This window comes from Chelmon rostratus, chromosome 8 (genome assembly GCF_017976325.1).
Source record: "Chelmon rostratus isolate fCheRos1 chromosome 8, fCheRos1.pri, whole genome shotgun sequence".
In the NCBI taxonomy this organism is placed as follows: Eukaryota; Metazoa; Chordata; class Actinopteri; order Chaetodontiformes; family Chaetodontidae; genus Chelmon; species Chelmon rostratus.
The window spans coordinates 420,132-560,131 of NC_055665.1; the positions used below are offsets into that span (position 1 = coordinate 420,132).

General features: G+C 46.4%; 10 protein-coding genes across 18 annotated transcripts in view; 4 read left to right on the forward strand and 6 right to left on the reverse strand.

Annotated features, from left to right (window-relative positions):
* The window catches only part of myo1eb (myosin IEb), an 18,709-nt gene extending 13,524 nt beyond the window's left edge, over positions 1–5,185 (reverse strand). Inside the window, exons 1-5 of the mRNA XM_041943054.1 lie at positions 4,929–5,185; positions 2,512–2,649; positions 2,148–2,237; positions 980–1,074; positions 348–435 (exon numbers count right to left, since the gene is read on the reverse strand). Coding sequence (XP_041798988.1) covers positions 348–435; positions 980–1,074; positions 2,148–2,237; positions 2,512–2,649; positions 4,929–4,931 — 414 coding nt within the window. The 5' untranslated portion in view covers positions 4,932–5,185. The remainder of the gene's footprint in view (positions 1–347; positions 436–979; positions 1,075–2,147; positions 2,238–2,511; positions 2,650–4,928) is intronic.
* A 3,186-nt stretch (positions 5,186–8,371) lies between these two features.
* Positions 8,372–27,143, reverse strand: LOC121609929 (phosphatidylinositol 4-kinase beta-like). Of its 2 annotated transcripts, XM_041941721.1 has the most exons (13): positions 27,044–27,143; positions 23,390–24,083; positions 21,714–22,079; positions 21,359–21,403; positions 19,419–19,646; positions 18,451–18,678; positions 18,240–18,349; positions 17,261–17,365; positions 12,723–12,846; positions 12,156–12,421; positions 11,898–12,030; positions 11,175–11,295; positions 8,372–9,232 (listed from the first exon to the last, which is right to left on the reverse strand). In XM_041941721.1, the coding sequence occupies exons 2-13, from the start codon at positions 24,053–24,055 to the stop codon at positions 9,051–9,053; spliced, it is 2,574 nt and encodes an 857-aa protein (XP_041797655.1). In that variant the 5' UTR covers positions 24,056–24,083; positions 27,044–27,143; the 3' UTR covers positions 8,372–9,050. The 2 variants fall into 2 exon arrangements, with proteins under 2 accessions (XP_041797655.1, XP_041797656.1); XM_041941722.1 differs by lacking the exon at positions 21,359–21,403.
* Positions 27,144–27,529: 386 nt separating this feature from the next.
* Positions 27,530–39,231, reverse strand: selenbp1 (selenium binding protein 1). Its single transcript, XM_041942618.1, has 12 exons — positions 39,165–39,231; positions 37,029–37,082; positions 36,177–36,289; positions 35,561–35,746; positions 32,223–32,343; positions 31,833–32,015; positions 31,451–31,632; positions 30,678–30,756; positions 30,246–30,367; positions 30,075–30,167; positions 29,828–29,946; positions 27,530–29,598 (listed from the first exon to the last, which is right to left on the reverse strand). The coding sequence occupies exons 1-12, from the start codon at positions 39,166–39,168 to the stop codon at positions 29,436–29,438; spliced, it is 1,419 nt and encodes a 472-aa protein (XP_041798552.1). The 5' UTR covers positions 39,169–39,231; the 3' UTR covers positions 27,530–29,435.
* Positions 39,232–41,651: 2,420 nt separating this feature from the next.
* Positions 41,652–59,338, reverse strand: pogzb (pogo transposable element derived with ZNF domain b). Its single transcript, XM_041941564.1, has 18 exons — positions 59,234–59,338; positions 57,905–58,194; positions 56,232–56,473; positions 55,143–55,236; positions 54,855–55,037; positions 54,666–54,773; positions 53,947–54,154; positions 53,711–53,871; positions 53,459–53,559; positions 53,237–53,383; positions 52,164–52,298; positions 51,838–52,040; positions 51,115–51,264; positions 50,505–50,564; positions 50,031–50,143; positions 45,597–47,243; positions 45,345–45,381; positions 41,652–45,071 (listed from the first exon to the last, which is right to left on the reverse strand). The coding sequence occupies exons 3-18, from the start codon at positions 56,436–56,438 to the stop codon at positions 43,118–43,120; spliced, it is 5,508 nt and encodes a 1,835-aa protein (XP_041797498.1). The 5' UTR covers positions 56,439–56,473; positions 57,905–58,194; positions 59,234–59,338; the 3' UTR covers positions 41,652–43,117.
* A 177-nt stretch (positions 59,339–59,515) lies between these two features.
* On the forward strand, positions 59,516–65,888 carry LOC121609854 (retinol dehydrogenase 13). Of its 2 annotated transcripts, none has more exons than XM_041941565.1 (7): positions 59,516–60,533; positions 62,600–62,734; positions 62,839–63,030; positions 63,148–63,312; positions 63,397–63,516; positions 63,627–63,831; positions 65,266–65,888. In XM_041941565.1, exons 1-7 carry the CDS (start codon positions 60,395–60,397, stop codon positions 65,369–65,371), a joined length of 1,062 nt encoding a protein of 353 aa, XP_041797499.1. In that variant the 5' UTR covers positions 59,516–60,394; the 3' UTR covers positions 65,372–65,888. The 2 variants fall into 2 exon arrangements, with proteins under 2 accessions (XP_041797499.1, XP_041797500.1); XM_041941566.1 differs by having other exon boundaries at positions 63,151–63,312.
* Positions 65,889–69,157: 3,269 nt separating this feature from the next.
* plekho1b (pleckstrin homology domain containing, family O member 1b) lies at positions 69,158–84,728 on the forward strand. The gene is made up of 6 exons (XM_041943403.1): positions 69,158–69,425; positions 71,126–71,272; positions 76,625–76,765; positions 77,589–77,693; positions 79,949–80,047; positions 80,586–84,728. Exons 1-6 carry the CDS (start codon positions 69,399–69,401, stop codon positions 81,297–81,299), a joined length of 1,233 nt encoding a protein of 410 aa, XP_041799337.1. The 5' UTR covers positions 69,158–69,398; the 3' UTR covers positions 81,300–84,728.
* A 1,637-nt stretch (positions 84,729–86,365) lies between these two features.
* On the reverse strand, positions 86,366–91,236 carry LOC121611069 (acidic leucine-rich nuclear phosphoprotein 32 family member E-like). The gene is made up of 7 exons (XM_041943454.1): positions 91,098–91,236; positions 89,280–89,429; positions 89,072–89,194; positions 88,660–88,819; positions 87,956–88,074; positions 87,811–87,880; positions 86,366–87,540 (listed from the first exon to the last, which is right to left on the reverse strand). Exons 1-7 carry the CDS (start codon positions 91,149–91,151, stop codon positions 87,455–87,457), a joined length of 762 nt encoding a protein of 253 aa, XP_041799388.1. The 5' UTR covers positions 91,152–91,236; the 3' UTR covers positions 86,366–87,454.
* Positions 91,237–91,987: 751 nt separating this feature from the next.
* LOC121611068 (mothers against decapentaplegic homolog 4-like) lies at positions 91,988–110,860 on the reverse strand. 4 transcript variants are annotated; one of them, XM_041943452.1, is made up of 13 exons: positions 110,731–110,860; positions 106,839–106,978; positions 105,104–105,355; positions 99,885–100,062; positions 99,581–99,709; positions 99,233–99,499; positions 98,838–98,954; positions 98,666–98,719; positions 98,363–98,546; positions 98,052–98,220; positions 95,234–95,372; positions 93,670–93,888; positions 91,988–93,008 (listed from the first exon to the last, which is right to left on the reverse strand). In XM_041943452.1, the coding sequence occupies exons 3-12, from the start codon at positions 105,347–105,349 to the stop codon at positions 93,683–93,685; spliced, it is 1,689 nt and encodes a 562-aa protein (XP_041799386.1). In that variant the 5' UTR covers positions 105,350–105,355; positions 106,839–106,978; positions 110,731–110,860; the 3' UTR covers positions 91,988–93,008; positions 93,670–93,682. The 4 variants fall into 4 exon arrangements, with proteins under 4 accessions (XP_041799386.1, XP_041799387.1, XP_041799384.1 ...); XM_041943453.1 differs by lacking the exon at positions 91,988–93,008 and adding an exon at positions 93,162–93,490; XM_041943450.1 differs by lacking the exon at positions 91,988–93,008 and having other exon boundaries at positions 93,162–93,888.
* A 1,619-nt stretch (positions 110,861–112,479) lies between these two features.
* On the forward strand, positions 112,480–117,032 carry LOC121610706 (chromatin target of PRMT1 protein-like). The gene is made up of 4 exons (XM_041942942.1): positions 112,480–112,549; positions 114,750–114,876; positions 115,383–115,457; positions 116,277–117,032. The coding sequence occupies exons 1-4, from the start codon at positions 112,487–112,489 to the stop codon at positions 116,477–116,479; spliced, it is 468 nt and encodes a 155-aa protein (XP_041798876.1). The 5' UTR covers positions 112,480–112,486; the 3' UTR covers positions 116,480–117,032.
* An 11,576-nt stretch (positions 117,033–128,608) lies between these two features.
* On the forward strand, positions 128,609–135,931 carry si:ch73-139j3.4 (CD82 antigen). Of its 4 annotated transcripts, none has more exons than XM_041943098.1 (9): positions 128,609–128,771; positions 129,054–129,207; positions 129,603–129,693; positions 133,126–133,238; positions 133,387–133,461; positions 133,870–133,962; positions 134,056–134,253; positions 134,582–134,665; positions 134,810–135,931. In XM_041943098.1, exons 2-9 carry the CDS (start codon positions 129,142–129,144, stop codon positions 135,077–135,079), a joined length of 990 nt encoding a protein of 329 aa, XP_041799032.1. In that variant the 5' UTR covers positions 128,609–128,771; positions 129,054–129,141; the 3' UTR covers positions 135,080–135,931. The 4 variants fall into 4 exon arrangements, with proteins under 4 accessions (XP_041799032.1, XP_041799031.1, XP_041799030.1 ...); XM_041943097.1 differs by having other exon boundaries at positions 128,609–128,761; XM_041943096.1 differs by having other exon boundaries at positions 128,609–128,757.
* The last annotated feature ends 4,069 nt before the right edge of the window (positions 135,932–140,000 follow it).

Genomic DNA, 140,000 nt, shown 5'->3' on the forward strand with positions numbered 1-140,000 from the left:
AGTAGTAACAGTAGTACTAACAGCAGTAATCAGTGTAGTTTCTGTTGACACACAGAACTGAGCTGACATCAGTGCTCTGGTCCTGAAGGGCAAACCCCACCGTGTAGAACTGATCTGAAGTCACGTCGTGGCTGATCCACCTAGTGAGACCAGGACCTGTGCCTGTGAGACCGGGACCCGTGCCTGTGAGACCGGGACCCGTGCCTGTGAGACCGGGACCCGTGCCTGTGAGACCAGGACCAGTGCCTGTGAGACCGGGACCCGTGCCTGTGAGACCGGGACCCGTGCCTGTGAGACCAGGGTCTGCTGCAGGACCAGTACGTGACGGCAGCACTCTGTGCACTGACCTGGACTTTGTCTCCTCCTCCGGACACTTTGGACACGTAGCTCATGATGTACTTGGCAGCAACAGTTTTTCCAGCTCCGCTCTCGCCGCTGGCAGACAGGAAACACCGTCAGACTCAGGACCCCCCCTCATTCTGTTCTTTTCAACTCATACGTCTTTACCAAAACGCTCCTACTGAAGGACAAGTTCACAGACGGACGACTCAGACTCAGACTGGTCAACATTATTCTGTTATTTCAGTTGTACTTAAGTTTAAAACAGGTTTCCTCGTTAGAACAGAACCAATCAGGAGACGTCTGTAATGTCTGACGAGCGTCTCATGATTTCAGACGACAGCTGATGCCAGACCAGCAAATAAGATGGTTTTATAGTTCTGCATTCACTCAAATGAGGCGTTCACTGACTCAAATGAGGCGTTCACTGACTCAAATGAGGCGTTCACTGTCCTGAGCTCAGCTCACTCTGTGTTCAGCTCTCACTGCAGTGCTCCAGTAAATCAGTGAAGTATCTGAGAGGGTGTAAGTTCTCCCTAAACCGAGTCCTCATCAGTGTCCGAACACTGATCCACATGAGCCCACATGAGCCCACATGAGCCCACATGAGCCCACATGAGATGATTAAAGTCCCGCCTACCTGATGATGACACACTGGTTCTCGCTGTCGATCATCATGTTTCTGTACATGTTGTCAGCCAGAGCGTAGATGTGGGGGGGGTTCTCATACTGAGCCTGGGGGGGGTGAATTTAAATAAAGTTAGAAAGTCAAGATATACACTTTGTGTGTGTGTGTGTGTCTCTGTGTTGATGGGTGTGTGTGTGTGTGTTGATGTGCGTGTGTGTCTGTGTGTGTGTGTGTCTCTGTGTTAATGTGTGTGTGTGTGTGTGTCTCTGTGTTAATGTGTGTGTGTGTGTCTGTGTGTGTGTGTGTGTGTGTGTGTCTCTGTGTTAATGTGTGTGTGTGTGTGTGTCTGTGTGTGTGTGTGTCTCTCTCTGTGATGTGTGTGTGTGTCTCTGTGTTAATGTGTGTGTGTGTGTGTGTTGATGGGTGTGTGTGTGTGTGTCTATGGGTGTGTGTGTGTGTGTGTCTGTGTGTGTGTGTCTATGGGTGTGTGTGTGTGTCTATGGGTGTGTGTGTGTGTGTCTCTGTGTGTGTCTGTGTGTGTGTGTGTGTGTGTGTTGATGTGTGTGTGTGTCTCTGTGTTAATGTGTGTGTGTCTCTCTGTGTGTGTGTGTGTGTGTGTCTGTGTGTGTGTGTGTCTCTGTGTTAATGTGTGTGTGTGTGTGTGTGTGTGTGTCTGTGTTAATGTGTGTGTGTGTCTCTGTGTGTGTGTGTGTGTCTCTGTGTGTGTGTGTGTCTCTGTGTGTGTGTGTGTCTGTGTGTGTGTGTGTGTGTCTCTGTGTTAATGTGTGTGTCTGTGTGTGTGTGTGTCTCTGTGTTAATGTGTGTGTCTGTGTGCGTGTGTGTGTGTCTCTGTGTTAATGTGTGTGTGTGTCTGTGTGTGTGTGTCTCTGTGTGTGTGTGTCTGTGTGTGTGTCTGTGTGTGTGTGTGTGTGTCTGTGTTGATGCGTGTGTGTCTGTGTGTGTGTGTGTGTCTCTGTGTTAATGTGTGTGTGTGTGTGTGTCTCTGTGTTAATGTGTGTGTGTGTGTGTGTGTCTCTGTGTGTGTGTGTCTGTGTGTGTGTGTCTCTGTGTTAATGTGTGTGTGTGTCTCTGTGTGTGTGTCTCTGTGTTAATGTGTGTCTCTGTGTTAATGTGTGTGTGTGTGTGTGTGTCTCTGTGTTAATGTGTGTGTGTGTCTCACCGCTCCCTGGTAGACCTCCACTTCTCTGTCGGTGAAATATGGAAGCTGTTTGAACGGATTCACAGAGATCAGAACTGGACCAATGTAGGTCTGACAGGAAGAACCAGGTCAAGGACCAGAACCAGGACCTGAACCAAGACTGATCTGCATCAGGTCAGTGTGACCATGACGAGTCCTCCCTCAGTTAGACCTCATGAACTTCAGTACTTTTACTTTTGGTACTCAAAGTAGATTTTCACACTAATACTTTTATACTTTTTCTTCAGTAAGTTCTGAATGCAGGACCTGTCACAGTGTATTCCTCCAAATACTTTTACTTCTGTAACGTCTCCAGAGTACTACTTCCAGTACTGTATAAGGATACGAAGATGTAGTCGTCCATGTATCTCTTCTTCAGGTTTTCGGTGATGGCGTCCTCGTTGATTTTGGACAGCAGCACCATGTCGTCCACCCCGCTCACCTTCACGTTCTGAGCCTGCCAATGGTAGCGCTCCTTACTACCCTGAGGGGGCGGGGCATAAACAGACAGAGAGTCAGGACTGGTTTAACGTTCATCACCTGTGACCTGCTGTCAGGTGAACCAGCTCAGTCACCGTCTGTGATGAAGACTGAATGTGTGTGTTCCCTCGGCGGCGTGAAGAATTTCTTTCCAGTCAGTTCAGGTCGCGGCGTCAGAAACAGACAACGCTTCAAGGTCTTAATCTAATACAGAACCGCCTCCTCGCTCTGGACGAGTCATCATTCCACAGAACGTTTTAGTTCCCATGACTCAGGTTCATCAGTTTTCTGTCTGTATACTAAGATCTGGAGGAAAAAGTCTCATCACCGCGGAAACACTGCTGCGTTTCTACAGACTGAAGAACAGTGTGCCACCTGCTCATTAACATATATGACACCTGGCACACAGGTGCTCCACATATCAATGCATGTGTTGCCTGTGAATGTTCTCATCATCCAGATCATTGTTAGCTTCAGGGCCTTCAGTCGTTCGAACCGGACCTCGTCAGTTTGTCTTCATTTTGACAGGTCCAGTTGTGAACGACTGAAGGCCCTGAAGCTTAATGCATGTGTCGAATAGCGCCACCATGTGGTCAGTCATCAATCCACCTCCAGGGGGCGGTACAGTAATAACATGACAGTTCTACAACTCTGTTCCCTGCACGAGTTATTCATCAGCGTGTGCATGAGATGGTGAAGCATCGCAACAACAGCTCCACCCTGTGGCCATATCCCTTCACCGCGTGACTCATGACTGTCGAGAAACGTGACAGTCATTCGCCTCTAAGCGGCGCTACAGTAAGAATCAACTTTAACTGACGAAGTTCAGTTCGTCTCTCTGACCGAACGAATGTGAAACACATGAAAGAAGAAAGGACGACACGAAAAGAGACGAAGGTCGAGTCCTTTGAGGTGAAGATCAGAAGCTAAAGAAGTCGTCGGGCTGTTTTCAGGAGGCTAATCGTGTCGGGGGGTCGGTTTCGTTGTGTTGCGGCGTGTTGAGAGAAACGGTCCTGAAGTAAAACCTCGACTCAGCAGCTTGGACTCAGTCAGCTGAGGACCTGAAGGTCTCACTGAGCGGCAGACGTCCGGGCGTTAAAGAGCTCCACGTTTAGCTGCAACATAACGAGACGAACACGTGAGAGCTTCAGGGGTTCTAATCCAGTCAGAAACCAGCATTCTGCATCACGAATACTTTGACAATACTTTCGTGCTTCATGTAACAGAGTATTTGTGCACTGTGGTGTTAGTAGTTTAACTGAAGTAAAAGTACTTCTGTAGTTTGTTCAGCTGATGAAGAAACGTGCTGATTGGTCGGCCTGTGCGAGGTCGTCCTCTGATCTCACTCCTGAATTCCCAGAATTCCTTTTGTCATGTGGGATCATGTTGAGGAGCGACGACGCCTCAACATGTCGACGCGTGGCGCGGCGCGGCGGTGTGTGTGTGTGTGTGTGTGTGTCTGCAGCAGCTTTGATAATCTGTTCGTCTCATTGGTTCCAGCTCCTGATGAGAACACGTGGTCAGCTGACCTGCTGCTCTCTGCAGTATTCAGGTACTCTGAGTACTGCAGTACTACTACACTTCTGCTTCTGTGGGTAACTTTTCAACATAAACTGAACTATTCTGATCTTGAAGTGTCTCTTTGGGATAAAAATGTCAAACCTGCTTCAGTTCAAGCTGAATCTTATTTCACTGGATTATGTGAAATTATACCTGCGGTCAACCCGGAGCTTTAAGGGCCCTGAGGGGCCCCGGGGCCCATAATCCAGCCTTCATACTAAACATGAACACTGTTTGCTCTGTAAACACAGAATACAGTCAAACACTGATAAAATATAAATATGAATATAAATAAAAGGTGTGAAACATGAAGGGAGAGAAAAAATCTGATAAAATGAAACAAAATAAAAGAAGTCAAAGAAAAAAAATCAACACGTCCCAAGCTGAGGGTTTCCATGGTAACATTTTTCTTTTCATGATTTTATCTCTTTTTATTTGATGTTTCGATCTCATTTATTCTTGATATTATTTTTTGAGCTCTTTTATTTTCTCAAACTTCATGTTTCAGCTCATTTTCTTCAATCACACTTTAAAAAGTTAAGAAAGAAACTTGTGATCAGGAAGTTTTAGTTCAAACAAACAGCAGCAGAGATCTGATCAGGGATCAGTTTCACAGTAAACCAGAACCCTGCAGGACCAGGACCAGGACCAGAGCTTTTCTATTGTCCTGTCCCGTTTTAAACTGTTTTGAAGGTTTAAAGTAATAAAAGTGAGTGAACTCACCATGTCGGCTCCTCCTTCTCTCACTTCCTGCTTCAGGTAAAAGTTGAGAAATCTTCAGTAAGTCTCAAGTGGTTCAGGATCCAGGTGAACTCGGACTGAACCCGGATCAGATTAGTCCAGATCAGTTGGGTTCAAACCAGAGAATCAGATCGATTCTTTTGATCTGAACATTTTCTTGTCACTTTGTTTTCTGTCTGTTTTTCTTCCTTCAGTCTTCAGTCTCAAACCTCTGCAGGTGTGGGCAGGTAAAGCCCCGCCTCCTCCTCCTCCTGCTCCCTGTGGAACTCTGGGTAATGTAGTCCTGACACAGACCTGCTGGGGCTCTTCTGCCTCCAGGTGTCCAACAACAGGACCCCAGAGAAGAGTTTTTATTTCAAAGGTTTGAGACTTAATCCAGAACCAGAAAATACATTTAAAGAGTTTTCATCATTTATAGTTTGATTTGTTTGCTGAAAAAAGAATAAAGAATTCAAAAGTTTACATTTTTTACAGTGGAGATGTTTGTGAGACCTAAACTGCAGAATTTCAGGTTTCCGTTTATTCTTCAGATATTTCACATTTCTGTATGTTTTATTATCAGATGAAGCTCTTTCACATATTCTAACTTGTATGAGAGGTTCTTCAAAACATTTGATGATTGATTATTGATAAAACTGAAAACTATAAGAAACATTTTGAACCTCAGAATTGATCAGAAAATTATTTCGTTTAATTGGGTTCACATTTCTTAAAGTCTTGCTTGCTTCTGTAATTTCATTCTAAACCGGGGGGGGGGGGGAAACTTTTTCACTTGTGGGCCACAAAGGGTTCTAAAATTTGACTGGGGGGCTGGACCAGGAGCAGATGTATGGAGTGTTTTGATAATCCACCTCATAAGAGAAAATAAAAGAACAAAAGCATTTCAACTAAATATCTTTGAAGTCCCACAGAACTGAGCGATTTATTGAAATGACTCTTAAAGCACTGAAAATTAAATGAATAAAATAGTTTTTCATTATTTTAAAGCACTGAAAGTTGTGTTATCCTTCAGGACATCATCATCATCAGTCTCCTCCTGACTGTCTTTATTTAACAAACGGTAGGAGATGCAGGTCTACTGTCCTCTCCTTCTATTCAATCATCCCTAAAGCCAAAACTCAACAACGAGCAGCGCGAGGACGAACAGTGACAACGAGCCATGTGGAGCGCGTTATATTTGATCAGTTATATTTGATCAAGCTATATTTGATCGCGTTATATCTGATCACGTTATATTTGATCACGTTATATTTGATCGAGTTATATTTGATCAGTTATATTTGATCGCGTTATATTTGATCAGTTATATTTGATCGCGTTATATTTGATCAGTTATATTTGATTGCGTTATATTTGATCGAGTTATATTTGATCAGTTATATTTGATCGCGTTATATTTGATCAGTTATATTTGATCGCGTTATATTTGATCAGTTATATTTGATCGCGTTATATTTGATCGAGTTATATTTGATCAGTTATATTTGATCGCGTTATATTTGATCGTTATATTTGATCGCGTTATATTTGATCAGCTATATTTGATCGCGTTATATTTGATCGCGTTATATTTGATCGCGTTATATTTGATCAGCTATATTTGATCGCGTTATATTTGATCGCGTTATATTTGATCTCGTTATATTTGATCGAGTTATATTTGATCAGTTATATTTGATCAGTTATATTTGATCACGTTATATTTGATCGAGTTATATTTGATCGAGTTATATTTGATCACGTTATATTTGCACACTTGGTTTTGAGAACGTGCACCTGAGCACCACATGTGTGCATCCCTGAACAGACAGGACATGTAACATGTCAGGCTGATTGAAGAAATTATTTTCAGATACATTTTTTACAGAACACAACAGAGAAACGTCCTTTTAATTTCAGGGGAACAGTGTTGTTGGTCTCCCTTTTTATCCAGCGCATCAGAGTCTGGAGTCAGTTTTCTTGCTGTATCATCGTCTTTAAACACCCCCACAGTCTCTTGGCATATCAGGCAGACAGCAGCTGATCTGAGTTCAGTAAAAATATTTAGTTGTCCTCTCCTGATTAAAAACTGGAAATCCTCTGTCCACTTTTTTCTTAGTTCCGCTCATCTTTACAGAAGGGCTGAGGGTCGAAGAGTAAAGAGCAAACGTGTAAACGAGTAATACGCCGCACCTCAACAAAGCTCAGTGTATCTAGAGTGCGCCATCTATTGGGAAAAAGACAGAATTGCAGGGAAATAAAACATTAACAAGGTTTGATATAATTTGTTCAAGTTCGGCGGGCCGGATTAAAATTTGTAACGGGCTGCATATGGCCCCCGGGCCGTAGTTTTCCCATGCCTGTTCTAAGCTGTAAGTTTGAAATGATGTTGCGGTGAACTCTCTGCTCCAGCAGCTCAGAGTGCATGATGGGAGCGGGAAGGTTGACACACCTACTTCCTGTTTCCACCTCCACCATCATGTTCCTGAGCCGACGCCGTCGGGTCCAATCAGCCTCTGGGTCTTTCACTTTTTGTCTTTCTCACATATTGATTAACATCCATGTTGTTTTCATGAGTCTGTGTGAAATCATATAATATATATATAAATGATCACTACACACTGAACGAAGTCGACCAGAGAGCCGTCAGAGCTCGATACAAACCCAGAGTTCAACCAGTGAACGAGTCCTGATCCAGAACAAAACAACCAGAAACAGCTGAGCAACAAAAACAGATGGAGGTGAAGCTCCCGTCAGACAGACGAGCTTCCTGCCGTCCGACGGACGAGCTTCCTGCCGTCAGACAGACGAGCTTCCTGCCGTCAGACGGACGAGCTTCCTGCTCTGTGTGAAATATCTGCAGCCACAAAACATTAATTTGATCGATGCTTTTATTCCTCTGGAAGTTTCCAAACGTCCTCAAACCTGTCAGGGATTAAAACTGAACCTCGTAGCATTCAGGACTGACTGTGAGGTCCTCCTCCTTTAATGGACCAGGACCAGGACCAGGACCAGGCTTCATCGCTTGGTGCTGGTCTTCCTCCAGAGGCTGCTGGTTCCTGCAGTGGAACGGGGCTGTTTTTTGTCTGTTGAATTCCTGGAAAGGTTTTTAACTCTCCGGTTGTGTTTCCAGAATCACTTTTCAACATGAACACAAAGTTTTAAGCTTCCAAAAATACAACAATCAGCAGAACGTGTTAATTTAAAACCACCTGCAGGTCTCTGGACGCTGAGTTCACCTCTGACGGATCTGAGGATCGTTAACGGAAACTAAACCGACTTTCTGTGAATCTTTTTCTGCCGTTGACCTCCAGCTTTACTTTACGGGTTCGACTTCACAAGCTCAGTGTTATGATTTTAAAGAAGTACCACGAGCTGATGGTGAATCCTCAGCGCTCAGAATCCGACACACAAACAGGAAACCACACGAAGGCTGGACGAGCCGCTGCAGGTCCACACTGGTTGGTTTTAATGGGTCAGAGGACAAAGTGGTTTACAGCCGCTCAAAGTCAGTTAAAGCATGAAAAACAGCAGCACGGTCCTTCAACAAGTCGCCGCTTCGGTTTCTATGGCAACAAGCTCTGAATGCCGCCTTGATGCCTACCTGTAAAAACTGAGTGTTCACATTTCAAACTAAAACTGGGCTGCTCTCTGATTGGCTAAGAGTCCAGCTGAGCAGCCAATCAGGGACATGCGCCCAAATATGGAAAAGACGAAGAAAAAATGAGGAAGAGGAGGAGAGCTGAAACCAAAACAAGATGAACAGAAAGTGGAGACTTTTCAGAAAGAAAGGACAAAACAAAAAAAAGATTCAAGAAGAAGAAGAAGAAGAAGAAAAAGAAGAAGAAGAAAAGAAGAAGAAGAAGAAGAAGAAGAAGAAAAGAAGAAGAAGAAGAAGAAGAAGAAGAAGAAGGACGACAGAGAGGCTCATCGTCTCCACAGTCGACTTAAAAAAGCAGGAGGATCGTCAGCCTCCTCAGTCTGTAGACAGTCTGTGTTCTTCATCACCATCATCATCATCATCATCATCATCATCAGACACTCATTCTCACACACACACACACACACACACACACACACACACAAACACACACACACAGCGTGCGGGGGGGGGGCAGGGCTGGGTCACATGATGCCGTTGGTGAGGTACTGGAAGCCGTCGTACAGTTTGGTGGTCAGTGACCTCATGGATCCGTCCACCAGCTGGTCCACCAGCAGCTGCAGCTGCTCCTCCGTCAGACTCATGTGGAAACGCTCCTTCAGGCCTCGCATGGTGCTGGATCCATGGAAACATGGCAGCTGGGAGCCTGGGGGGGGGGGCATCATGAAAACACCAAAGACAGAGAGATTTAGATTTTTAACCAGACGTTTATTTGTCTTTTTGTTCGATGTATAAATTCATGATTCAGGACATTCACACAAACAGACTAACTGTCAGGTGTTACAGTGACATCAGCACATGTCCAAAGTGTAGCAGAGCCCCCCCTCATAACCCCACATCCCCCCCATGAGCTGCCCTGTAAAACCTGAACCCAACCATCAGTCTGGACTTCACTAAAACAGGAACCACGTCGACATTCAAAGCCTCCTCCACCTTCCTCCTCCTCCTCACACACTCCGCCATCTTTGTCTGTCCTAAAACAAAGTTCAGCAGCTGTCTTTTGTTTTTCTGTTGGCGAGTGAAACCAAAGATAAAAACCTGCTTCGTGAAAACTTCTCCACATCGACTGAAGATGGTTTCCAGCAGCAGGAACAGAGCTGTGAGACGCAGTGAGACACCATCTCTCTGTGGCTGCAGGGGGGACATCTGTCCTCTACAGCAGCGTTGATCACAGAGAGGAAGGAGCTCACTGCTACAGCGCCATGTAGGATCCTCCACTCAGTCCTAGACCACCACACCGCCTGAGGATGCAGCAGGATGTGGGTCTCCACACCAGGTCTGTAGGTCCAGTGATCAGTCTCTGAATAAACTGGAGCCGGAAGGCAGCACCCCTACTGGCCAGATGGATCAGGCCCTGCCCACCTTCCTCCTTAGGGAGAAACAGGACGCTCTGTGGTACCCAGTGCAACCTGTCCCAAAAGAAGTCCACTAACAGTCGTTGGATGCTTGACATAAGTGAAGCTGGGGGATCGATGCAGGCCAACCGGTGCCACAGAGCAGAAGAAACCAGGTTATTGACGACCAAAACGCGACCTCTGTATGATGTTTTTCCATTCTGTGAGTCGACCTTTGACCTTTTCTAAAACATGATCCCAGTTTTTTTTTTTAAATGTGTCATTACCCAGAAAGACTCCCAGATATTTCAGCCCTCCTTTCTTCCAGACCAAGCCCCCGGGTAGCCTGAGCAGGTCTGGTCAGTCTGGATGACAGAGGCCATCACCTCTCTGAGTCTGGTAGTCTGGGCTTTGGACAGTATCTTATAGTCCGTGCAGAGCAGAGAAACCGGTCTCCAGTTCTTGATTTCCTGCAGGTCTCCTTTCTTGGGCAGTAAAGTGATGACCGCCCTCCTGCAGCTCAGAGGCAGCCGTCCACTCTCCAGGCTGTTTGAGACCACCTCCAACAGGTCTTCCCCCAACACAGACCAGAAAGATTTATAGAAGTCAACAGGGAGACCGTCCAGACCTGGAGCTCTGCCACTCTGCAAGCCCATCAGAGCAGCATACAGCTCACTGAGGGATCTCAGTGTCCTCCCGAGGGAGACCAGAGCCCCCTGTGCTGCCACACCCAGCAGGTTGGCTGGAGCCGACTTTTTAGATTTGAGGGAACTTAAGAGCCCTCGATCTCCTGTAGAATCAGCTAAACTCTGCAGTTCTACCAGAGTCTCCAGGTCCCTCATAGATCTGGTTATGTCTCTAGTGACATTAGACAGCTGCTTGATCTGGACTTTACCGAGATCCCACCACTGTTGGACGCTGGCAAAGTCAGATTTAAATGATCTGTGGTTGAACCAGAAACATTCAAGAGCTCTAGAAGCCTTGTCCTGAAGCAGGACGGTGTTAACGTGCCAATATGCAACTCTGCAACTCTGCAACCAGACATTTTTTATATAGAGAATTCATTATATGTGAGTGTGCATGCGTGTGCGTGTGTGTGTGTGTGTGTGTGTGTGAGTGAGTGTGCATGTGTGTGTGTGTGTGTGAGTGAGTGTGCGTGTGTGACTGTGTGTGCGTGTGTGTGAGTGTGCGTGTGTGTGAGTGTGCGTGTGCATGCGTGTGTGTGTGTGTGAGTGTGAGTGTGTGTGTGTGTACCTTGCTGCATGATCTCCACTATCTGCAGGACTCTGTCCATGTGTTTCCTGGCAGCTATCAGACCCTGAAGCATCAGCATCTTGTAGTAGTTAAACATGTCGCCCTCTGGACCGCCCATCACCTGACACACACACACACACACACACACACACACACACACACACACACACTTGCAGTAAATATTACATTCTTTTTTTCTTTCTTTCTTTCTTAAAGTTTTTGTTGACATTTTACCAAAAATACAAAATCTACATCCAGAACAAAGTCTGGAGTATCTGTGATGCTAAAGGACTCCAGAACCTCATTTACCTCATCCCATGGGTGCAGAAGACCCCTAGAACCCTACAGTGTAGAGTGTAGAGGGTTCTAGGGGTGATGAGGAAGGTTCTAGGGGTCAGTGTTGCTGTAGAGTCTACAGGAATAGAGTCTCAATTACCACTGTAACCTGATAAAAGACCTGGTCTAATCCTCAGTGACCATTAGAACCTCCTCCAAGGGAAAGAGGAGTCCCTTCAATGACCCCTGGAACCTCACAAAAGGAACACAAGAACCTTCTCAGTGGAATCTTAATTCTCCCTGTGCGTCACTGCAAAGCCCTCAGCAAGTAAAGGAACCTCCTAAAGGAACATCAGAAGCTCTTCAGGCCGTTGTGACATCCATCTTTATGACTGATGGGAACCTGCTAAAGATAAATGATAAAAGCTGTCAGCTTGATGAACTCACGTCCACGAACTCTGTAGTGAGTTTGAAAGCCGACGTTTCGAAGCCAAGGTTTTTGGGAGAGCTGGAGAGGATGAAACCAAAGTCGATGTGGATGATATGACCTTCCGCATCCAATAGGATGTTCCCGTTATGCCTGAGAGGACAGAGGAGGACGACAGAACGTCTTTGGGTTAAAGAAAGACTAATACAGTAACTCAGTAGAGGACAGTTTCTGATTTGGTGCAGCTGCAGTGAAGAGACTTGAAGTCATCATCTCACCTGTCTTTGACCTGCAGCAGGTAACAGATGAGGCTGTATCCGGCGCAGCTCTGGACGAAGTTCCTCTGAGCAGAGAGGAAGGCCTCAGTGGTCGGAGCGCCGTGTTCCTGCAGGAAGTAGTCAAGCAGAGACAGCTGGCTCTGTTTCTTCACCTGGTGGAGGGATACGGCGTTCACCACAGGCTCAATCATCCCGCTGTCCGACGACAGTACCAGGATCTTATAGGGCTTTATCCAGAGGGGGACCCGCTCCTGCTCCCAGATCGACTGCAGGCCGAGAACAACAACAACGTTTTCTGTTAGAGCTTTGCTGAATATGATTTGTTTTTAAGAGGACAATGAGGAGGAGGAGTGAAGGAGGGCAGGAAAGGATGAGGAAGAACACGAGGAAAATGAACTAGCAGAAGAAAAAAGAGGAGGAGGAAGAGGAAAAGGTTGGCAATGAGAGGATGAAGAGAAGGGAAAATGGGAATGAGGACAGGGTTGAAAGAAGACAGAGGTGTGAAGAAGAGACAGAGGAAAGGAGTGGTGTTTTGATCATGTGATGTCAATGATGTCACTGCGTTACCTTGAGCTGCTGCAGCACCTGGAAGGCCAGCAGCTCCTGTCTCAGGTCATCTCCACATTTAACGATAACAGACAGCAGCCTCCAGGTAGGAAGGTGTCCATAAGGAGATCCCTCCCTGATCCTCCTGCAGGGACACACAGAGGAGTCCGAAATACAAGCTGCAGTCAGACACACAAACTACAGCCAGACACACAAACTACAGCATGAAACACAAACTACAGCCAGAAACACAAACTACAGCATGAAACACAAACTACAGCATGACACACAAACTACAGCCAGACACACAAACTACAGCCAGAAACACAAACTACAGCCAGTCACACAAACTACAGTCAGAAACACAAACTACAGTCAGATACACAAACTACAGCATGAAACACAAACTACAGCATGAAACACAAACTACAGCCAGACACACAAACTACAGCCAGTCACACAAACTACAGTCAGACACACAAACTACAGCATGAAACACAAACTACAGCCAGAAACACAAACTACAGCATGAAACACAAACTACAGTCAGACACAAACTACAGCCAGACACACAAACTACAGCATGAAACACAAACTACAGCCAGAAACACAAACTACAGCATGAAACACAAACTACAGCCAGACACACAAACTACAGTCAGAAACACAAACTACAGTCAGTCACACAAACTACAGCCAGACACACAAACTACAGCCAGAAACACAACCTACAGTCAGTCACACAAACTACAGTCAGTCACACAAACTACATCCAGAAACACGAACTACAGCCAGACACACAAACTACAGACAGACACACAAACTACAGCATGACACACAAACTACAGCATGACACACAAACTACAGCCAGACACACAAACTACAGCCAGACACACAAACTACAGCATGAAACACAAACTACAGCCAGACACACAAACTACAGTCAGACACACAAACTACAGCCAGAAAAACAAACTACAGTCAGACACACAAACTACAGCCAGACACACAAACTACAGCATGAAACACAAACTACAGCCAGAAACACAAACTACAGTCAGACACACAAACTACAGTCAGACACACAAACTACAGCCAGAAACACAAACTACAGTCAGACACACAAACTACAGCCAGAAACACAAACCACAGTCAGACACACACACTACAGCCAGACACACAAACTACAGCCAGTCACACAAACTACAGCCAGAAACACAAACTACAGCCAGACACACAAACTACAGCATGAAACACAAACTACAGTCAGAAACACAAACTACAGCATGAAACACAAACTACAGTCAGAAACACACACTACAGTCAGACACACAAACTACAGTCAGACACACAAACGACAGCCAGACACACAAACTAGTCAGACACACAAACTACAGTCAGAAACACAAACTAGTCAGACACACAAACTACAGCATGAAACACAAACTACAGTCAGAAACACAAACTACAGCCAAAAACACAAACTACAGTCAGAAACACAAACTACAGCCAAAAACACAAACTACAGTCAGAAACACAAACTACAGCATGAAACACAAACTACAGTCAGAAACACAAACTACAGCATGAAACACAAACTACAGTCAGAAACACACACTACAGTCAGACACACAAACTACAGCCAGACACACAAACTACAGCCAGACACACAAACTACAGCATGAAACACAAACTAGTCAGACACACAAACTACAGCATGAAACACAAACTACAGTCAGAAACACAAACTAGTCAGACACACAAACTACAGCATGAAACACAAACTACAGTCAGAAACACAAACTACAGCCAAAAACACAAACTACAGCCAAAAACACAAACTACAGTCAGAAACACAAACTAGTCAGACACACAAACTACAGCCAGAAACACAAACTACAGCCAGTCACACAAACTACAGTCAGAAACACAAACTACAGCCAGAAACACAAACTACAGTCAGATACACAAACTACAGCATGAAACGCAAACTACAGCATGAAACACAAACTACAGCCAGACACACAAACTACAGCCAGTCACACAAACTACAGTCAGACACACAAACTACAGCATGAAACACAAACTACAGCCAGAAACACAAACTACAGCATGAAACACAAACTACAGTCAGACACAAACTACAGCCAGACACACAAACTACAGCCAGAAACACAAACTACAGCATGAAACACAAACTACAGCCAGACACACAAACTACAGTCAGAAACACAAACTACAGTCAGACACACAAACTACAGCATGAAACACAAACTACAGTCAGAAACACAACCTACAGTCAGTCACACAAACTACAGCCAGACACACAAACTACAGCCAGAAACACAAACTACAGTCAGTCACACAAACTACAGTCAGTCACACAAACTACAGCCAGAAACACGAACTACAGCCAGACACACAAACTACAGCATGAAACACAAACTAGTCAGACACAGAAACTACAGTCAGACACACAAACTACAGCCAGAAAAACAAACTACAGTCAGACACACAAACTACAGCCAGACACACAAACTACAGCATGAAACACAAACTACAGCATGAAACACAAACTACAGCCAGAAACACAAACTACAGTCAGACACACAAACTACAGTCAGAAACTCAAACTACAGCCAGAAACACAAACCACAGTCAGACACACAAACTACAGCCAGACACACAAACTACAGCATGAAACACAAACTAGTCAGACACAGAAACTACAGTCAGACACACAAACTACAGCCAGAAAAACAAACTACAGCCAGTCACACGAACTACAGCCAGACACACAAACTACAGCCAGACACACAAACTACAGCATGACACACAAACTACAGCATGAAACACAAACTACAGCCAGACACACAAACTACAGCCAGACACACAAACTACAGCATGAAACACAAACTACAGCCAGACACACAAACTACAGCCAGACACACAAACTACAGCATGAAACACAAACTAGTCAGACACAGAAACTACAGTCAGACACACAAACTACAGCCAGAAAAACAAACTACAGTCAGACACACAAACTACAGCCAGACACACAAACTACAGCATGAAACACAAACTACAGCATGAAACACAAACTACAGCCAGAAACACAAACTACAGTCAGACACACAAACTACAGCCAGAAACACAAACTACAGTCAGACACACAAACTACAGTCAGACACACAAACTACAGCCAGAAACACAAACCACAGTCAGACACACACACTACAGCCAGACACACAAACTACAGCCAGTCACACAAACTACAGCCAGAAACACAAACTACAGCCAGACACACAAACTACAGCATGAAACACAAACTACAGTCAGAAACACAAACTACAGCATGAAACACAAACTACAGTCAGAAACACACACTACAGTCAGACACACAAACGACAGCCAGACACACAAACTACAGCCAGAAACACAAACTAGTCAGACACACAAACTACAGCATGAAACACAAACTAGTCAGACACACAAACTACAGTCAGAAACACAAACTAGTCAGACACACAAACTACAGCATGAAACACAAACTACAGTCAGAAACACAAACTACAGCCAAAAACAAACTACAGTCAGAAACACAAACTACAGCCAAAAACACAAACTACAGTCAGAAACACAAACTACAGCATGAAATACAAACTACAGTCAGAAACACAAACTACAGCATGAAACACAAACTACAGTCAGAAACACACACTACAGTCAGACACACAAACTACAGCCAGACACACAAACTACAGCCAGAAACACAAACTAGTCAGACACACAAACTACAGCATGAAACACAAACTAGTCAGACACACAAACTACAGCATGAAACACAAACTACAGTCAGAAACACAAACTACAGCCAAAAACACAAACTACAGTCAGAAACACAAACTAGTCAGACACACAAACTACAGCATGAAACACAAACTACAGTCAGACACACAAACTACAGCATGAAACACAAACTACAGTCAGAAACACAAACTACAGTCAGACACACAAACTACAGCATGACACACAAACTACAGCCAGAAACACAAACTACAGTCAGACACACAAACTACAGCCAGAAACACAAACTAGTCAGACACACAAAGTACAGTCAGACACACAAACTACAGCATGACACACAAACTACAGCCAGAAACACAAACTACAGCCAGAAACACAAACTACAGTCAGACACACAAACTACAGCCAGAAACACAAACTAGTCAGACACACAAAGTACAGTCAGACACACAAACTACAGCATGACACACAAACTACAGTCAGAAACACAAACTACAGCCAGACACACAAACTACAGCATGAAACACAAACTACAGTCAGACACACAAACTACAGTCAGACACACACAAACTACAGCCAGACACACAAACTACAGTCAGAAACACAAACTACAGCATGAAACACAAACTACAGTCAGAAACACAAACTACAATCAGAAACACAAACTACAATCAGAAACACAAACTACAGTCAGAAACACAAACTACAGCCAGAAACATACAGTCAAATGTAACCTGGGATTCACCTACCGGACCTTCTCCTCCCAGGGCTCCTTCAGGGCCACAGCTGACGGGTCCTCAGGGTCCCGTTTAAAGGTGGTAGGGGCCTGAGCCAGCTGTTCCGACAGACGGCGCCTAAAACAAGCACAGAGGCGACATTACACACACATTCATCAGCTGTTGATGAGGTGGAGATTCTTCTGAATGACTTCACCTGTCTGCAGAAAGAGTATTCATATTCAACTCCTGTGCTCGTAACAAACTGTTGCATTGAGTCTGCAGGTGTTTTACTGTGTGTGGAAGAGAAGTCTGAATCCCCCACACGTTCTGTGTATTTGATCACCTGATACAGGATCAGATATACTGATGTTCACTTCCACATACTGACAGCAGGTCAAACTGTGACTGGAATATTAAGACATGTCATGTGTTTTTTGACTGTGTGTGATTTGTTTCTGTTGAACGATTGAAATTGTTGTGTGTGTACAGCATCTACTGTGTGTGTGTGTGTGTGTGTGTGTGTGTGTGTGTGTGTGTTAGGGCATTCATGAAAAAGTAGTCAACCAGCAGATTAATCGCAGGAGATATTCTTTTTTTCACCCGGGAACAATAAATTCTTGTCAAAGGTCTGAAATGCAACCAGTAAAGGGTTAACTAGAGTAGGCGGGGCCAACCTGGAGTAGGTGAAATAGCACAGTCCTTGATTGGCTTGGACAGACTGCTTGCTAACCCTTACTGTGATCTGATTGGACTAAACCTTTAACTGCAGGAGCAGCGTGACTGCTTCTTGCAGGGATAGCAGGAGTCTTTCCTTCAGTAAATATCTGAAATTCTGTTTATTTTACATGAAATAACCCATAAAATGACTGTTTAAACAAATTAATGTCTGCTGTGGTACCGTGTTTCCACGCTGCTGCTGATTACTGCGCGTGCTAAAACCACAGACGAACCATGAGTCTACTACGACTCGGTGTAGAGGTTTTCATCTCGGACCGGTCGGCGTACAGACCTGATGTCTCCGGCAGCGATGAACACCGGCTCTTTGCTCTCCAGACTGGTGATACTGTCCACTGAGAACTGACTGATGTTGTCACAGCTGTTGGTGTGGATCTCTGGGAGCTGCAGAAAGCAAAGAAGGAATCAGCATCGATGACATCACATCCTGTCTGAGAACACCTGAGATGATGATGACATCACATCTCTCGTAAGAGGCCTCTCACCTCTACCTGCAGCTCTCCGATGTCGTCCACGGACCAGGCTTCATCGTCGTTGTCATAGTTGGGGACCGTGGAGAAGCTGCCGGCTCTCTGTTCTGCCGTCATACCGCAGTCCGGCAGGTTCTCCACAGAACGAGTGCTTCTGATCCGGTTCTCCGGGATCCGGATCGGAACGCTGGACGTCTCAAAGTTCTCACACTCCAGAACTTCCACATAGATCAGGTACGGAGCCTGAGGGGTGACATAGGTGAAAACAGGTCACATGACGTGGTGTCAGAGCTGTGACATCACAGCAAGCTGTTCTGGTCTGCTTCGTCTTCTGCAATGAACAGTTTTCTACTTCTGTTCATCCACCAAACTGACCTTCAGGTCACCTGCTGTCAGAAGGCGATTCACTCTGGAGGTCGTGTATAGAAACAAAGCTGGTTTGAAGAGTTCAGGATTTAAGAGAAGAGAAAATACTGACGTAAAAAAAGGTGTGTGAGGTGTGACGAGGTGCAGGTTGTCTTCAGCGTCTGGTTCTGACGTGCGATCATCAGGTAAAAGTAACACCTGCAACATCAGTCAGCTTCATTCTGCGATGAACAGCTAACGCGGTGAAAAGTGAGCTGATGTTTGAGTATGGAACTAAACTCTCGCCTGACAGATGATGAAGATTACAGATCGTGTTCGCTGTTTGTCACAGGACCATCGATGTATGACGGCGCCGTTCGGTTTGTTCAGTTTGTATCTGACAACATGTGTGACACGTACACACATGTTGTCACGGACAGGTGAGTTTAGGCGAGCGACACTTGAATGAATCATTCATTCAAACATCAAAGCGTCAGCTTGATGATGACGAGAAAGAAATCTTTTTATAGGATTTTCCGACAGATCTACGGATCCTCGGTCGCCGTCGGAGATCCTGACAGCGCCGACTTATTACTCTGAGAGGAAGTCATGTGACGTCTGTGTGTGTGTGTCGTCACCTTGTCTTTGGAGTTCAGCACCACGGCCTGCGTGTGCGGCACCCGGACCACGTGGTGGTCGAAGGCAGCGGTCGGCAGCCAGACGCGAGCCGGCAGTTTGTGGTTGAGCAGCGACAGCTCTGAGATCAGCCGCTGGGTCTTCTGCTCTTTGGTGGGCAGCGTGGCCAAACGCTTCCCGATCCCCATCAGAGACTTTATGAACTCCCTCTGAGGAGCCAGACGCACCGGCTGCAAGACAGGCAGACAGACAGGGAGAGAGAGAGACAGACAGAGAGACAGGCAGAGAGGCAGAGAGACAGACAGACAGAGAGACAGGCAGACAGAGAGACAGAGAGAGAGAGGGGCAGAGACAGACAGACAGGCAGAGAGACAGACAGACAGAGAGAGAGAGAGAGAGACAGAGAGACAGACAGAGAGGCAGAGAGAGACAGACAAAGAGACAGACAGGGAGAGAGAGAGACAGAGAGAGAGACAGGCAGAGGCAGAGACAGACAGACAGGCAGACAGACAGGCAGAGAGACAGACAGGCAGAGAGACAGACAGGCAGAGAGAGAGAGAAAGAGAGACAGAGAGACAGAGAGTGAGACAGACAGGCAGACAGACAGACAGAGACAGGCAGAGACAGACAGACAGACAGGCAGAGAGACAGACAGGCAGAGAGACAGAGAGACAGACAGGCAGAGAGAGAGACAGAGAGAGAGACAGGCAGAGAGACAGACAGACAGACAGGCAGAGAGACAGACAGACAGACAGACAGACAGACAGGCAGAGAGACAGACAGGCAGAGAGACAGAGAGACAGACAGGCAGAGAGAGAGACAGAGAGAGAGACAGGCAGAGAGACAGACAGACAGACAGGCAGAGAGACAGACAGGCAGAGAGACAGACAGGCAGAGAGACAGAGAGACAGACAGGCAGAGAGAGAGACAGACAGACAGACAGAGAGAGACAGTGTTATTAGAGTGTTTGTGGTCTCAGTGTCTGCTGGCGTCCTCAGGTGACCTCTGGAGACAGAGACAGGTGTAGGTTGGATGTTCAGGTGAGCGTCTCACTAACGTCACAACATTATTTTCCTGGAAACACTTCAGGTATCTCAGAGAAAGGAAACAGCTGTCTCCTCGTCTGCTCACCTGGCCAGGTATTCTCTTATCTTATTGGCTGACGTGAACATAATGAAGTCTGTCCTGCAGTTAAATTTACAGAGCAGGATTTTATACACTCACAGTCTGAGCTGTTCAATGTTCACAAAAAGCCCGTATTAACAGCAGTGACCTCAAACGCCTCATTCTTAATAAACTGATTAAATAAATGACAGGTATCAGACGGTACAGGTCTTAGACGACCCTCTGATGTAAACACATCACACAGAACATTTCAAAAACTATTTAAAAAATGTCTATAAGACAACCAATCACACACTCAGGTATCAGCCACCATGTGCTGATATGTGGTCATGTGACCTCAGGCCCATTAACCCAAACTGGATGAGAGGGGAGGGTCCAATCGTGGACCTGGTTGCATCATATTTGGTCCGTCATCAGGAGAAGTTCCTCTAAGGGCGTTAATTTAGTCTGAGATACAGATTGAGTTAAAAAGAGGGGCAACGAGGCTCATGATAAAACCACGTGGAGGAACCAGAGGAAACATGGTGACGGATCAGCGCTGCACGTAGACCAGCTCGTGTCCTGATTGGTTCACCCACAACATCAAACAGCTGATTGGATCCAACAGAAAGAGAATTACTGGAAGTCCACAGACATGCAGCTCCTTCAGGTTTATTCCCATCTGCGCTGAAAATCTGGGACTTCACCCCACACTGAACCAGAACCACAACCAGAACCAGAGCCAGAACCAGAACCCGAACCCACAGCTGCCATTTACAGACTCCATTTCCCACAATGCACCCTGGGGAGAACATGAACATGATGCTGGTGAACTTACGGGACCAGTCTCAAACTCCAGACTGTCTGAGCTGGAGCTGCTGTCCTGAGGAGGTCAGAGGTCAGAGGTCAGAGGATGTGGAGTCGGCTCTTTTGTGTAATATGAAGTTTTTTCATGTCATCAGTTTGTTCCCTACATAGACCAGCAGTCTAAACCACGTCTACACTCGACATCATGAAAAACTGAGCTAAGAGTTGCTTTTTATTCAGTTTTCATGGTTTCGATTATGAAAAGCTGGTCGTTCGTTGACCACATGCACACCGCTCAGCTGAGGAGACCTCTCGCCTCCTCTCGTCTCGTCTCGTCTCGTCTTGTCTACCATCAACTACAAACAGGTGGAAATTGAACCCGTTACCTCGTCCTGGCTGCTCTCCACCTTCGGGTTACTGGCCGTTCTCTTCAGGTTGCTGCTCAGACTGATGCTGACCGTAGCGTCGGATTTGGAGCGCTGATGTGTGCGTTTGGAGGGCGACAAGCCGTGTTCGCCTCCCAGGGGTCCGGGACCGGCGGCGGGAGACGTCACGGGACAGAAAGGTGTCAGAGTCAGAGGGTCCCTGCGAACTCGAGGCCCGGCGGGTTTCAGTTCATCAGACAGGATGAGTTTCCTCAGTTTGGTTCCTCGAGAGTGCCGCTGGGTGGAGATGTGCATGTCGGAGGAGTACGCCCCCAGCAGCCAGGCGCACTGCAGGCTGAAGGAGATGCTCTGTCTGCAGCGGTGAACCTGCAAGACAACGTTCAGGGTTAAAGCTGATCAAATAAAGGAGGAGGAGGGAACCAGCGCTGATGAAGGCTTTTTAATAATGATTGACTATGATTCTATGATTGACCCTCGATCCACCGTTACTACGGTTACACTTTCTTTTTCAGCTCAAAGAAAGTCTGTAAGTATGAAGAAGAGCTCAACCTGGAGGACGAATGACGACAGCCTGAGACTTCATCATTACACTTCCATTTAAAAAGATCAATCAATGGGCGACTAGTAATTAATTAATTACGTTGTTTTTAATGGCATCGTATATTTTGCTCTTTCATGGCCGTTGACCAGCCATCGGAACACCAGAAAGTTAATTTTGGACCTTTTGAGTAAGTATTGAAACATTCGGCCTCTGTCTTGGATCTTGGATCAGAAGTTCTTGTGACCAAACATGCAGATTAAAAAGAAAAAAAAACAGGTCGACCCTAAACATGAACATCCACAGGATCACGACATCCTGTCTGAAAAACACACTTTGATACGTGTTGAATAAACGAACGTGGTGGTTGGGTGTTGATGACGGCATGCCTGAGCTTGGGTTCAGGACTGTGGGGGTGTGTTCGTCCTAGATGCTGTTACATGCTAAATGGATGCTACATTTTTACAAGCATTCCTACGTGACAGCTTGTTAGTTGCTCAGTCAGTTGCTGGGGTGCTAGCAGTAGCTGCTAAATGCTAAGGGCTTCAGTAGATAAGTGCTCCGCTGTCACTCTGTGGCTTTCAGGGTATTTGTTAGGGTGTTGCTGGGTAGATGCTATGGTGGTGGTTGCTATGGAAATTGCAGTGGTTACTAGTGTGTTTCCAAAAAGTGGTTGCTATGCTCTGGGTAGTTTTGGTAGATGGCTGCTCGGGAATTTTTGGGGCATTGTTGTTGCTAAGATGTTCGAACCTGTTGCTACAGGTGGTAGCTACGTGGTTGCTGTGGCTTTGGGGCGACTGTAGTCGCTACGTGGCTGCTGGTGGTTAAACGTGTTTTTCTAAAGAGCTGCTGGAGTGGAGTGGAGTGGTTGCTAGGGCATGGGTGGTTGCTAGGGTGCATGCATAGTATTTAACTGAATCATCTCCATGAAAACTGAGCAAACTCCACCCACTGATAAAGACCATGAGAGGTGGCTGAAAGGTCCAGAGAAAGTGGACATTGAGTGAGGGACTTTTTGTCAAACTATGAACTCTCACACTCAACCTAATGACACAAAGCGATGGACAGGAGAGCCGTCGGATTAAAGAGGTTTGAGTACATGCTATTCAGCCCCGCCCCCTGCCCAGACCACACCCACCACATATGGCTTGATGGCATCACCAACGTCTTCATCCATGTGAATGTACATGTTGAGCAGCTGCGGCAGGTAGAAGTCCACCTCCTCGTGGGGGAAGCTGAAGAGCCGGTTTCCGATGTACGCCTGGACGCCGGGCTCCTTTGAGTTGTGCAGGTAGGAGATCGCCATGGAAACGTCAAACAGCTTGGACTCAAACAGACGGAGCAGCCACGACTGTTTGGAGGGATTGTGTCTCTGCCATCGCCGGGCGCTCTTCACCGAGCCGGGGGCCGGGCCGTCGGGAACGTCCTCCTCACGGATCTTCAACGGTTTCACCGCGGAGTTCAGAACGGCGACGGGGGCGTGAGGCTCCGTGTCCGGCCCCTCCCCATTCTGCAGGCCAGTGACGTCCCCGTCCTCCTGCTTCAGCTTCACCTTCTGCAGCACCTCCTGACACGCCCGGTGGGCCACCTCCGCGTCAATCACCAGGCAGAGCTCTCCCACGCCTTCACTGATGACGCCCAGAGGGGGGGTAACGGCCTGAGGGGGGCCACAGGACGATGAGGGGGTGGAGGGGAGGGACAGGGAGGGGGAGGAGGAGACTGAGATGGAGGGGGATGGGAGCGGTGAGGGGCTGTTCTGATCAGAGGGGGCGGGGAAAAGCTCCGGCTCTGTGTCCTCCATCATGGCTGCTGGGAAGCTCCGCCCTCCACCACTGGAACAGAGACAGAGATCAGAGGTTAGAGGTCGGACCAGAGGTCACAGCAGAGGTCAGGGGTCAGAGCAGAGGTCAGGGGTCAGAGCTGAGGTCAGGGGTCAGAGCAGAGGTCAGGGGTCAGAGCAGAGGTCAGGGGTCAGGGGTCAGAGCAGAGGTCAGTGGTCAGAGCAGAGGTCAGGGGTCAGAGCAGAGGTCAGAGGTCAGGGGTCAGAGGTCAAACATTCAAACATGTTATTGAAGACTGAAATCGGCCTTTAAGACTTTATAACTGCAATAAATTCACCTGTTTGGTGCCAAACCTCCCTTTTGTTTCGCGGTTCTGCTTTTGGCACTAAAGACCTGAAGACAATCGTCTATGATGCATTTGAACCAGACGAAAGGGTTAACCCCAACCTTAACACACATTAATATTAATTCTGTTCATTTGTTTAATTTTTAGACTTTCGATCCAGATTCGAAGTCTGGACTCAAACTGTGTTTCCTGACATCAGTTTCCTGAAGTGTTCCTGAGTCCAGGTGTTAATCTCTTTATCCAATCACGTGTTGACAAAGTGTTGAACCTCGCTCCATCCTCGCTGTGAACCACTGAGCCTTTCAATCATGATGCTCTCACCTGTTACCAATCAGCCTGTTTACCTGTGGAATGATCCAAACAGGTGTTTTTGGAGCGTTCCACATCTTTCCCAGTCTTTAGTTGCTCCTGTTTGAAATGTGTTGCTGCATCAGATCCAGAATCAGCAGATATTTACAGAAATCACTGAAGCTGATGAGCTCAGACAGTAAATATATTGACTTTGTGCTGATTTCAGGTCAGTTTCTGTCAGAGAGGATCAGCAGGTGATCTCATTACCATATTCTGGTTGTAAAAAAATAACAAAAAGAACCAACGACAGTACTGTTAAAGTGTGACGCGCAGTATCGTCAGAGCAGTGCAGCTCAAATCTCCCTCATCATGAGGTCACATGATTGTCCACTGATGACAACTGAGCTGTGGTTACAGCCTCAGAGAAAACGAGTAAGAAGACCTCGAGTTGAAATTATAGAAATATCAATAAGAAACAGATAAAATCATCACGTTGACACACACACAGCAGCTGTTTCACTGTGTGTGTGTGTGTGTTGAACTCGGGCTGTAATCCTACTGAGCAGATTACACACTACAGACAGAGGGAGGGGGGCAGTAAATCCATCCACACTGTGTCGACTGTCTGAACACACGCTGGCCTTGATGTGTAACAGTGATGTTTTCATTCTCCAGTCGTCTGCAGATCATTTGGTGTGAACACGTCAGCTGTTTGCAGACCTGAACAGAAAAGCCTGCAGACACTGACGCCATATTTCATTTAATCTGAGAGACAGCAGCAGAGGTCAGATGATGATGCTGGCAGGATGGAGGAGCTCGGTCTGAATCCTGCCTGGTCCTGCAGGGATCTGGTTCCTGTCCCGTTCGCCATTTCTACCAATGAAACTGTCTCTTCCCTGCACGGCTGTCAGATTCATGAGCACACAGAGACGAGATCTCATACTTAGTTTAGAAACTGTCCTTTAATGCACTGCATCATGTCCTGATTATTCTTTATCTGAAACTGAATGTAAATCAAACTAAATTCAGGTTTTCTTAGGATCCAAGAACACAGACTGCAGCAACCTGCACACCCTCTGCCAATGGTTTAAATACTGGAAAGTTACACCACACAAGTTTCTATTTAAACACTTAGAAAATGTAAAAAGTGTTTCTATACAGAAATAAAACCATGGAATTTATTCCATGTGGAATAATGTTGTAACATAACCAAATGTGGAAAAGTGCAGCTGTGAATCCTCCCAGGTGTTCTGTATGATGAGCTGATTATCAGTTATCAGGCCTTCTTCAATCAGCTCATTGTTACCATGGAGATGAAACGATTGTTCGACTGACAAACATTTTGATCAGTCAAATCAACAAACAGGACATTATCAGTCACAGTTTGACTTCACATTAAGTCTGTTTCCACAGACAGAAACACAAAGAGGGAAACTCACGATGGAAACATGAAGCTGCATGTTAACTTCAGAGACTCTTCAGGAATCAGTTGTTGGTCTGAACATCAGGAACAGCAACCAAAAACACTTTCAGTGATCACACATTCATGTGAGTTTTGGTTTTTCAGGCAGACCTGTCCTTTAATAAAGGGCCATGTTGAACTAATGGAAGTAAAATAAAAGAGACGATCATTTACACTCAGTGTTCAGTTTATTATGTCCTGATTCAAACTAATGCAGTCTAACATAATGCTCCGTTTATGTTGAGTCACTGGGAGCAATCAACACTATAACTGATCATTTATTCCACATGTATGAGTTTATCCTAATCATTTAAACCTAACAGCTGCAGTGAAAGCATATTTAACACTCCCACAAAGAGTCAGCTGATGTTATCTTAGCACGAAGCTAACTTAGAATGGACGCGCAGATGGAAGCTAAACCTTCACGAGCTCATTGCTTTCGTTAGCTTTTTATTGAACGCTAAGTTAACAGGTAGCGGTTGTAGCGTTAGCGTTAGCTCAAGTTGAAGAATAAACCGACTGCTAGCTTGCTGTAACGTGAGACCAAATTACGATGTGTTGGTTGAGACGCAGTTACCGTTAACCAGCTAACGAAACATTAGCACCGTGCTGTAACTGCTTAGCTTGGAGATTAAAATGCACTCGGAAGCTAACTAGCAAGAAGCCAAATGAAACCTCCTTTTCATTCCACAGTGTCAGCTCTTGTTTCGGTGTTTAATAGGCACAAACACGGCTTGGTTAATGTTAGCATTAGCATTAGCATTAGCCGGCAGATGTCGAGCCAACTGTTGCTAACTCCCTTAAATTGTTTTTAAACCTGTATGCTAAGCTAAAGTTAACTCCGTCACAGTCATAAATTAATTCATCATGTTGAGTAACGTGTCTGTGTGTGTACAGGTGAGTCAGTCCTACCTGATTACTGTTTACTGGGTCTGAAATTCGGTTTTATTTCCAGTTTGTCTCCTCCATTGATACTCTGTGATCTTCATGTCAACAACGTCTACCGTACCCGCCAGGGGGCGCCTTCCTCTTCCTCTTCCTCCGGTTCTTCTTCTTCTTCTTCTTCCTGTCTATTTCCGGTACACTGCTGGACTGACAGGTACAGGTTGTACTTGTAATTATGTCATGAGTATATTAACTCAAATACTGTCTGCGTGTATACGTACAGGTTATACGTATTTTTCCTCTCAGGTGGATCAAAGTTTTATTCTTTTCTGAATTTAAATCCAAAGCACGTGATCACGAACATATCGTGACGGATAGATTACTATAAAATACAAAGTTGTAACGCTGACAAACCACCATTAAGCCATTAAAGTTCTGGTTCCAAGTTAACCATCAAAATAATCCAGATATAGAAATTTGGTTCATTGAACAGTTGTACTTTGACTTTTGACACAGTTTTTATTCCTTTATTTTGAAATGGAAGGCGAAACATTTCAGAGGTGCTCAGAGAAAAGCAGTAAAAGACATCAATCCTAAAATCAAACGTATTCTGAAGGATTAATGGAACATTTAGACTTTATTGCTGCTTTTGTATTTAGTAAATCACATCTGTAACGATTATAATCTGCAGGTGAAAGTATCAGACAGACGACGATCAAACGGAACTTTATTCAAACATTGTGATGTGACAGTTTGACCAGCAGGTGGTGCTGCAGGAGACAGGTGTGACTGACAGGTCCCAGCAGGTCAGACAGGTTTGTTTTATTTTGACACATGTACCTGAGTCTCAGCTGACGTCTGATTGGTCAGGCTGGATGCAGCTGTTGATTCTTCACAAGCAAAAGGTTAGAAAGTAACTGAGTACATTTACGCAAGTATTGCACTAAAAGCACAATTATGAGGTACTTGTGCTTTACTTGAGTATCTCAGTTTTCTGCTACTTTATGCTTGTACTTGACTACATTTTTTACTCCATTACAATATTTCCATTCTGTGTAACGAGTACTTTTACTAGTATATTTTGATGCTGATTCTCCTGTACTGTGACTCACAGCCCTGATCCCAGAACAGTCCGGACTCTGTGAAACATCAATCAAACAGAATCAGTCATTAACAAACTAACTGTGTTTCCTGGCAACAGTTTTCTGAAGTGTTCCTGAGTCCTGGTAGTAATCTCCTGCCAGTCATGATACTCTCACCTGTCACCAGTCGACCTGTCTTCTGACTCTGTGCTGTTTTCAGGTGAGTTTGTGTCACAAAGGCTCAGCAGGTGATCAGAATCTGTTTGATCGACGTTTCACACGGCGTCACAACGTCGGTTTTTTACTTCTCCCGCCACCGACGAGCCAAACATTAAAATTATGACGGCAGTAATTCACAAAAGAATTCAGATGTTTGATCATGAAGGTCTTCAGATGATCTCGGTGATGCAGAGCGGCAGAAAGCAGCTGATTCAGGACCAGAACCAGGACTTCATTCGGCTTTAAAATCCTCCTGTTGGTTTGTGAATCACTCAGTGGTTTGTTTCTGCTCTGCTACTCCGATCCAGACCTGATCCAGACCTTTCAGACAGTCTGGATCAGGTCTGGATCAGGTCTGGATCTGGTCTGGATCTGGTTTGGATCAGGCCTGGATCAGGTCTGGATCAGGCCTGGATCAGGTTTGGATCAGGCCTTGATCAGGTCTGGATCTGGTGTGTCAGATGTGGTTTTGAATCAGACTTCTGATCCAGACGTCTCAGACAGTCTGATCAGGTCTGGGTCAGGTCTGGATCTGGTGTGTCAGATGTGGTTTTCAATCAGACTTCTGATCGTGCCTTCTTATTATTGTCATTTTAATCTTTTTTCAGCCAGATGGTGGCGCTGTGACTCAGACTCTCACACAGCGAGTCTGACTGACTTGAATTGAGACACAGGATTTTGACTGTCTCGACATGAAAACGCAGCACTGGGGGGCTGAGACCCACGTTTCTATAATAAAGGAGGACGATCGGTTAAAAACGTGACCGCTGTCGACCAGAAAGGTTCAAAAGAGGTGGAGCTTTGCAGAACCTGACTGGAGGAGCAGCGAGTTAGTGAAAAGCTGCCGCTGTGAGGATGAAGGTCTGTGAGTCGTCTCGTTGCTGAGCTGCTTCAGACCCTTTTCTGAGCTGCTGGGACCCGGTCGACCTGTTCGTCGTCTCCAGCTGTTTATATTTGTCCTACTTTCACCTGAAAGTTCCCACTAATACAGTTTGATTATTGATTTGATATTAATGTTGTTAATATTGTGTTGCTGTGAAGGTAAACAGAGACAGCAGCTGGCTCAGTGATTAAAAGGACGTGTGACGAAGGTTTACACTGAAACATGAGATCAGTTTTCACAGCCAGATGTCAGACGTGCAGTCTCCTCCAGGATATCTGATCTCGTGGGCGAGAGCCGGACCGTGGGGTTCTTTACCAAAATCCACCAGGAAGTTCTCGTTCACGGAGAGACCCCCGTGAACAGAGTCCACATCGATCTGCATCATCACTGAGCCGTGTCTGCGCAGACAGACACAACAAACACTCAGTACATGTGGACACACCTGGAACCTCCTGCTCTGCTTTAGTTCTGCAGAACTCAGATCTGCTCTGAACATCGATGTCATCGACAAACTGAAGCGTTTTTAACAGGATTTATATAATCAGGACCAGCAACAGTAGTACTGCAGTACTACTCCAGTATGCTGGAGTAGTAGAGCAGTAGTATTAGAGTACTGCGAGTACTGACCTGATCATGTCGGGGTAGAACTGTTTGTCCCAGCCGCTGTAGAGAGACGTCGTCACATAAAGTCTCCGACCGTCTAAACTCAGCTGTATCATCTGAGGACTTCCAGGGACACGCTTTCCCTGAGAGACAGAGACGGATCAATGACCAATCAGAGAGAAATCAATCAATCAATCATACATGAACCCCAGCAGAGGACTGAACACAGGGTGCTGGATAGACAGGTCTCACTGCTTCCTGTCTGTGGTACCTGGATGATGCGTGGGGGGGGTTGCGGCTGGTTCTTGGGGTCTTCCAGGACTCTGACCGGACCGTCACTGATGATACTTCCTCCCAGAAACACCTGGAAGAGACAGACAGGTCAGCTGTCTCACTCTGAGCTTTCACCTGTTCGTTACTGCACGGGCGTCAAAGTGTTCACCTGGCCGACCAATCGTGGGTTCCTCCTGTCTGTGATGTCATACTGTCTGATGTCACCATGCAGCCAATTACTGAAGTAAAGAAAGCGGTCGTCCAACGAGATCAGGATGTCTGTGATCAGACCTGTACAGACAGACAGGTAACCAGTCAGACAGACAGACAAACAGACAGACAGGCAGACAGGTAACCAGTCAGACAGACAGACAGACAGACAGACAGGCAGACAGGTAACCAGTCAGACAGAGAGACAGACAGACAGACAGAGAGACAGACAGTCAGTCAGACAGACAGAGAGACAGACAGGTAACCAGTCAGACAGACAGTCAGTCAGACAGACAGGTAACCAGACAGACAGACAGTCAGACAGACAGACAGTCAGACAGACAGATAGTCAGACAGACTGACAGACAGACAGACAGTCAGTCAGACTCACTTGGCATCTCAGGTAGCAGCCATCCCTCCACCTTCTTGCTCGGGACAGTGATCACCTTCTCTGCAGCCCAGTCACCTTTCTGAAAACAAAACACCTTTCTGCAGTCATGCTAACATGCTAGCATCAGCACGCTACAATGATGTCAAAGACATGCTAACATGCTAACATCAGCACGCTACAACGATGTCAACGACATGCTAACATGCTAACATCAGCACGCTACAACGACGTCAACGACATGCTAACATGCTAACATTGAGTCGGTATAATGTTTACCATGGGGGCTGTTTTGATCACACCTGTGCCTCTCCAAAGAAGATCCAACTGATTGCTAATCAAGCAGAACACCATGGAGACTCAGAGCCTCATGGATCCAGTACGAGCCCTGTGGTGCTGACTGGAGGCCTTCTGGGATCCAGAGCACTGCAGGATGAAGGTCTACACTTCTCCTCTGCTGTCATTGATCATCAGCTGTTCTCATCAGCCAATCACCTCGCTGCTGTTTTAAAATATGACTCTCTCTGTGCCTCAGGTCACCCCTCCACCTCCCCATCGCCACCCAGTCTTCACAGATCTTCAGCTTCATCATTTCATCAGTCAGCAGAGTCATCAGCCTCCATCACCAGTGTCTGGACTCCATTACAAATCCTCCATGTGGAGTCTAAGCGCCTTTCTGACTTTCTGATAAGACTTAATCATCGTCTGTCGTTAAAAACAACTATTCATTATTCCAACTACAGTCTCACTGAGATCCAGACCCTTGTGATACTGACCGGTGTTTTGTAGAACCTGAAGACGGTTCCCCGCAGAGCACATCCCACGTAGCCCTCAGTGGCATCGGGGTCATGGAGGAATCGGACCTCCAGGGGAATAGCCCCCTCCTCGCCCAGATCAAGCGTCTGCAGCCTCCTGTGGGTGGTCCAGTCCCAAACATGAATGGAGTGTCCATAGTGACCTGCGAGACCAACAACAAGGAGCCTGAACTCGCTCTTTGTATATGCAGAATTTTGTGTTAGGTAACTTTGACTTTCCATGAAGTTGTCTTGTGGATCAGAACCTAAACTGTAGAGGGTCTGACAGGGTAACAGTACGCTGATGACACTCCTGGGACACCAGAAAGGCCATGACCATAAAACAGAGAAAAGAAAGACTCACCGTCTTTGACATGGGCTGGATTAAAACCATCGGCCAGAGCTTTGGGCGCCCCCCATTCAGTGCTGATCATCACGTTGTGTCGAGGTTGGTACCAGAAGTCATATCCAAAGGGTGCAGCTTCACCTGGGAGCTCCCAGTTACCGACAACCTCGAACGTCTCACCGTCCAGCAGGATGAAACCACCTGACAGAAACAGAGGTGTCCAGAGGTGTTTCAGCCCGTGTCGACTGAAAGTATCCACAAGATGGCGCTATAACAACGTGGAGGTTGTGTCGTTCACAATGACTGGTTAACTCTGGTTAACATTCATTTACTTTGTTTAAAATAAAACCTTCACTGTTCTCTCTTCGCCATCTATGCGAGCAGGTCTGTCAGGATTTATGATCCAACCTTTGCCGTTGCCAGATGGGTCCCCCATACCGCTGATCATGATCTGACCGTTGCCCAGGCAGTGGGTGGTGTGAGGGTTCCCCAGGCCACACTTCCAGTACAGATCGACAGGCTCCACCATCTGAGGACACAACGACGTGACGTAACCACGACATTTTCACCTCTATCAGAGCAGAGCAGTCTGACAGAGTCACAATGTTTTTATTTACATTGCACTTTTCAGAATAAAAGCTAAGTGCTTCACAATAAAAGCATCCATCTTCTGCATCTTATCCTGACTGGAGTCTTACTGGAGTAGGAATGGACAACTGTGTGCTACTTAGTGGAGTTTTACTGGGATTAGAACCTAGAACCGTACAGGATGGATGGATGGATGGATGGATAGATGGATGGATAGACAGATACTGTGTTCACATACAGACTGTTTTTGTTTGCACTACTGTAAAACAGTGCAGTATTACATTCCTTTTTCCTTAAATACTTCACTGTGCATATATATTTTTATTTCCTTTACTTTCTTTACAAGTACTTTCCATTGGCGATATATATTATCTATAGTCTATAATGTACATACAGTACACAGTCTATTTCTTTCATATTTTGTTTTTTTTCCATTGCCTGATCTTATCTTATCTTATCTTATCTCACCTCATCTCATCTTGTCTTATCTCACCTCATCTTATCTTATCTCACCTCATCTTATCTTATCCTATCTTATCTCACCTCATCTCATCTCATCTCATCTTATGTTATCTTATCTCACCTCATCTTATCTTATCTTATCTCACCTCATCTCATCTCATCTTATCTTATCTGCCTGTTGATCCCACGCTCCGTTTCCTGCTGCTTCACGCTCAGTTGCAAATCATCCCTGTTTACAGCACAGGACACAAGCAGCATCCCTCTTCGTCTCTCCTCTTCACTAAAGTCTCTGAGGAGACTGAGAGTTGAATGATTTCACAGTGACTCAGCAGACTGTCAGTCTGCTGAGTCACTGTTGGCAGCCTGATTATTTATCAGGCTCACTGAAGCCAACACAGCAACATGTTTTATTTCCCACTTCACCAACGAGTCCAATGTCTTTCAAACATCTGAAGTTTTTTAGAGAACAGCTGTTAGAGTCCTCATGATCTGCTCTGAACTCAGGATGAACCTTCCTCCTCCTCCTCCTCCTCAGAACAACAGGCCCTGCTCTTCCTCTCTCTGCTAAAGGAGTCATTTCTCGGAATTTAAAGAAAACAGCTGCTGTTTTCAGGGCCAAGTTAACCCCCTATGAGGCCCCACTGAGCCCTCCATGTCTTCATCATGAGAATGCTTTAGGGTCCATATTACCAAACAAATCTGCAATGAATCAAATCACTTCAGACAAACAGAAGGACACAGTGAAAGTCAGATCTGCCGCCGCGGGCCGCTGCCTGTTTTTCTCGACTGGTAATCTTTGCATCTTTGTTTAGAACCGACAGCGAACGTCTTCCTCTCTGCTGTGAAAACAAAGGCTGGAATTTCCTTCAGTCCTTCTTGTTCAGGCTGAAAAAACAGTTTCCAGTGAGACGAAATCCATCAGAGAGACGAGCAGCAAAGTTTTGATATCAGAGAGAAAAAGAAGTTATGTTCTTCCTACTTTCATCTTTGACTCTACCTCTTTATTTTCTACCCCCTACCTGAACCAGGGTCTGTATTCCCACCCCGCTTTGATTGGTACAGTTGGTGAGAGGCAGGGGTAGATGATGGTAGTGTGGCAATCAGCAGTTACATGTGGCATCTAGGCCTGTGGTAGCATTGTAGCAGCTAACAATAGCTAAAGCGGTGGTAGTATGATAGTATCTTAGCAGTTAGCATTGGCAGCTAGCAGTTAACATTAACAGTATAGGTGAATCTAGCTGTATTGTCTTCTTTTGTTTATCTTAGCAGGTAGCGGTTAGCATTTAGCATTAGCATTAGCTAAATGGTAGCATCGGCACTGTATTGTCTTCTTCTGTTCTTCTTAGCATTAGCATTAGCTAAATGGTAGCATCGGTACTGACCACTACCTGGAGCATCTCTGGGTCAGTTGAACGTGGCGGTGCTGTTTGGATTGTGTAGGAGCAGTGTGAACTGGCACTAGGGGGGGTGACTCTGGGACGCCGGAGTTCACCGCCTAGCCTCCTGGAGGTGTCGTGGGACTAAGTAGGTGAAACACCGTTGAAGGGAGGTTTCCACCTGATGTCCCCCAGAGACGTGTTAGGAATCACTGCTCTTTGGCAGGTATAGAGGCAGATTAGAGCTCCAAGGTTCTTCACTGAGAGTGAATCCTCTTTTTGAGCACAAGGATCTTCTGTTTAAATTAACTCCACTAACATCAAACCAAAGATTTTTTCTAGACACCCGATGAAACGTCAGCAGTTTTATCTGATCCTGGGTTGGTTTGGGATCAATTTAGCAAGCTCTGCTCTTCAAAATGTCTCTTCTGGTGACTCTCTGTGTACGTGACCGTGGTCACTGTGGTCACCGCTGTCATGTACACAGTGATTTGAGTAGACTCATGTAAAACCAGACTGAGCCAAAGTAAACTGAAAGCCCTTCTTCAACCATCTGGACTGCACGCAGGGTTTCGGTCTGTTTTGAAGGGTAACACTCGTGGCTGCAGATGACTTCACCTCAGACTGATTAGCAGGAAAACAGAAAGGAATGAAAGCATGAAGCCTTCCACGCGTCCAAGGTCATTAAAAACAGATAAAAATACAATATGAAGTGAATATTTAAACATTTAGAAGCTTGCTCTCATGGTACAGGCGGGCATTCTGCACTAAAAAAGATAAATATCTACATTCATATTGAGGGAACTGATATTGATCTGTACTCATATTTAGGCTGTATACCTTTATATTGAGACCTTTTACTATATCTATAATTTCACACTGTGTGTAATATCACCGTTTATATTCCTTGATTTAACTGTGAGTCCTCGTATTCATAGTTTCATTATGGGGGGAGCCAGTCTTTTGCACAGTCGGGTGTAAATGAATTTATCTTTGCATAGAGAAAACACACCGATATAACCTGACCGTCATCGATCAGTAGATCGCTGCGAGACTTCAGTGAGTCGTCTCAATTTTATAATCAGTTGTTTGGTTGTTGTTGGCGTTGATTGCACCTGATTGATTTTTGCATTGATCAAATCACAAGAATCCGACTTTTGTAATGATGTATGACAAGAGCACAACCCTAAAGCAGCAGTTCTGCACATAGACCGGTGGAGCACTCAACACTTTGTGCTGTCGCAGTGTGATGAGGTCCCCTTTACGTGGTCGGGGGCTACGTATAAGACCCTTTGGTAGAACAGTGTGTGCTGTTCGTACCTTGTGGATCTGCGGGGCTCTGGGATTCGTCCCGACATCGACCACATAGATCCTGGAGGAGATGAGTGATGGTAGAATCAGACGGTTTCTCTTCTTGGTGGCGTCGCCGAAGCAGCTGCTGCAGGCGTTCCAGCCGGAGTGATGCAGCTCGTCACGAAGGTTCGGCATCGGCAGCCGGTGGATGACCTGCGACGGCAGTGTCAAAGGTCACAAACAGAGGACTTTAAATGCTCCTCAGACTTAATATTATTATTTTAGAACATTAGTATTCGTAGAAAACAAAGAGAAGAATATAGAGAGATGTTTAACACATTAAGAACGTGGAAGGAAGGCAGTGAAACAGATCCTACAGGTTAGAGCTACAGCTTGATCTCGTGTTCTATGGACCTCAGGTAGAACAGCGACCACTTTGTGGAGGCTAGCTGGGTTCTGAATAAAGAATAAAGAGACAGAATAATTAAAAACCTGAAGGAAGGAAGACGAAGATGAAATGACAGTGAGACATCTGAGTGGAAAACGAGTCCAGCAGCAGGAGAGACAAGACAAGAAGTGAACTGATGCTTCGCTGAAAAATCCTGAGACAATAAACTGGAGCAGCAGGGACGGCTCGTCCTACCTGGGAGTAGGTGGGGGATTTCGGGTCAACATCCACAGTGGCGAGGTAGTCAGGTTTCAGGATGTCAGTGTTGCGGTAGATGCAGGGCAGGTAGACGATCTCCTCCCGAGGACCTTCAACAGGAAAAACAACTCCTGGTTTTCTTTCTTGTTTCTTTTGGGGGGGGGGGTTATGTTAAGTTCTCAATTCTGATTGGTCAGTCACCAAAATTCAGCGGTGTTTATTTCTCATAGACGGCTGCTCAGGAACTCCTAACATTCAGAGACTAAAGGGTCAATCCCTTAATACCAAGATCAATAACTAATCACCAGCTGGTTTGAGTCATAAAATATGGAGCATTTTGCTTTTACTTTGTTCGGAGAGGACAAAACACTTGACTGGAGAAGACATGTCCCCAGCAGAAAAGACAAGAAAAGTAAAGAACAACACTGGACCGACAGGAGAAGAGACGTGAGGACACAGAGACTGACCAGACTGAAGAGGACAGACATGAAAAAACATCAAGAGAAACACAGCATGGACGATCGGTCTGCTAAAAGACTGGAGACAAAACTGGAGACAGATTTTTAATGTCTGACGCTGAAGCAGAAATCAGCTGATGAGGGACTTTTACCCATCAGAACAAATAATAATAATGAACCATCACCCCTCACATACCCACTGCTAGCTGTAGCTTCATATTTCACAGACATGAACATGTGACTCACAGACAGAAAGAGAGGAAGAGGATTTCTCTGTTTGTGTTTGTCATACAACACAGACACGAGACGAGTAGAAGCTGCAGTCTGTGGGGAGCACACAGCTCACGATCAGAGCTTTAATCTCTGCAGACAGACAGACAGACAGACTCACCCTTCATGGCATCCAGTGGGCTTCGGTATCCTGGTCCACATCCTGAACAGCCGGCTGAGAAAACCAAACAGATGAAAGGTCATGAAACATCTCAACACTGTGATTACTACAGGTCACAGGACGTCACAGAGTGCGGGGGTCACACATCACTGGGGTTAATCCGGAGGGTCACAGGTGAATGTTTCTCTGTTGGATGATTTCCATCCCACAATAGATCTGAAAATCTATGAACTGGTTCAGTAGCTCCTCGTGTCCTCTGTCCGGAGTTCACCTTTTATTTGTCAGACTGATGCATTCTGGGAAACAGTTCAGCAAAGATCCATAAACTGTACACGGCAGCAGTTTTTATTTCATACACAGCAGCAGCCTTCTATAAGTGATAGCATGCTACAGTATTAGCATGCTAGCAAACGCAAGTACAGGCTGATGGGACTGTCATCAGTTCTGCAGGTACTAAAAATGTCGACCTGATGATGGCACTGAGGATCAGTAGGAGACCAGGGGGGCACCAGCTGAGTATGGGACAAGCTCAGGAGGCTGTGGAGAAGCAGAAGTTCTGGCGAATCGTGAGACGACTCGGAAAGGGAAAGCAGGGCTCGGCTCAGGCTGCGTGTGTGACGGGAGGAACTCCTGAACCCAAGCGATACTTCCTCTGTGGACGAGGAGTTTGAATACTCCGTGGAAGCATTACCCAAATCCCTGGCCGAGGTCTCTGAGACAGCTCGCTCCTCAGCTCCAAGCTCCAGGTGTGGATGAGATCGGCCCTGAGATCCTAAAGGCTCTGGACACTGCGGGTTGTTGTCAAACTGTGAAGAACTTGCATCTTTCTTCAGTGACAAAATAACCTCGATCAGAGGCAGCAACAAACCCGGTCAAACAGATGGAACCATGGGAAAATTCACCTGTATAACATTAACTGAGCTCTGCAGACGGTCTCTGAGTCCAACTGGTCCAACCCCAACCTGGATAGTAAAGCACTCAGTAACTGCAGGCTGATATCTGACCTCCCAGTCGTCAGTCAGATATTAAAAACAACAACAACAAAAACAAATAAATACCAACAACATCAAAATAAAACCAACAACAAGAACAACAAGAACACCAAAAACACCATGAAAACAGCAACAACAAGTCTCAGTTTATTAAACTGACCTGAACTCTACATTTACTCGGGTCGACGGTCAGTTTTCTGAGCCGTCTGTAGTGTCCTCGAAGCTCTCGTGGATGAAACGTCTGCAGGTCGACACTCTGAGGCTGCTGGACTGACAGGAAATGTCCCATGATCCTCTGCTGACTGTTTGAATTGGTGTTGACTAAAATATGGTCCATGAAAAGCAGCAGCGTCTCTTGGACCATGTTCTTGATGTCTTATTGCTGTTTGTGGAGTCTGAGCTCACTTTCTTTTTACCTGCTGGTTTCAGTCTCTCCAGGTCAGACAGGTGAGGTGGTTCACGTCTGCAGCAGAACAACTGGTGCTGCTCAGGACACCCTGGTCCATCCTCAGACGTCCAGCAAACACTCCTGAACTCCAGGACGGGTTATTAGCACAGTGTCTTAACTGTTTTTCTTGTCTCAGTGGTGTGTTCAGGTGCTCTGTGCATTATGAGTGCTGAAAGTGTCTCACTGCTGCACAACCAACTGCTAACAAACGTAGTTACTGATTAACTGACGAATATTTGATTTGTTAAACTTGAGTTTTTCTTGCAGGGAAACTCTTATTTTCTTAAACTTGGTATGAAATACTTTAAGTAGTTTGCAGGAAACTTCTTGGGACATTAAAGACCTGTGAAGTCTCTGATCAGTTGAGCCGGATACGACAACCAGGCCCGAGAGTTTAAACGTCAGAGCAGAAACCTGCTGAGACTTCACGGACGGCCTCTTTAGTTCCCCTCATGAGCTGACGTGAGCGTGCAGCAGCAGAAAACATCTTTTCAGTTCCACGGAGAACGACAGGAAACAGAACAAAGGTCACTAACACAGACCCTGCCTGGGAGCTGCAGCCCCCTCCAACCAGACGCCTCGAGAAAAAGCTTTGATTAAAGCAGCTGAGTCAAACAGAAGCTGCAGAGGAGAAACTGAACGAGTGACGGACGTGATGGAGAGACGACTAAAGAGGTAAAAGAGAAGTCAGCTCACCCATGTCTGAGCTCCTGGTCTGATCAGATCCTGTAGGTCCCGCTGTCAGAAGGCCTGGACTCTCACAGATCAGGAGGGAGGAGTTAAACTGCTTTCATATCCGGACACAGCCAATCAGACAGGAGGGGTGTGACTGCATGCCAGCGAACAGACTGCAGGTTAACCCTCTGAAGTCCAGACTGGTTTATCATTACGTCATTAAATCACAGATTCTTTATGAGATTCTGGATTCATTTTAAAATCACGTCTTTACTTTCATCCACAGAAGTTTCTCCACAGTTCACAGCTTGTTGCATCAGTGTTTTATGAAGTGAAGCTGATTCCATCTTTGCTCTCTTTCTGTTCAGTCCATTAAGAATCTCATTATTATTATTGTTATTAGTGTTTTTTACTTTTCTTATTGAAGCGTCATGTCAGACGAGTTATTTACTGGTTTTGTGCTGTTTTGTTCGGTCACTGAGTGGTTACACGTGATGTGGCTGTAAATCCTGATATTTTATCTCCTGTCTGTGTTGATGATTGATGGACCTCGTCCAGTGTGTCTCACTTTATCTCTTACATTTTACACCCCTTTACTTTGAGGGTTTTGATATTCGATGCAGAACTTGTTGTTTCACGTCCTGTTCAGTGTTTCGTGATTGAATTCAGCCCAAACTGCTGACTGGGTGAAAGGAAACGGCCCCTGAGGACCACCCGCAAGCCTGAGGGTCCCACAGCCCGACCACATGCCTTCAGAATCCAAACCGTCGGTGCCTCCACACGCTGCGCCGAGCCCTGAGCGAGACACAACCAGAAGTCACGACGCTGTGGCTGCAGACGCTGAAGAAGCCAGGCAGTGTCAGACCCCTGCAGAGGTGGCGGTGGTCCACAGCCAGTGAGCCATCGGTAACATCACGAACAGGTGAATTCTCAGTCTGCGAACAGGCTGAAGTAACTTCAGAAAAACCGACAGGATTTGTTCTCTCAAGGTGGCTGAAATGCTCTGACCTGATTGGACGATGGGCCTCGATGGAGCAAACCAGAAGTGAATTCATTGAAACAAGTTTTTTTAAAAACTTTTTTACATTAACAGCCACATTTCTGTCTTCATATTAAAATATTAAACTGCACATGGAGCGCTTGATCCACGTTTCCCCCCAGAAATGAAGAAAAAACAGATGAAAAGAAAGTGTCAGCTGTGGATCAACAAACACGCTGAAGTGGATTCAGTCGGTTCGATCTGTCGGATGAAGATGAAGAACTTTGTCACTGAGGAGTCTCAGTCTGTCGGCCTCTGCTGGGATTCAAGTTCACCTCAAACAATCGAGTCAAAGTTCGTACGGGACGATTATCTGAAGCTCATCAGTTGCATAACAAACAGAAACCGGTCAGGAGACGACGAAGCACACAGCCGACGAGTCTCAGCACGACAAGAACGAGCGAAAGCTCAACAAAGACCTCAGGTGTCTTTAAAAGAGACGTCAGAGGTTTTCAGGTTAAACTCTGATGTCTCACAGTCTTACCACTGAGAGTCATCGCTGTGAAGGCTTCATGAATAACATGGTCTACAAGCTGAACTGTGAGGATATTTGTCACATATGCAGGCTGACACAGATATAACTCTAGAGGAAGTTCAGATTTAAATCATAACTCTGAACAGGTTGATCATCAACTGAAACGTGTTCAGCGTTACTGTAGAAAAACAACACGAACATCAACAGGTCAGTTTCAAGTGAACATCTTCAAAACTTATGTTTTATCTGTTTTAACTTCTGTGTATGGTGTGATGTGTCTGTGCCTCTTTGCTTCTTCTTTATTTTTGCTAAATCATGCTGTATTTATTAGTTAGTTAAATAATATTTATTATTATGTCTGAGGTTAAGGTCTGTTCCATCATTTTATGATGAGTCATAGTGTTGATCAAATAATCAGTGTTCAAGGTCAGCTGCATCAAAACCATAAAAGAAGCTTTTCAGCAATCGGCCTGTGGAGGATTTACTGGCATCTAGTGGCGACACTGCAGACTGCAGCCAGCTGAACAAAGCTGGCCCCACAGTGGCCTCTGAAAACCTGAAAGTCCCTCAGCAGAGTCCTGCAGAAACACGGCAGTGCAACATGGTGGATTCTGAGGAAGAGGAGCTGCTGCCGCTGCGGATGTGAGGACTCAGAACTGTTCTGTCCTTTCCCCCGAACACCAACAGAGCCTCTGAATTTACTCACTGATCCATTTAAAGGTTGACTTTGAGTTTCCAGTAGAAAAAAGAAACTTACCTTTCACCTCAGTTAATATCTGTACTTTTATTTTTATGCCCAGTAAGGCTGTACTTGTATTTCCACTGTGTTTTTTGGTATCTAGTTAGTATTATGGTACTTTGAACTGTTTGTATTAACTGCGTTAGCAGTATTAGTGCTTGGATTGTTAGTCAGTAAATAAGACACAACACATCTGTTTGAGATTCATGGTCCCTCACAAATAAATACCATAAAACTGAGACAGGAATCCAAATGTGAAGATGTTTCCTATTTTATTTCTGAGGAACAGAAGTCTTCTGTACAGCAGCACCGAGACGATCACCTTCAGGCAGACATGTTGAAGTCATGAAAACATCATCTTTCACCTGATGGACACAAATAAAAATAAAGACTAAATACTAATCTGTACAGTTCAAACCAACACAGAAATATCTTCAGGTCCAGGTTCCGGTCACATGGTTCTGTGTTTGAGTCCAAAAATAAAAGAATGTTCCAGAGCTGCTCTCCATCATCTCACAGGAAGCTGTTCAGCAGGAGCGACGCCGCTGCAGCATCTCGTCAGTGATGGCGTCAAAGAAAACATGATATCTGAAGACGTCACACGGCTTTCAGAAAACTGCGATTAACATTTTTCAGTTTTGTAAAGTTTCTTCAACCAAACTATCAACTGACCACGACAGTGACTGGCAGATGAACCGACAACGCCACGAGGAACACCCGCCCACGTCCACGTCGACACCTGGATGTTCCTGTCAGACATGTTGGATCAGTTTGGTCAGAACTACATGTGCAGCGTTTGTTTCATTTTTCCTGATTCGGCTATAAATCTTACATCCACAGGCTGAATGACGGTCCTGAATGTCTCGGCTGACCTACAGAGACGGAAGCTGTTCTTAACTGAACGCGTCCTTTCTTTTCTCAGATGCATTTCTAACTAGCAGTTGTTCATGACTTGTGACGATTGGCTGGTCTGGAGACTTTCCTTCTACACTTGAAGGATGAGAAGGAAATTTAACAAAGCCGGAAAAACACCAAAGACCTTAAGAGTCTTCAGAACCTTCAGATCCTTGGAAATATTGCCATTAATAAGCAGCTGAACTTTGAGTATGATCTTCAAGTTTAAAAAACATGACGTGACAGTTGTTGTCAGCCAATCAGAGTTTGACTGTTTTACATCATGTGTTGAGTTCAAGGCTTCATCTGGAAATTCGGGACAAGCCAAGACAGCTCAGCCCGGCTGGTGTCTGTGAATGTGGCACATGATCAATGTCCCGAACAAGCAGCAGGCAACATGATCATCTATTGAAGTGAAGTGAATGGAAAACCTCCAACTTGTCTCGACAAAGACAAAATCTGTACAATTTTTACACAAACTCAGTTCTTAGCATTAGATGCTGAATTTCATCGTTTCACCTCCGGGATTCTGGTGCAGCATCATGCCCGGGCCTCATCATAAACAACAGTTTATATCAAACACAAACTGTCGTATCTGGGCAAACCTGTGGCAGACTGGAGCGTTGAGTCCACACCATGAAGGTTTGTTTCTGGTTCAGACCCAGCTGAGCTCAACGTACCTCCACTGACTAACTGCCAAAAGTAAGACTTTGTGGATTCTCGGTAAACTAGGATGATGTCGAGCGGTAAGCTACTTCCTTTAGACACCTGTTAAGGACAACTTGCTCAGGTGTTTACGGTCTGTGGACCATGTCTCCATCATCTGTTCAGCTTTCCTCCATCCCCTCATCCTCCCCTCTGTCAGCCTCTACGCCTTCAGTCCTGCTCTTTACCGTTATCTTCCACTCATCACCAACTTCCTCTCCTATCACTATCCTGGTCTCTCGTCTCTCCTTGCCCACCTCCTTCCTGTCCTCCTTTTTGTCCTTTCCTTCCTCCTCACTGTCCTCCCCCAGCTTCTTAATTTCCCCTTTCCTGACCTCCTCTGTCTCCTTCCTGTCTTCCACAGCTTCGATTGTGTCCTTTCCTTCCTTTTCCATGTCCTCCAGCCTACCTCTCTCCTTTGTTTTCTTCCCTTCCTCCTCCATATCCTTCCTGTCCCCCCTCATCTTTTTCCCTGTCTCTTCCCTGTCCTTGTTCACCCCCTTATCATCTTCTTCTTTGTCTTTCTCTTTGTCCTCTCTTTCCTCCATTGTGTCCTCTTTGTCTTCCAGCTCCAACAGCTCAGGAGAAATTTCCTCTAAAGCCTCGGCCCCCAGCAGGGTCTCTGTCAAGGTGCTGAGGAGGTCCAACTGGATCTCCTTCGGTTTCTTACTTATCATCAACGTCCCCTCCTTCCTCATAGCCTCCTCGTCCTCCTCTTTCTGCCATGGCAGAATGCCTGTTAGGTGGAAAGACGTCTTCCAAACCTGTGGGAGTTCGTACAGGTGTGTCAGGGCCTCAACCACCCAATCAACCAGCAGCTGAGCAACATTTGCTTGGAGTCGGTGGGGTGACATCTCTTCCAACTCCTTCGGGTGTCCGGCGGTGAACTCTGCCCAGCGTGACAGCAAGAAGCGCTGCAGAACTGGCTTCACACAAACCTCCAGAGGCTGAAGATGGAAGGAACAGCCTCCAGGAATCACCACTGGGAGAGTACCCGATCCACTGATGGAAGTAAGGAATGAATCTCCTAAGTGTTCCCGGTGTCGGTCCAAGATCAACATTGATTTATTACGCTGAGTTGGACCAGACACATGCGGGAGCCAAACCTTGTTAGTCCAGAGATCCAAGGCCTCTTCTACTAGTAGACTCTCTGGGCCAGCCTCCAAAAGGATGAACTCTGGTAGTGCTATCTCAGCCAGCTGCCTGTTCGCAAGCACAAGGGACGGCAGCATGATACCGTCGGCCAGCACTGTCAGGTACACAGTTACCAGAGGTAAAGACCCAGTGAGTTCCAGGGCATCTGAGCGGCGAAACTTGTCCTGAACCAACCTTAAATCCACAAAAAGGCACAGCTCATCCATCACAGCCACAGTGCTTCCTGACAGCTTGTTGACCTGGATGACTTTCTGAGCAAATTCCCTAAAGGACTTGATCTTGGCCTCAAGGGAAAGTGGCAGAGTGCGAGCCAGCGTGGCTTCCCTGCCAATGCTCCGTACGCCCAGCCGATGCTGCAGCATGAAGCTTACGGCCCAATCGTAGGAGATGCGGAAGGAGTCACTGAAACTTCCCCTCTTCTTCAGCGTGGAGGCTTTGTGGAATAGGTTGCTCTCAGTAATCGGAAGCTGCTGCTCCCGCATGGACAGCACCCAGGCCACCATACGGTCCCCACCATTGTCACTGACCTTCTGTTCCTGTTCAGTTCTCTTCAAACGCTTCTTTGCCTCCCTTACCCAGGCCCGGATAAGCTGCACGTCGGTTGAAAAAACCCTTGAGGCCTGGTGAAGTCCATCACATAGAGCAAACAATGCGATCCTTAACTGACGGGCAGTGAGGAAATCATCACGATCTTTAGAAGCAGACAGGACGGTTGCTGGTTGGGTGTGGCCGTCTGTTGCTGATGGCAGGTGAGACATTGGACGTTTTTCTTCTTTGAGAAACTCTTCCTTAGTATCTTCTGTTTCTTCATCAATATCATCCAGATCATCCAGTCTCTCATCGTCAGAGAAGTCCATGTCCTCCACAGGGGCCATCGCACCATCCACGTTGTCCTGAACCTCATTTACCTCGACTGCTCCACTGCAGCACAGGAAAAGAAATGCTCGTCAACGTTATTGCCAAGATAGAAGCACCGCAGTTCTAAAACATCGTAGACTAAAAATACGTTTCATTCATGAAGCCAAAACACACACTGGACTCATTTTTCATTCAACTATGCAGCTCATCTTGTATAGTCCACATAAATCTTTCAATGACATCAATGACAAAGCTTTAACAACTACACCCAAAAACAAATACGTTCCAAAATTAACAACAGAGAATAAATGTGAGTATATTCAGTGAAATGTTTACCTTATTCTGTCCTTGAGGAATCCAACTTTTGTTGATCCTGTTAAGAGACATCAAACATTCATCTTTAATTGTGGGCCTTGATGCAGGCAGGAAACAGAGAGAGAGGGTATGACATGCAACAAAGGCTGAACCAGCACCGTAACCATTCAGCTACCAAGGTGCTCTGAATTGTGCAGTGTTTAACAGTAATAAACCAACCTCTTAGTTATAGAACTGACCACAACCGTTGAAATTAAGTGCATAAATACTGACCTTTGTTCAGACGTGACAGGCCGTGATACTCCCAGAAGCAGCTCGGCTGTTTACACAGATTAACTTTACAGATGATGCAACCGTACACACTCTCATGGCGGATGTTCTTCAAATTGCAGTTCTTGCACCTCTTGGAGATGCCGCTGATTTTCGCAATCCTGTGTCTTTGTTTAACTGGTTCATCTGCCACCTCCACCCTCATCCCGCGGGAGCTGGCAATCTCCATGACCTCAAAGTATTTCTGAGCACACTTGGCGAGCTGGTTGCCCAAACGCTTCCGGAAGTTAACCTGAGTGAAAAGGCCGTCTTGCACCCAGGGGGGTGGGTTCTCTCTGCGGCTCTCCCGCAGCACGATGAAGGCGTTGACAATGCTAAGGTTGACTAGAAACCAGAAGAGGCTGCGCCAGTGTCGGTCCTGGGGAACTCCTCCCAGTGGGTTGCAGGCCAGCAGTTGCTTGCAGATGTCGACCCCTCGCATGTTCTCCTGCAGAAGGCGGAAGGCCATTGGGCGGTCAATGGGGTCCAGTCCGCCCACTTTGGTCTGAGATCGCCTCCAAACAGTGTCCTGCTCACCTGGAGGCGCATTAGTTGACAGACAGCCCATCTCTTTGGTGTCCCTCCAACGGGTGGCCAGCAGAGGGCCAAACTGTCTCTGTAGGAAGTTCCCAGGTTTCTCCAGCTGGCCCTCATCCCACAGCTGTCTGGGCAGGATGGGGTTGGCTGGAGGGAATGAGCTGGAGGCGTAAATGCCCTGGTCCAGAAGTTTTTGCATGAGTGGAACAGATGTAAGTGAACTAGCCAGGTAAAGATGGTGGTGTTTGTCCTCGAGACCCTTCACAAGCTCTGGCACCACAGTGAAGCCTTCCTCGTGGCCCACCATCTCCCCCACCTGGATGAAGAAGCGGTGGCAGTAGCCAGATTTGGAGTCACAGAGCAGCCATACCTGAGGTTGTGTCTTTGGGTTCCCCTTGGTGTGGCAGTTCTCCTCCTCCAGGCTCGGCAGTAATGCCCTGTCAATGGTCAAGCAGCAGTTTGGCTCGTAGGTATTCCACATAGCTCCGCCCAGGATGTCCAGCATTGGCCTGAAGATGTGCAGCGAGTCACTGGACTTGGTGGTGCCGCGATACTCGTCTGTGATAAAGCTGCCCATGCGAATGTTGGCAGCAATCTGCTTGAAGCGTTTGAAGCTCATGGCACGGTAGAAGGTATAGCTGTTGTCGTAGTGACTCCAGGACCAGTAGTGTGATGGGTCAGGAAGGTTCTGTATCCCCATCAGAATGACCAGGCCAATAAAACCTTTGATCTCATGGGTGGTGACTGGGACCCAGTCTGGGTAGCAGGAGCCCAGGAACTGAGAGGTCTTGGCATGGGCGTTAGTCTCGCTGGCGATCAGCTCCATGAGCGCTGCAGGGAAGAGCAGGTTGAAGAAGTCGATGGCATCGCTGTTCTTCAACAGGCAATGACGAGGCCCACTGCTCTGCGTGAACGGAACGATGGTTGCCTTGGTGCTGTCCATCTCTGGATATTTCCAACAATCTGCTGTCCTCCAGGACGGATCTGACAAGTCCCTGTTCTGGACTGGTTCCTTCCCTTCTGAAGAGTGCTGCTCTTCGCTGTGGCAGAACTGGATGTCGGGTTCAATGTAGACTGAAAAGAAAGGACAAATTAACTTTTTTTTAGCATCCTAAACAATCATTTACGATAATTTCTAGAAACAAGAATGTCAAAATCATAACATATCAAAATATCTGTAGAAACTAATTTGCATATTCAGTAACTTTTAAACACTTGTTTCTCCACAAAACATTTACTTCAATGTCCATGCTACAGGAACCGACCCCCGGGTGGCCGATGTAGGTATCTGTATCTGTACTGATTTTTTTTTTCTGTCATATTGCACCACTGCTGCTTCTCTGCAGCATCAGCAAAATATCTACAGGGGGGCAAAAAAGTATTAGGTCAGGCACCAATTGTGCAAGTTCTCCTACTTAAAAAGATGAGAGAGGCCTGTAATTTTGATCAATGTGACGCCTCTTGTGTCTAACAGACGAGCTCGGTGATTCTCCGACAGCTCTGGAAGCTGGGCGGTTTGGTGGAGGGTCCACAGACTGGAGAGAAAGGATCTGAAGAATAATTGGGTTGTGTAGAACCAGTGAACTGTGAAGTGAATGAATTACAGACTTAGATGTGTGGTCATGGGGTTTGATGCCCCCCCCCCCAAAAAAAATGATGTTATTTCACTATATACTATGGATTTCAGCCCTGCGCTCCTCTCACTGGTTTCTTTTCATTACTAAATGATGTTTTTTTTTTATCATGATTTTTTAAAAAAGAATAAATTAAATAAATAGGATGGGACTTGATTTATATTTTAAATATAGCAGAAGCAGTAAAGTCACTATAATAACTGAATAATGTCTCACTGGGAGCAAATCTAAAATGCCAGGAAGATAAATAATGTAATTGACATCCTGATACTGAGTGAGATACTGCTCGATAGAATCCTGCAGGAAAGGTCGCAGTTACAAGAGCAGTTTGTGCAGAGGGAGAAAAAGCTGAAGGAGGACTGGGAGAAGGAGAGACTGCAACTGGAGGAGGATTACGAAGGGATGCTCCAGGAAAGGCTTAACGAAGAGAGGGAGAAGTTTGAGCTCTGCGGAGCTGAACTTTACACAACGATTCTCCTCTATCCTGATGTGTAAGTAAATACATTAATCCAGATACGACACCCTCCCTCTGCTGTTTACACGTCCTTTATTTTTCCTTGGCTTCATGCCATCAGGGAGCGAGTGCACACTCTCAACCTTCAGTCAGGTCAGGTTTGTTGACTTTGGCTCCGGGTGAAGCCAGAAGCTGGAGCTGCCTGAGCTGTGGAGCAACAAACCTCCGGACCCCCGAGGGAAAGCCGGATTTCAGACTCTGAGACTGTTTACACGAGACGTGTCCAGACAACAGCGAAGTGAACTCAGTTCAACATGACGTCGTACCTGCAGATGGTTTTACAGCCTTTATCTTTGCTGTTTCCTTTGTCCTTGACTTTAATCAATGAGACAAGATCAGCTCCACTTAGCGCAGCGGGTCGGGTCTAACTTCAGCGACCGGTTTAAATATTTACTTTGAAACTTTGACGACAGAAACAAACCAGAGTGAGTTTCATGTTTGTTTTCACGGAGCTGAAGTTCTGTGTCAGACCTGCAGCTGCAGCTACGAAATCATTTCACATGAGATGTAACCTCACTATTACGACTAATCACCAGACCCCATCTCATGATTACACAAAATAACTATGTAGCGACATGCTAACAACTGGGTGAAAGTTAGTTTGTTGCTGTTAGCCTGTTTAACACGTCTGTGATGGAAACATGTTGGTGTTTAGCTGACTGATGGCGTGTTTGAGAGCTTCGTTGGTATGCAAAGATGCTAACTTGATGCTACAAACCAAAACGTGACACAGAAAAGTCTTTTGATTAGGGCTGTTTTCATTTTAAGCCTCTATGGAAGTTTTCCAATGAAAGTCGTCACAAAAAAAATCCTCAATTAGAATAAAGTTTAATTAAATGAGTCTTTCTTTAAATGAATCAACTTGAACTTTGTGTTAGAGCTGTGATACAGCCCCCCCTCTCTCTGTCTGTAGTCACTACTGTAGTTTATCTCAATGTCCTGCCCACAGCAGGTTTGATGCTGTTAGCTCGGCTAGCTCAGCTAGCATTAGCACTGTTGTTATAAGAAGCCTGTTCTGCTCTGGGATCCTCGACGGTGTGTGTGCGTGTTTGTTACTGCAGTCTGGTAACTATGGTAACGATGGAGCTACGTGTGTGAAAGAAACAGTCAAACTGCAGGAGTTCATTTGTTTAGCAGCATTGTCTAACTTCGATTAGCACCCCGTGGCTAGCTAGCTCAGAGCTGCAACGTTAGCAGCCTGCTGGGGGCCGAGGCTCATACAGATCAGATTCATGTGTGCTGTTTTTATTGTAGACGTGCTCATTGTGGTGGTATTTAGGGTAGAAGTGCAGCTAACTAGAAGCTAAAAACACCTGCAGAGCTGACAGGAAGCCCAGCGAGCGGCGCCTGCTCAGCCTGTGTGAGCTGACCAATCAGAGCAGCCTGGGCCATTCAGGAGGATTAAAACAGAGCTAACCCCTAACCCTAACCCTGCTGATGGACAGCAGGAGACAAATAAAGCTTTTTGAACATTAACATGTTCTAAGTTATTCTGGTTGACTCCTAAAATAAAAGCATGAACATGAAAATAATTTAACAGTGAGTCTCATCATTTCTCTCACACTGAACACACTCAGATAAAACACGTCTGTCTGTGTCAACAATCGACTGATCTGCGAAATAAAGTGCTGCAGTAGACTCTCACGTGGTGTTAACCCTTCAGTGTGTGTGTGTGTGTGTGTGTGTGTGTGTGTGTGTGTGCTGAAGTCTTACCCCTGGGGCGACAGGTGGCGCTGTGGTGCTCTGGGTTCATCAGCAGGTGATCGGCCATCTGATCCGCAGTCCGAGGACTGAAGTCACAGTGAGAGCAGCGCAGCAGGAACACACTGGGGGAGGAAACAGAGTGAAGATCCTGAACCTTCGGATGATTTCAGAGAATCGTCACGGCGACGGGTCGACACGGCGGGTTAACAACAACAGAACAATAAAACAGCACAACAACAGATTTGTTGTTTTTCCAAGTGAAAGTTTCCTGGTGCCAAAACAAGTCTGTGAATCAACTAGAGTACAGACAAATTAATTAATGACCAAAGGTCAGACACTGCACACTCATAAACACTGAAGTAAAACACAGAATGAAAAGTACCTCAAGTTTGTATCAGAGTATAAAACTATTGACTGAGTGTCTTTGCAGCAGTGGTTCAGTGAGTGAGAGCTGCTGAGCAGCAGGTCAGAGGTCAGTCTCACCATGGAGGAGGACGTCTGTGCAGAGGGACAGCTTTGTCCTTGGACCGTGGCACGTGGTGTCTGCAACGAACGACAAACAACAACTGATCATAACCATTGATCACACACCTGACCTGCTGCCTCATGACTGACGATTACTTTACACAGGACTGTGAGACTGGAGGACTGAGAGTGTCCCTGCAGTACTGTGGGCGTCCCTGCAGTACTGTGAGTGTCCCTGCAGTACTGTGGGCGTCCCTGCAGTACTGTGAGTGTCCCTGCAGCACTGTGGGTGTCCCTGCAATACTGTGAGTGTCCCTGCAGCACTGTGGGTGTCCCTGCAGTACTGTGGGTGTCCCTGCAGCACTGTGAGTGTCCCTGCAGTACTGTGGGTGTCCCTGCAGCACTGTGAGTGTCCCTGCTTTACTGTGGGCGTCCCTGCAGCACTGTGGGCGTCCCTGCAGTGCTGTGAGTGTCCCTGCAGTGCTGTGGGCGTCCCTGCAGCACTGTGAGTGTCCCTGCTTTACTGTGGGCGTCCCTGCAGCACTGTGGGCGTCCCTGCAGTGCTGTGAGTGTCCCTGCAGTACTGTGGGTGTCCCTGCAGCACTGTGGGTGTCCCTGCAGTACTTACTGGATCATGTGGGCAGCATAGGCTCTGGAGCAGCAGCTGCTGTATGGACACAGCAGACAGTGGACATGGGTGGGGTAGTGAGCTGAGAAGTCGGAGGCATCGGTCCCACACTCCAGACACACCAACCGGTCTCCATCATAGGAGGAACTCCTGCAGGACGAGCACAGGAAGTATTTACCATCAAGTGTCAACTCAGAGACAACGTCTTCTTCTTTAAACTGAGGACGATGTCCAACATTTTTAGGACACTGCCGGTTGTTCAGCTCTACTCAGAGTTTCACATCCAGAGTTACAGTCTACAGTCCGGCTCACAGCCCTCTGAGGCTGGACGTAGACACCAGGCTGATGTCTTTAGTTAGTTTAGTTAGTATTGGACACATTAACATGTTGACCTGATGATGGCGCTATATGAAAAGTCCTCCATAATATCTTCCAGTAGCTGAAAAGAACTACAGACGTGTCAACCAGTGAAAACTGGCTGACAGTCACATCTCAGTGAAGTCTGTTATTAACTACACTCGACCAACCAGTCCAAGTCCATGACAACACAGGAACTAATTCATTCGATCTGAACCATGTGACCACGGGGCCGGCATCCCGGAACCACCGCGCAGTAAGGCGGGGGTTTTCCTGCTCGTCCTGTTTCAGCACCACCCTTCTGAGCGAGGCGACCTCTCCTCTGGCGCCATCCTCTGGAGAAACCTTACTTTTTTTCAGTCTGACCTGTTGGCGTGGCCCCCGCGGCCGACCGGCCTCTTCGTCGGTGATCGAGGCGATCTGGTGAGCGCCGAGCTCCTCTGGATCGGACACGTCTGCTGCTCTGTTTTGATGTTGATTGGCTGGATGAGGGAGGAGGGGCCGTGGAGCAGCCGGCTCCCCGCTGATGTCATCTGCGTCCTGATCTTCCCGTAGGTCCTGATAGTCACCTGGAGACACACGGATCAATACTGAGAACCAACAGAACGTCAACGCTGACGTGGCAGAAATATGAAAAGCAGCTGCAGAAGATGAAGGTGAGTCGACCGCTGAAGGGCAGACAGCGAGCTGACCTTTGACCCTGGCGGCAGTCCTTCCAGCTGAGCAGGTCGACGGAAGCAGCGATGGTTCTCCAGTTTATGCTGCATCTTATCTTTGAGGAAGACAAACTGAAGACGACACCTGTTGCAGTGAAAGGCCTGATTGATCTGAGACAGACAGAGACGGACAGAGCGAAGACAAAGGACAGAGAAACAGAGAAACAGAGGAGCGTTTACGGGTCACTCACATCAGGAATGAAACGGTGTGTCGACTCCAATGGACACGTGACTGGCCGTTATAATGACATACACCATGAAAAATGACTGAGGAAGAGAACACAGAGACCAGGCTGCAGGTAACCGAGGCCACGTCATGTGACGGGGGTGTTACTGACGTGGGTCTGCTGTGGTGAACAGGTCATCTTGGAAAGCTCTCTGTGTGTTCTGTATGAACGAGGACGACTGTGACTTCGTTACTGAGGTTGGAATAGAGATAAAAAAGGAATATAGGCATGGACACAGGAAGTAGAGGTGCTGAGGGGGCTGCAGGACCCCCTAAAACCAGCTCTTATAAAAACCACCGACTGATAAAAAGGTGTGAAGCAGACTCAGAGACTGAGTCGACGTGGACGAGTGTGGACGTGATGTAAACACTGAAGCCTGATGTTCTTCTACAGTTCTGGTTCTTCAGTGAAGTGACCTGCAGACCGGAGTCTCTGATCCACGTCCAGGCTTTGCTTGTCTCCTCTATGAGACGTCTGGATCCTCACTGAGCTGCATCATTAGAGACTATGACAGCCTGCTCGTGGGTCACATGATCTGTTCTCCTCTTCATCAGCATCAGTTCAGGTTCATGTCTGGACTGTAAAACCTTCTCAGGTGAGTCTGACTGAACATGTCATCAGTGTCATGTTTCAACCATGAGGGATTAACTCATCACCTGGCTGAAACCAGCCTCTGTTATGGTCACATGCTGATGAAGATCTGATGATGAGTCTGATCATTAAACAGCTTCAGAACCAGAACTCAGGAACACCTTGAACTGTGGACGTGTCGTGTGTGTCGACTGGCCTATCAGAGACCATCAGACAGGTGTGTGCGGTTACCTGGTGCCGCAGCAGGTGCTGCTGGTAGCTGGCGGGGTTTCTGGTCACCTTCAGGCAGAAAACACACAGCAGGAAGCAAGAGTCTCTGTGGAAGCTGGCAAAGTGCTGGAGGACGTCCGAATAGAAGGACGAGCGATACGAACACACCTGCAAGTCACACCTGAGTTAATGAGGGCTGAGGACAAACACTGAGCCAGGTCAGAGGTCAGAGGTCAGACTCACCTGGCAAATGTAGGGCATCTCTCCTGGTTTGTGGTTGGACTTCATGTGGTTCAAGAAGGCCGGCTCATTCTCAAATGCCCACTCACATATACGACACATACCTGAGAGAGAGAGAGGCAGGTAAGTCCAAAGTCAAGTACTCAAGACAAGTGAGTCCTGATGTAGGTCCCAGAGCAAGTTTAAATAAAAACAGTACGTCCATGTCAGGAACAGGAGCACACACAGTTCTGTATTTTCAGGTGTGGTTCTTACAGGAGGACAGGACGGGACCATGCACCTGCTCCTGGTGGCTCTGCAGCTGAGCTGGAGACGAGAACTGTCTGTAACAGAACTTACAGCACCTCCTCTCATCACCTCCTCCTCCTCCCCCTCCTCCAATCAGCTCTGAGTGCTGGAGCATGTGCTGCATCAACCTGAAGACACACACAGGTGAACATACTGACCACAGCACATACAGTTAACGATCCAGGTGTGTTCAGGCGACCCACCTCAGGTTGTTCTCGGCGAGGTGCGAGCAGATCTGGCAGGTAAAAGTGGAGGTTTTGATCCCCAGCGGTTGTGGCTTCCTCAGACTCAGGTCACCTTCAAACGTCCCGTAGTAGAACTCCTCAACACTCATCACCACCCTCGGGGGGTCGGAGGTCGCCACTGAGGTCACACTAGGCGTCATGATGAGAGACGGGGCGGAGCCGGGAGCTGCCGGAGCAGGCGACATAGAAACGCAGACAGTGGTAACCATGGTGACACAGTGTTTGTGTTGTTTGAGTTTGATGTTGTGTTTCACTCTTCAGCTGCTGCAGGTGAGCGCCGAGGTTCAAACCAGCTGTCGTCACGGCAACTCAGCACTTCCTGCTCCTCCTTCACAATAAAAGCCCAGCAGCTCATCATCAGGTCTGCAGCTAAAACGCCTCTGTGTCTGATCTGCTTAATCACCTCAGACGAAATACAAACAGGAGTCCTCAAGGGGACCTCCAGTTCCTGGTTGGTCCAGTTCCTAGCCCTCTTAAAGTCCCTGAAGCCGACCTGCCACCGTACCAGTGACGAAGTCCTTCATTTATGTTCATTCTATTCTTACTTTTGTCTTTTTATTGAACAGTAATCCAGAGGAATCAATAAAAACTATCAATAGGACACTATTGTCAGAAAGAAATCAAAGCATCAGTATTGATACCAGTATTGATAATATTGATAACTGTTAGACTCATACCACTGCTGAAGATTCTGGTGACTCCATTGGCCGAGCCAGACGGAAGGGCAGGGGAACCTGCCAGCTTCAGGGAGTTGGCTCCACCCACCTGGGTCACCTGAAGGTTAACTGGAAAAAACAGATCGATCAATTAATCAATCAATCCATCTGATCAGTTCTGATTAGACGTCCCTGTCCAGTGTGACTGACCGGGTCCTGGTGTGCCGGTGCGGATGGTTAGCGTGGCAGGCAGCTGCATGGCGGTGAAGGTGGAGCCGGGCTGGGCGGGGCCTCGTGAGGGGTTGGAGCCCGGTCTAGTCTGGACCGCCTGGCCCTGGGGGAGGACGGGGGACACGCCCACACTTGGCCTGACCAACTGACCCAAGGATGGGGCTGCGGGGGACAGGAAACAGCAGCGACGACCAACAAGATCAGCTGGGATCAATAATCAGATGATATTTGTTATTGATTGATGTTTGACGGGTCGAGGTGTCCTACACTGGATCAGAGTGAGCGGCTGGACCGTCTGCCCGGGCTGCAGGTTCAGCAGCAGAGGAGCGCCGTGGTTCATGACCGTCTGTACCGGGAAACCCTGCGTGGTAAACACATGACGTCACAGTGACATCACAGCGATGTCACAGAACAGAAAGGTGGGGGCTTTGCTCGAGGTGAGGTGACTAAACGAAAAGGAAAACGTCTCTGTGGTCTTTTTTTAATGTTGCAGACTTCAACCATCAAATCCAAACCAGGAGCCATGAAAGGATCCAGAACATCGAGGGTACACATGTCCCTCAGAGGGTTTGGACGGACGCTTGAACTGGACCTCACACTCCTGATACTGAACCTACAGGATCTGGGTCTGGAGTGTTCAGGAAGCCCACCCTCGTGTAACCCCGACTCCTCGTCACCTTTTTAATTTACCCGTGGAAACTATCCTGATCCAGGTCTTGATCCGCTGGTCCTGGTCCGCCGGTCCTGAGCTCTCGGCTCAGCTCGGCACTGTGGAGACTTCATGTGTCCTGAGGCTCTTTGTGTTGTTACGCAGTGAAACGTCTGTAAACTCTTCAGTTTGACTCAGTCGGCCATGAAAGAGGTTTTAGTCTTCATCCAACAGATGGACGTAGTCAACTATCCGAGGTCCACCTCGGGGAGAGCGACCCCAGGTTGGCCACACACCAAATCACTCAGAGAGCGCAGACGTGGGTCTGAGCGCTGATCCACCTGTACAACCCCCCCCCCCGTTCACACACACAGACTCGACAGGTATCCTCTGACAGTGACAACCTGGAGACGACCAATCAGCCGTCTGTCTTCTGCTCTGCTCTATAACAGAACTACAAACAAGATGGAGGAAAGCTGAACATCACCGACAGACTCCAGAACTTCACTGAGCTACGAGGACAGTGTGTGGAAACGCATCACTCAGGAACTGAACCGGATGTTGTTTGTTACTATAGCAACAATGGATGAAATTAACTGACCAATAGGAGCCGAGTCTGTATGTGTGAACGCAGCGAGCATCTCACCGCGCACAGAAGCAAACAAACAGGAAATGTGAGCAGCAGAGGGTGTGTTTGTTTTCAGTACCTGTGTGGTGAGGAGGATGGGGGGGGCGCTGCCTACCCCGGGGGCTGCTGGGAGGAGGAACGTTCCACCTGCTGTCTGTGTCAGGATGAGGGGCGGGGCCTGAGCCATCAGGGGCGGGGCTGCTGCTGCAGGTGTGGAGGGGGCAGGAAGGTGGGAGACAGAGGAGGAGGTGATGATGGAGGGTGGAGGAGGAAGAGGAGGAGGCATCACAGAGGAGGAGACGATCTGTGCAGGAGAAGAAGCTGAGAGAAAAAAACAGGACTGAAATCAAAAAGAACATTTTTGTTTTCAGCATTTTGAATTAAAATGTGATAAAAAAAACAAAACATCAGTAAAGATTTGGACCGATGTTCAACACCCCCCCCCGTCTCTGTATTGAGAATGTTCTTCCTACACCTCTAAACCCACGTCAGATGTTACCTGCTGATTCCTGAATCTACATCTGATCAACTGGACCAAGAATTAAACTGAAAACACTGAAACTATCCAAACCACGAGGCTCAAACGTCCAAATCTAAGACATCATTTAGGGGGGGCACAGCTGAACCCTTATGTGACAGGCCCTGACAGACGCTGCTTGTCCTCGACATCCCAAGTCAAATTCAGATGGGTGAAAGGACTAAAAACTAAAAACCTGGAGATTATTTGGATTACCTGAAGCTATTTCAGCAATAACCAACGTTGGATTGATGAAGGATTTCGTGCCCCCCCACATGGATGCAGGTTTTAGAAAATGTTCAGAACGTGAACTCAATAACCTGCACCAACTCCAGGAAAAAGGCAGCTTTAAATCATTTCAACAGTTTAGAGGATTTCAGCTTCCCAACATGATAAAAATACAAATAAGAAACTGGGATAAGAGACTTCTATGTCATTTTTACAGACTATAATAAACGAAAGATAAAAGAAAGACGGGAAACTGAATTAAATGCAGATTATCACAAGCCAGGTGGGGAAGAAGGATGCACCGAAGCACCCGATGGAAGATGGAAGGTAATGATGAAATGTTTCTGAACACCAGAAATGGTCAGTAAAATAATCTCAGTGCGGTCGGTGTTGGAGAAAATGTGGTAAACAAACTGGCAACCATACCCACATACTGGGCCTGTTCTGAATTCAAACACTCAAGTGTTTGATGCCCTTAAAGAAGGATTTCATCAACATTTCATAAGAGGGCACTGAAGGGCCAGTTAAAAAAGACTAACAGCAGCAATTAAAGCATCACAATGACGCGGTAAAGACCTGACACCGATGCCTGGGAAGGCATGGGAATATGCTGAAGGAAGGGTGGAGCCTGTTCTGGCTATTTCAATACAGTGAGGAGACGTAAATCTTTTACTATTACGATCATTTTGATTTGTTTATGTATTCAGTACCTTCGTTAGAGTCTAATCAGCACAAGCGAGAACTGAAACACAATGTTCTTTAATGTTGTGGTGTTAGCTATGAATCACAGAGAGCTGAAGAAAAATCTGACAAAACAAAACCGTGTTTTCTGAGTTTAAACTCCTGCTGCTGCGTTCGAGACGGTCTGAGAGGAAACTCTCGGTGGTTCAGGATGTCAACACACACACGGGGTTAAAGGTCTCTCAGGCTGAAAGACAGCATCATGAGCTGCATGTTGATGAATTTCATTTAGTACCAGTATCTTATCAGTAGCTCCTCACACATACCTGTTGGACCAGGTGGTGTGATGGGTGGAGGAGTCTGGGGAGGCGGAGTCTCAGAGGCTGGAAGAGGAGACAGAGAATCCTCCACTTGACAGACAGACAGAGAGACAGACAGGTATTATTCCACGGGAAAGTGTGTGTGTGTGTGTGTTTGTCGGGGGGGGGGTCTCTCACCTGGCTCGTAGTAGTTGTCACTGAAGTCCATCTCGTCTTCCTCCACGCTGTCGTCCACCTGTTGCCATGGCTCCAGCTCCTCCTCCTCACACTCCATAAACAACTCTGTCTCCATGTTGCTATAGAAACCATAAAAAGATGTCATCGTCACAGTGATATCTGAATGACCTCTGACTCCACCCGTCGTCATCATCATCATCATCATCCTCAGAAAGCACGACAAAACTCTACCAGGCTGAGAAACTGCTAGTTCTGTTGAGAATTTATTCTTGAACTTGGAAACAGCAGCTGACCATAACGTCCCTTTAGTTCTGGAGCTGTCAATCATATCACATGAACTTCATTCAAAGATGGAGCTGCACAGTGATCATGGTCACTTTAAAGGTGTTCATTTGCAGGTTTGAGAACATCTCAGCACATAAAAGCCAACACAGCATTTACACCAACTACACTTCTGGATTTACATTTTCAAACACAACAAGTCACAAACAGGAAGTGATGCAAAGATTTGTCTCTGTAAACAAAGAAACCCGTCTGACAGGCGGAAACTACCTACACATTTTCACAACTTGAACATTTTCTGTTTTAAAAAGTACTTTAAAAGGTTGGTAATGAGCAATGTCTTTTTTATTATCATAAAAGCCATTGATATAAACAGTGTAGTGACATTTTAGCACCAGAAACGTCTGTTGTCGTGCTTCTCTGTGCGCGTCTGTTCCTGTTATTGTTTAAATAAAGTTATATGAAGAAACGCGGCAGTGAGCTCAGTCAACAGTCGATGTGTAATGTCACGCTGCGGCCGCAGGGGGCGCTCAGCTTCGTCTCCGGGTTCCTTGTTTCTTCCCCAGGACCAGCGTCCCTGTCCTGGCAGGGGCAAACTTTCAGTCCGGGCGGGTAAGGATAACATTACAGTGTCCCGCGAGCCAGTCTACGCTGCACCCGGGTCTCAGTGAACACTGAACCGGGCTGAAAACCCGGTTCTGCCACAGCCGCGCGCACCATCAGCCGCGGTGCGCGTGGATAACAGCTACTGAGAGCCCGCACCGCCCCGCCGGCAGCACTTACACACCAAGCGCTTCCTCAATGTAGCAGCAAGGCCAGCGGAACTGGTCTGCAAGTTAACCTGAGCCGGACCAGGCCGAGTCGTACTAGTCTTACCTGCTCTGGAGCTGCGGAGCGGGGCAGCAGAGCACGGACGGGTTCGTACGGTTCTTCTCCAGGCGCGCGTGGGGCGGGCCTTCCTCCTGCTGGCGGTGTCAGAGCTGCAGATTGGCTCACGATGTTGTTACGTCACTTCCTTCTTTCGCAGCGCTGTATCTCATTGGTCGGTGTAAATTCTTCTGGCGGAACTGAAGTCCATCCAGCCGCAGAGAGCTGCGGGTTTTCAGGCTGGAGGCGTTAAACGGTTCCGGTCAGCCGGACTGACAGCGGACACAACAACAACCGAACCACCAAACAGCAACAAATCAACATGGAGGCCGAGAGGCGCCAAAACAGCGCCACAGTCCGAGGGCGAGACGCCATTTTGTTTTTGTTGGTTTACGGAGGGGCGGGGCTAGGTCGTGACGTCAGGAGCAGAGTCACAGAAACACGACGGATGAACATGACGAAGGACTGACGTGAGACTGCTCAGAGTACAGTTCAGTCAGTCCAGCGGACGCACAGCAGGCAGGAAGTGGACCATACGTGTCCTGATCAACACGTCAGAAGGTTACCTGACATGTAACCTCAGCTGACCTGACGTCAGTACACATGAACTGTTTCCTGTCACTCTGCGTGTCACGCAGGGTCCCGGAAAGACAGATTCTGACTCTGCCTGCGTCACCTCTGTGAGCCGATCGATCAATAAGTGGCATTAAAGCGTGAGCAGACATGACGCCTCGTCCAGATGAAGAGTGACGAAGAGCAGCACGCTGAGCGTCAGCGGGCATCAGTTTATCTTTACGGCTAAGCTAACAGGTGTAAAGTTAATAAACCACAGCTGTGACATCACGGTTTATTGATCCAACAGAAGCAGCTGATCTCCGTTCTCCACCCTGAGAGTTCAGATCTGACATGTTTCAAACATTAACATGAACGGCGAGCAGAAACCGGCCCCTGTCTGATCCTCGCCGTTCTTCTCGTTTTTGTGAAAAAGCTGACATGTTGGACATGTGTGTTTCTCATCACAGTGATCCCTCCTGTCCATGTGTTCTCCATCTGATCCCAGAACAGCTCTGTGTGCAGGATAATCCGCTGTAATCTCAGTTAATCTGTCCCCTCCCCCCGCGCTCTGTCCCGGCTCGGCTCGGTCTCTCTCAGTCTGTTCTGACTGCAGGGATGAGGGCTGGAGCTCCGGCAGGTTTCCTGGTTTTGCCGTGGCCCGGCGGGGGCGGCGGCTCGGACCCGGGGCCGGGGGACGAGGGCCGGGGGCCCCTGCTGCTGAGGTGTGGCGCTCTGCTGGGAGTCGCTGTGATCTGTAAGACTTTACTTCCTGATCGTGAGATCCATGTTTCTGCTTCCAAACTGTGTGTGTGTGTGTGTGTGTGTGTGTGTGAGTGTGAGTGTGAGTGTGTGTGTGCGTGTGCGTGTGCGTGCATGTGTGTGTGTCATGACTGTATGCACACTGACACACTCAGTGGCCACTTTATTAGGTCCACCTGTGAACTGTAGTGTGATGAATTCAGGCTCACAGAGGAGCGCTGCTGTTCAGAGGCTGATCTGAGGTCAGAGGCTGATCTAAGGTCAGAGGCTGATCTGAGGTCGTTGGTAAAGGGGGTGTTGACCTGGACCGACGTGGTGGTGGACAGGTGGTGTCCTCCCTCCTACCAGCAAGCCGGTCAGGACGAACCGACCGTGTCGTGGGGTCCAGACGTGAAGTGAGGCGCTGAATCAGCTGATTATCAGAGGACTGACTCAACATTCCTGTTTTTCTGCTGACTCACTCTTCACGCTCTGCTCTGATTGGCTCTTTTTTTAGACAATGAACTTTGATTTATTCAGATATCAGGTATGTGTGTGTGTTTGTGTGTGTGTTTGTGTGTGTTTGTGTGTGTTTGTGTGTGTGTTTGTGTGTGTGTTTGTGTAAGTGTGTGTGTTTGTGTGTGTGTTTGTGTGTGTGTGTGTGCTTGTGTGTTTGTGTGTGTGTGTGTCATGTATTCCTCATGTTGTGGGGACATAAATGTGTTTGCACAGCCACATTGTGGGGACTCGCCTTTCTCATGTCAATCATTAGATTTTAGGGCGTAGACCTGGTTTAAGGTGAGGGTTAGGTCAGGTTTAAGTTAAGGTCAGGGGGGGCTAGGCACAGTAAAAAGGCTTGTGCTGTTTGGAGGTCACACTCGCACAATACTGAGAAAAAATAAAAGTGATAAAAATACGTTTCCTTCTGTTTGTTCCATTAATTCAAGTCTCAGTCACCTGAAAGTATTCAGGATCCACTTTCCAAACGTTTGGCGAGAAAAACCAGGACGCCAGCAGGAAGCAGGAGAAGCTCTGGAGGAGGACAGGAAGTGGTGAATGTATGGCCTCGGTGCTGCATTGACCCCACACTGGGTCAATGTGAACCCAGGCTGCATTTTAAAATCCACCATCAGAATATAACTGTGAGAGAGTTTCAGCATGTCTGAAACTGAAGAATGAAACTGGAGGAATGTGATGTGCATGCTGCACTGCAGTACTTAAACAATGACAACAGCATATGTGCTACATAACATTAGCCAGCGTTAGCCTGCCGTGTCACCTGATGAGTCGTGTCAAATGTTGACAGGATGCTTTGTTCCTTTGGTGTGTTGACGGAGAAAGTTCGCTGAAAACAGTTTGTCACACAGCTGCTGAAACACATGAAAAATGAGGAATGAGGCACTGCAGCAAGAAACTGAGGAGCTTTGGTAGAGGTGTGAAGTGCAACGAGGGCTGCGACCCAGGCCACCGGGCCGCCAGGCCGCGAGGCCACCAGGCTCCAAAACGACTCCATGAAAATACAAAAGCTCTGCATGAAGTCTATGATGCACTTTGACTCCTGCAGCTGTCGTCTCTACCCTGATCACTGCTGTGGCTGTTGGTTTAACATCAGCTGATCATGTTTATGTTATTATATTTACAGCATTAACGTCACACCGTCCTGCGATACATTTCGTACTCTGACCAAAAGGACCGAACAGAAACAGAAACATGCACACCTGCACCTGCACCTCACTGCCTGTGTGCCGGTCTGAGTCCTGTTTCTGGATGCTCATGATGTCACACACACCCTGTTCAGTGTTTATTTCCTCTTTTATCTCACGCCTGCCACACATTTCATACCCCGCCCTGACCGAGATGATTACAGGGGGTCGAGCCACCGTCCACTCATCAGAAGATCGGTGGTTCGATCCCCGGTGCCACGTGTGAACGGGTGAACGGCGGCTTTGCACCTTGAGAGGTCGTCAGACTGGAAAAGCAGAACTAGACCAGACTTGAATAGTCCATTCAGGCTCAGGTATGTCTTCAGGTAAGTCTGTGTGATGTCCTCAGAAGTGATGGAAGCCTGACGTGTTTGTGCAGGTGTGGCGGTGTTGAGGAGGTGGATTGCAGGCGGAGTGTGTCGCTGTACTCTTCGTCTCGATGGAAAAACAGTTCTGATCACAGGAGCCAACACCGGCATCGGCAAAGAGACCAGCAGAGACCTGGCAGGCAGAGGTCAGACTGGGTGTGTGTGGGAGTGTGAGTGTGTGTGTGTGTGTGTGTGTGTGTGAGTCTGTGTGTAGTTCTGGGCGGTGATGGTTGCATCTGATTGGTTGCAGGGGCCCGGGTGGTCATGGCGTGCAGGGACCTGACCCGGGCGGAGCAGGCGGCGGAGGAGATCCGTCAGGCGACAGGAAACGGTAACGTGGTCATCAGACATCTGGACCTCGCCTCACTTTACTCTGTCAGACAGTTCGCTAAAGAGTTCCTGGACACTGAAGACAGACTGGACATCCTCATCAACAACGCAGGTGAGTTTACCTGTCTGCCTGGACACCTGCCTGTCTCTCCCTCCACCTGTTGGTCACCTCACCTGTCTCTCTGCCTGTCTGTCTTCCCACATGTCTCTCTCTCCACCTGTCTCTCAGCAGGAGTGATGATGTGTCCAAAATGGCTGACTGAGGACGGTTTTGAGACTCAGCTGGCTGTCAATCATCTGGGTCACTTCCTGCTAACCAATCTGCTGCTGCCGAAGCTGAAGAGCTCCGCCCCCAGCCGAGTGGTCACCGTGTCGTCCATCGCCCACCGGGGAGGTCGGGCCTCTGACCTGTGACGTTTCTGTGCGATGTTTCCGATGTTTGTTGCTTTCGACTCAGTCCTTCTGTTCGTTTGTGCAGGTCGTATCGACTTCGACGACCTGTTCTTCAGCAGGAGGCGCTACAGTTCTCTGGAGAGCTACAGACAGAGCAAACTGGCCAACGTCCTGTTCTCCCGGGAACTCGCCCGGCGACTCAGAGGTCCTCACAAACACTCAACACCGGGAAATCTCAGAGCTGGGATGTGATTTGCTGTTCCGATGACTGACGTACCTGTGAACACATCATACTGATCTAAGTGTCTCCTCCAGGCTCCGGCGTGTCGTCATTCTGTCTCCACCCGGGCGTGATCCGGACCGAATTGGGTCGTCACGTGCAGGGCTGGTTTCCCCTGCTGGGGGCGCTGCTGAGCCTCCCCTCCCTGCTGCTCATGAAGACTCCCAGGCAGGGCAGTCAGACCACGGTGTACTGCGCCGTGACGCCGGGCCTGGAGGGGCGATCCGGAGCATACTTCAGGTGAGGTGGGTGTGGGCGGGGTCTGGACCCGATGAAAGGTTTGTGGGTGTGTCCTGTCCCCCCCTTTTTAAACTCAATCAGTTAAAAACGTCGGCGCTCAGCCTGTTGACAGAGAGTCACTTTTTCACCGTCAGTACTCGATGCTTTTGGAGTTAGGCCTCAAAACATCCAGACGGTATTTTGGCGTCAGCTGACACTTCAGCTGCTTCACCTGTCACACATCACCTGACCCCTGAGCTGGTTCTTCATCTTTAACTGAAGGTTGAGCTGCAGTTTCCGGTCGGCACTTTAACTGCAGTCAGTGTGAGCACTCAGACTGGTTCCTCTCGCTCCGTCTTCAGCTGACGCTTCAACTGCTTTCATTGGTTTCTAGTCACGTTGGTCTTTGCCACCCTGAAAACTGACGTTTGAGTGTCTCTAATTAAAGGATAACTTTGTTTTTTACAACCTGGACCTTATTTGTAGCATTGAATACGACCATTTACTCACCCAGACAACTTTGGTGGCATTTGGAGTCGTTTTGAAGAAATTAGCCCCAGAGGAGCGGCGCGTATATCCGTATAATGCGAGTACTCGGGGCATCCATGCGCAGCCTCTATATAACGCATAATCTGCAGAAACTCGTTCATATTCCAATATTTTGTTATGATATGCTGGTGCTATTCCCCTCTGAGCCGGCGGTGGCATGTTATCAACATCCGGCGTCTCTAGACAACTACCTCTGACGTGGATGATGTCATTACCGAACGCCGGGCGCTGCGAGCAGCCAGCCACAACACGGCCGACTCTGCGGCGGTCGGCTACGAATACGCAATAACGAACCACAGCTGTGCCAAACTACAGCTAAACTAGCCGACCGCCGGCTCAGAGGGGAACAGCACCAGCATATCAGAACTAAATATTGGAATATGAACGAGTTTCTGCAGATTATGTGTTATATAGAGGCTGCGCATGGATGCCCTGAGTACTCGCATTATACGGATATACGCGCCGCTCCTCTGGGGCTAATTTCTTCAAAATGACTCCAAATGCCACCAAAGTTGTCTGGGGGAGTAAATGGTCGTATTTAATGCTACAAATAAGGTCCAGGTTGTAAAAAACCAAAGTTATCCTTTAACATTTAAACTACTCTGAATGTCTCCAAAGGACATTTGAACATTTCAACGCTTCATTTCTCTCAGTGAGTTTAGCCTTTTCATTACACGCTGTGTGTGTGGCTGCTCACAGTGAAATATATCCATGTCAGTTAGCTTTTTTTGCTAACTGCCTTACATGCTAGTCAGCTAGGATAGGACCAGATTCTCAGTCTGAATGCGGTTGTGATGGGTCTCGAGTCTTGTTTTCTTAGCGCCTGTCTACAGGGAGCTAACGTAAACCAAGGAGACGTCCTCATACGTCGCTTACTTTCTTACGTTTATTCGTGTTTGTTTTCAGTGATTGTGCAGAGAAGGAAGCCGCTCCAGAGGGGCGGGATGATGCGGTGGCGAGGAAGCTGTGGGAGGAGAGCACCCGATTGGTTGGATTAAAAGACACATGCTGACACCTGACCTTGACCCTGATGTCTGAGTGCAGCAGGGAAACAGGAAGTGAAATACCCACAGACTGTAGTGCCCCCATCAGGTCAGAGGAGAGGACGATGAGCGTCAGTGAAATATGTGTGATTGACAGCTGATAGGAGCCAATCAGAGGAGGAATGATCAATAATGCTGACTAGACAACCAGTCTTTGATTGGGCAGTGTTTACTGTTGACCTTTGACCTGCAGTGATGTCACAGGTGGTTTTAAAGGTTAAAATAAATCCAGTTTAGACTCAGTTTTTAGTTTAAAGATACAGTTTCCTGTGGAGCAGCGTTCCTTTAAGTTCTCCTCAGGTTCACTTTGTTTGCTTCATGTTTCCTCCACCTTCTCCAGCGCTCTGATCTCCTCCTGTTTTCAGCTTCCTCTATGTTTCCTTTAGATTTCTGTCAGGTTCCTTCATGCTTCCTTCATTCTCTGTGTTGTGTTTTGTCCACTTGAGTCGTTTCTGTTTCAGGATGTTTGTCTTCAGCTGTATGAATATGAAGAAGCTGTTTATTAAAGTCTCCTCCGGTCAAAACTGTGCTCTTCTTCTTCTTCTTCTTCTTCTTCAGTTGAATGTCTGAGCTTCGCTGTGCAGAATGACAGCAGAAGCTTGTTTTTACTTTGACTCTCTGAACTCGCTGGACGAGGCGGGTCAACGAGCAGGATTAGTGACATCACAGGAAGTCGATCCTGGTTCAATATTCAACGTGAACAAGTGTGACGAGGAAACCTGACGACAAACTCTGAGAACTTCACAGTGAAGGAGCAGACGTCTTGTGTCCCACAGTTAAACTCGTCTTCATCGATTCTGAAACTTCAAATAAGGGAGAAAGAGTCGTTTGAATGATTTTATCAACATCATGAAACTGTTTTTGTGGAAAAGCCGTATGAGACTCCCACTATCACTGAAAGTTGAGTATATTCTGTGCATCTTAAAGCGTGGAGGGGATGTTTAAAGGCACGCAGGAGTTCATCCACTTTGTTTTATATATTCAGGAACTCACATTTAGCAGCTTTTAAAATGCTGAATGTTTTTTTTCTTTATTATTTTCTGAATGTTTTTAGTGTCAGTTTCATTTTCTGAGGATGGAGCAACGTTCACTTCCTTTCACAAGCTGCAGAAGTTCAACTCTGATTGGTTCCTTTGATGTGCTTCTATGCTCTATGAGAAGAACAGATGTGTGTGTGTGTGTGTGTGTGTGTCTGTGTCTGTGTCTGTGTGTGTGTCTGTGTGTGTGTGGTCTGAAGTGTTTCTAATAGACCAGCAGGTGGCAGCAGAGTCACAGTAACATCAACTAAAGCCAGCAGAAGAGCTCAGACCAGACCACCTTCACAGCCTCAGGTCAGGAATCAGGTCCCACATGTTGGAGCATCCCTGTTACGTGAAGAGGACTTCCCTCTTCATCAGGAGATGATGAACACGTGCAGCGTGTCACATGTTTCTGTTCACAGTGTGCTCACACTAACGACAGGTTGAACTGAAACACAGGACAGAATATGAATAATTTCAGGATTAATCAGGTGTGAAGATCCAACTCAACAGGATCGACCTCTTTTTCTTCATCATGATGATGATGACTGGTTGTAAACAAACTCTGATGTCACTTCCTGTTGTTGTTGTGTTGTTGTTGTTGTGTTGTTGTTGTGGTTGTTGTTGTGGTTGTTGTGGTTGTTGTGGTTGTTGTTGTGGTTGTTGTGGTTGTTGTTGTGGTTGTTGTTGTTGTTGTTCTGGTTGTTGTTGTTGTGGTTGTTGTTGTTGTTGTGGTTGTTGTTGTTGTGGTTGTTGTTGTTGTGGTTGTGGTTGTTGTTGTTGTTGTTGTTGTGGTTGTTGTTGTTGTTGTTGTGGTTGTTGTTGTTGTTGTGGTTGTGGTTGTTGTTGTGGTTGTTGTTGTGGTTGTTGTTGTTGTTGTGGTTGTTGTTGTTGTGGTTGTGGTTGTGGTTGTTGTTGTTGTTGCTGTTGTTGTGGTTGTTGTTGTTGTGGTTGTGGTTGTGGTTGTTGTTGTGGTTGTTGTTGTGGTTGTTGTTGTTGTGGTTGTTGTGGTTGTTGTTGTGGTTGTTGTTGTGGTTGTTGTTGTTGTGGTTGTTGTTGTGGTTGTTGTTGTGTTGTTGTTGTTGTGGTTGTTGTTGTTGTGGTTGTTGTTGTTGTGGTTGTTGTGGTTGTTGTTGTTGTGGTTGTTGTTGTGGTTGTTGTGGTTGTTGTTGTGGTTGTTGTTGTGTTGTTGTTGTTTTGTGTATTTCTGGGTGTGTTGTGCCTTTAATGAGAATGTCAGTAGATAATCTGCAGATCAGCCTCTGTCTCTCGGTCTGACCCAGTTTGTTGATCTGCCCCCACAATGAAACTGACTCCAGATCAGATCATCCTGTAAACATCTGCCAACATCCAGAGGGCTCAGAACCGGATTACACCGATCCGGTCTGCGATCCTTAGCTCACAGACATGCTGTTCTGTGTGCTGTTAGTTCTTTACAGACAGAAGGAAATGACTGGCTGGCACACTCTGCAGGAGTCACCACAGGTCCTTCACACCATCAGCTGTCACAGCGTTCAGCTCCAGGATCAGTTCATGTAGCACTGGGTCCACATTCACACTGTTCTGCACTCATGTGTGATTTATCATACACAGATTACCTTGTGCCATATTACACGTTTCCACTCTCATTGAGTACTGTACCTGTCAACACATACTGCTGTTCCACTGTGGCTTACTTATATTTATTACTGCGAATGCTGTAGTCACTTTACCCACCATGAACTGTGTGACTCTACAGAACCTTTGGCAGTTTATTTATTGGCAGTTTTCCTTATAGTTCTTTGTGGCACTATATATTTTTAACATACTTATATAGTCCTTTGAATAAAATCCACATATATATAATCTATATAATTTTTTTTTCCAGCTGTCTTTACCTGCTGCTGTTTTCCCTGCTGGGGATTAATTAAGTCTTATCTTCCTCACCTGAAGATACCTTTAATATCGTCATTGTTTTATGGTCAAACGACCACATTCAAGGTCAAGAAAAGGTGGTAAACTGCAAGTACAGCTTTAGGGTACTTGTACTTTACTTGAGTATTTCCTGTTCATGCTTCTTTATATTTCTACTCCACCACAGGACTTCCTCCTCAGTGACCGACTAACTGACTTCACTGCTTTTCTTTGACAGCTTCATGTGATCGATGTCCTGTAAGAAGTATGATACTGTGCAACAGATCAAAGTACTCAGCAGTACATGAAGAGCTGCACCTTCACCAGCTTCATGCATCAATCCAATAATACAGCCCGTTCACCTGAACGAACCATGTGAGAGCAGTTAGTACTCATACTGATAGTTTGGTGTTTTTACTTCAGTTAAAATGTGAGTGTGGGACTTTTACTTGTAAAAAGGTATTTATACACTGTGGCATTAGTACATTTACTGAAGTAAACAATGTGATTACTTCTTCTGTTAGAGCTTACAGGTAAATTACAATATTATGCAAATAAGATCAGCCGCACCTGAACGAACATATCAGTGATACTACTGATGAGTATATTAAGTACTGTTACTCAAATAACATTGTGAATGCAGTACTTTTACAGTGCGGTACTTAGGGATGTGAATACTTTCGACCCCGGACGTCTCATGTTGTTCAGGCCGGCCTCTGCCTGTGGGGGGCGCTGTGGGGCTGCCGAGGAGCCGCTGAGCCAGCAGGGGGTCCGGAGGAGGAGGAGGAGTAACCGGACACCGACTCGCACAGCGACTCCTGGCCGGTCAGAGCGCAGCGGAGCCGGCGGCAGCAGCACAGGGCAGCGGAGCGACCAGCGGAGTCACACCGAGGAGCAGCAGCTGAGGAGCGGCGGAGCTGAGGCGGAGGCTCCGGTCCTCCCTGCCGGACTTTGACTGTTTTAACCCGCTTTAGTCCTCCTCTGCCGCCGCTCTGCTGCTCGACAGGGACGAATAACGGACTTACGGAGAAAGTGGGAGAAGTAGCGTCATTCGGCCGCCGCCGGCAGCCTGACAGCCGCCGGCATGAAGAAGAACAGCTCCGGGAAACGGGTGAGTGTGAACGGAACCGACACCCGCTACCGGCGGCTCGGCACGGTCCGCTTCAGCACGTTAAACCGAAGCTCGAGGAACAAAAGCCTGGAGGATTAGTTTGTAGCCTTTATTTTGAAGGCAACAACAGCCGCTGGCTGTCCGAAGACTCCACTTCCGGTTTTCAGAATAAGGGCGTGTTGATGTTGATTTAAAAACAGATTTAATGACGAAAAACATGAAATGATGAAGGTTTAATAATTCTGAGAATGAGCTGACGTCACTGACAGCCGCAAACTGTAAGAAGAATAAATCATCTCTTATATATTTCATACTTTATTATAAATGCTACAATTAATCAGTAGACACAGTAAATAGAAGTAAACTCATGCAGTACTACTACTAATAATTTAGTACAAGTGTTCAGTGTTTGTGTCCGTGTTCGGATTCAGGTATGTTTCCATACAGTTACAGTCATTTGGACGGGCTCGTATGTCTGTTCTTATATTAAACTCATTTTGAGAATAAAACACTTTTCTACACAATAAACATTAGAAATCAGTCAAAAGCACCGGCGGGAACGTCCTCAGCGGGAACGTCCTCAGCGGGAACGTCCTCAGCGGGAACGTAAAGTGGATAAAGTTCAGAAAGTCCAGCTGTGTTTGCAGCTGCCGTTCGTGGAGTTCGTGGAGTGTGACTCAGAGGCGCCGAGGCTGCAGGAATGTGGCTGAATCTGAATGACAAAGGACTGAAACGTCTGCGTGTGAATGAGGAGCTGCAGCCTTTTATTCTTCATTCGACTCACAACAGCAGTGTTTTCTGCTGGCGAACACACAGCAAACACAGCTTCATCACATCAGGAGTCTTCATCAATCACACAGCAGATCTACAAACCAGCAGGTCTCCACGTGGACCTTCATCAGCAGACGGCTCTCAGATGAAGAGATAAACCGGCCTCAGATTGGCACCTGGCTGGTTTCAGGTTGAACCGGCGGCCTGCAGGTAACCGCCTCCTCCTGCGCTTTCAACAGACCCATCAAGGCCAAATTTCCATCAGACGTAACAGCGCTGTCACTTTGAACTCTTCAAGAACGCAGAGGCTAATTCAGGGTTCTGTGAGTCAGAAAGCTCGGTCTGCAGACGCCACGCTTCGCCTCCAGGTGTAGAAAACTGCATTTATTCTGTCAGAACCGCAGACGTGCACACTGAGGGTGAACTGACATCCTTCAGCCCGGGACAAACCTGCAGTATGAAAATATGCCCGGTCCACCCAGTCCTGTGTCTCGTGCTTGATCCTGTTCCTGCTGGATCACCGTCCTGGTTTCGGGATCACTGTTGCCAGTTTTTGTTTTCTGCTTCTTTCTTTTTTCTGAATAATTTTCATTATTTAAAGACGGAAGCGATTTCATTTTTCCCTTTTCGATGCTGTTCCACCGTTAGTGTTTCAACCTCTGTGCTTCGTTTTAACGGGACAAACGGAACTTTAATTATCACAATGACTGTTTTTCCTCGATCAGTCGCACCTGCTTCAAATTTGCAAATTAAATAAGAAGGAACATAAAATTTAATTCTTCCATTCGTGAATTTTATTCTTCATGTATAGAAACAAATTGACTGATTCATAACTGATCAAGAAAAGAACCGGAGCGTTCCCCAGTCCAATCACAGGCTGAGACCACAGCTCCTCTGACAGCTTCCTGTTTCCTGTTTCCTGCCTTCAGGGTCCGCAGGACTCCACGCAGCAACACGTTCAGCCCGAGAAGGTCGGCTGGATCCGGAAGTTCTGCGGGAAAGGAATCTTCAGAGAGATCTGGAAGAACCGGTTTGTAGTTCTGAAGGGAGATCAGCTGTTCATCTGTGAGAAAGAGGTGAGTCGGGGTGTTGTGTGTTGCTCCCCCCTGTTCTGTTGTTTTGGTTCTGACTGGAAACAGAAAGTTTCTCTTCGACTTTCTACAGTGTCGTTCTGCTGGAGTCGAGTTTCAGTGTCAGTGTGAGCTCCAGACACACCGAGAGCTCCGGTTTCACTGCTGCACCAAGCACAGCATGGAACGTCCTCAAAGAACCCTTATCTCCTACAGAACATCCTGATAGAACCCATGTCTCCAACAGAACATCCTGATAGAACCTTTATGTCCTACAGAACATCCTGATAGAACCCTTATCTCCAACAGAACATCCTAATAGAACCTTTATCTTCAAAAGAACATCCTGATAGAACCCTTATCTCCAACAGAACATCCTGATAGAACCCTTATCTCCAACAGAACATCCACATAGAACCTTTATCTTTAAAAGAACATCCTGATAGAACCTTTATCTTCAAAAGAACATCCTCATAGAACCTTTATCTTTAAAAGAACATCCTGATAGAACCTTTATCTTCAAAAGAACATCCTCATAGAACCTTTATCTTCAAAAGAACATCCTGATAGAACCTTTATCTCCTACAGAACATCCTGATAGAACCTTTATCTTCAAAAGAACATCCTCATAGAACCTTTATCTTCAAAAGAACATCCTGATAGAACCTTTATCTCCTACAGAACATCCTGATAGAACCTGTGTTATACACAGAATATTCTGATAGAACCTTTATCTCCAACAGAACATCCTGATAGAACCTTTATCTCCTACAGAACATCCTGATAGAACCTGTGTCATACACAGAATATCCTGATAGAACCTTTATCTCCTACAGAACGTCCTGATAGAACCTGTGTCATACACAGAACATCTTGATAGAACCTTTATCTCCTATAAAACATCCTGATAGAACCCTTATCTCCTATAGAACATCCTGATAGAACCCTTATCTCCTATAGCACATCCTGATAGAACCTTTATCTCCGGCAGAACATCCTGATAGAACCTGTGTCATACACAGAACATCCTGATAGAACCCTTGTCACACATAGAACATCCTTGTTCTGTAGGATAAGTCAGTGCTGTTGACAAAGAAGTCTTCTTCACTTGGGTGTCTTCCTCATGAGTGCTGGTATTAAACCTTTTGTTTGGTTCTCCAGGTTGTTCTGGAATTTGACTCGTCTTTGCTTAAAGTAGATTAATGTCAGCGGGTTGTTTGAGTCTTTGTGGTGCTTTCAAGTTCCACATTTTATGAAGGAGAAATGATTTCTCTCTGTCAGCTGGTGTTTTATGTCGACATCATCTGAAAACAGGAAAACAAAGAGTTCAGAGCTTTTTATGGAAGGTTTCAGTTCCTCTCTCTGACTGTGTCATCTCACCAATCAGACGTCAGCTGATGCATCGCGGCTTTGTGAAAACTGTCTCACGACCAAATTAGGACGTGTCTCTCAGTCAGTGCGGGTCCAGACTCTGTTCTGCGTCTGTGGTGGAGGTCTGGTTCATGTGAAGCTCCTCCTGTCAGCAGCGCGACTTCCCGTCCCACCAGGAATAGAAACCCTGTGACACGAGAGAAACCACACACACACACACACACACAGAGTGAGAGAGTGTGTGTGTGTGTGTGTGGGTGAGAGAGTGAGGTCAGTCCTCCCCTCAGGCTGTTATAATTCTCATGCTGATGATGTCACTTTGCCAGCATCATCAGTCAGATTATCAATAATCAATATTCAGTGTTCAGTGTCAGAGCAGCTGCTTATGTAATGCAGCGCAGCCTCTGACCTCTGACCTCTGAGCTCTGAGCTGTTTACACAGTGTGACAGAAACCTGTGCTGTTCAGGTTCAAACCAGCAGCTCCTTCCTGTCTCTCTGCTCATTGGACTCTGACAAACATAATTGGCAGATTGATACTGAGAAGGTTGGTCAGTCCTGATTCGCTGGGTGTCGTGTTCAGATGTTTGTCAGAGTGATGGTCCACATGGACCCTTGCAGCCGTGCACATACAGGAAGTATCATCAGGAGGAATCAGCGTCCTGAAGTTTATTAGAACTGTAACCTGAATGCTACTGTTCCACAACTCGTATTAATTATTGTTCTATTTGAATGTGAAGCCTCTAAATGGGCTGAAGGGCGATTAATCTGAACAAGTTTCAACACTCAAGCAGCTGTTAGCATTTGAGTCTGACATCATAATGACTGCTCTGATCAGCTGACACACAGCGGCCGACACAAAGAGGAGGTCATGTGTATGTGTGTGTGTTTGATTGTGTGTGTGTGTGTTGTGAGTGTGTATATGTGGTGGGTGTGGCTCCTCTCCCAGGAAGTCTCAGTTTAAAGTTGGTTAATAATAGATTCTCCCTGGAGATTAATGAGCTGAAGTTAATCTGCAGAAACCAGCGAGCTGCTGTGAGAGACCTGCTAACACCTGCCCTGTGTGTGTGTGTGTGTGTGCGTGCGTGCGTGCGTGTGTCTGTGTGTGTGTCTGTGTGCATGTGCGTGTGCGTGCGTGTCTGTGTGTGCATGTGCATGTGTGTGTGTGTGCGTGCATGTGTGTGTGTGTGTGTGTGTGTGTGTTGCTAGCTGTAGCACACATCATCCACTGCTAACAGTTTTATCCAATCAGGAGGGAGTAGATGAGATGAGAAGGTGTTTTCTATGACTGTTTAAGCAGGTGACACACACCTGACACAGCTCTGTACACCTGAAGAGCTTCAGTGTTCATTAAACACAATAACTGTTGTGTAACACGAGCAGCTGAACATGCAGTGAGAGTGGAGAAGGTTCCACCTGGAACCAGCTGATGGATCTGAGCAGATATTTGACCGTCTGATGCTCAGCTGTCGCTCTGCCTCCACCTGTCGCTCTGCCTCCACCTGTCGCTCTGCGAACGCTCAGCAGGAAACAGAAACCTCAGCAGGACCATGACCAAGAGCAGCTGATCACAGCTGATCCCAGAGCACATAATGAGAGTCCATCAGCTGATGTCTCTTGCTGTCTCTTCCTGGACAGTTTCTCATCCAGCTCACGTCAGCTACAGACGTTTAAAGTCCCCCTCATATCCCGTCTGTGTAGCAGGAACTCAGAGAAGCATCGTAAGGACTGGACGGGCAAATCCACAGCAGTATTATCAGCTTCATGCAGTACATGTACAGCAGTATTGTCAGCTTCATGCAGTAAAAGTACAGCACCATTATCAGCTTCATGCAGTAAAAATACAGCAGTATTGTCAGCTTCATGCAGTAAAAGTACACCAGTATTATCAGCTTCATGCAGTAAAAGTACAGCAGTATTGTCAGCTTCATGCTGTAAAAGTACACCAGTATTATCAGCTTCATGCAGTAAAAGTACAGCAGTATTATCAGCTTCATTCAGTAAAAGTACACCAGTATTATCAGCTTCATGCAGTAAAAGTACAGCAGTATTGTCAGCTTCATTCAGTAAAAGTACACCAGTATTATCAGCTTCATGCAGTAAAAGTACAGCAGTATTGTCAGCTTCATGCTGTAAAAGTACACCAGTATTATCAGCTTCATGCAGTAAAAGTACAGCAGTATTATCAGCTTCATTCAGTAAAAGTACAGCAGTACTATCAGCTTCATGCAGTAAAAGTACTGTCCGTGCAGTAAAACATCTCCTGTGTCTGATCTCTGACTCTGTTCTTTACTTTTCTTGTCTTTTCTGCTGGGGACATGTCTTCTCCAGCCACACGTCAAGTGTTTTGTCCAAACAAAGTAAAAGTGATGTTCGCATCAATCAGCTGGTGATTTGTTATTGATCTTGGTACATTAAGGGTTTGCCCCTTTAGTCTATGACTGTTGCTATGGCTTCCCTAGCAACGGAGCACCTGAGCAGCCGGTGGTCTCTCAAGAAATAAACACCTCTAAGTTTTGGTGACTGACCAATCAGAATTGAGTATTTAAGAGTGCTGTGTTCTAAGGCACTTGTGAACTGTATAAAGGATTTTACTAAATACTAAAGCTTTTCTGGTCTTCCTGGTCCACAATGATCTGTCTGGTTTGTGTGGTTTTTGTGTGACCAGATCTTGAACCTCTTCTCTCCTCTCTGCTCTTGGTTTGAATGCTTCTCCACATGCCACAGGGGATGTTTCTAAAGTGGCCTCAATGTGCTGCCAAAGGCCTTCATCAGTAGTCTTCTTCAGTAGCCTTCAGGCCTTCCTCAGGAGTCTTCAGGCCTTCCTCAATAGTCTTCAGGCCTGTCCTGAAGGCAACGTCTCGTACCTTGAACAGAGACCATACGTTTCTGCCCAACCATGGTCTTTGGTTTAAAAACACAGTGATGGGTTTGGTCGTTAGTGCTCAGTCCAGAAGTCTCTGTAGGCCAGGACAGATGAGGTGTGACCCTCTATGTTTGTGTTTCAAAGCAGGTCTGCAGTGAGGTGGTGTCCTCACTGCAGACCTGGACAGTTGTAACAGCTGCTCTTGTTCTCCAGATTGGAGGTTTGTAGGACTGAGTCACTTCCAGTGAGACGTGGTCTGTGGACATGTGGTCTGTGGACATGTGGTCTGTGGACATGGTGGCTTTAAAAGCCTCTGGGATGTTTGTATAAACTCATCTTTAGTTCTGTGTGATTAAGGTCTCCCTCCACAATCCCAGTTCCCTCTGAACGTGTGTTCAGATCGTCATTGATAGTGCTATGCAGTCCCTCCAGGGCTAACTTAGCATTAGCATGTGCTGGCATGTAAACAGCAGTGAGTATGATGACAGTGAACCGTTAAAGCCAGACGTTCTACAGTACGTCTGTCGCTGTCAGTATAAACGTAGATATGCACTGGTCTGTTCAGGGAACAGCAGCCGAGTCTCTGGTGTACTGATGTACTGATCGTCACTCGGCTGTCGTCTGTTGACATTGACTGAGAATGTGTTTCATCGGTATTAAACAGGCCTCAGATCAGAAAGCTCCCTGCAGTGTGACAAACCTGACGTTGACTTTGAGGAAGGAAGCTGTTTTCGATTTAAATGTGAAAGAACCTTTGTTTTGTTTGTGTAAACGACTCTTCTTCGACTGATTTGACTGTATTTACATTTGATTTGGTAGCTAAAAAGAAAACCTGCAGCAGGTGGGAGGACTTCATTATGAAGGAGTGGTTTGACACTCATCTTCTCTTGCTTTGAGATGTTCAGATGGAGATCTCTCTCATGTGTTCTCAGTGTGGAGCTGAGGTCATGATGGCTTAGCTTAGCATGAGGGCTGGAAACAGCTAACCTGGCTAACTTCAAAAATACACTGACCGACAGCTCAACAGCATCCATGTTTGTTTTAATCTTGATGAACAGCTAGAAATATTTCAGAACTCAGGTAGTGACCTGTGACCTCTGACCCGTGTGATCCATGTGTTCAGGTGAAGGAGCTGGGTCGGGCTGACGAGGTGCTGGACCTGTCCGACTACGAGCGCTGTGAGGAGATCAGGAAGAACAAGAGTCGCAGCAAAAAGAACCACAGCAAGTTCAGACTGCAGCGCTGCAGCACGCCGGGGAACACGGTACACCTGAGCACACACCTGTCTGTCTGAACACCTGTCTGAGCACACACCTGTCTGTATGTACACCTGTCTGTATGAACACCTGTCTGTCTGCACACCTGTCTGTCTGTACACCTGTCTGTATCTACACCTGTCTATGTACACCTGAAACACTTTACACACATCAGGTTAGTGTGTTTCCACAGTCAGCAACCCACCCACACACACACACACACACACACACTCACTCACTCACACACACACTCAATAGATATCTGCAGACCATCCCAGAAATACCCAGAATGCCCTGGGGAGGGGATCAGGTGTCCTGCAGACAAATGGCAGCTTCTATTACACACACACACATGCATGGACGCCGCACACACGCACAAACACTCACTGTCTCCCACTGAGGCTTCAGAGGACAGCGGTGTGTGTGTGTGTGTGTGTGTGTGTGCGTGTGTGAGAAACTCCTTCATGACAGTCAACAAGCTAAAACACAGTAATTGTTGCTAAAGGCTAACCGTGGTGTAGCCGACGCGTCCTGTGACGAGACGTTCCGGTTCGTTCTGGTTCATTCAGGACTGTCCTGGTTTCACGCTGGGTGTCGAGTCACAACAAATATCTGAAAAACACTAAAATGATGAGCTTTTCACCACAATTCTAATTATAATAATGATATTAAACTTGTCAGTATCTTTCCAACAGAACTTTATGGCATGCTAACGGTTAGCCGTCACGCTGAAGAGGATGTCGGTCCAGGAGGTTTCCTCCGTCCTTCGTACAGCTGCAGTTAAACACACTCGAACACCACATGTGAACTATGTGTTTGTGTGTGTTGTAGGTCCCGAACCTGGTCTTCCTGGCTGTCAGTCCAGAGGAGAAAGAGTCCTGGATCAACGTCCTGAATGCTGCAGTCACACGAGCCAAAAACCGAATCCTGGACGAGGTATGAAGACAACCAAGCAGCAAAGAGGGGCTGTCATTGTGTCATCATCAGCAAATCTCCTGTTCACACTCAAACCAACAACATGTTGGTCCGTCCCACAATACCGTCTGACTTCCTGTCTGTGGTTTTCAGCTCATTGGTTCCTACAGAAGACGCGCATCTTTAAAAACTCCTCATAACTCTTCAGTTATTTCCTCAAACAGCTGCTTGCTGTAGTTTTTATCAGATGAATCCACATTTGGTGCTGTAGTGAGTGTTTGTGGCAGCAGGACAGTGTGTGTGTGTGTGTGTGTGTGTGTGTTCATGGTGATGAAGAACAGTGAGGCTCACTGATGAGTTTTAATGGAGCTCTGTGGCTCAGAGGAGTTAGACTCTCCTCAAACAACAGAATGATTTTTTAAGTTTTACAACCTCGATTCTAAAAAGTAAATAAAACACAATCAATCTGTTTCCTGACAACAGTTTTCTGAAGTGTTCAGAGTCCATGGAGTATCTCCTTTATCCAGTCATGATACTCTCACCTGTTACCAATCAACCTGTTTACCTGTGGAATGATCCAAACAGGTGTTTTTGGAGCGTTCCACATCTTTCCCAGTCTTTAGTTGCTCCTGTCTCAACGTGTTTGAAACGTGTTGCTGCTTCAGATCCAGAATCAGCAGATATTTACAGAAACCACTGAAGCTGATGAGCTCTTGTTAGCAGCTCCTGTTGGCAGCTCTTGTTAGCAGCTCCTGTTAGCAGCTCTTGTTAGCAGCTCCTGATGGCAGCTCTTGTTAGCAGCTCTTGTTAGCAGCTCCTGTTGGCAGCTCTTGTTAGCAGCTCTTGTTAGCAGCTCCTGTTAGCAGCTCTTGTTAGCAGCTCCTGTTAGCAGCTCTTGTTAGCAGCCCCTGTTGGCAGCTCCTGTTAGCAGCCCCTGTTGGCAGCTCCTGTTAGCAGCTTCTGTTAGCAGCTCTTGTTAGCAGCCCCTGTTGGCAGCTCCTGTTAGCAGCTCTTGTTAGCAGCTCTTGTTAGCAGCTCCTGTTAGCAGCTCCTGTTAGCAGCGTACTCATGGATGTACAGACATCATTGTGACACTGAAGGAAACTTAAACACATGAAGATGCTGAGAGAAGTTTGAATCTTCTTTGGTTTCTTCGTGGGTCACAGTAGATATTAATGATTCATTACTGAGTTTTGACTCAACCGGCAGGAATCTGTAAATGTTTATAGTATCTTCATCTCCTTCCATCAGCTGTGTGTAACAAACTTCCTGTTGTTAGAACACCGGTGTGCACCTGTCCCTTTCGCCTCACACTGCATCTCTGTCTCACCTGAAGTTTTTCTAGGTGTCTTCATGTGTGACGTTAGGAAGCAGCGTTTCCTGTCCATGGTTTGGTTCAGTGTCCTCAGCAGCAGGAAGTATGAAACACAAACACAGCAGCTGCTTAACGTTCAGCCAACAACCATCATGTTTTCCAGCAGTCGATACTGTGATCAATACTCTGATCGATACCCTCCCTCTCACACACACATTCTGTCACAGCCTCCCGTGAACTGATGCCACATTCATGTCATATTGATGTTGTGGTGTTTGACATTCAGGGAGTCCTGGAAAAGTCTTGAAATGACTGACTGAAGGCCTGGTTGCAGTGACCCATGTTCATGAAATTCAGTTCTAGAATTATTCAAATGTTTATTCAGACCCTGCTGAAGAAACGTTCTCATGATACTCTCAGAAAGACAAACAGGAAATGTTCCCTTCTCATTCCTTTAGAGTCGGACTGGAAAACTGAAACCTAAATTAAAAAGCTCGGATGCAGCAAATCCTGACTTCTGTTTTGAAAATCTCTGTTCCATTAATGATCTCCTGAGAGCCGAGCATGTGTAAAAGCTTTATTCGATCACAGCACCATCTTAAGGACATTAGAGGAAGTGCAGCTCAGTCCCGCTAGGAGTCCCTCAGGGGTACGTCCCGGGTTCCTGAAGCTTAGAAGTTAGTAGCTGCTGTTAGCAGTGTACTCATGGATGTACTATCAGTGCCTCACTGTGATACTGAAGAAATCTCAGGCAGGTGTTCTACCTGCTTCCTATCTCCTACTTCCTGCTTCCTTACCTGATTATCAACATGTTTTGGAAGAGAAAGTGATTGGTTCAGAGGTCCTGCATACTAATGAGCCAATCATCAACAAGGAGCCATGAACAGTCGGTTAAATTCAGAGAAGAGTTGCACCTTACCTGTTATTTTACCTCAAGTGTTGTTCATGCTGATGTTTGCAGGTGACAGTCGAAGACTCCCAGCTGTCTCATCTGACTCGAGATCGAGTAAAGATCCCTCACAGCCGACGGCTGCCGACAAGAGGTCACCTGCTGGCTGTGGTCAGTCTGAACTCTGTCATCGTATCACGTCCATTACTTCATTTGAGATGTTTGCAAATGTTACAAAATGATGGGATGATAATTGAGGAAATCTGCAAAAGTTAAAGCTTTTAATTTATGAGATACCCAGAATCTCATAAATTAAAAGCTTTAACTTTTAATAACCACATCTTGAATCCAAGTTACAACTAGTCATCATGCAAACTGAAGAAGTGTGAGCTTGAGGTCGACTTATTGTTCTGGAGTTTTTGAAAGAATCACTTTGTCCTCATCAGCAGATGGGATTTGTTCAGTTGTCACTAAAAGTCCAGGATGAGAAGCCCCAGAGTCGCTCCAAATTATGGGAGGTTAGAACATTGAAGATGACTGAATCTGCTGATGAAGACCCTGTAATACAGCCAAAAGCTCGAGTTGAGATTGTTTTGTCAAATGCTGTTTATGAAGCAGAACTGAACTTTGACGTTTCAGGCAGTTTCAGAACATGTTCGCGGTAATTTAGTTGAATCGGTGGACTGACCAGCCTTCTGTTTGTGTCCAGGCCTCCACCTCCTCCTCAGATGGGATGCTGACTCTAGATCTGATCCAGGAGGAGGACGCTCTGTCTCCCCGGGGAGCCGACGGCTGTGACACCTTCAGGGTAAACTTGGACAAATCTCTGACCCACCTCAGCCCGGACTGTCCCAGGTCCAAAACTGATGGCGGGCTCTCTGCCAGGATCGGCGAGACTTCTGGCAAATCCCAGAGCCTTCCCCGTGAGGTGGCAGTGGTGTGGGAACAGACGGGCCCTGCCCAAATCCCCCAGCCTGAAAAGCGCCCGATGACAGCAGAGAGAAGCCGCTGCGCCTCCATGGACGAGATCCTGACGCACTCAGAGACTAAAGCTGCTAAGAACAAGACGACGGCGTCCCGTTCGCCGGCCTCCACGCTGACCGACGCAGTGGCGCCTGTCAGCCAGCTGCAGCAGCTGATCAGCCAGAAGCTGCAGAAGACGGAGCAGCTGCTGACAGAGGTGCGAGGGGAGGCTGAGGGGGGGGTCGGGGAGCGGGGGAAGATGAGGGGGAGGGAGTCGACCGAAGGAGCGCGAGCTGATGCTCAGAGACTTCTGACGGAGGCGCTGGCAACTTGGAGTCAGGCCCAGGAGGTGCTGGAGGAGGTGAAGGAACTGAGGGCATTGTACCGACAACTGGATTCCTCCTCCCCCCTCACCCCCCCCAACAGCAAATTAAACCCAGGCGGCAAGAGCCTGATGTAAACCGCATCGTACGAGCGCGAGTCATTCTGGTACAAAGTGGTTCAGACCAGTCCAGTCCATGTAAAGCCACAGAGCTGAACGCAGACTCCGCTTCTCTTTGTGGACTTGAGACGAAGCTGCTGAGAACTGGATCAACCACTTTTAAATTATTTTGGGAAATTTCAGCATCTTCAGAAAACTTCGTTCTTACAAATCAGAGAGAAGCATCAAGTTATCAAGTTAACTGATGTCACATCTCGTCTTGGCTCTGAAAACCCCTAAAGGTACACTATGTAAGACTTTTAGTTTAAAACATTAATAAACTATTAATTAAATGATCAAGAGAGAGTGAGGGAAGAGCAGTTTAGACGAGTGATGTCAGCATCAGTTCATTTTGCTTTTGACAGCTGTTAGCTGGTAACTAACTGGTTAGCTTTGCTCTGAGCAGCCAACGGGAGAAATTCCAGTCAACTGTGGACCTCATTAACCGATGGACAGTTAACCACTGACATCCCTGGTTTTGACGTTTTGTCTATGGAGAGCGAGATCTGTCTCAACATTAATGAATGCACTCAGAAGGATTCAGGTATTTCAGGATTTAAGTATAAATTAATATTAGTTATAGTTGTTAAATTTTACACAAACCTGCATTTCCAACTTGCCCGTCATGCGTGAACTTCACTGAATCCGCGTGTTTGAGACTCCTGATGAGGCTCGCTTCACAAACGCATTGTTTCAACAGGGAAGTGTCTGCAGCCAATCAGATAGCTCCTTCTGCTTCAGCCAATCATTGAAAGACGTGATTGCACAGCGTTAGACCTGCACAGTCTGCAGCTCTGCAGTAGTCTCCTGTCCTGCATCTTTAAATATAAATGCTTGTTCAGTTATTGATGTGGCAGGTAACGCTAGCATTGGCTAACAAGTTAGCTAGGCTATATAATGCTATATAGACATCCTTAGATGATCACATAGCAAGCATTCAGAACTTCACTTCACATTTAATGATGCAGGACCGGATCACCGAGCAGCTGCCTCATTGAGGTTGACCTGCAGGGAGATGAACGCCATCGATATACTGAACGGTAGAAACCGCGCTCCGGCTGGTGTGCAGCAGCGTGGAGTGTAAAGCTACGTGATCACGTACGTGACCCTTGAATCTACGTGATTGGCTGAAACAGAAGGAGCCATCTGATTGAAGAAGCTGAAGCAGTGAAGTTCACGTGTGATGAAGGCGTGTGCATCAGCACATGTGTGAACCTTAGTTTTCTACATGTGGATGGATTCAACAGGTGGCCAGTTCTTACATATTGTACCTTTAAAGTCTCTTCTTGGTTGCACAAATAGAGGATAACACTTGAGCTACCTTTAAAGAAAACTATCTGACGTCAATGAAAACGTGCCAAGACGAGAGTTCAGAGACCAGAAAGAACTTCGTGGACACTTGATCTTGTCTGTCATGTTTGTCTTCATCACTTTGGATCCTTTTTATTTTGCTTTATGAACGTTCATGTAACAACCCGAGTTGGAGATGTGCTGTTACATCTTTAGAGAAAACTAGAACAAAGTGAAGTTTTATGCAGCTGCTTACTGGACATGAAGACGGTACGAATGCAGGGTAAATATTGTATGAAGGTCAACTGTAATAGCTTTACTTTTCATCCAGCACCACCATCAGGTCTGCACATTAATGCGTCCAACACTTTGGTTTCTGATCAAATACCTGCAGAACTGATGACATCAGCCTCACTGAGAGTCTGTTAGGTCGAGTTACACCTGAAAAAACAGTTTGTGAAGGCGTTCGTGGTGTTATGTTGTACGAACTACGGTGTTTGAAGCAGACTGAAGACTGCAGAGACCTGAAAACCTTGCTGGAGAAGTGAAGAACCAGCATCAGCCTCCAGTCTGCCGGTTCACCTCAGCTCAGGCCTCTGGAAGCAACGGTGAACCAACAGCTTCCTGTCTCATCGCAGCTGGAAACTCAATGACTCAGGTGGATACGTTTGAGTCCAACCCCCCACTCCTCAAAACACCTGAGCTGTACTTGAGACCCAACAACACCAGATCCCACAGTGTTGGATTGTTCGTTGCTTCAGATTAGCCTGAGAAGCTAACAAAGCTAACAGTTCTAGAAAAACTAAAGTTACAACTAAAGAACAAGTCAAACAGAAGTCACAATATTCAATGAAAGGCATGAAAAGTAAAAAGCAACTATTAAGCATGTGCAGCTATTATAAATTCTGCAGTCATTAACAACATGCTAACAAGCTAGCAAGCAAATTAATTTAAGATGACCCACGGACAAATTCATAGCTGGTAGTGGAAAGCTGTTTTTAGTCCTTCTCAACACCCTGAACTAGCTGATGGGCTAAGCAAGCTAAAACTAGCAACTAGTAACATTAATTAGCTGATAATAGCTAGCTAATGTAGCATCCTGGCTACAGGAAACAGCTGCGTCCCTGCTGTAATATGCAGAAGATACTAGCTAATTAGAGTTATCTAAATGTCAGTGAACACACAGCGAGCTAATGCTAAACTTTTCACCATCACTTCAGTCACATCTTTAGCTTTTTTTGCTAACAAAGCACCAAAATTAACTTTAACATTCAGTGTAGCTGCCAATTAATTATCTGTCAATTGATTGAAAATCCATAACTAATTGATTAATTGTTCCCCCTAAACCGTTTCTATGGGAAGCAGCCTGAAGGTTTTTGTTATGGAAGTGGGCGTGGTTTAATCTCAGGTGGGAGAGACACTCAGGTCACATGACTTGATGGACAGATGTTAAATCAAACCTTTGCACTGACGCACCTGGAGACTCGACCTCGTGCAGTTTAATACAATCAACCAGAGTTTTACTGAGAAAAGTTTATTTTTGAAACCAGATTCAGACTTTTGTACTGTTCTTAAACCTGCCTGGAGCTGAACTGCTCCCTGTTCCAGGTGTGTCGGGAGATGAAGGAAGTCACAGGTGAAGGTACAGAAAGCTCCTGTTAAACCTCCGTCTGGTTTCACGGACATGAAGGACTGAACCAACAGTTATTTTAAGGTTAGTGACCTGCAGAAGCCTCCTGAAGTATTTCAGAACATAAAGTTTGATTCCAGCGTTGATATTTTCAGAGCTGAAGGTCCGTTTAGTTTTCTGATCGCTGATGACGATGATGATGGTTTCATGCTGTTCCAGAGAAGTGAAGGACTCTGCTTTAACGTTCACTGAACAGTTTGGATGTGGATGAATCCAGAACTCTCTCTGCTCTCACTGATTCTGGATCTGGTCTCAGGTCAGTTCCGTCAGACTGAGCAGGTGGATCTTCCCTGTTGTTGCTGTTCTGTCACCGGGCAGCTGCTGTAGCCTTAAACCCAGAGGGGATGATGGGAGATGTAGTCCAGTAGTGATGTAAGCAGGCAGTGCTGTTGTGACTCCTGCTCAGTTCATGTGCTAAAATAAAAGCTGTAAACTGAACCAGGATCAGTGCTGTCTCATTAAACTGTGCTGTGTGTGTGTGTTGATCAGGACTGACCAGCGGCCTCCTCGTGGAGGTTAACGAGGATCCATTGAAGCATAATTAACGAACACCTTCATCAGCAGACTCGTGTTTGAATCTAGGAGGAAAAAGTTTTATTTCTACTTTTCTGATCGTTTTATCAGCTGATTTTCAGCAACAAGAGATTTCTCTTTTTAAAAAACACATTTATTTGTCTCATTCTTTTGTTTTTGTGCTCAGAGTTTTATGATTACAGAAACACAGACTTCCTTCTCTTTGTTGGCAGCCAATGAGCGCTGCTCTGCACCTGCTGACAGGTGTGCAGACAGGAAGTCAAAGTGAGTTTGATGGATTTCTGTAGGCTTCAGTCATGAGTCGCTGTTTTAGATGTTGCGCACCGCTGACATGAGCACTTCCTGTTTATCTGGGCTGATGTCGCGCTGATGAAGACTGTGATGAAGCTCTGGAACAATAAACTGGGAATATTTCAGCACTGATGTCACACACAGATCAGTTTCCTGGTCCGGCTTCGTGCAGGTGCATCGTGGGAAATGTAGGATGCTTGGACTAAAAGTCCAGATGTATGAAGAGACGCGTGGAGCGATCACAGACTGGTGCCTGTCCCGGCCTCACCTGTGCGTCTCACCTGTGTGACGTCAGTCTGACTGGTTTGCTTGGATTTGTTTGGCTGAGCAGAGACGCGCACAAACAAATGAGCCGCGAAGAAATGCAGACTCAATGCATGAAAACACGAGTGAGTCGCTGCGCAGCAAAAACACACACACAAACACACACACACAGATACACACACTCAGCTGAGTCAGCACTTATTGATCACTGATCACCAACTTTGACAATGATGCAGTAAAATGACATGATGACATCACATAACCTCTGAGCTGTCAGTGTGCAGGTCAGTGTGACATCATCATCAGGGGTCAGAGGTCATCAGATCAGCTGACGTCAAACATTTAAACAATCAGCAGAATAAAAAAACAAACTCAGACCTACAACATCTTCAAAGTCCGACCAGAGGTTTGTGTTTTCATGAGTTGATGAGCAGCGCCACCGTGTGGTGGAAACAGGAAGAACTGGACCCAAACGGAGACGGTGGTCTCTGCAGGACCTGAGCAGCCAGTCTGCTTCTCCCTGAACTCGTTATGGGACAGCTGATAACGAGTGTCGCTGTCACACAGTCTCACTGAAACACTCATCTTCTGTTAGGGATGAAATAATTACTTCATCTTAATTTAAATGAGCAGATTATTGATGAAGAAGAGGTCGACTGACTGAACGACAGCAGTGTTAATGAGAGGAAGAGGATCTGTGGAGGAAGACTGGACTCACAGTTCACTGTTCTATAAGAAGCCACGACGGCTGTAACAAAGTCAGGATTACTTTTTTATTACAGAGAATGCTGGGAAATCTGTTCACTCTGTCTTTGTATGAAACTGCTGTACCGATAAAGTTTCCTGTTATTATGAAACAGTGCACAGCTGATAACTGTCAGGGTTTTATCTCTGGGTCGTTCAGATGAAGACTCCTCTCTGATGAAGAGTTGCGGTGCGTAGTTTTCCGACCACACGCCGATTGAAGGAGGACGCGTTGAGAATTCAGTTGTTTTTATTGAAAAACACTCACAGCGACACGAATCACAAGACGGGAATAAAAAAATACAGTGAACTCAGAGGAGGATCGGCTGAAAAAAGACGACACGACAAAAACCTACAGAGACCAGTTCACTTCTATTTACACAGACCAGAGACCAGACCAGATACACCAGGAGGAGCCGGACCGACGCGGAGAGCCGCAGACCGACAGGTGACGGGCGAGGGGGGCGGGGTCACACCTTACATGAGTCGTCATCCAATCAGAGAGCGTCGCGCTCTTAATTTGATCAACCCACTTCTGGATGTTGGATGTGGAGAGCTTTGATGGAAACAGCAGAGGCTCATGGGTAGTGTAGTCTTTGGACACAGCAGACTGAAGGGGACTGCGGTCTGTTTCATGTTCAGAGGACCGGGACAGACTTCTGTCATGACGACCGTCTGTAACGATGCTTCATATCTCAGAAAAGGTTCTACGGCCGGACGATAAACACACAAACTGAGCAGACTCATTAAAACGATGCGTCCAAACCGCAGGTCATTTTCGAGTGTCGGTAAACTGATGTGAAGAGTTCACACACTTTCTGTTTCAGCATCCTCAGCCTTGGAGCTGAGGTGGAACCGCAGCGAGCTGTGCAGGAACCAAAGACCAGAATAAATCCAACGCAGGAGTCACTAAGACTCTGGTGACTGACGGTACCTGAACGCATCCTGTGTGACACTGATGGAGCAGTGAACACGCTGCGCTCATGTGTTGACACTGTGTCGCTATGGTAACAGCTGGTAAAAAGGCTGGACACGCTGATCTGGGAGCTGTTTGTTTCATGAAGCCTGAAAACAGGAAGCAGGAACTGTTCCTGTCCCAAACTGCCTCTGTACAGTCTCTGCCGCCCCCCAGTGGTCCGATCAGAACACTGCGTGTTGACAGCTGTGATCTGATCACGTGACCACGTTGTTTCCTGTCTGTCTGCGGCTCTGAGTGGACGGTCGGCCGGCGGGGTCAGAGGTCACCTGAAGAGGGCTGTGTGAGTTTGTGTGTGTGTGTGTGTGTGTGTGGAGGGGGGGGTGTTACAGCGTGTGAAGGTGATCATTCATCATCATCATCATCATCGTCACCTTCATCCTCTGCATCTCTCTTCCTCTTCTCCCCCTGAACAGCCGCAGCGTCCACATCTGACAGACACACAAAGGTTTTTCAAATTAAAGCCACTTCCTCCTGTTACTGACGAATAAAAACACTTTACAACAAATATTTAGTAAATCCGCTGTGATGTCACAACGTTTGGCCCCGAGGGTCAAAGTTCAACCATTCAGGAGCTTCTGATCAGGTCACATGATCTCTGTCAACAGTCACGTGATCGACGACACGACCACAATAACTTATTCAGACATGTTATTAATAACAGGAAACACAATGACGAGTGTTTCAGAGTAAACACAAACCTCCATCTTCCTCTTCCTCCTCCTCTTCCTCCTCCTCTTCCTCAACGTAGTCTCCGTCGTCTTCTTCGTCCTGACAGGAAGAACAAACGTCAATGAAACGCCCCAAACTGTGAACAGCTGCTCTTCACACCTGCTGCAGACTCACCTGGATCCCCTCCTTCATCAAGTACGACAGGCCGACCTCGTCGTCGTCCCCTTCAGAGCCTTCCTCGTCATCCTCATCTTCATCGTCGTCGTCGTGCGGCCCACCCTCGTCGTCTTCATCTGTAACAACATGACAGCCGGACGTTGACTTTTTGTCTGCGTTTCATGTATTTATTCTCGTCTCCGTGATGGCGAAACGGCACAGGTGCCTCGCCAGGTCACATGATCTGTCACAGTGGAACCTTGCAGCCTCCACTGTGACAGAAGGTGGTTTCAGTGTTTTGAACTCAGGTGAGTCTTGTGGCATCTTTCATTACGTCGTGTGTTTCATGTTTAGTGTAGCTGTGTGTGTGTGTGTGTGTGTGTGTGTGTGTGTGCATGTGCATGTGCATGTGCGTGCGTGCGTTAATTTCAGCTCAGCTTTGCTCAGACTCTGATGCATCAGCTCAGGAAAAGCTTTGAGTCTTTAGAGGTTTGATCATTAATGTTTCGTCTCTCGAGCTCTCGAGACGGCGCTACGCGTGGAGGAAACGGATCAGAGGTTTTGTTTTTCTTTGACTTTTCTGTGTGGCCTGATGCCTGTGAAGCTGACAGAGAGAAACAGATAAACTGACGCCTGTGGCGGAAACATCGCCCTTCATCCGTCTGCTGATTCATATCAAAGCTTCGTCAGACCGCTACACGGCGACGCCGTCCGAGTCTCACCGTGGTCGGCCTCCGAGTCGGGCACCTCGTTGTCCTCCTGGTCGTATCCGTCCAGGTACGTGAGCTGAGGCAGCAGCTCGAAGACGCTCTCTCTGTAGTCCTCCAGCGTGGACACCTCGCAGCTGTAAAGGTCCAGACTCTTCAGGTTCTTCAGGTTCTGCTGCAGAACGGACGAGAGGACGGAGTCAGTGAGACAGCTCCGAGAATATTCAGCCAGTGATGAGCGACTTTAACTGACAGATGTCTGAGTGTGTGTGAGCACACAGGTTAAAGGAAAGGTGCTCTTATTGTGAAAATCCTGATCCTGACAAATTAAATTAAATTAAACAGTCATTTCTTTAAACTCAAACACGATGAATAATCAGCCCCCCCCCCCCCCCCCTCTCCAACACTGAGCCGAGTTTGGACTCACCAGAACCTCGATGGCGCTCAGCTCTTTGATCTTGTTCCCGCTCAGGTTCAGGTACATCAGGTTGGGACATTTCTCAGCCAGCGTGTCCAAACCTCCTGAGATGGTGTTGTCGCTCACCTCCAGCTGAAACACAGGACGGTGTGAGCGAACAGCATCACTGAGTGATTAAACAGCGGTGCATCATGGGAGCAGGAAGTGCCGGACTGACCTTGCGTAGTTTGGGCAGCGAGGGCAGTTTGGACAGTGAAGCGAGGCCAACGTTCACCATGCTGAGGATCTCCAGCTCTGTGTACTCGCCCGTCAGACCTTCGACCTCTCCATCACCTGAGCGACAGTTATCCACCACCAGCTCCACCACCTGACGACAACAAGAGACCATGTGACCACGACCTCATCCGGCAGGAACACGACAGACAGCTTCAGCCGTGACAACCCGGCATGAGACAGGAGACCCGGAGATCTGTGTCCAGCGGACAGACGAGGTGACTTTCAAACTGTAAGAACCTCAGAGGAACCTCACCGAAGCTCTTTGGGACCTTAATCAATAATCATTAGTCACAGTCATTGGCCCCACATGTTGGAACAACAAAACACAGAACAACAAGCATGTGGCTTCAGTCTCTGTCGCAGGAGGAGAAACCAAAGATGAAAACCAGAGTCCTGTGGTCTCTGAACACTGTTCCCTCCTCAGAGACCCTCTCATGGTCTGTGCAGAGCAAATCCTGCTTCATAGTCCACAAAAAAACAACAAGTCGTGCCTGTCAGAGCTGGACCAGAACAACAAGCAGACTGTCCTAAACACAGGAAAGACCTGACGTGTCAGACCTGGACTAGATCTAAAAAGTACTGCATCTGTAAAAACGGGATGTCTGGGATTCCGGATCTCGGACCACTACCCGGAAGCAGTTGTCCCCCGGAGTGATTCATCTCATCTAACGAACACTCTTCGATGAACGACGGGCTGACTGATGAGTGACAGAAACACACACAGGCCGAAGTCACTGACAAATATTCTCCTTCATTTTCTACCGATCGATGAACACCTGTCGTTCAGGAAGCCACGAGCCCCCGCGGGAAACCTGCCGTCGCTACGACGCTCGTCAATAAGTCGTGGAGGGAAACGCTGCTGAAAGTTTGGAGAAGCATCGTTTCATTAACCAAACTGGTGCCGGAAAAACACCACGCTGTGCCAGACCCCCTTCAGAAACTCACCAGGCCCTGCAGAGGGTCCTCAGTCAGCTACCTGACCTGTATTTAAACGAAACGAGCGGAAGTGCGCGCAGGTTCTGTTCCAATCTGCAGCGCCCTAAACAACGCGGGGTGGGCGGGAGCAGCGGGGGGAACCACTCTCCTTCCAACTTCAGTCAGATCCACATAAAGACCTGTTGGATCGAGCGTGGGCCGAACCGACCAACAGTCCCTGCGCAGTGTAAAAACGGTCAGACTCGTGGTGGGGGTTAAAAGCACATCCGTCTGTTACCAAGTAGCCTCACAACACGCGCGTTCAGGAATGGGGTCTGGCTTCACGCGCCATCAGATTACAAGCATCGTGGGTGCTAAACACCGCAGGTTCAGACCGTAGCCTGCTCGGCCGCGCGGCTAACCAGCAGGCTTTAAACGCGTAACCGACAGCAAACAAGCACGCGCGTGTGTGTTTGTCTTTAAGGTTACTGCAGAGTACCCCCGCAGACCCTCACCCGACTAATCCTGACCCCGCTCTATTCTGACGGCTGGGCGCTCGCCAGGCTAGCCTGGTAACCCGTATGCTAGCTGCAGGAGGCTCGCGCGAAGCTCCGGGCGAGAGAGGCAGCACGCGGCGGGCTCGTCCAGCGGCTCCGGAGGAGTTTCCTCCATGTTTGAGCGGCTCAAGTTGTTTTCTGGGTCACAATGTCGGAGAAATCAGCGGGGAGAAGAGGACGTCCGCTCCCGCTCAATGTTTTCAGCATCGTCATTTCTTGTCTGCATGCTTCACCGATTTCTTCTGGAAATAAATAAAGTCTGCGCGGTTGTAGTTCAGGTTACACACCTTAGCTGGATTTCTGTTCCTCAGCTCCAGGCTGATCCTCTTCTTCATCTCCATGTCGAAACCCGAACAGAGAGCAAAAAAAAAACAAAGTGGAACAAAGGAAAAGTGAAAATAAAACCGGGTTCAGTGAAGCGCGCTCTCACGGTTGGCTTCCTCCTCCTTCGGCTAACAGACGTAAACTAAACCTCCATGTTCGCTCGCGCCCGACCTCCACAGAGAGACCACGCCCATTTAAAATTAATATTCACGTTTCCAGAGACTCTGGTCTCCTATTGGTCCGAAGAGGATCCGCTCACTGGGTCCGCACCAATTTAACACCGGCATACCCCTGTGGTGCAACGGACAGGCGGAGTCTCTCACCAGCCGACGGTTCTGGTGACGTACTCCAGAGACACCTGATTCGCTACGTGTCGGCTTAGCGGCGCACCGGCGCGTAGAAAGGGAGCGCACCCAATGAATCTCACCCCCAGCATTCATTATGCAAGACTCTTCTCTCCGATTGGCTGGAAGTACACAGGCGTCCCTTTATTGTAACCAATGAGAGACGAACATGAAACATTTAAACTTTACATACACCCGTTCTTTGTCCTCATTGGCGCCATATTTCACTGTTAGCTTCGATTTTCATTCAGACAATCAGTCTCTTTATTGGCCAAATGTCCAGAGTTCACACACAGCTTAAAGTAACAACAATGAAAGAAAGCAGCATCAATAATTCCAGTCTCAACTGATTTTATTAATTTTATTATTATGTTCTTTTATTTTCCCAAATTTCCCCGACTGGGGATAAATAAAGTTTTATCTTATCTTTATTATTTAAATCCTTACAGAAGAAGCTGAGAGTCACACGAAAAGAATAAGGTTTCAGATTTATTTCATAATCATTCGGACAAAAAGAAGTCAATAAACAACAAAAGATAAAAGTCAGAATAAATAAAGTTCATGAATTTCACATTATTTTTGTTCAATGTGTTGAACTGCAAAGCTGACTGAGCTGCTGATGGAGGAAATAAAGACGGGGGGGGGTGATTTTTTTATCTGAAAAGTTTTATTTTGAATAAACAGCATATTTTGCACTTAGACTCTTTCAGTATAAAAGTCTTTAAAATATAAAATGCATTAAAATAATAAAAAGATGAGAGAAAAAAACCTGATGACAGAATAAATAATGTGAATGCAGAGTAAACAGGATGTGATGTCCTCGAGAACAGGAAGTGAATCTTTGGCAGATAATCATTAAAAGTAAATCTTTCAGTGTCACGTTGAAGGAACTGTGAGTGAAACAGAAAGATGACATCACTGTGGAAACACCTGATTTATGGCAGGTAAGTTTTCCTGTTGTTAAAGGGTCAGTTCACCAAAACTACAAAAACATATTTTCTATCTTTTTATAATATGACTCTTGAGACAGAGACAAAAAGAGAGAAAAACGCAGACATCTAGGCACTGACATAGAAACAGACAGACTGATGGACGATGTGTCCTGAAGGAGGGAATCAGACGGCACTGACCCCTGAGGAACCAGTACAGATACTGACCTGGTCCCATGGACTGACAACAGGACTTCACACAGTGTAAAGAGGCATCTGTGTCAGAGAAACATCATCAGTCTTTGTTTCCTTTCTTCTTCTCTTCTTTTGTAGACAGGAAATAACAACCCGTAGTGACTTTTTAAATACCAGCTGAAGACTCTGATAATGAGGACGTGAGGACGCATCCCCCACTGTTCCAGGGTCAGTTTGATGTCACTTTATCCTCCGAGTCATCTGCAGAGAAGACAGCAGCTCATCAACACGTGGATGCGCCTCCAGTTATTATCCTCCAGCATTTCTTTTGCCCTGGGTTTCACCTGTCAGGCTGCTGTCGGGCTCTGACTGTGGAGCTACAGGTGAGGGAAGCAGCCACCACAGTCTGGGAAAGTAAGGACATTTTGGAGAGTTTTGGAGAGTTGGGAAATTTTTTAAAAGTCAGGACATTTTTTTTGGATATTCAACTATCAAACATATTCCCAGAAGAGGACCGTGCTGTTCTCGGTGTAGAGGCACACGTGACAGTATCGGTAAAAAAAAAAAACCTGATAAAATGACATAATAAGGAATTTACATACACAAACGTTTCTGTTTTAGCTTCATTTCATTCACCAACATCTGCCTGAATTTTAATAAAAATGTGAAACAGAAATCTTACTTTTAATGAAGAAATAATGATGATGTGTACAAATGTTGGAGACAATTAAAAACAAAACCTTCCAGAAGTTACGTGGAGGAGAGAAAACATTGTGAATAAAATGACCCTTTAAAATGTCACTCTTGATGCTGGTATCCATGGAAACTCTTTTGAGTAACAGGTGTGGTCGGCTGATTGTCTGAAGGTGTCTTCACCTGTCTTTTCACCTGTGTGGAAGAGGATGGGGTGGGTGGACCTTATAAATCCTAACAGTCAGGTGGTGTCAGATATAAGTTCAGATGACATCTTCAGCAGTGATGAATCCTCTGCTGTGATTGGCTGTCCTGTGAGCTACACCCCATCCACCTGCAGCCTACACAGAAAACACACACACGCACTCACACACCTGTTGCAGCGTGTCAGAGCGCGTGTTCTCGCAGCGGCAGCGTGTGCAGCACCTGGTCGAGCAGCTGCAGCGCTCGGTGCAGATGAACCTCCAGCCAGCAGGGGGTGTCCTTGATGCTCTGACGTGGATAATCACACCCCCAACCTTTCACGAAGCTCAGACGCACGATACACAGCCGGCGCAGGTCGTCCACACCCAGACCTGCTGCTGAACACACACCTGGACGGAGACAGGAAGTCACAACCTCAACCAACAGACACACGATAACAACACACAGATGCTGGAAATAAAACAGTGCTCGCAAAAAAGGTTCACAAAGTCATTAATGTGGCAGTTTGTGTCGCAGCAGTAATCTTTTAATAAGACATGTGAGTTGATCTGTGACAGTACTGAAGAACACAGAGATCAGAGCTGCAGCAGAACTGACAGAGAACAGACAGCCGCTCCATCATGTGACTGACAGGAACAGCAGCAACCCTTCATCACTCATTATCTGGGCCACTGTCAGAAGAACAAACTGACAATAAAGTTAGAATATTTATACAAAAAACGTGTTTCAATTATAAAGTTAGAATAAAGTCTTGATGTTAGGAGAATAAATTCATACGTGATGAGAAAAAGGTTATATGTTCTAACTCACATATGTCAAAGTCAAGGCCCGCGGGCCGGATGCGGCCCGCCAATGATTTATATGCAGCCCCCCGGATGATATTTGATTAGCATTCGAACTGCCCGCAGCCGCCCGCTGGTGTTTTGCACGCACCAATACCACAATCCCCACAATGCAACAGTAGCTCGCGAACTCACCGCAGCGCGGCAAACGGGCCTCGGCTTCATTATTGATCAGCAGCCAGAACAGATGTTAACTTTCAGTTACCCACTCCCCAAAAAGGAAAGTATTGTTTTTTCTGTGTCCTATAGATTTTTGTATTTTAATTTATTTTATTTATTTAGATTTATTTTTCAGTTAAACTCAACTTGCCTGTTGAAAATGTTTTCCCTTAATTACTGACGGAGCCATAAGAAAATATTGCTTTATTCATTTAATTCACAGGACTTTTTTTCTTTGAAGGAAGTTTGTTTTTGTGCCTGTTGAAAAATGTTTACACTTGAAATTACTGACAGAGCCATAAAAGAATATTGGATTGTTCATTTAATCATTAAAGAATATACATTGTGTTAGATCTTAGGCTATGTGCAATCATTAAAATATGTTTTAATAAACATTGAACCAGTCCGGCCCTCGGCTTGTAGCAAATCTGTTTCTTTGGCCCTCGGTGTATTTTGACTTTGACATCCCTGTTCTAACTGAATATAGATTAGATCACAGCTGTTCTGTGTGTACATCCATTTATTAAACACTGTCTGAATGTATCTGAGACTTTATTCTAAATATTTTTTCTTTTCCTCAGTTTACTCCTCGTCTTCATTTCCAGTCCGTCCAATGTGTCCACCAGGTGGCGCTCCTGACTGCAGATTATATTGATGTACCTGTTTCTCTGACTCTGAGCCTCCACAGAGACAGACAGACAGGTACCCAGAGAGAGAGACAGGTGGCACTCACTGACAGCTGGGGCGATCCCCCCAACGCTGTTCGGCCCCGGAATCGCACCGACGACCGCCGCCGCCTGAGTCACCGCTGCCGCCTGAGCTGCCGCCGCCTGCTGCTGCATCTGTCTGTGACACTGCCTCAGGTCAAACACCTGGAGAGAGACACAGGTGAGACACAGACAGGTGACGGAGAGATGAAGAATGCAGCACAAGAGTTTAGAGTCATAAAGGAACTGTGCAGGGGGGGGGGGGGGGGGGGGTCAGAGATACAGTGTGAAGTAAAAGGAACAGGTGCATGCAGGTGCAGCGCCGCAGCAGTGACACAGATCACTATGATTAAGACACTTCACTTCACTTTGGAGACTGCACACACACACACACACACACACACACACATTCTTATTATTATCAGTTATTTGTCATGAATGAACGTCTATAAACCACTTTGAAATCATAGCAAGAGGATTTAGACTCTCATCAGTTCTGAGCCTCAGTGGGGGGGGTCCCAGGTCTGTAACCTCTGTGGGCCACAAAGGGTTCTAAAATTTGACTGGGGGGCCGGACCAGGAGCAGATGGATGGAGTGTTTTGGAAATCCACCTCATAAGAGAAAATAAAATATCATGAGATATGTAGAACACTAAATATCTGTCTTTGAAGTCCCACAGAACTGAGCGATTTATTGAAATGACTCTTTTCATTATTTTAAAGCACTGAAAGTTGTGTTATCCTTCAGGACATCATCATCATCAGTCTCCTCCTGACTGTCTTCATTTAAAAAACGGTAGGAGATGCAGGTCTACTGTCCTCTCCTTCTATTCAATCATCCCTAAAGCCAAAACTCAACAACGAGCAGCGCGAGGACGGAACAGTGACAACGCGCCAGTATGTGGAGCGCGTTATATTTGATCGCGCTGCATTTGCGCACTTGGTTTTGCACATATGTGGTGCACCTGAGCACCACATATGTGCATCCCTTAACAGACAGAACAAATTAGTTTCAAATGCATTTTTTACAGAACACAACGGAGAAACGTACTTTTAATTTCAGTGGGAACAGTGTTGTTGGTCTCCCTTTTTATCCAGCGCATCAAAGTCTGGAGTCAGTTTTCTTGCTGTATCATCGTCTTTAAACACCGCCTGATCGGTGTTCAGTCAAAAATATTTAGTTGTCCACTCCTTATTAAAAACTGGACATTCTTAGCTCCGCTCATCTTTACAGAAGGGCTGAGGGTGGAAGAGTAAAGCGCAAACGTGGAGTAATACGCTTCACCTCAACAAAGCTCAATGTATCTAGAGTGCGCCATCTATTGGGAAAAAGCCAGAATTGCAGGGAAAATAAAACATTAACAAGGTTTATTGATATAATTTGTTCAAGTTCCGCGGGCCGGATTAAATTTTGTAACGGGCCGCATATGGCCCTCGGGCCGTAGTTTGCCCATGCCTGAACTACACGGTTCATTGCAGACTACGGGCCGAGACTGGTGTTAATGACCTGATAACAACCTCACAGAGATGAAATACCTGGAGCCACTCAGTCAGAACTAAAGAGGCCTCTTGGATGAGAGAGGTTCTACAGGTAAGTCCAGTTGGCCCTGATTCGTCCCTCCTTAATTCGTCCCTCCTTGATTCATCCCTCCTTGGAGAACCTTGACCTAGATGACTGAGAACCTACACAGACGTAGAAAAAAGACCCCCCCTCTAACTGCAGAACTTCTCTTAGAATCTTCTTGTTTTTCAGTTTTCTTCAGTATCACAGTGATCCAGTGATAGTTGTCTGCACATCCATGAGTACACTGCTAACAGGAGCTGCTAACAGGAGCTGCTAACAGGAGCTGCTAACAGCTAATTCAGCAGACTGTTAATGGAGACACTTTGACTTGATGTAAATAAAACTGGGCGTTACAGTCCCTGAAGTTTCTGCACAACATTGACTTGAGATTATGAATGGAGATGACCTCGAGATAATGTTGCTACCATTGCGACACATCTTCAGGTGTGCACCTCGACTTCTCTGGGTGTTGTGGCCCTCAGAGGCCCTTTGCAGAGGCAGACCCCCTGCAGCCTGGGTGTGTGTCTCATGTGTCCCACACAGTATGTCTTCTTTCCGGCCACAGCCGGTGACAGCACCTCTCGGCAGCATCAGCGAGCACTTCGATTGCCTTCCTCTGAGCCTGCTGCGCTGCAAAGCTCCTGAGGGACGTCCCAGTTAAAGAGCAGCCCACCTCAACCAGACACACTTTTACATTCCAGCCGCACTCCTCTGTTTCAGCTGCAGCCTTTTTCGTTCGTATAACTCTGCAGCATCCTCTCAGGGGACAATCAGGTCAGTGATGAAGAGGCACCAGCAAGAGTTGGACAAGAGGACCAGATCTGGCTGCAGGATGGTTGTTGCAGTTTCACATGGGAAGGTGAGCCTCTGGCCTAAGTGGACACCCATTTCCCAGTCCCTGGCTGCATTCAGTGGGCCTGAGTTGGGAGGGGAAGGGTTAGCCCTCTGTTTCTCTCCTTCTTGAATGAAGGGTGGTAGTTGTAGGAACACCGTCTGGGCAACGAGAGGCATGGCGGTTGTGGTTACTACATGCAGGCTGAAAAAAAAAATGGGGCTGAAGATGTCTTGGTTTTGCCTGAGGACCTTTGATTCCTGTCTGACTCTGTCGTCAACTGCTCAATCAATATGAAAATTGCCCCCCAAAAATCTTTAAAAGAAAAAAAGACTGATATTCTTGTTATATTTTTTCTGTCAGGAAACAGAGGCCATGTCAGCAGTTTGGTTAAAAACTTAAGTTCTACAGACACATAGAGCACAGAATCGTCTGCATATCGACACACCTTGATATAAGCTCCGGGGTAGATCTTATGAACTCCGTCTCCTGGTGCTCGACCCGCCTCACGGTCCAGGTAGAAACTCTGGACAAACACTGAGTGGTCACTAAGGCAACGCATCCAAACGTCTCCCTCCCCCCGACACTCCAGCTGAACCCCCCGACCAATGTGGAGCCTGCAGGAAAATAACATGCCGAATGAAGGGAAACTCAGTAGTTGTACAAAGGAGACAAAGGAGACACTAATTGTGTATGTTTTCTTTACTATTACTATTTTCTCCTGCTACCACCAGTGCTGTTGCTGGTCAGACTGGTCACCTGGCACGGTGGCTGGCAGCAGTGCGGTGGACGTTACTCAGCTGTCCCAAACAGAAACGGTCTCCTCCCGAAGGATCCACGTAACCATCCACTGTCACCAGAGGACAGCTGGACTGGACCTTAAACATCTCCCCAACCTGAATGTCCAACTCAAAGTATGAGATGGAACACCAAAACTCTGGACCTGAGAGACGGGACACAGTGTGACAGAGAAGGACTGAAAGGAGAGGACATTTTCGGGAAAGTTTTGAAAAGTAAGGACATTTTTTGGAAGGCCATAAACTTTTTGGGCAAATTTCGTACCAGGGTGGTTGGAAACTGGTTGTGGATATGGAGCAGTACTGTGATGCTGTGACCCTGCAGGAACAGACACTTAGATTCAGCATGATGTACAACTGCACAGTACTACAGTAAAGTACTACTATTGAAGTACTTTAGTGTAATATTTCACATGGATGGTCATATGTTGTCATACAGAAGTGAGTGTTGGGGGCGTGGTGATGATGATGCAATTGAGGCTGCTGGTGGCTCCGCCCACTCTGATGAGGTCCTGCTGGGCTGTAGGGGGTGGAGCTATTACCTGGCCAGTTTGCTGCAGAGACAAACGGGACACATGTCTAATATCACTACTGTGGTACAGCCACTCCCACTTCTACCCACAGCTACTACGACGATTACTACTACTACTACAACCCTGAGTAATAAAACCAGAATCAATCATTTCGTTTCCTGAAGTGTCCAGGTGTTAATCTCTTTATCCAATCACGTGTTGACAAAGTGTTGAACCTCGCTTCATCCCCAATTTGACCACAATCAAATGAGTTACTAGCTGTAAAGTACAGGTGTGTGGAGCAGTACAGGTACAGGTACCAGTGTTGGGGGGGCAGCTGTACTCGGGGCTCTGCTGGTGTGGGGAGGTGGGGGTGGGAGGGTGAGGAGGTTGGGGGGTGTGAGGGGGGTTCGGGTGAGGTGGGGAGACGTGGCCCCCATGGCTTTGAGGTGGTGCAATCCGAAGGAGGCCATGGCCCTCGCTGTCTCCACCGACATCCCCGACACCTCCACCGACACCTCCACCGCTCCTGCTGCAACCAACGGCGCCACCAGCTGACAGAGCTGCAGCTGACATGGAGCTGCTGCCTGCAGGAGACATGGCAGGACGTTAAAGAGACAACTTTTGATTTAAACATGAAATAAAATGCATTTGATCGACAGTCTGACCTGGAGGAGAGAGGGGCATGCTGGGATACATGCTGACGGGGTGGGGCTGGTTGTAGGGGTCAGTGCGAGGGGGTAGGTCAATCTGGAGACAGTCCTGCTTGAACTCTTCCTTTATCAGAGACTGAGGACCTAAAGGAAGACAGAGGCAGGACAAGGAGCGTGAGAAGAACCAAGATCTGACCTGACAGGACAAGATAGGGCAACAAAGGACAAGATCAGACCAGACCAGATCAGATCAGAAGGTAGCCCTTCACTGATCCCCAGACGACTTCTGATTTTATGTGAGTGTAGAAAGTGTGTTTACCTGTGGTGGCGGGGGACGCCACCCTCTCGTAGTGGTAGGGGTTGACACACACGCTGTCATACTTCAGGTCGAAGGCAAACTGACAGAACTTCACATGTTTCAGCTCGTTCTTATGGAGGTCCGGCCAACGCCACAGACGGGCGTAGATCACATGAGGGAAACCTTTCCTACCTGCCACCTGCAGAACGACAAGCCAGACAGACAGGTGGGACACAGGCAGACAGGTGAGAGAAAGACAGACAGGTGAGAGACAGACAGGTGACAGGTGACAGGCAGACAGGTGAGAGAAAGACAGACAGGTGACAGGCAGACAGGTAAGGGAAAGACAGACAGGTGACAGACAGGTGAGAGAAAGACAGACAGGTGACAGGCAGACAGTTGACAGGCAGACAGGTGAGAGAAAGACAGACAGGTGACAGACAGACAGGGAGCAGCAGACACTCAGGCAGACAGACAGGTGACAGACAGACAGGTGACAGACAGAGGGAGCAGCAGACACTCAGGCAGACAGACAGGTGACAGACAGACAGACAGGTGACAGACAGACAGGGAGCAGCAGACACTCAGGCAGACAGACAGTCAGTGGGAGAACATCCTTCATGGAAATTTAAACAAACTGTTGGAGAACAAACTGAGTCATGAGCAGAAGGTTACCGTGGAAACAGTCTGTGTGTGTGTGTGTGTGTACCAGGTGATGCAGGGTTAACCTGTCACGCCAGACCACAACCATGACATCACATCTGACCTCACGTGTGTGTGCGCAAGTGTATGTTAGTGTGTGTATGTGAGTGTGTGTGCAGGTGTGTGTAAGTGTGCATGTGTGTGTGTGGGTGAGTGTGTGTGTATGTGATTGTATGTGTGTGTACGTGCATGTGTGTGTGTATGTCTGTGTGTGTAAGTGTGTGTGTGTGTGAGTGCGTATGTGTGTGAGTGTGTGTGTGACCTCAGCACACTGTAAAAAGAAGCTCATTCTGTGTGAGCTTCAGTTTCTGCCTGCGGTTCAGTTTCAGGACGAGTCAGAGACGTGAGGACAGAACAGAGACGAGTGGCTGCAGTCTCTGTGGTGAAGACATCAGTGCTGTCTTCAACCATTCTGTCTTCTGTCTCGACATGTCCATCACACAAAGACATCTGTTCGTGTCTCACATTGAGGAAGGAGACACATGAAGAGACATTAAATCACATGTAGTGTCAGATATAGGACATCCATCATGGACAACCCCTCCCACCCCCTGCATGACACAGTGGGGGCCCTCAGCAGCTCCTTCAGTAACAGACTGCTGCATCCACCCTGTAAGAAGGAACTACCACAGGTCCTTCATACCATCAGCTGTCAGATTATTAAACTCCAGCATCACCAAACATCAGACTGTGTTGATGTTTGGTGAAGATTGCTGTAATGCCCAAATTTCCCCGGCTGGGGATAATATCTTATCTTATCTTATCTTAGGGTTAGGGTTAGACACACACACACACACACACACACACACACACACACTGACACACACACACACACACACACACACACATACTGACACACACACACACACACACACACATACTGACACACACACACACACACACACTGACCCTTCACCCTGAGACAGAATCATTTACGTAGTGGGGACGTTTTGTCCCACAGTGTGACTGTAATATTCATGCAGAGTGAAGCAGCCTATCAGAGCAGAGTATGTTCTGTGTGCACAGGTGAAGGGCAGGCACGAGACTCTGCAGACAAAACACACACACATACACACACACTGTAAAAACACACGTTCTTCACGTTCTGCCTTCAAAACTTTTTTAAAGATTATTTGAGTTGAAAGTTTACTCGTTGTTGGCTCGTAACATCAGTAACAGAACACAAACAACACTAACACCCGCCTCATACCTGGTATGAGCCCCACCAGGTGAGCACCAGGCGCCCTCATCACCGCAAACAAAACAAGCCGTCAGAGACAAAACTCAGAAGCACTGCTGAGTTAAAGAACATCTGGTTCTGTAATAAACAGTCGAAATCAAGCCTGTGGACATAAAGGCTGAATGAGAAAAGTCAACTGTGTTCCCAGGGTGCATTTCACTGACAAACAGCCAATCAGAGAGCTTCACATTCTGTGTGTGTGCTGCTAACAGTTAGCCGAAGCAAAAAAATCACTTCACTGAAACCTGATGAAACATTCAGCAGTTCTCTGACTCTGGATCAGTTTGGGATTCATTCCGTTACCATGGGAACGGGCTGCATACTTCTCCTAGCAACATCAGCTGAAGCTCATGGGTTTGATTTCAGTTCAAACTGGTGATCAGAACATGAACCTCTGTGATGGTTTCATTAGCATTATGAGCCGCATGCTAATGCCAGTGTTCACTGAGTGGAGGTCTATGGAGACACTGACTGTTTATAAACACACACACACACACACACATACACACACACACACACACACACACAGACACACACACACACACTGACACACACACACACACACAGACACACAGACACACACACACACACACAGACACACACACACACACACACACAGACACACACACACACACACACTGACACACACACACACACACACAGACACACACACAGACACACACACACATACTGACACACTGACACACACACACACACAGACACACACACAGACACACACACACATACTGACACAGACACACACACACAGACACATACACACACACTGACACACACACACACACACACACACACACATACTGACACACACACACACTGACACACACACACACATACTGACACAGACACACACACACACACACACACACACACACATACTGACACACACACACATACACACACACACACACACACACACACACACACTCACACACACACACTCTAGCTCCTCATGTCATCAGGATCAGGAACAGACTGGTCTGTGTTTTTTACAGTGTAGAAACTCTGTGGTATGAGATCCAAGCACACACTCCAGACGTGTACACATTCCCGTCTGTCTGCAGACACACACACACATACACACACACACATACACACATACACATACACACACACACACATACACACACACACACACACACACACACACACAGTCTGGCTTAACTTAACCCGGCCCCTTTCCTGTGTTTCAGACAAAACAAGCCAGCCTGCCCTTCCTCCTCCTCCTTCTCCTCCTCAAACACACACACACACACACACACACACACACACACACACACACACACACACACACACACACACAGCCGCCAGTCTGCTCTCTACTGTTACATCAGTTTGTCTGTGTTGCTGTTTGGGTGTTTAAAGGATCTTCAGAATGTTCCAGGAGTTTTTTAGGGGGTCACTTTGATCCATTAAAAAACTTCACTGATGAGGATCCACAGGTTCTTAAGGAGGCCTCTTTAAGGGGTGTCCAGGGAACCTTCAGAAGTTTTCTGGTGGTTGTAAGAAAGTTTCTCGGGGTAATCGCAGAGGTTCCAGAGGTTCTCAGACAGGCTGTATGGTTCATGAGTGGGTTTTAGGATTCTGCCAGAGGAGAATCTGCTTGAGCTCAAAGGGCTTTGTGGTTCTTTAAGAAGGATAAGGGGTTTTTGAGCAGGTCCACGTGGTTCTTACAGATCTTAAGGATGTTCCCGGGGTGTACGGGGGTTCTAGGGGAAGTTTCAGATGCCCATGAAGCTTCATGGCATCATGGAAAATTCACAGAGTTTTGAAGGGATTGAAGGTTTCAGTGTTAGAATGGTTCCAGAGAAGGTCCAGAGGGTTTAAGGGTTCTAATGAGGTTTTCATGGTTTTTTGAAAAAATGTCAGAGATTCCCAAGAAATTACTTCTTGGAAGAAAATTTTAGGAATGTGACAGATTTGAGGATGTTCTAGCACCCCTTGACATGGTTTCAGTGGTTCTTGAAAAGTTCCCATGTGCTTCCAGGAGATTGTGGTGGCTGTTGAACAGGTTCTAGTGGCCTTCGAGAGGTTTCGTCAGTCCTTCAAAAGGTTCTGGAGGTGAGGTGGTTCTGCTGGTTCCTTTGATATGAATGTAATTTGAGCTGAACGTGGCTCATGTGAAGCTGTGAGCAGCCTGAAGAGTGATCCATGTTTACATCCTCTGGTCTGATAATTACTGTGTGACGGTCTGTAACCACACCCAGTCTGCTCTGCTCTCAGACACTGTTCCTATCAGAGCCGAGGCTGCAGACAGACCGAAACACCGCAAACACTCCTCAGTCTGCAGCTCAGCGTCAGACCTGATGTGGAACAATGAGACACAAAGACACGAGCCAGAGGACAGAACAGCTCATCATGGTGATCTCGTGTTCACCAGGTGAAGAGGAAGACGAGGGTCATCAAGGAGAAGTGAAATTAAACCTGAACATTGAGATCAAAGACAAGAGATTGTTTACGAACTGGCCACAAAGTCAGATTATATTTCATCTTGATGTGGGTTCAACACTCCGAGTCTGAATGCAAACAAAAGGTCCAACATTATGTTGGTTCCTCAGAAGAGACGCTGATACGCAGAGACGGTTCATTAAAATAAGAATCTGTCAATGAAAAGTTCAATTAAAACTAACCTGAAAGGCAAACAGTCTGGATGACAATAAAGAACATTTAGGATTTAAAAACTGCTGCAGGTTGGACCGATGAAGACGTTCCGGCAGTTTGTTCCAGCTGCCTCACCACGTTTGGTTTGGCTGAACCAGCTGACTCCACAGGTCCAACCACTGGCAGGAAGCCAGTTTTAGAACTGGTGTGATGTGCTCTGCTGGACCTGGAGGACACTGAGCTGTAGCTGTTTCATGGTCTTTCTGGGAGGACCTGTAGTCCACCTCACTGGACACAAAAGAACGTTGAGCTTCTCTTGTTCATTCTGTCAACTGACTCCACTGCTTTCAGCCCTTAAGCCTCACCATCATCTCAGCGTGTTCATCTCAGTCCATCTACACCCACACTAACAGGTTTCTGTTTACTACGCCGGCATTTACCACCTGAAACAGAGAGTTTTGAAAAGGATGGCACATAAACACATTTGCTTTCTGATTGGGTCTTATCAATCACGTGTCCTTCTCTGATTGGTCACACTCCTATCACGTGACCATTTCCCAGCAGAACTCAAACATCGACAGCCTGTAAAGATCTACGGGCACCACTCCCAGCTGTGGAAGCAGGAATTCAAACCTTTAAATGAACAAAGTGAAGGCAGTTTTGCTCTGAACGTCTCTACCTGCAGCCGTCCGTCCAGCGTCCTCTGGATGGTGACACACTTGCTGGGATGGACGCCGTTGGTGGTGACGGCCGTGATGAGTGAGTCCAACTCGTCCTTCTTCTCCTTCAGCTTCTTCACCAGACTCTCGATGGCACGTTTGGCGAAGCCCTCGTTCTCTGCGCCCTGCCGGTGGCACATCAGGCTGTGGACGATGCTGAGGCAGGCGTCAGTGCTGCTGCTGGGGTGCTGGCCTAGCACCGACATGGTCACCTGGGGAGGGGGGCTGGAACGATTAGTCAATGAATCCAAAGAGAATCTGCATTAACTTCATTCATCTCAATCAGCTGATCATATGGTGATTGATGTTTAACAGTCAGAAATCAATCAGACCTGTCGGCGCCCTCTGGTGGACAGAATCTGTGAAAACGGTTCTAAACGAGCTCAAATCTTTACGTCGATACAGTTAACAGTGACAATAAGTAGATGTCAGTCAGGTGTTGATCACTGCATCGTCCGATATTACAGATATTAAATTACAGATCTGATAATAGAACACTGATGCTCCTCAAACCAGCTGAAAGACAAATGCAAGTCTTCAGCACTCAGGTGAACTGGTTTTTCTTTAAATCCACACAGACGACAGGCACTTCCTGTCATTCTGTGTTACTCTCTGAGTTAGTTCAGTTTTATTTGGTCATGAAATGTCACTGAGATCCAGATCTCTATGAAGAGTTGTGATTGTAGCTGGTAGTTTATTGGTTACTGGGCATCAGCCTCACATGTGTCATCCAGTTTGTGTTCATTTTACCCCAAAACACACATATGTGAAGGTTTGTTCCACGTTTAATGACCTGAGTGATTCAAAGCGAGTCCACCGCCACAGTCAGTACATAATCTCCATCATTAACTACAGTATTAGTACAGGGACGCAGTACAGGGATAAAGTACAGTGACACAGAGGAGGTTATTGATGCATCTGTTCTGTAAAAATGCTCAAACAGGATCAAACCAGTGATTTTATTGATATCTGCAGGTTTGCTGATCAGGGATCAGTATGAACAAACAGCTCTTCATCTGCATCAGACCTGTTTTCACTTTCACCGTGTTGCATCACGTCTCTGATCAATCACTTCATCTTCAGCTTCAGTCACTAAACATCCATCAAATGACGTCAAATGTCCATATTTAGTGGTCGGTGATGTCATCAAACAGTCACTGATTAATTTTCTGATGATTGATTCATTTTCACTTCAGCTGATTGTCAGTGTCTTCAGTTTGACAGGTTTACAGACAGGAAGAGAGACAGACAGAGACAGACAGACACACACAGACAGACAGAGACAGATGGACAGACAGAGACAGACACACAGACAGAGACAGAGACAGACGGACAGAGACAGACACACAGAGACAGACAGAGACAGACACACAGACAGAGACAGACACACAGAGACAGACAGACAGACAGAGACAGACACACAGACAGAGACAGACAGACACAGAGACAGACGGACACACAGACAGACAGAGACAGACACACAGACAGACAGAGACAGACAGAGACAGACGGACAGAGACAGACAGAGACAGACAGAGACAGACGGACACACAGACAGACAGAGACAGACAGAGACAGACACACAGAGACAGACGGACAGAGACAGACAGAGACAGACAGAGACAGCCGCTGCTGTCACATGTGAACGGAGCCGCACACAGTGAACCCTCAGCGGGCTCTGTCAGCTACACTCACCGGGACGCGGCTCTCTCGGCTCGGCTGTGGTCCGCTGTCTGTGACGGTGAGTGTCTGTCGGTCCGTGTCCTCCGTCTGATCCAGACCGGGTCCGTCTGCGCTGCCAGCTGTGGTGGGGGTGCGGGGGGGTCTGTGTCACGCTAACCAGACACAACAGGAAGTAAGGTCAGTTCTGGACTTTAGAAAAATAAGAGTAGTGGAGGGTGCCATCCACAGGCAGAGTCAGGACCGGTCAGGGAAAAGATGCTAACGAGACTAATGAGACCGGGAGTTCTCTTCCTCCGTGGAACTGTTGTTTCCACGGTCAAACTGAGCGGGCGTTAAGCTTTTATTCTGAAGGTTATGACCGGAAACGCATTTCCCGCTGCTTTCTGGACTCCTGTTACAAAGTTTGTTTGTGCGCGAGGGCGAAAGAACCAATCACAGCTCTGCTCTGTGTGAGTGTGTGTGTTCGCCTGTGTGTCTTTGTGTGTTTGTGTACGTGTGTATGAGTGTTTATGTGTGTGTGTGTGTGTAAGTGTGTGTGAGTGTGTGAGAGTGTAGGTGTTTGTGTTGTGTGTGTGAGTGTGTGTGTGAGTGTGTCTCCTCAGGGTGATTGACAGCTCATCGGTCCAACAGATTCTGGCGCCCTCTCGTGGTGAACACCGCGTCCTGCTGGATTCTGGCGTTCTTACTGATAATGAATAAAAACTAAACACGTAAAACTGATCAGATCATTTAAGCTGATTAAAACGGGATCACACAGTATGAATCTTTTTAAAAACTGGTCTGAGGTCAGTGTGACTGACTGTCTCCACGCTGACACTGCTGAGCTTTTATTTGTTGGATTTGCTGTTTGTTGTGTTTATTCACAGAGTTTTTCATTTGCATCATTTTAAAGTGAGTTTGACTAAAAGTTGTTGGAAAATGTCTACATGTGGATCCTTCCTGCAGGTGGCAGCTCTCCTGGACGAGTCGCTCTCCTTCTGATTTGTACAAGCAGGTGGTCTAAATGTCCACAATAACAAAAGAATGTTTAATGAGTAAATTAACGTCACACCTCCTGTGACGGGGCAGCATGAAGGCGAGGCAGACGAGGCTCAGACAGCTCGTCCACATTTATTTCTGATTCTACATCGACATGAGTTACTCTGTCCCAGAAGAGAGACACATTCTGCATCTGCGGTTCAGCAGCTGATTGTAAATCCTGTGGTGTAACGTTACCGTGTGAAGTCAACAACACACAACACCGTGCAGCAGTTAACGTCACCATGACAACAATGTCAACCATAGAGAAACCAGCCACATTAAAACCATGTTCAACAGGGGACAGGATCACCGCTCTCGACGTCCACCAAGGAGGAAGTCAGAGATCAGTACAAACCCACAGCTCAACCAATGAATGAGTCCTTATCTCAACTAAAACTCCTCTTCAGGATCCAGGAAGACTCAACACAACAGCTGACTAACAGAAATGAGTCAAAGTGAATCCTCCTGTGTCTGACAGACGAGCTCAGCTCTGTTTTTTCTCATCTTATCTCTTATCTGGAGTTTCCTCCTGTCGTCCATCGGCTCCAGGGAACGATCGGCCTGAGCTGAAGTTTGACGGAGCTGGACGATAATCTGAGTCTGCAGACCAGGTGAACTATGAATTCTGGACTTTTGGTTCATTGCAGAGGTTGACAGCTAACCACCGATCACTGTAAGGACTGGACCACCTCCACTGCTGAGGAGCGTTAGATATACACATTTTCTGATTCCATTAGTAATCTGCAGGATGCATGTGGCCCACATGCCACCAGTTGATGGCCTCTGAGTACAGGGCTGGGTCTGGACCAGGCATCTCAAACCAGTTCCATAAAGGGCCGCGTGGCTGCAGGTTTTCATTCCAACCCAGGAGGAGCACATCAGGCCAACCAATCAACATCAAGGGATCACTTAGTTATCAGCTGAAGACTGAGATCAGCTGATTAATTGATTCCAGCCTGGTGTGTTCCTCCTTGGTTGGAATGAAAACTTACAGCCACACGGCCCTTCATGGAACCGGTTTGAGATGCCTGGTCTGGACTAGCTTGCCGTTTGACAAGCCCTGGTTTAAATAAGAAATAACCATATAATAATAATAATAATAATAATAATAATAATAATAATAATAATATGATGATGATGATGATGATGATGATGACGGCTCATTACATTATGCCAGTAATGCTCTGCTTGGTGCCAGCTCTGTTGAAGGGGAGCTACACGACACTAAACCAAACATGTCTCCGTCATTTGACCTTTGATGAAGAAAAGTCCGGACCAAGTGAAGTGTCCTTTCAAAATATTGACGATAGATCAATAAACATTGTTAAGGAAAGAGGGGTCTGCACGCTCTCCACTACGCTCACGAGACCCAGGGCTTTCACTCCAGGCGCTGGCGTGCGTCCACCAGCTACGTAGTGACGTCATTACGCTCCTTCCCTTCATACAAACGTTAATACCGGTTGGCTGCGGTAAGACTGTGGAACAAGTCGAGCTAAAACTGAACTTCAACTTGAGCGTTAGCAGAAAGTCTGTTTTTGACAGCGGATTTGAAATCGTTTTTCAGTGTTTTTTACTTTGAGTTCGCCTGTTTCAGTCTGAACTGAGTCTAGTTGAGGTGGAAGCAGCGCAAACAGAAGCGGCAGGTGCACGACCGACGATGGTAACTTTACCTAGTCCCAATAATTTAGAGTTGTTGCTAAGTTAACTAGTTGTGCGAAATAATGTGTGTCATATTCGTTAGTGCTGAAACTTCGAGGTAATAAACGCTAATTAACGATACCGTTGTGTAATTTAAGTAAGGAGGTCTGAGGACACTTGTGAACACACTCATTTGAAGTGCTCGGGAAGATTTTGATCGGCTAGCTTGAAAGAAGTGGCAAGCTAGCCGATTTGCGTTGCGCCAGCGACATCACCCGATGCTGCGGTGGTCAACAGTGAAGGTGAACTCTGTCCCTCACATATGTAGGTCCATCTTTGCTTAGCCATCATGCTAACGTAGCTAACTTCAACCGAACTACGAGGCCACCAAGTGTTTAATGCTAGCTCAAACCAAAAACGTGCCGCTTTTGAACGGAGACAGCATGGCGACGAATCCGGTGTAGAATTTGGTGAAACGTAGCGTTTCATGAGGTGTCGGAGAAATGGAAACACTGACTGCCTGAAGTTTTAGACCCGTGAATCTTTGTGCTCGTAGCTCAAATTCGTCTTTCATATGAACCACATAGCAGCACTTATTGTTAGCAAAAAAACAGAAGTTAGCCGCTTCGTACAGCGGCGCGTGTTAGGCGCGAAACAGGCAGATTAACATATTTAAAGAGCCACTGCTGCTGGTGTTCGTGTGTCTGATGGGACAGACGTGTCCGTCAGTGTCTGCTGCCCCTCCCATTGAAAGGCTGGTCTCTGTTAATTAGTCCGCAGCTGAATGAGAGTCGGCTCTGCTGTTTTTACAACCATCAGAGTTTTCTGTCTTCAGGAGATGAGTCAGACTAACAGGAAGCTGATGGATTCATCAAAAGCAGACTCGTTTTACCTGAGAAGTACCTCAGCAGTTTCTTTCAATGAGCGGTGAGACACACAGTTCATCATTGTCTGAGCAAATGTGTATTAATTTGCATAAATTGATCATTTAAAATCTAGCTATTTCATCTGGAACAGAAGTTTTCTTCTTGGCTGTGAATCGCCATGAATAATGTGTGGACTGCAGAAACAACCCAGTTCATTCAAAGACACACACATATTCTAAGAGTTGGGATGGAAACACACTGTGGTTACAACCTTTAACTTCTCTCTCTGTGTCATCTCTGCTGTAGCTTCTCTCAGGTGCTGACAGACCAGCTGACCCGGTCCAGGATGGTCACCATGGGCACCCCACTAGTGGTCTTACCGTTGAAGAAAGAGACATCAGCGTCTCACGACGTGCAGGTGAGTCACAGAGCTGTAGACCAATGAGAAGGAGCGGTGGCTTCTGTGTCGGGGTGACGTCATACTGGATTTCGCCAGGTGAAGTTCACCTACGTGGGCCAACTGTAAGCGCAGTGCTGTGTTAGGGATGGTAAAGATGAAAGATTCTCATATTTACAACTTGTGTGTTTCACCACCCTCATTTTAAAGCATCAATCAGAGCATTTTGTGGAAAAGTCAGACATTCAGCTTTCAGTTTGAATAAGCTCAGGACTGTCTGTCATTACATTAATTCTTGCAGGCCTGGAATTAAGTGTTTTTTTATTGACAGTGTCAGTGTATGTACATGTCCTGGGGAGTTGTGGACATAGATCAAAGTACTAATTCCACAGCATGGAAATATTCTGTTACAAGTAAAAGTCCTGCATTCAAAACCTTATTTACCTAAAAGTACAAAAGTATCAGCATCAAAATACGATGAATGTAGTGGCCATCTAACCACGAAAAAGACCACTGGTGGAATCAGAAGTCATTTCCAACGCGTGGTGAATCCAAAAACGAAGTCTGCCATGATGTGCCGTTCAAAACTTTATTAACTTTTTCAAAGATTAAAAACACCTACAAAAGCACGGGTGCACCTATTTAAAAGACGAGCTCCTGCAAAAAAAAAACCATACGAATTAATTTTGCCGCACATACAGACCGACACACACACACACACACACGCACGGTTGAAAAACTGTGTGGCTTCCCCTGACCTAATTTCCATCCGTGGATCACCTGTGACTCCCATATGTAGGTCCACTGATTGTTTACCTGCCAATCACCGAGCGAGACGACGACCTTCACACAACCTATCCCACTCCCCTACACACACACACCCACCATGCACCATGCACAACACAATTAGCCACAACAATGAATATACCAAAAGTATAAGTGCGAATCCGGTGTAGAATTTGGTGAAACGTAGCGTTTCATGAGGTGTCGGAGAAATGGAAACACTGACTGCCTGAAGTTTTAGACCCGTGAATCTTTGTGCTCGTAGCTCAAATTCGTCTTTCATATGAACCACATAGCAGCACTTATTGTTAGCAAAAAACCAGAAGTTAGCTGCTTCGTACAGCGGCGCGTGTTAGGCGCGAAACAGGCAGATTAACATATTGAAAGAGCCACTGCTGCTGGTGTTCGTGTGTCTGATGGGACAGACGTGTCCGTCAGTGTCTGCTGCCCCTCCCATTGAAAGGCTGGTCTCTGTTAATTAGTCCGCAGCTGAATGAGAGTCGGCTCTGCTGTTTTTACAACCATCAGAGTTTTCTGTCTTCAGGAGATGAGTCAGACTAACAGGAAGCTGATGGATTCATCAAAAGCAGACTCGTTTTACCTGAGAAGTACCTCAGCAGTTTCTCTCAATGAGCGGTGAGACACACAGTTCATCATTGTCTGAGCAAATGTGTATTAATTTGCATAAACTGATCATTTAGAATCTAGCTATTTCACTTTCCATCCTGTTATGTCTCTTGAATCTGGGACAGAAGTTTTCTTCTTGGCTGTGAATCGCCATGAATAATGTGTGGACTGCAGAAACAACCCAGTTCATTCAAAGACACACACATATTCTAAGAGTTGGGATGGAAACACACTGTGGTTACAACCTTTAACTTCTCTCTCTGTGTCATCTCTGCTGTAGCTTCTCTCAGGTGCTGACAGACCAGCTGACCCGGTCCAGGATGGTCACCATGGGCACCCCACTAGTGGTCTTACCGTTGAAGAAAGAGACATCAGCGTCTCACGACGTGCAGGTGAGTCACAGAGCTGTAGACCAATGAGAAGGAGCGGTGGCTTCTGTGTCGGGGTGACGTCAGACTGGATTTCACCAGGTGAAGTTCACCTACGTGGGCCAACTGTAAGCGCAGTGCTGTGTTAGGGATGGTAAAGATGAAAGATTCTCATATTTACAACTTGTGTGTTTCACCACCCTCATTTTAAAGCATCAATCAGAGCATTTTGTGGAAAAGTCAGACATTCAGCTTTCAGTTTGAATAAGCTCAGGACTGTCTGTCATTACATTAATTCTTGCAGGCCTGGAATTAAGTGTTTTTTTATTGACAGTGTCAGTGTATGTACATGTCCTGGGGAGTTGTGGACATAGATCAAAGTACTAATTCCACAGCATGGAAATATTCTGCTACAAGTAAAAGTCCTGCATTCAAAACCTTATTTACCTAAAAGTACAAAAGTATCAGCATCAAAATACGATGAATATACCAAAAGTAAAAGTGCAGAAGGGCCCACTTTGGGATAATATATATCATACTATACCATCCGCCGCCGCCAAAATTTTGACAGTGGCACGAGGGGGCTGTTGGTCTTATTAACTGAATCAATAAACATGAATGAATTTAATGGAAATGAACCATCTCTATTATCATCCAAAGTTTCCTTTTATTAACAGAGCTAACGGTGCTAATGCTAATTGCGCTAATGCTAATGGCGCTAACGGAGCTAACAGAGCTAACACTAACGGAGCTAACAGCTAACGGTGCTAATAGAGCTAATGGTGCTAACGGAGCTAAAACTAATGGAGCTAACGGTGCTAACAGAGCTAATAGAGCTAGCAGAGCTAATAGAGCTAGCAGAGCTAACGGTGCTAATAGAGCTAATGGCGTTGTGCCTGTCTATGTATATCAGGCTGTCTGTGTGTATTTAACTGTATTTGTGTGTGACTGTGTGTGTTTATCTGTTGTTGTGTGTGACTGCGTATGTGTGTGTCTTTGTCTGTTTGTGTGTGTGTGTCTGCTTGAACTACACATTTATCAAATTGTCCCAAGTATTTTGAACAAGCAGCCCAACCAGCTCCTACATGGAGATGTGTCTGGTATATGTGTGTCTGAATGTGTGTGTGTGTCTAAGCTCTGCCCCACCTGCTGATAATTACCTCTCTACTTCTCCCACTTTTTACCTGTTCCTGAACAGCTACTTTTTCGCTGTCGGTTTCTTCCGAACAACTTGTGATTGTGACAAAACTGTAGCTGCTATCAAAAAACTGATTGCACTGTGAGATGCGGACAAGTCTGGGCCAGATGTACGTGTGTTTTATGTCCAGATATTCTTTAGAAAAATGACTAAATGGTCGATTTAAACAGACACACTCTGGCGGGCGGTGACTCAGAAACCAGGAGATTGTATGGGTTTAAATGGAGCAGCAGAGCAGGGCAGCTGGTGCAAGATCCCTCTTTATTTAAATTTGGTGGGGGCTAACCCTTTAAAATTTAACTGTGACGAGAGAAGAAAGGTTTGTCTACAAAAAGATCCAAAAATTATGTGTCTCCTATTCACCGTTTGGATTTTACGGCAATTTTAGAAAAAAAATTTCAGGCGGTTTCTCACTGGCTCTTTCACTCTAACTGATGAGGTCATCCACTCTAGGGGGAGAAATTCTGAGCATTTTTTGAGAAACTTTATGGTCTTCAGATGGTTAAAGCTCGAAAACTGTAAGAGATATCAAAAAATGTGCAGAGGTTCATTCTGAGCCGACAAAATTATCTACGTGTTAAAGTTTGAATGAAGTCTCTAGGAGAAAGTATGGCGAAGCAGCGGACAATCGAAAAAGGCTGAAATTTGAGGAACTTCCCCATTCATTTCTTATGGGAAATTCTTTGCAGTTTTTGCGTATAACTTAACGAATTATTGACGAAAGAGCTATAAAAGACTTAGCACACCATTCCCGATTGAGCCGCACGTTTTGATATATATAGTTTGCGAGGGTTTTCTCAAAGCTGGCGGAAGATGAAAAATAGGAAGAAAAAACGCGCGGGATAACAACAGTGGCGAGCCACTCGCCTCTATAGCTCTTTGAGTTATAGTGGTAGTGGGAGGGGAGGGTATGATGTGACCTGTGTGTCTGGTGGAGGGGTCTTCTCTGATCCTGGTGGCATGAAGAGATGACGAGTCAAGTCCAGACTTACCTGGTTAACCCTCTAACGTCTGCTCATGATCCAGAATCGTGACTCGTCTTTGAGCGTGAAGCGGCGTCTGGGGAGGAGGAGGAGCGGCGTCTGGACTCGACTCGGCTGGCAGCGGCCCACTCGTCCCAGATGGGGAGCTGGGTTCACCTCCACCTGCAGGGGTGAGTAGATGGGATTTAACCATTACTCCCACCAGCAGAGATGAAATCAGTCAGTAAGGGAACTGAGCGATGAATTGTTGGACCGCTGAACCCTGATGAAGCTTCGGTCTGCTCGTCTTGTCGGTCAGACCCCAGGTGCTGCTGTTGTGTTTATGTAAAGTGTGATTTGATACCTGTGCACCTGACGAAGAGTCAAGTAGTTATTATAGTTCTTTAAGACTTTAAAGAGTATGCAACAGTGTTTGTCCTCAGAAAGTAAAAAAGATGTTTTACACACTGACACTGAACAGGTGTGTCAGAGGAAGTAAATCTTTAAACGCCATTAATTCACTGGTCATGTGACACTGTGTAGAGCAGAGTGACGCTTCTGTGAATGTAAAAATAAACTCTAACGTCGTAACAGCTGGACCTGTAGGTAACCATTAAAACCTGTAGGTAACACCTGGACCTGTAGGTAACCATTAAAACCTGAAGGTAACACCTGGACCTGTGTATTTCCTGTGTAGGACGAGGTAACCTGCGCAGTCGACTTGATCAGCACCACCCCCAGATGAGGAGAAACGTCCAGAAACTGAGCGCAGGTCAGTTTATCAGTGACAGACAGACTGATTTTCAGGCTGTTTGAACTAAGGAGCCTTTTATCAATCTGATCTCCTGTCTGTCAGACAGAAGGCTCAGCAGCTACTGATCAGATTCACAGCTTGATGAAATCGATCAATGAACCGAATGAATAATCATTGATCAGATTCACAGCTGGACAGGTTTCTGTTGTCTGTTTACACTGAGAACTGGCTGAAATGAACTCTGCGGCCTGTAGGGGGCGCTAACAGCCCGCTGGTGGTCTGGTGGGGTCACAGAACTACAGACTGGTTTGATTAGAAGACGACCACCTCTGTTCTAACATCTGTCTGAATGTGAGAAACAGGGAGGAGCCGGAAACGTTGAGCTCAGACAGACCTGCAGACGCTGAGGTGGAAAAACCAGAAACAGACTGAGTGAATAGATGATGACATCATGAATCATGTGACTAAGCGTCTCTTCAGTCAGGAGCTGAAAACTTCAGATCTGTGTGGAGGAGGAAGAGGAGGCTGTGACCTTCCTCACATGAACACACTAACAGAAACGTCTGATCTCCGTCACGTTTCCGTCGCTTGACCTTTGAATGACGTCGTCTGGTTGTGTCTCTTCTTCTGTGGTGGTTTAACGGCAGCTCCACCTGCTGTTTGTCTCCGTCAGTGAATCAGATTGACGCAGCAGGATGGAGACGAACCTTCAGTCAGGTTTCAGTTTGATGCTTTTATGGAAGTCAGATAGCGTTAGACTAAACTTACATGAAATGTAACTGTGGACTTATTACTAACCTGCTGGAATTAGTCACCTGTTGTATGTTTCTCCTGCAGGACAAACACACCTCAGGATGCACCTGCAGAGAGGCGGGGCTGTCACCACCAGGGGGCGTGGCCAACACCAAAAAATTATACCAACCAAGAAGCAGCTGGATGCACAGCTGGATGAGTACATGTCCAAGTCCAAGAGCCACCTGGACGCTCAGCTGGATGAGTACATGTCCATGGCCGGACAGGTGGACCTGCACGTGGACTGAGGGGCGTCGGTACTCGTCAGCACTCCATGTTTTTTGTTGTCGTTACTTAAACTGTTCTGATTGGGCCATGTGTTCTTCACTGACCTCCCTGTGTGTTTCTTTAAATGAGTCTGATTGTGTTACTGAGGCTGTACTTCTGTTCGCAGCATTTAAAAATCTGTTTTAATAAAAGGTGTTACTGCCGAGTCCCGCTCACGTCAGGTAACGTGACGGTGAAAGGTCAGAACTGATTCCCTTCATTCAGCCGTGAGACTGTAACTCCATGTGTCACCATAGTGACAGATCTACAACATTAACATGATGTACACATTAATGTGTATGTAATAGTAATAAAAGATACCATTCTGCATAATAAGTACTGTTTTTTACTTTATGATGCTTTAAGTTCATGTTATAGTTTTATTTTGTAAATATACACTAAAAGTGCTGAACACAGTTTGAACATGTGACTGTTGGCCTGTCTATCATCACTGTTCATTCAAACAGCTCAGATTTCTGTTTGGAGGCTTTACAACGAAACTTCTTTTGTTTTGAAACAGTAATTAAAATAAATAAAAACACCTAAAAACTGCTTTAGTTCTGTTTTCCTTCTAATTTCTTTTACTGCTCTGATGATCATAAAGAATTCATGTCAAACATCACAGCCAGAAAGAACCAGTGGAAAAGCTCCACAGGTTGTTTTTATTTGAAAATAGACCGTGAACCTGCAGACAGGACTCAGGGTTTATGCTGATGGACGATAAACAAGCTCAAATCTTACTGGTCAAACAGTTTGACATCACAGTGATGTCATCGGGCTCTGAGGCTACAGCTATCTAACACTGGGTGCATCTCAGTTCTCTTAATTATCGCGTCCTCTTTTCTACAGTTTTGAATATTTGGGACGGACGGCAGACCAGAAGCACTTCCAGTTCGAGCGACAATCGAGGAGCGAGGACAACACAATTAAGAGAAACGAGATGCACCTGTGGAGTTTATCAGGCAGGGCTGGATGGCACCTGCTGTTCAGGTGCATTATGGGAAATGTAGGATGCAGTGTGTTTGGACTACAGGTCAGGATGTCTCCACCTCCATGCTCCAGAAAATACTCCCCCTGCTGTCCTCCTCTGACATCACCTTCATGTTTCTTCAGGACATAGACTGTGACGTCGATGAGCCATCTAAACATTAGCGACCTGTGCAGCATGTCTGCGCTTCGACTCATAACAAGGCTTTGACCTTTGACCTATGAACTGCCTCTCACCGCTCGACCTGGTCTCCGGTCCTGAAGTGTTCAAGAGTCCCCTGATGATCGTACCTGTCACGAAATGAATGACACAAAAAACACAATGAGCTCTGTTAGCACAGCCGCTAACAGGCTCACTGAACATGACTCTTTAAAGAGGTCCCGCCCGTCACTGATCCTGCTGTACTCACTGTTGTAAACCTGTCCCTCACCTACACCTGTGTCCTCTACCTGAGACAGATCAATGTGTCGCCTGCCTTTGATGCCATTGCTCAAACCGTCCTCGTTGACGGCTGAGACGGATTTGTCGGTACCTCGGTGAACTATGTGTCGTCATCAGCTCCGCTGTTCTCTGGAGCTCCGCAGGGGTCGTTCCTCTGTCCTCTTCTTCTCTGGTTCCAGTCCAGTTTTCTATCACTGACAAATGGACAGATGCTGTCCTTCAGAAACCTTGTAAAAATCGGTCTGTAATTTTTGTCTTTTCATTCAGAGCGGATTGTTTCCGTCTCGTCCTCTGTCCCTTGTCTTTGTCAAACTTCCTGTTACATCTCCAGCTTGTACAGAATCCGGCAGCGACGCTCTGAACAGAAACTGACTGTAGATCCACATCACTCCTACGCTGTTTGCTATTTGCTGCTTCTGCTGCATGATCTTTGTCCTGAAGATGGCGCTACAGGAAAGATCATGGAGTCTTCCAGAGTTCCAGGCAGGAATCTCCTGGAAACTGTAGAAAGCTTGAAGTCCATTGAGCTTTTTCACATTTCGAGTATGTTTTGAATGAGTTGACAATAGACGTTCGTGTTTTCTGAGCTCTAAACGAACTTCTCATCCATGAAACGTCAGGTTTTAGTCCCTGACGAGCTCTGAAAGCAGCTGTGAGACGCTGCTCTGCTGAATGTCTCCTCACGTTCAGCTTTTCTATAGATTTTAGATTTAGAAAGCAGTGTGATGAAAGAGAACCAGCAAAGAGTCTGAGCCACAGCCTGATCCTGAATCAGCTGCTAGCCTATTCTATCACACATTCACACCTGAAAGGGGCTGAAGCCACAGTCCAGAGACTGAACTGACGCCTTCAGCTCTCACCTGTGTGACTGTTTCCCTTCCTGATGAAGGCTTTAAGCTCGGGCAGGCATGCTGGGCCTCAGGGCTGGGGTTGTTGTCTAGATGTTCTTGCAGCTCTAGCAAGGATTGGGGTCCTGGTGGGGGGGTTACTACGGGACGATCTGGGGTGGTTCCTCCTCCTTAGTCTCTGAACCTGTATCCTTATCCTGCTTGCAGAACCTTTTGAACCTGTTTTAGGTGTTCTGTACATATATGTGTGTGCGTGTGTGTACTGGGCTGGCAGGGGGGGCGTCTGCTCACTTCCACATGTTTGGTTTTGTTGTGTTTTGTCTGTCTGTGTCAGATCTTTCATTTCATAAAGTTTGTTTCGTCTCTTTTGGGGTGTCCAGCCTTCACCTCCGTCACCTCAGGTGATTACTGATCTGAGCAGCAGGTGGCAGCAGAGACGCAGCATCACACTGATCAGCCTTTGAGCGGATTGATCGATAAAGTCTGATCTGACATGAACCGACAACAGACTGTGACATCATTTATTAAGAGTAAAAAAAATGGTGTCAAACTGTATGTGGTTAATATGTCGTCATGGTGACGAGACCTGATCAGAGTAATTGATCAGAAACCATCGGCTGGTTTCAGTCGACCCTTCAGACAGGCTTCATATTAACTGAAGATATGATGTGATGTCAGCCGGTTATTGATGATCTGTGGTCAGTTATTAGTCAGCAGCTGATGTCTTCTGGATCTCCAGCTGGTCAGAGGTCAGAGGCCTGCAGGTGGAGCTCAGCGATGATTTTTCTATTCTCTCGCTTTTTGTTCTAGAAATGAAAAATACAAATTCAGCTTTAATGCAGAAGGACAGAAACGAGAAGAAATAAATAAATAAATATATCGATGTTTCTGTTTCTGTTCTTTCTATCCCTGTTCATCATCTTGTCTTCGTCTCTGTCTTTGTTGGGACATTGCAGCAGATGTTGCTTCACCTGCAGATCAGAGGAAACCATGTGAAACCGCTGGAGGGACTCGCTGCCATTGTGAGGCGAGGCCACGTCATGTTTCCAGAACCGTCTCTGATGTATAAACCAAACACATCGGCCTCTCGTCACTTGTTCTGTTATCTGAGTGAAATAATGTGTTTCATGGCTCGTAGTGTTTCTCTTCACTGACAGATCTGGAGTCTGTCTCATTGAACAGGACAGAAGACACAGCGAGGCTGATAAAGTTCAGGTAAGTGAACACCTGTTCACCTGAAGAGGCGTCCAGCCAAGAATGAACTCATTCATTCTCATGTGTGTTAATAAAAGTGTTTCATATTTATTTGCTCGTGCTGGAGACTTTTTTTAATATAAGTGAATGTGTCTAAGCAGAGTATTGAGGGCGGGGGGAGGTGGGGGTGTGAATATAACGGTAACTGCAGCAGCTCCAGCTGTGTCGCCTCATCAGAAACAGACGTCGCTTCATCTGATGCTTATTAAAAACACATTTCCTCGTTTCTTCTCTCCTCGCGTCCTTCTGTGCGTCCCCGGTGGGACGGACTGAGACACGAGTGAGAGAAATGTGGACACAACGAAGAGAACTGGGATGTACCCCTGGTCTGAGCGGCCAGCGCGGGCATTACTCTCCGGTCCACCTCAGGAGTCTTTCCAGAAGCTTCTGGGAACGTTCCTCCTGTCTGCAGTGACACGCCTGCAGCTGATTGGCTGGTGATCCTTCTTATTACTGGACGAATGTCAGCGTCTGAAGATCACAGTGGATTGTGGTTTCCTCGTGGGTCACTGCAGACGTCTTCCATTCAGACTGTGACTCTTTGTACCCTCCTACAGTCAGGTGTGATGATGTCACTCTCATTACTGCTGACGTGCAGTGATGTCATACCAAACCTGAGAATGAGGTTTGGTTGATCTGGATCTTGTAGATGTGACCTCAGCTCGGTGAACTCGTGCTCACTGAGGTACCATGACAGGTCGGACGGATCGTGACGCGGGGGCGCTGCCTGACCGGAGGACGCCTCAGCGGGACAGACAGCTGAAAGCCTCTCAGGCTGCAGGCGTCACTGGTAATCACTGTGTTTACATCACATGCTGTGCTACATGCACATGCTAACAGGTTAGCTCAGTAACGTTAGCTCCTCACAACAAATTCTAACTTCATGTAAATAACAGCAGGATCCTCAAACAAAATTCTCTTCTTGTTTGGAGTGAACACGCCATTAACTTAAGGTACAGGAATAAAATGAACTTGATTGGCTCTCACCTGTCTGCAGGTGGCCCTTGGCTTCCGCCCCCATCAGTTCCAGATCTGCTGGACGGCCAATCCCAGCAGTAGCACCGGCCTTAACGGACCAATCCCTGCGGCCTTAGAGGGGTCCCACAGAGGTCAGGGGAAAATAACAAAGCAAGTGAAACCGTTACTGTCAAACACACGTTCTAAACAGTCGACGGGGGCAAATACTCGAGTATTTCCGTTTTCTGCAGTCCCCCCCCCCCCCCCCCCCCCCCCCCCCACCTTTCTTTGATATCTTTAGGTCACATCCTGGACCTGAACGCTCGGGTTCAGTTCTGTAAAGTCTCGATCTCTGAGGTCACAAACCGGGATGTGATATCTGACCTTTTTAGTCCACCAGCTGGTTCAGAACAAAGCTGCTGGACTTCATTGAGTCCAGGAGGACCGGATGAGACCGGTTTCAGCCTCTTCACTGGTTTAAACCGTCAGAACTGATTTCAAGAATCACAATAAAGCATTTTGATTCCGGTTGTTTTGCTGAACTTCTGCTTCTCTGAACCACAGCCACTGCCCTCGAGTCCTGGAGCAGGACCGAAGGGGACCTGGTTTCACAGCCAGAGCCCCTCAGACCTGAAGACCTGATCTTTTGGGTTCTGGATGTTGGTTTCAGACCAGTCTGAACACTTAATCATTATTATCAACTATCATTGTTGTTATTACTGTTTGAACACGAGCCAATCACAAGCCTGTTTCACTTTCAGCCACGCCCCCACAGTGATGATGTCACACAGATAAAAATGATGTTCACACATTAATGTATCGCTTCTATGAATTCATCAATAAATATTGATAATAATATACTGTGCTAGTATTTCTACTGTACATTCTGTCAAAAATATTTGTTAATGTTGCTTGGTGACTTGGAATAGAGTATTTTTATATTACAGTATTGGTACTTTTACTGTAGTACAGGATCTTATACTTGCTGTTACCTGTTCACCTGGACATGTGAGTAAACAGATTTCTCACCTTGCTCCCGACGCCAGAGTGATAGAAATCCGTCACTGTAAGACACGAGTCGCCGTTAGTACTGCAAATACTGCTCGTACTGAGACTACTCTGGTACTCAGGTACTGAACACTGCTGCTCCTCCGCTCTCACCGTAGAAGTAGTCAAAGGTGGCGTTGTAGTCGTAGTCTGGTGTTGTTGTCTCGTAGTAGTCGTCGTATTCGGCGGTCGACTCTTCTTCGTGGCTTCCTGCATTTTCTGAATCTGAAACAAGCAGAAATCAGCTGACTCGGAGCTGTTGGAAGACTTCGAGGCTAGCAGTTTCCCTCTGCTCCCAGTCTTTGTGCTAAGCTAAGCTCAACAAAACTCCCTTTCTAAAACTGGCAGCTCTTCTTCGTGCTTCCTGATAAAAGAAACACTCCTCATCCCTGGACATCGTCCCAGACAATAAACTGAGACCCCAGACCTCCATAGACCCACCAACACAGACCAGATCACTTTCTGTGATCATGCACACACACACACACATAAGTCCTTTTGTTAAATAACTTGAAATCCCAAAGACATGAAATTATCCAATATTTCACTAGAAATCAGATAAAAGTCAACATATTAACAGAAAGTTGTGTTTTACTTTCGCAAAAAATTCAGTTTTAAATCTTTGCATGAAAGATGATGAAGTTTGAGGTGTGAAATAGGAAGTGATGTCGTCTTCACGATGAGACCCTGCATGGCTGCAGTGTGACAGAGTCATGAGACATCAGGTGTGAAGGAGTTATAGACGACAGGAACATGTCGGGACTCGCCTGCAGTCTGAACTCAGGGATCAGAGTCTCTGCTGAGAGCTGAGAGTGTAAACCAGAGGACATCTAAAGGCATTGACAGGTTCAACATTTAGTTTCACCTCTGAACACTCGCTGACCGGAGCAGCAACAGGTCACCTGTGAATGTCAGTGATCAGCCTGTGAAACCTTCGTTCCTGCACAGCAACTTCAGACCCGGCTCACTGGTGGACAGGAAGTGTGTGAAAACGACTTTTAGAATTCATTTCTCAGTTGCTTCAAGAAAAAAGAAAAAACTTCCTGCATGTTTTGAAAGTTGTGAATGAATTCAGTGTTTTCATTAAATTAATTCAGTTAAATATGTTCAAGTATTTCATAGTAAAAATACAAAACCCAAAACCAGTGAAGCTGGCTCGTTGTGTCGTAGATAAAAACAATGATTTGTAAACCTTTTCAACCTACATTCAATTGAATTCACTGCAAAGACGATGAGAGATGACAATGAAGATGTTCAATGTTCAAACTGAGAAACTTTTTTTTTTTTTGCGAATAATCACTTAAAGGCAGCAACACAGGAGCCTTGTTACCGCTGTGCTTCATCGCCTCTCCTCTTGACGACACTCAGTAAACGTTTGGGAACTGAGGAGAATCATTTTTGAAGCGTTTCAGGTGGAACTCTTTCATTCTTGCTTGATGTGCAGATTAAGTTGTCGTATTTTACGCTTCATAATGCATCACACATTTTCAATGGGAGGCAGGTCTGGACTGCAGCCAGGCCAGTCCAGACCTGCACTCTTTTATTGCAGAGTGTGGTTTGGCATTGTCTCGCTGAAATAAGCAGCGGCGTCCATGAAAAAGACGTTGCTTGGATGGCGACATATGTTGCTCCAAAACCTGTACGTACCTTTCAGCATTGATGGTGCCTTCACATATGTTGCCCGTGCCTTGGGCACTAATACCCCCCCATACCATCACAGAAGCTGGCTTTTGAACTTTGCGCCTGTAACAGTCCGGATGGTTCTTATCCTCTTTGGTCCAGAGGACACGACGTCCACAGTTTGCAAAAACAGATTGAAATGTGGACTCATCAGACCACAGAACACTTTGCATCAGTCCATCTTAGATGAGCGGGGGCCAAGCGAAGCCGGGGTGTGTCTGGGTGCTGTTGATAAATGGCTTTCGCTTTGCGTTGTAGCGACGAACCGTAGCTACTGACAGTGGTTTTCTGACGTGTTCCTGAGCCCATGCGCTGACGTCCTTTACACACTGATGTCGGTTTGTGATGCAGCCCCGCCTGAGGGATCGAAGGTCGCGGGCATTCAGTGTTGGTTTTCGGCCTTGTCCCTTAGTGCAGTGATTTCTCCAGATTCTCTGAACCTTTTGACGATATTACGAACCGCAGATGATGAAATCCTGAAGTTTCTTGCAAAAGCTCGTTGAGGAATGTTGTTCTCAAACTGTTCAACAATCAGCTCACTCATTCGTTCACTGAGTGGTGACCCTCGCCCCTCCTTGTTTGTGAATGTTGGAAGAGAGCTCCTGCCTCAAGTGGAGGAGTTCAAGTATCTTGGGGTCTTGTTCACGAGTGAGGGAAGGATGGAGCGTGAGATTGACAGGCGGATCGGTGCGGCGGCAGCAGTAATGCGGTCGTTGTACCGGTCCGTCGTGGTGAAGAAGGAGCTGAGCCGAAAGGCAAAGCTCTCGATTTACCGGTCAATCTACGTTCCTACCCTCACCTATGGTCATGAACTTTGGGTCATGACCGAAAGAACGAGATCTCGGATACAAGCGGCTGAAATGAGTTTCCTCCGCAGGGTGGGGGGGCGCTCCCTTAGAGATAGGGTGAGGAGCTCTGTCACTCGGGAGGAGCTCAGAGTAGAGCCGCTGCTCCTCCACGTCGAGAGGAGCCAGCTGAGGTGGCTCGGGCATCTTCAACGGATGCCTCCTGGACGCCTTCCTGGGAGGGTGTTCCGGGCATGCCCCACCGGGAAGAGGCCCCGGGGAAGACCCAGGACACGCTGGAGGGACTATGTCACTCGGCTGGCCTGGGAACGCCTCGGGGTCCCCCCGGAAGAGCTGGAGGAAGTGTCTGGGGAGAGGGAAGTCTGGGCCTCCCTGCTTAGACTGCTGCCCCCGCGACCCGGCCCCGGATAAGCGGAAGAGAATGGATGGATGGATGGATGGAGCCTTTCAGGGAAGCTGCTCTTATACCCAATCATGGCACCCACCTGTTCCTAATTAGCCCGTTCACCTGTGGATGTTTCAAATCAGTGTTTGATGAGCATTCCTCAACTTTCTCGTCTCTTTTTCGCCACTTGTTCCAGCTTTGCAGGCATCAAATTCCAGATGAGCTAATATTTGCAAAAAATGACAAAGTTCACCTGTTTGAACATTAAACATCTTGTCTTTGCTGTGTTTTCAAATGAATGTAGGTTGAAAAAGTTTGCAAATCATTGTCTTCTGTTTTTATTCATGATTTCCACAACGTGCCAACTTCACTGGTTTTGGGTTTTGTTTATTAAATGGTTTCCTTGTTTCAGTCACTTCCTGGTTGATGTTGAATGAGTTTGTTTGACTTCCTGCCTTTGGATTGTACATTAGTCTCACCTGTGGATTAGTCTCACCTGTGGATTAGTCTCACCTGCAGATTAGTCTCACCTGCAGATTAGTTTCACCTGCGGATTAGTCTCACCTGCAGATTAGTCTCACCTGCGGATTAGTTTCACCTGTGGATTAGTTTCACCTGCAGGTTAGTTTTACCTGTGGATTAGTTTCACCTGTGGATTAGTCTCACCTGTGGATTAGTCTCACCTGCAGATTAGTCTCACCTGCGGATTAGTTTCACCTGCGGATTAGTTTCACCTGTGGATTAGTCTCACCTGCAGATTAGTTTCACCTGTGGATTAGTCTCACCTGCGGATTAGTCTCACCTGTGGATTAGTTTCACCTGCGGATTAGTTTCACCTGTGGATTAGTCTCACCTGCAGATTAAAAATTCACCTGCGGATTAGTTTCACCTGCGGATTAGTCTCACCTGCAGATTAAATTCACCTGCAGATTAAATTCACCTGCGGATTAGTTTCACCTGCGGATTAGTCTCACCTGCAGATTAAATTCACCTGCAGGTTAGTTTTACCTGTGGATTAGTTTCACCTGCAGATTAGTTTCACCTGCAGGTTAGTTTTACCTGTGGATTAGTTTCACCTGCAGATTAGTTTCACCTGCAGATTAGTCTCACCTGTGGATTAGTTTCACCTGTGGATTAGTTTCACCTGCGGATTAGTTTCACCTGCAGATTAGTCTCACCTGTGGATTAGTTTCACCTGCAGATTAGTTTCACCTGCAGATTAGTCTCACCTGCGGATTAGTTTCACCTGTGGATTAGTTTCACCTGCGGATTATTCTCACCTGCGGATTAGTCTCACCTGCAGATTAGTTTCACCTGTGGATTAGTTTCACCTGTGGATTAGTCTCACCTGCAGATTAGTCTCACCTGTGGATTAGTTTCACCTGCAGATTAGTTTCACCTGCGGATTATTCTCACCTGCGGATTAGTCTCACCTGCAGATTAGTCTCACCTGTGGATTAGTTTCACCTGTGGATTAGTTTCACCTGCAGATTAGTCTCACCTGCAGATTAGCATATTAACAGTGAAGAATGTGAAAGCTATGACCAGAATAGTCACTCACACATTTCTAGTGAAGAAATCATAGTGAAATTGAAATATTCCCCATTTTTCTAAGGACCCCCTGGAACCCCCTCAAGGACCCCTGGGTGTCCCAGGGCACCAGGTTGAGAACCCCTGTCTTAAGGCACCTCTAAAACCATCTCAGTCCACCTCAACCATCTGTAGAACATCCCAGCAGTCATTAGCACCCATGTTAGCCACAGGTGCACCTGGTTTTGATCAGAGGTGGAGGGCGTGCACAGCTGAGGTCAGAAGCTCTGCAGAGCGGTCTGTACTCACTGAGGCTAAGCTAACTGTTAGCTAAATAAGTCAGCTGATGGTCATTAAATCTCTGTGCTACATGTTAAACACGTGTGCAGCTTTTAACGTTGTTTAAAGGCTCCTTTAAACTAACGAGTCATTTCCCTTCAATACGTCTGTTTGTGTAGAGAAATACTGAATTAATTTTAAACAGATTAAATTTAGCTGCTGATCGATCGATCGATTGATCTATTGCTGTTATCAGTTCTGAATCACAGAGGGGTCAAAGGTCACAGGTCACTCACCACAGCAAGAAGATATCATTAGAATAAACCCGAGAGAGAGTAACACGTTCATCCTGGACGAGAGACACAGACTGTCTGAGAGGAGAGAGAGAGAGGGAGGGAGGGAGAGAGAGGGAGGGAGAGAGAAAGAGAGGGAGGGAGAGAGAGAGACAGATAGAGAGACAGAGAGAGAGAGAGAGAGAGAGAGAGAGAGAGGGAGAGCGGGGGTGTGTCCTCTTACACACCCCAACAATAGTTGGATTTAACCCTTTCATAAGCAGAGACCTGGTGTGTCGGACAGCGCAGCCTCACAGCCTGTCAGGTTAAAGTTTGGGTAAAACTAACTCACCTGGAGTCTTTTCTGTCAGTGTAAACATCATCAGCTGCAACAAACAGGATTCACTGCACACACAGATAATAAAGGTCCTAAAGACCGAGAGTCCGTCAGGAGGTCGCCTGGGAACGGTGTGTACCATGAACCGAGTCTGAGTCCTGGTTCTGTTTCACCCTCTGCAGCTGATCAGAATAAAGCAGAAATGAAACCTTAACAGCAGGTTTGTTACTGAAGTTTGGTTCCACCACACCCTGCAGGACTCTGCTGGAGGGATGAAAAGTGTTCTTCCAGAACATTATTGGAGGAGAACAATGTTAAACACGTCACTACAAAATCTAACCCTAAAATCCTCCACAGAACAATCAGATCCTCCTCAGCCAACAGCAGAACCCAGAGAAACCCAGACTCTCGACAGTAGAACTGTGTCCATTAGCACTGAATTGTTTTCTTAAGGGCCACTGCAGCTTTGGGGACCTCTGGAACCTCTTCAGTAACGACTAGAACTGTCTAAAAGACTGCTAGCTACCTTCCAGCAGGTTTCTTAAGTAGCTCAGTGACCAATAGAACTGTCTGATGGAACACCTGTAAACCCTTCTCATTCACCTTTAGAACCTAATTAACCTAATTAAGTTTCTTAAAGGACCCTTTTCCATTGATGACTACAACCACTGAAGAACCTTGAGGTGGAGTAGGACAGACCATTATGTTATATATTGTATTGTCTGTATGATAACAGCAGAGTTTTTCTGATCTGTCCTGAAACTCTCTCAGATCATCTGATCTGACACTGCTTTTATTAAAGTTCTCTTCAACTCAAGCTCGTATGAGCAGAGTCCTTTCTGCATCATCATCATCACACCACTGAGACAGAACCTGAGAAATTGCAGAAACACCAAAACCTCAACCTCCTTACTAGAACCACCTTAAGAACCTTTAGATTCTTATCATCCATTGTTAGAACCTGCCAAGGAACCTCTAGAGCCTCTTCTGACAGTCCTCAAACCTGCTAAATAAAGCACAGATGGTTGAAATGTGAGAGTGTTTCAGCTGGGGGGCTGAACAGTGTTCAGATTCACATGATTTTCATCTTCATCAAGCTGCATTCAGTCTGGGAGTTTGGGAGGAGTTTAAAGGGTTAAAACCAGGTTTCAGACCGATGGTTCATGTTTACAGCACAGTGGAGCTTCAGGAGAGCAGATCCTGACATGCTGGATGTTCCTGTGTTTTTCCAACGATCAGCAAACATCAAACGACAAGCAGAGACACGACTGACAGGTTCCATCAGACGACAGCAGGACACGATCTGAAGTGTTTCCAGTCCCAAACTCACATTTCTCTACTGGAGTTCACACAGGCAGCACATCAAAGTCACGAAGAGGAGAAGACTTCATGTGTGCAGACAGAGAGGAGTGCATCATGGGAAACCCTGCACCCTGTGTGTGCGTGTGTGTGAGTGTGTGAGTGTGTGTGTTTGTGTGTCATTGAGTGAGTGTGTGTGTGTGTGAGTGAGTGTGTTTGTGTGTCATTGAGTGAGTGTGTGTGTGTGTGAGTGTGTGTGTGTGTGTGTCTGTGTGTGTGTGTGTGTGTGTGTGTTTGTGTGTGTGCATGTTTGTGTGTGTGTGTTAGTGTGTGTCAGTGAGTGTGTGTGTATTGGTTTCCATGGAGACGGTCAGATCAGTTTAATGTTTACAGGAAATAAGGAAGTGGACTCTGATCTCAGGTGTTTTTCAGCTGAGACAGAAGCTGAAACAGGACTGAAGAACCGGCCGTGGTTCTACTGACTGACTCACCTGAACCTGCTGCTGCTGAGTGAAGAGAGATGAAGGTGGAGGTGACGATTCAGCTGCTGAGGTTCTGCTCTCACGTATTCAACTCCATCTTCCTGGTGAGGAAACTTTCAACTCAATCACTTCAATCAACCAAAAACAGCTGAAACATTTGAGCCAACAATCAGAATCAGAAGGAAATCCAGGTGATCTCTGCAGGGCCAAAACATGAAAAACTAAAGAAACGATGACAATATAAGACATGAATCAGTGGGGTGTTTTTTATTTGATCCACTGCAGGAACTTTCTCAATCATTTCACGACATTTTACAGCCAAAGTCTCAGAAATCCTGTAGAAAGACAACATGTCAGAGGTCAAAACCTCCTCTGGTTCCCTGCTCACGTTCGAAAAGCACGCTTCATATTTAAGTTTCAGAAGATTGAATTCATCTGTATTTATTGCGTCTGATGCAGAACAGAGTGAACACACTGACCTTTGAACCTCTGTCTGCAGGTTCTGGGTCTTAGTGTAGCCGGCTGTGGAGTCTGGATCCTGTTTAGCAGCGAAAGCTTCCTGACCATCCTACCCTCAGATCCAGGACGTGGTGAGCCTAGCCTAGCATAAAGACTGAAAGCAAGGGGAAACTGTTAGTCTAGCCTAGCACAAAGGCTGAAAGCAAGGGGAAACTGTTAGTCTAGCCTAGCACAAAGGCTGAAAGCAAGGGGAAACTGTTAGCCTAGCCTAGCATAAAGACTGAAAGCAGGGGGAAACTGTTAGCCTAGCCTAGCACAAAGGCTGGAATAAGGGGGACACTGCTAGCCTAGCCTAGCACAAAGGCTGGAAGCAAGGGGAAACTGTTAGCCTAGCCTAGCACAAAGGCTGGAAGAAAGGGGGAACTGCTAGCCTAGCCTAGCACAAAGGCTGGAAGCGGGGGGACACTGCTAGCCTAGCCTAGCACAAAGGCTGGAAGAAAGGGGGAACTGCTAGCCTAGCCTAGCACAAAGGCTGGAAGCGGGGGGACACTGCTAGCCTAGCCTAGCACAAAGGCTGGAAGAAAGGGGGAACTGCTAGCCTAGCCTAGCACAAAGGCTGGAAGCGGGGGTAACTGTTAGCCTAGCCTAGCATGAAGACTGAAAGCAGGGGGAAACTGTTAGTCTAGCCTAGCATGAAGACTGAAAGCAGGGGAAACTGTAGCCTAGCCTAGCATAAAGACTGAAAGCAGGGGGAAACTGTAGCCTAGCCTAGCACAAAGGCTTGAGGAAAGGGGAAACTGCTAGCCTAGCCTAGCACAAAGGCTGGAAGCAGGGGGAAACTGTTAGTCTAGCCTAGCACAAAGGCTGGAAAAAAGGGGAAACTGCTAGCCTAGCCTAGCACAAAGGCTGAAAGCAGGGGGAAACTGTTAGCCTAGCCTAGCACAAAGGCTGAAAGCAAAGGGAAACTGTTAGCCTAGCCTAGCATAAAGACTGGAAGCAGGGGAAAAGTTTTAGCCTAGCCTAGCACAAAGATTGGAAGCAAGAGGAAACAGTTAGCCTAGCCTAGCACAAAGGCTGGAAGCAAGGGGAAACTGTTAGCCTAGCCTAGCACGAAGAGTGAAAGCAAGGGGAAACTGTTAGCCTAGCTTCAAGAGATAAAAAAATCTATCTTCCAACAACTAAGAGGATACTTTCCATCAGTGAAACTTGGGTCCTGCGGGAAGAGACGAGGGATGAAAACATAAGATATGGAAGGAAACGTTTAGAGAAAGAAAAGGAAGCATCAGACAGTGAGAAGCAGGATGAAGGTTTTCCACCAGCAAGACCAGGTGAGCCCACCAGGTGAGCAGTGAGAAAAAAGGGAAAAAATGGAGGACACAGAAACAGAGAGATGATAAAAACTCACCTGTTGAAATGAGTTACCATGGTTACCAAACTGTCTTCATAAATATAGACATAGATGTAAACAGATCATAGATCACTTCATAACCAGAAGCTGGATTTATCAATCTTTTGTCTTTGGAAATCATGCTGTCATCGCACCTCGTTGGTCTGTTTGCTTTCCCAACAAACAAATCACCAGAGTTCACTTGGAGCTGGACTGAGACCCTCCTTTTCAGGCGGTCTCGTCCAATGAACAATGAACTGAACTAACGAGGCAAACGCACCTGAGTTCATTTTAACTAAACCAAACAGGTGAGAGGTGAAAACACTTCAGCTGTTCAAAGATTCATCGACTAACCAGCAAACTAAAGATTAGCATTAAAGCACAGGCAGCGAGCTACATGCTGAAAGTACAAGTACCACAGTTTAGTACAGGGGGGGCAAACTTTTTGACTTGTGGGCCACAAAGGGTTCTAAAATTTGACTGGGGGGCCGGACCAGGAGCAGATGGATGGAGTGTTTTGGTAATCCACCTCATAAGAGAAAATAAAATATCATGAGATATGTAGAACACATGTGCTTTAAATTCAACTGAAAATGAACAAAAGCATTTCAACTAAATATCTTTGAAGTCCCACAGAACTGAGCGATTTATTGAAATGACTCTTAAAGCACTGAAAATTAAATGAATAAAATAGTTTTTCATTATTTTAAAGCACTGAAAGTTGTGTTATCCTTCAGGACATCATCATCATCAGTCTCCTCCTGACTGTCTTTATTTAACAAACGGTAGGAGATGCAGGTCTACTGTCCTCTCCTTCTATTCAATCATCCCTAAAGCCAAAACTCAACAACGAGCAGCGCGAGGACGAACAGTGACAACGAGCCATGTGGAGCGCGTTATATTTGATCGAGTTATATCTGATCAAGTTATATTTGATCAGTTATATTTGATCGCGTTATATTTGATCAGTTATATTTGATCGAGTTATATTTGATCAGTTATATTTGATCACGTTATATTTGATCAGTTATATTTGATCGAGTTATATTTGATCAGTTATATTTGATCAGTTATATTTGATCGAGTTATATTTGATCAGTTATATTTGATCGAGTTATATTTGATGAGTTATATTTGATCACATTATATTTGATCGAGTTATATTTGATCACGTTATATTTGATCGAGTTATATTTGATCGAGTTATATTTGATCACATTATATTTGATCGAGTTATATTTGATCACGTTATATTTGATCAGTTATATTTGATCGAGTTATATTTGATGAGTTATATTTGATCACGTTATATTTGATCAGTTATATTTGATCGAGTTATATTTGATCAGTTATATTTGATCACGTTATATTTGATCGAGTTATATTTGATCGAGTTATATTTGATCACGTTATATTTGCGCACTTGGTTTTGAGAACGTGCACCTGAGCACCACATGTGTGCATCCCTGAACAGACAGGACATGTAACATGTCAGGCTGATTGAAGAAATTATTTTCTGATGCATTTTTTACAGAACACAACGGAGAAACGTCCTTTTAATTTCAGGGGAACAGTGTTGTTGGTCTCCCTTTTTATCCAGCGCATCAGAGTCTGGAGTCAGTTTTCTTGCTGTATCATCGTCTTTAAACACCGCCACAGTCTCTTGGCATATCAGGCAGACAGCAGCTGATCTGAGTTCAGTAAACATATTTAGTTGTCCTCTCCTGATTAAAAACTGGACATTCTCTGTCCACTCTTCTTTTCTTAGCTCCGCTCATCTTTACAGAAGGGCTGAGGGTCGAAGAGTAAAGCGCAAACGTGGAGTAATACGCCGCACCTCAACACAGCTCAGTGTATCTAGAGTGCGCCATCTATTGGGAAAAAGACAGAAATGCAGGGAAATAAAACATTAACAAGGTTTATTGATATAATTTGTTCAAGTTCGGCGGGCCGGATTAAAAATCTTAACAGGCCGCATATGGCCCCCGGGCCGTAGTTTGCCCATGCCTGGTTTAGTACCAGGTGTACTTCTAGGACTAAACCGTAGTATGACCGATACAATTTAGAACCAGAAGTAATGTTGTAGTTTGGAAAAAATGCAATCAATATTAATCAATACTAATCATACCATTGTGTGTGCGTGCGTGTGTGTGCGTGCGTGTGTGTGTGTGCACAGAGGCGCTGCGTACAGTGGGGGTGGGGCTGTTGGCGATCGGTGGAGTGGTGGTGCTGGTCAGTGTTATTGGATGTTTAGCAGCTGACGGAGGGAAGAGATTCCTGCTGCTGGTGGTGAGTGTTGACCTTTGACCTCTGATGTCACATCTGTGCTCAGTAACAGGAAGTGAGGCTGGTGCTGCGTTCAGGTCACGTGGGACTTCCTGTGAGAACATTTTCCCTCAAAACATCACTGCAGCTGAACTCTGCTCTTCCTCCTCAGTACCTGGGCTTCCTCGTCGTCCTGGTCCTGGGTCAGCTCTTCGTCACACTGCTGCTGCTCATCAACAGAGACCAGGTGAGTTGGTTTTTTTCATCGTAAAGACTTGATCAGGAAACACCGTCACGTGAGTCAGGACGACAGCAGACGGACTCAGGATGTAGAAACTGAATATCTATCGACTGTCGGTGAAACAAAAAAGCAACATAGAAACATCATCATCATCATCATCATCATCATCAGAAGTTGCAGCCTGAATGCGTCTCTGGATCACAGATTAGATATAATGACACGGTTAAAAGTTGAGACGATGGGAAACGACCACTGGAGTCAAACCCGGGACGTCTGGTCTTCCGTGTGGACGGCGTGTCCACCGTGTCCTCCGGTCTGGTTCCGTGACGCCGTCAGCAGCGTCTCCGTGTTGCTCTGTGTGTCTCCACGTGATGAGTGTTGCTGAGTGTCTGACATGATGTTTGTGCTGATCAGATCGAACAGAGTCTGGATCAAACAGTGGATCACATCATCCGTGACTATGGAGCGACCAGTGAGGACGGACTGATGGACGGCCTGCAGAACTCTGTGAGTCGCTCGTCTGTCTGTGTGAACTGTTCTTCATTCACTGCTGCAGGAACAAAGTGATGATCATGACTGTGATTGATTTGATGTGGACAGGGGCAGTGCTGTGGCAGGACGGGCCCTGCCGATTGGCTGAACAACCGGTACATCCAGAGTCTGAACCTGACCAATCCAGACGTACTTCCTTGTTCCTGTTTCAGGCAGTATCGTCCCGTCTTTAACTCGTCCTGGTGCTCCGAGCTGCTTGACGTCACCGTCCCACAGTATGGACGAGGAAACAGCTCGTATGACCAAGTACTGCAGTCCACACACACACACATACACAGTCACACACACACACACACACACACACACACACACACATACACACACACATACAGAGTCACATACACACACGCACACACAGAGTCTGAGTCTGAGTTTGACACTGACTCTGAGTCTGACTCTAAGTCTGACTCTGAGTCTAAGTCTGACTCTGAGTCTAAGTCTGACTCTGAGTCTGAGTCTAAGTCTGAGTCTGAGTCTAAGTCTGACTCTGAGTCTGAGTCTGACTCTGAGTCTGAGTCTGAGTCTGAGTTGCTCTGTTTGTTCTGCTGATCAGGATAACGTGTGTTTTTTGTAGGGATGTAAAAAGAAGCTCAGTGATTGGCTGCAGGAAAACACTCTGACAATCATCGGTATGGATGTCGGTCTCATGTTAATCCAGGTAATAAAATGAATCTGTCTCCCTCCCTCATATTTAGGGCTGTAATAAGCTCGGCAGCCTCCAGGGGGCACCAGAGTGATGTTCTCTGTCTCCATCTGCTGCCGTTTTTTCATTTCAGTTGTCCTCTGACTCTCGTCTCTCCAGGTGCTTCAGTTTATCGTCTCGGTGTACCTGTACCGCGCCTTTGGCAGAAAAGCAGCTTTGAAAAGAAGCGGTCCTGTGGCTGACTCTGACCACGCCCACCTGGACCACACCCCTGAAGATGACCTGTACGACGGGGAACAGAACTGTGGCTACATCGATCCTGATGACGATTACATAGACTCCACCCACTCAGATCATTACCATGACTACCAGAATTATGGAGACCCCACTCACCTGGTTTATCACAATGACAACCAGAACCCCCATTAATGGACCGAGAGTTTGCCCTGTGAATAGGCTTCAAACAAACCCGGGTTCCTAAAGGTTCACATAGATTACAGCTGTTCACATTTCCGCTCAAAATCCTGATGAAGTCAAACCTGAAGTAGAAAACTTTCTGAACTTTTTCAGAGTGGAAAAGCGTTTGGAATAAACACTGATGGTCTGACCAAGTTATCCAGTCAGCCCCAAGGCCAGGAAGTACAGACGCACGTTAGCCACATGTGAGCAACACACTGTGCTGCAGAGATGAGGTCTGCCAGTGTAGTGCTGTTTTTTAGTTCTGCCAGTAGGTGGTGATATACTGCCTGTGTATTCATTTGCCCAGGTTACAACAGCCAATCAGAATGAGTCAAACCAGTCAGAAGAAGGAAGTGAGTCCTATATGTTTAGTTAAAGTGTGACACTTTTTCTTCATCCATCCTTCCTTGTTGCTTTACAGAAAGTACTGCCTTTGAGTATTTACTGCAATTAACATGTTCAGAAGGTGTGTTTTTTGTTGTTTGAGTAATTTAAAGGGTTTGTTTCGGTGATATGGCCTTTGAATCGCTTTTGTTCTTTTCTTACAATTTGATCATTTCAGCGAGCAATTTGTCAGTTTATTACAGTGATTGTGGTAATTGAGCATTTATATTCTGTCTAAACGTGTTATATTCATTGAGCAGCACTTGTTCACCTGGCTAATGTTCGTCTGTCTGTTATCCTCACTTTGTATGCATATTTTGCAATTTATTACTGAACCTATAAGTTGTTACGGAAATTCATTATTCATATCTGTTGTAGCAAAGCCAAGTGACTGAATATTGTTTTGTTCTCTGGTGATGATTGAAGGTAGCGTCTCATTAAAGAAGACAACACACAGTCAGTTTGTCAAAGAGTGATCTGTCTGCACAGCTGCGGTCAACACACAGTTAGCGTCGATGATACCGTGTCTCCACCTGTCGGAGTGTCCCCTGCAGGACTACATGGCAAAGCGTCCTCGGACAAGATCCTGAACATCAGATTGACGCGACGCTGCGCCGTCGCCGTCTGAGAGTGGCTGCTGCTGCTTTGAGTCGTCGCTAAGACCAGAAAAGTTTCACATAAATATGATTAATTTAACATAGAACAAAATCATCTGACGTACAAACTGTGGACGCTTGTTCACTTCCAAGATGAAAAAAGATCAACATTGTTTTTCTTTGTGTTAGCAACGAGGGGCTGTTAGCATAAGCAGAGAACAAACACTCACGCAGTGGAAGGTAGAAGGGTGCATCGACTGTTTTATTGTCATCGGAACCAATCTGATCTGTGATCTATGTAGCTTGTTTTCTAGTAAGCTAACATTAGCCAGTGAGCTACCATAACATACATCTAGTAGCTAGCGTTAGCTAACATACTGTTTGTTAGGTATAAGGTATTTAATATAGTAATGAACACAGAATTTAACAGTAACCAGGAGTTTGATTAATAATGAAGAATTAATGAGTTTGAAGATATTTGCCAGGATCAATAAAGTTCCGTTCGTTTCTGTCGTTATTGATGATTTTATTAATTATTCAGTGGACTGTTTGCTTTGTGAAACCTGTGGGTCCATCTTTAGTCCCCTGTGATTCTTCAAACCATCAAACATTTAAAACATATTGAAAGAGTTCGTATAAAAGGCCCTGAAGGTCGGGCCCCTTCAGTGGTCGCCAAAATAAACTTATTGGTCACAAGTCAACTTTATTTATACAGCCCAGAATCACAAAGCACAATTTCCCCAGCTGTGGGTTAGTGACGCGTCTCACACACATTTTTCTTTCATGTCTTTTTATTCAAAACACAAAGATTTTAAAATTTTTGTAAAAACCTGAAGCAGCTCAGATGTTTGTATGAAAAATCTGCATCAGCAGCGAAAATGACATCATAAATAAACATCACAGAAAATGACAGAACGATATAATAAAAAAGATAAAATCTAAATAAATACAAAAGGAGCCAGAGAGAAACTTTGGTAAATATGATACAAATATAAAACACTGTGACTTTATCTGTGGCTCCATTTAATTACAAACCAGACCTTTCAATAAAACATTTGCTTTTGTGGATTTTGCCATTATGAGAACTTCATTTAAAGGAAAAATATATTCTAATGTAGAAAAAGAAATCAGAACGAATGTGTTTGAAGAAGCTTGAACACACCTGAACATCCAGGTTCTTAACTAAGGAAGCATTCGTCTTCTTTCTGTGTGTAGAGAAGAAGCTCTGCTCCTCCCTGAGGGCTGACGGTGACCCCAATAAATAACATGACGAATAAATCTGAAAGGTTTCGCTGGACAGAATTCAGCTGAAAAGAGAGAGAGAGAGTGTGTGTGTGTGTGTGTGTGCGTGTGTGTGTGTGTGTGCGTGCGTTATCTGCGCAGTGCTGCCACCTGCTGGATCCAGCAGTGAACACACTGGAGGGATTTACGTATGGAGTCAAAGTCTGATGGAGGCGAGGAGGAGGAGGAGGAGGAAGGACACCCTGCAGAGTCCTGGTACGACGCTTTCTGAAACACACACACACACACACAGATTGATCATCCAGGATCTTACAGTTTCATGCTTATCAATAATTCACTCATCAAGTCATTTCCTGTCTGATCATTTTGTTCAAATTGCTGAACTGTTTCTGCAGAGAGAAACTGTCCAATCAGAAGACATAAATGTGTCACATGATGACAAACAACCTTCTCTTTTCTCTTCCCGTCGTTCCTTCTGTGTCACTTTATACTTTATTTCTTGGTCCTTTATTTGCTTGTTTTCCTGTTTAATTCCATCTTTTATTTTTTACCTCCTTCCTTTCTTTTCCTCCTTTTTCCTTCTTTACTTTTTTATCCTTTCTTGTCTTTGCTTCCTTTCCATCCTTCTGTCGCACTTTTTTCTTTCTACCACCATCCCTATTCCTTCCTTCCTCCTTTCTCTCATTATTTATATTAAGATTATTTTCCATAATTTCTTTCTGTCTTTCTTTCTGTCTTGTTAGACAGTAGTAATCCCTGAGCCCCGATGAATCCAGGAAACTCTCTGTTTAAATTGGCCAATCAGAGCACAGAGACTCACCAGGTGTTGGAGCAGGTCTTTGTTCAGCGCTACGACTCGACATAAAGCGCTGACATCAGGGGAGAGAGACTGGAGCTGCTGTGCACACCCCTGATACTCTGACAGACGGAGGACCACCGTGGGGCTCTGCACCAAACCACATTCAAAAAAGGCAGAATTTAACAGTCTGAGCCACAGAGCGCAGGTCACAGTTTGGAGTGTTGGCATATTATCATACTAGCCCAAATTCATTAAAGGTTTTTATTCTTATTAATCCTCAGAAATGTAGCATCCTACACATGGCTGCGCTTTGAAATGATCTGACAGCTGCAGAGTCACCGTCAGAACAACATTTACAACTCCAGTTGTATGACAGTGTAATGAACAGTGCAGCCTACAGGGGGCACTAACAGCACTTTAACCAGATCAGGTGAGGTGGTGCAAATGTGCAGTGTGAGGTGCACCTGTTCCAGGTGAGCAGCAGTCTCTCTACAGGGCAGGACCGGCAGATCCCTCAGGTAGCTCTATACAGAAAAAAAAAATTCCAACAATAATTAAGAATCTGCAGTGATCTTCCTCATTTCTTCCAGATGTTTTATTCTGTTTTTCTTGTCTGGTTTTTATGCCATGTCAGCTGATGACTAAGGACTCCACAAGCCTTCTCCTTTTATTCTTCTTCTTGGAAAATAAAATAACAATTTGACAAAAAAAACCCCAAACATGTCAACACGGAGCTGCTCAGAGAAGTAATCTGAGTGTGCAGTAAAAAGGGTGTTTTCTGAAGGGAGTCTGGTGTGAAACCTGCAGAGTTCTGTCTCACCGTCTCATTGAGGATGTTGCTGTAGATCCTCAGTGCCGCCTGCAGGTCTTCAATGATGCTCTGCATGTCAGGGTCTGCTGCATCAGTTCCGTCTGTTGGTAATACCCTACCTGCTGCGAGCTCCGCGCACAACCCCACAAACAGGTAGAACAGGTGCCCACAATGCACTGCAACAGGAGGAGCAGAGGGTTTATTTAACGAACTGAATTCAACACACAGACGCTCGATCGCCCTCCACAGCCTGCGAGGTGAGAGTCACGTGACGAAGCCAGCGCTTCAGCTCGTGAGCTAATCTGTTAGCATGTTCACAGTCAGCTGACTGCTGTTGCTCCACTGAGAGCTGCTTAATGAAGTCAGAACAGAAACATGCGACATGTTACAGGAAGCTGGTGGAGAAGTCGAGTCGAGAACCGACTTTTTCATTCATAAGTATAAGTATACTTATTAAAACTCTATTAGTACCAATTTAGATATTTTTCCAGGAAACATGAGAATTATTAGTTAAATGACAAACTTTTAAAGCTTTATTTCCTTCTTGACCTCGCTGCCAGAAGCAAATCATTCTGCATAAAACCATGAAGCATTCCAGTCAGGAGACACGAGGTCGAGCTGAAGCTGATCAGCCGATGCTTCGTCCTGCAGCCAAAGAGGAAGAAGAAGAAAGTCAAAAGTCACCTTTCATGGTCTGGACTTCGGCGTGGACTCCTGGTCCTGATGAGACTCTCCTCTGTCCTGCTGAGGTTGTGATGTGCAGCCTTCATGCTGCAGATATTTATCCTCCATCCATCATGAATCAAATGTTCTGAGGAATCAGGCCGTCGTATTCTCAGAAGGTTTGACATCAGTTTTTCTGCAGATCCAGTTTCCTGGAGCGCTCAGAGACTGACTCAGAGTCAGTGTGATGGTGGGTTTTTCCAACTTTATCTAAATCTTCATGTTTCATCACATGGCAGTGTGGCAGGAAGTCACACTTTCATCATCACACCATCATTATTCGTGTTTCTGTTAAACCGCTCGTTTCATCACCCAGGTGAGTCAATGGGAATTAAA

What these genes read in the sequence shown, in the direction of transcription:
- LOC121611068 (XM_041943452.1), bottom strand. Translation starts at nt 105,349, where the DNA reads ATGTCGGTGCTAGGCCAGCACCCCAGCAGCAGCACTGACGCCTGCCTC. An exon ending in CATGCCCCTCTCTCCTCCAG is followed by an intron (nt 99,500 to 99,580) that starts GTCAGACTGTCG and finishes TGTCTCCTGCAG; the next exon opens with GCAGCAGCTCCATGTCAGCT. An exon ending in CGCCCCCAACACTCACTTCT is followed by an intron (nt 98,720 to 98,837) that starts GTATGACAACAT and finishes CTGTTCCTGCAG; the next exon opens with GGTCACAGCATCACAGTACT.
- pogzb (XM_041941564.1), bottom strand. Translation starts at nt 56,438, where the DNA reads ATGCCTCCTCCTCTTCCTCCTCCACCCTCCATCATCACCTCCTCCTCT. An exon ending in CCTGTCACGTCTGAACAAAG is followed by an intron (nt 45,382 to 45,596) that starts GTCAGTATTTAT and finishes GTCTCTTAACAG; the next exon opens with GATCAACAAAAGTTGGATTC. An exon ending in TTCCTCAAGGACAGAATAAG is followed by an intron (nt 45,072 to 45,344) that starts GTAAACATTTCA and finishes CCTGTGCTGCAG; the next exon opens with TGGAGCAGTCGAGGTAAATG.
- LOC121611069 (XM_041943454.1), bottom strand. Translation starts at nt 91,151, where the DNA reads ATGGAGATGAAGAAGAGGATCAGCCTGGAGCTGAGGAACAGAAATCCA. An exon ending in CGACTCGGAGGCCGACCACG is followed by an intron (nt 88,075 to 88,659) that starts GTGAGACTCGGA and finishes ATGTTGTTACAG; the next exon opens with ATGAAGACGACGAGGGTGGG. An exon ending in GGAGGAAGAGGAAGATGGAG is followed by an intron (nt 87,541 to 87,810) that starts GTTTGTGTTTAC and finishes TGTGTCTGTCAG; the next exon opens with ATGTGGACGCTGCGGCTGTT.
- plekho1b (XM_041943403.1), top strand. Translation starts at nt 69,399, where the DNA reads ATGAAGAAGAACAGCTCCGGGAAACGG. An exon ending in GCAGCACGCCGGGGAACACG is followed by an intron (nt 76,766 to 77,588) that starts GTACACCTGAGC and finishes TGTGTGTTGTAG; the next exon opens with GTCCCGAACCTGGTCTTCCT. An exon ending in GAGGTCACCTGCTGGCTGTG is followed by an intron (nt 80,048 to 80,585) that starts GTCAGTCTGAAC and finishes GTTTGTGTCCAG; the next exon opens with GCCTCCACCTCCTCCTCAGA.
- LOC121609929 (XM_041941721.1), bottom strand. Translation starts at nt 24,055, where the DNA reads ATGATGGAGGACACAGAGCCGGAGCTTTTCCCCGCCCCCTCTGATCAG. An exon ending in AGGTGCTGCAGCAGCTCAAG is followed by an intron (nt 12,422 to 12,722) that starts GTAACGCAGTGA and finishes CTCGGCCTGCAG; the next exon opens with TCGATCTGGGAGCAGGAGCG. An exon ending in TCACTACAGAGTTCGTGGAC is followed by an intron (nt 11,296 to 11,897) that starts GTGAGTTCATCA and finishes TGTGTGTGTCAG; the next exon opens with GTGATGGGCGGTCCAGAGGG.
- si:ch73-139j3.4 (XM_041943098.1), top strand. Translation starts at nt 129,142, where the DNA reads ATGAAGGTGGAGGTGACGATTCAGCTGCTGAGGTTCTGCTCTCACGTA. An exon ending in AGAGATTCCTGCTGCTGGTG is followed by an intron (nt 133,239 to 133,386) that starts GTGAGTGTTGAC and finishes CTTCCTCCTCAG; the next exon opens with TACCTGGGCTTCCTCGTCGT. An exon ending in GAAACAGCTCGTATGACCAA is followed by an intron (nt 134,254 to 134,581) that starts GTACTGCAGTCC and finishes TGTTTTTTGTAG; the next exon opens with GGATGTAAAAAGAAGCTCAG.
- selenbp1 (XM_041942618.1), bottom strand. An exon ending in GAGCCCCGCAGATCCACAAG is followed by an intron (nt 32,344 to 35,560) that starts GTACGAACAGCA and finishes TTGTGTCCTCAG; the next exon opens with ATGGTGGAGCCTGTCGATCT. An exon ending in TCAGGTTCTACAAAACACCG is followed by an intron (nt 30,757 to 31,450) that starts GTCAGTATCACA and finishes TTTTGTTTTCAG; the next exon opens with AAAGGTGACTGGGCTGCAGA.
- LOC121610706 (XM_041942942.1), top strand. Translation starts at nt 112,487, where the DNA reads ATGGGCACCCCACTAGTGGTCTTACCGTTGAAGAAAGAGACATCAGCG. An exon ending in GTTCACCTCCACCTGCAGGG is followed by an intron (nt 114,877 to 115,382) that starts GTGAGTAGATGG and finishes TTTCCTGTGTAG; the next exon opens with GACGAGGTAACCTGCGCAGT. An exon ending in CGTCCAGAAACTGAGCGCAG is followed by an intron (nt 115,458 to 116,276) that starts GTCAGTTTATCA and finishes TTTCTCCTGCAG; the next exon opens with GACAAACACACCTCAGGATG.
- LOC121609854 (XM_041941565.1), top strand. Translation starts at nt 60,395, where the DNA reads ATGAGGGCTGGAGCTCCGGCAGGTTTCCTGGTTTTGCCGTGGCCCGGC. An exon ending in ACTCGCCCGGCGACTCAGAG is followed by an intron (nt 63,517 to 63,626) that starts GTCCTCACAAAC and finishes TGTCTCCTCCAG; the next exon opens with GCTCCGGCGTGTCGTCATTC. An exon ending in CGATCCGGAGCATACTTCAG is followed by an intron (nt 63,832 to 65,265) that starts GTGAGGTGGGTG and finishes GTTTGTTTTCAG; the next exon opens with TGATTGTGCAGAGAAGGAAG.